General features: G+C 45.5%; 1 protein-coding gene across 1 annotated transcript; it reads left to right on the plus strand.

The window, feature by feature from the left end:
- The first annotated feature begins 26,877 nt into the window (after positions 1-26,877).
- On the plus strand, positions 26,878-98,775 carry FGL1 (fibrinogen like 1). The gene is made up of 8 exons (XM_063950467.1): positions 26,878-27,048; positions 47,001-47,076; positions 57,586-57,766; positions 59,835-59,994; positions 88,332-88,429; positions 91,819-91,907; positions 93,005-93,192; positions 98,486-98,775. The coding sequence occupies exons 2-8, from the start codon at positions 47,011-47,013 to the stop codon at positions 98,643-98,645; spliced, it is 942 nt and encodes a 313-aa protein (XP_063806537.1). The 5' UTR covers positions 26,878-27,048; positions 47,001-47,010; the 3' UTR covers positions 98,646-98,775.
- Positions 98,776-144,179: the final 45,404 nt, after the last annotated feature.

Here is a 144,179-nt window from a genome sequence, read left to right on the forward strand (position 1 = left end):
CTTTTCCACCATCGTGGCGCCTATCACTGCATTAACCAAGAAAGGTGCTAATCCGTCCAAGTGGTCCGAGGAAGCTACACAGGCCTTTCACCTTCTGAAGCAACGGTTCATCTCTGCACCAGTTCTGAAACAGCCCGACACCGACTCTCCTTTTATCTTAGAGGTAGATGCCTCCTCCGTTGGAGTAGGAGCAGTGTTATCCCAGAGGGCCAAAGATGGACATCTACATCCTTGCAGTTTCTTCTCCCGGAAGTTCTCCCCAGCTGAGCGCAACTATGCCATTGGCGATCAGGAGTTGCTAGCCATCAAGCTCGCTCTGGAGGAGTGGAGATACCTGTTGGAGGGAGCTTCCCACTCAATCACCATACTTACCGACCACAAAAATCTATTATATCTCAAAGGCGCACAATGTCTGAATCCTCGTCAGGCCAGATGGGCACTTTTCTTCTCTAGGTTTGACTTTAAACTCCAGTTCTGTCCGGGTTCTCAGAATCGTAAGGCCGATGCCCTTTCCCGCTCATGGGAGCAAGAAAATGAGTCCGAGTCTGCAGACAAGCATCCTATTATTAATCCGTTGGCATTCTCCACGGTAGGGATGGACTCTACGCCTCCACCAGGGAAAAGTTTTGTTAAGCCAGTTCTAAGGAAGAAGCTCATGCATTGGGCCCATGCTTCCCGTTTTGATGGACATACAGGCATTCAGAAAACCCTTGAATTTATTTCTAGGTCCTACTGGTGGCCAACTCTGAAGAAGGACGTTATGGAATTTATTGCCTCCTGCCCAAAGTGTGCCCAACACAAAGTCTCCCGCCAGTCGCCTGCGGGGCAACTGGTTCCATTATCTGTTCCCCGTCGACCTTGGACCCATTTGTCGATGGACTTTGTTTCCGATCTACCTATCTGCAACAAGTTTAATACCATCTGGGTGGTAGTTGACCGGTTCACCAAGATGGCACATTTCATCCCTCTCACCGGTCTTCCGTCAGCTTCCAAGTTGGCTCAAGTGTTTATACAAGAGATCTTCCGACTTCACGGTCTTCCTGAAGAGATCATCTCGGATCGTGGAGTACAATTTGTAGCCAAATTTTGGCGAAGTTTGTGTCAAGCCCTCCAAGTCAAGTTAAAGTTTTCCACGGCTTACCATCCTCAGACCAATGGTCAAACCGAGAGGGTGAATCAGGACTTGGAGGCCTTCCTCCGTATATATGTGTCTTCCTCTCAAGATGACTGGGTTCAACTCCTTCCTTGGGCCGAGTTCAGCCACAACAATCAATACCATTCCTCATCTTCTTCTACACCATTCTTCATTAATTATGGATTCCACCCTAAAGTCCCAGAATTCCAACCGCTTCCCGCAACTTCTGTTCCAGCAGTGGATGTCACCTTGCGTCAGTTTTCAAATAACTGGAGGAACGTCCGCGCAGCCCTGCTTAAAGCCTCATTCAGGTATAAGAAGTTTGCCGATAGGAAGCGTAGAGCGGTTCCTGCTCTCAAGGTGGGTGATCGTGTGTGGCTGTCCACGAAGAATTTGAGGTTGAGAGTTCCCAGCATGAAATTTGCACCTCGCTACATCGGACCCTTCAAGATTGAACAAGTCATCAATCCTGTTGCCTACAGGTTACAGTTACCATCCTTCTTGAAAATACCCAGGACATTTCATGTTTTTTTGTTGAAACCGCTGATCCTGAATCGGTTTCATTCCGCACTTCCTCCAGCTCCCAAAGTTCAGACTCAACGGGGAGTCGAGTACGAGGTGGCCAAGATTTTGGACTCACGTTTCCGTTACGGTCAGTTACAATACCTCATTGACTGGAAGGGCTATGGTCCTGAAGAACGCTCTTGGACCAATGCCTCAGACGTCCATGCTCCTGCCTTGGTCCGAAATTTCCACGCAAAGTTTCCTTTAAAGCCTAAGAAGTGTCCTGGGGCCACTCCTAAAGGGGGGGGTGCTGTCACGATCCGGGTATCTGGACGCCATTACTTACCCTTCAGATGCCTCCTAAGGCTGGCTCAGCGTTCCAGGACCGGATCCCGCTGTTCCTGAGTTTCCACATGCAGAATGTCAGAGTGGTGATTTCATCAGCCGCGGCCTCCGCTGTGCCCGCGTGGTTAAATGTGCGCTTGTCAGTCTGGCGTCTCCTGTCTCCTGTGGCCGGCGTCGACATTACTGTTTCAATTCTCACATGGATTACAAACCAAACTTCCTTCCAAGTGTCTGCATGGGCGCAGCCATCTTGGATTTTGTCATCTGATTATTTCCACCAATCTGCTGTCTGTATTGTTGATTTGCATAATTGCCTAGCCAACCCCTTCCTTGCTGCAGGTATAAGTATGCTGTGCCTGAGCAAGGAAGGCGTCAGTGCTTTGGTTGTCTAACCTAGTTCCAGTTTGTCTCTCTCCTGTGGTTGTCTTCCAGGTTCCAGCTCCTGTCTCCAGACTTCTGCTATAGAGACCCGCACCAGCATTCCATCTGCGGTGTAGCCTGACTCTCCGATCCATTCTGGACTCACCTGTTTCCAGCCCAGCTTCCAGCAGTGTACAGCTTCTCTTAAAGGGCCGGTGTCCTTTCTGCAGTTTACCACTCTCCACCGGTATTATTATTTCACCGCTCTCAAACAATCACCTGCTTCCAGCCCAGCTTCCAGCAGTGTATAGCTTCTCTTAAAGGGCCGGTGTCCTTTTCTGCAGTTTACCACTCTCCACCGGTATTATTATTTCACCGCTCTCAAACTCCAAACTTCATTATTATTTCATCGCTCTCAAGTTCGTTTATTATTTAACTGGTTCCAGCCAGTATCCACTCCGTACCAACAACAGTCTGGTTCCAGCCAGTATCCACAGCAGCCGTTTTACCTTCAGCAGCCCAGCCTTTCCTGGAACATCAGCTGGTACGATCCTGGGTTCTCTCCATTGCTACAGTCAGGCCTGGTAAGGACTTTCCAACTAGAAGATTATAAGAACTGTCTCACACTACCAGTGCCTGTGGCCCTTGCCACCCTGTAGTACCCAGGAATTGTATTTATCCTCTGTTGACTTTTATGTTTCCTTTTACTGCTGCTGTGTTACGGAGTTTGTCATAATAAACATCATTGACTTTTATCCTGGTTGTCGTGGTCACGCCTTCGGGCAGTTATTCTACATGTTACTTACATGTCTAGGGGTCTGATACAACCTCCCAGGTTCCGTTACATCTCAGCCCCTACAACTGAGGCTGCCTCCCGTCAGCTCAGGCCCTCAGTTGTGACATTAAGGTTTAAGCTGTAACATCGTTGCAGTACTTTGCTGCTAAGGGTTTAAAGTGTAAACATATCAATACATTGTATCACTAACAAGGTTTAAAGGTTATCAATTGTGTGTGTGTGCGCTGTGCGTACTCTGTACACTCAGCGCGGCGTGTGGACGCCAAGTACGTGCCACGTACGGGACTCTGTACGCAAATAGCGTACAAAGTGCGTAGCACGTGTATTTAGTCTAACGGCCATAGCGGCTCCACGGTAAAAGTGTATCTAGAGGTATAGCTTTATGGTTTAAGATAATATCGACATTATCAATTGGGGGCATCGTCCAGTTTTTCCTCATACCCGCAGCCTAGCAGGTTTATGCAGACTTTATCTATCAGCAAAGGGTGGAAAGGTATCCCCCGTAAGCCTTCTCTTGGTTGGTGGATACACTAGTGCTGATTAGATAAGCATCTGCCCTGCATGGTTTGTAGGGATGCTGGAGGGATCCGTAAGGTAAGAACGCAAAGCTATTTTTTAAATCTTTGAAATTTCTGTTTTGGCACCAAATGCGCACACAACACACACATACACCTGTATTTTGTACTTTGCATATCTGCCCGCATTATTGCCATAAGTAGCGATTATTAGATTCATTTTGACCTGTACTGAGAAAATTTGTTGCTATTTAATTAAAATATAGAGTTAATATTTAAGGAAGTCAGTGTAACACGCACACGCAGCCTGGCCTAGTTGTAAAGGTTTATACAGAAGAAACTGTGTGTTGTGTTAAGTGAGCGATTATAGTTAAATATCGCTTACACTTACAGAAGTGTGGGATTTGTAGTACTGCGGACGTACGGCCTTTGTACACGTGTCTCGGACAGAATACGGGACTGCGTACGCAATGTAAAGGTATAAACACGTGGCGTGTTTACGCAACGTACGTAAAAGTACGACCGCTAAGTACAAATCACACAATAGCATTGTTTTAGTTTAGGCGCGAGACGGTAGCCACGCGATAATAGCACAAATTGATCAGTTTCCAATAATTTAGTTTAAAAACCTTTTTTACTGTATTACCTCTGGAACTAAGGCTGTTTTATCTGAATGAAAGTTAATTTTCTGTACAGAAAAAACCCAAAGTGTATATGAGTGAACGAGCGTGAGTGTGCAAACAATAAAGGTTTTGTGGACCCAGGGAATTTGGGATCCCGTAGGAGACCACACCAGGTGAGTGGACACTTGGTGGCGTGAGAGTGGCTTGCTCACGTTAACATCGATTAAGGTACAAAGGAGCAAAGTAGTAGATATCGCAGACCAAAGGTCAGCGAAGGTACAGAGTACCGCAGACCAAAGGTCAGCGAGGTTTTTGTTTAGAGAGCGCAGCCCAGGTGGTTGGCGTAGAACCCATATAGGACCGTTCAGATACGCTCCGGCTGAGGTTTCGCAGCCTGAAAAACTATTCCATTGGTCGTACGGCGGATAAGTAACAGTTACCTATACGCTGTGCGATTGGACCGCGCGTTCGTGGGTGCAATACTTAGCTCAACGTGATACCCTTTTACGACCTTTGCGTAAAATCGCGGGATCATAAGCGCTACGTGTAGCACACGCAACGTGATTTGTGTAACATTTTTATTTAATTTTAAGGGAGTTTCTCTGGTCACTCAGGAAATCTCCAACGACCAATATTTACTGGGAAGGGTAAGTCACTCCCATATATTTCCAGTGAATAGAGGTTACACAGGGGCCCTAGGTTGGGTACGTACCGGCGCTGACGACAGTGTTTAGGTGTATTGGCCAACGTGGGCGTGAGTGGGTGAGAGCACTCGTTGAACTTTCACCGTTGCCTTATTTTGAGTATTTTGGTTTTTTGTAGGAATTAGCTGAGAAGGCAATACCTGCAAAAGATGGGGGCCAGTTGCCCAAGTAAGGGACGATCAACCAGGGTTCAGGTTGATATTCCGCGGCCCAAGGGGTCGGCGAGGTACATAATGTGTGAGAAATATGGATCACATGCAGAGGTTTTATGCAATGAATGGGAACGTATGACTGCGGAAGATAGGGAACCATTCCCTAAGGTAGGCAGTTTTAGTCCAGAGGTGTTGCAGAATTTAAGGATTAGGATATGTCTGTTAAAATCCCGAAAACAAAGGATCAGACACTCAAACTGTTTACATTTATGGCAACGAGAGGGTGATATGCAGAGGGAACTAGCTCACGCAGCCGGTTCCAACCCTAGCAGGAAACTGATAGCAACTGCACCACCACCACCGTATATTACAGGGGAGAAAGTGGCTACATACAATGGCATACTAATATATGATAAGAGTGAACTTGATAAATGTATTAATGCTAACCCGTGCAAGTTGTATCCCATCTTAAACTTCCCTCAGGACTGCGAGCAAGAAGATGAGCCCAGCACGATATCGGCACTCTCTCTAGCAACCACCATACAAGACACACAAGTGGGCACGGCCCAACCAGTAAGAACAGTAGCAAAGGCCCCTAGCGGAGGGACAGGTGAGGTCGTGTCCACAGGTAAGTACGGTACAGTACATTATGCAGAGACAATTGCACCTCACATTGTAGAAGCAACTCAGAATGATGTAATTGAACTAAATCCTGTCAGGGTGATCGCAGTCCCCAATGGTTAGACTGACTCTCAGGGAATCACTCCCGTCAGGAACATTGCTATGCATTGTCCTTGGTCCCGGACAGAATTGAGTACAATTATGTCTGAATTTCCCAAACTCAGAAAGGATCTAGCAGCATGTCAGAGGTTTATTAGAGAATTAGGCAACGCCACCGAACCCACAAACAAAGATTGGCGGACAGTGCTACGGGCATGTTTGCCCTCCAATATTGACCCTGTGAATTCATTGCTGATTGTAAATTAGACATAGAAGTACCTCTCACTGATGAATACACTCAGGAGAATGTACGACAGATCAATCTACAATTAGGAGTATATTTCCCTACTGTTGTCAAATGGAATAAAATCTTATCCATAAGACAAAAAGAAGGTGAAACTGCATCTGAATATTTCCATCGAGAACTGCAGGAAATGGCTAGATACACTGGGGTCGAGGACATTAAGGAAAATGTACATCATAGAGAGGTAGCTGTATCAGTATTAATGGACGGCTTAAAAGAAACGTTGAGAACAAGGGTACAGACCACTCAACCTAACTGGAGAGGTATTTCGGTGGCTGCATTAAGAGAGTCCGCTATCGAGCACGATCGGAACATCATTAAGCACAGGGAGTCACAGGGGGATAAGCTGATGACAGTAAGTATAAAAGCCCTGACAACGAAGCCACATCAGCCAAAACCCCAGACCCCTGATGGTAAGTCGTATGTAGTAAAATGTTATAATTGCCAGAGGGAAGGACATTACGCACGGAACTGTAATTATAAAGGCACACATAACGTATATCGACCCCCTAAACAAGAACATGACTCACAGCATAACACACGTAATTGGGATCAGGGATCGCATAGGAGAAATTATGAGCCACACGCAGGGGAAACAAGGAGGTACCCACCTAGGAGGGACTGGCAGACCTCTGGAAATGCTTAGCTACCCCCTTCACATATTGTAGCTGTCAGCGCACTGTGGGAGGGTCACAACATACAATAGGGGTTAGGCCACACCTGTAGTCTGCAGCCAGTGAAGTTGATTGCTAGCCTTGGAAGTGAACCTGAGGTCACAGTTGATGTAGCTGGTAGATCACTACCTTTCTTTGTAGATACAAGGAAACTTTATCTATCAGCAAAGGGCGGAAAGGTATCCCCGTAAGCCTTCTCTTGGTTGGTGGATACACTAGTGCTGATTAGATAAGCGTCTGCCCTGCATGGTTTGTAGGGATGCTGGAGGGATCCGTAAGGTAAGAACGCAAAGCTATTTTTTAAATCATGAAATTTCTGAGGCGCCATAGGGCCCCAAAATCATGCACTACTCCAAAGGCATACCTAGAATCTGTATATATATTGGCTGACTTACCCTTAGCCAATTCACATGCTCTGGATAGGGCGACCAGCTCAGCAACTTGTGCTGAGTGCGGTGTGCCCAGGGGCTCAGCTTCTATGATACCTCTGTCATCTACGACTGCGTATCCAGTACACAAGTCTCCCGAGTCCGTCTGTCTGTGGCAACTACCGTCAGTGTAAAAAGTAAAATCTATGCCTTCCAGTGGGTTGTCACTAATGTCGGGTCTTGCAGTGAAAGTTTGGTTCAGATATTCCATACAATCATGGGTGTCAGTGTCTATACTAAATCCTCCTTCACCATCATTCTCATCCTCCACCCTTTGTGCCTGTCCAGGCACACCTGGGAGATAAGTTGCAGGATTTAGTGTGCTGCATCTCTTTATGGTGATGTTTACAGGGGTCATTAGTGCTAATTCCCACCTTGTAAACCGCGCTGATGAGACATGTCTGGTTTGGGCAGAGTTCAGTAAGGCTGACACTGCATGAGGTGTATGAATGGTCAGGTTGTGTCCCAACATTACGTCTTCGCTTTTACTCACTAGCAAAGCTATCGCTGCAACACTTCGCAAGCATGTGGGGAGAGACCGTGCTACGGTATCCAACTGTGCACTGTAGTAAGCTTACACAGGAGGGTTTTGGATCCTGCACCGACCTAGATTCAAAGTACACACGTAATCATATAGGGGCCAGAGATGGACAATAATTATTGGAAATTCCTATCTGTCCGTATAGCGGTGCGCCCAGAGTCACGAAAAGGAAAGCAATTGTATATGTACAAGGAGAAAAGTATGACTCTTGTTTGGGCGCACTCTTGTTAAATTATCTAAGTGATAGTCGATAAGTGATGTGCCTAAAAATTGATAACGTAGTCTATTAATTCTCCTCTTTAAAACACATGAGAACTCAACAAGACAAATTAAACATAAGTAGCCATTGATATGTCATATGGGAAGTATTTCTCCCAAAAATTGTAAATGTTCAGATCTTAATTATGCCTGGATAAATGTATTTCGGAAGATATTCCTGCAACTTATCTCCTGTGTTGCAGCGATAGCCTTGCTAGTGAGTAAAAGTGAAGATGTAGTGTTGGGACACAACCTGACCAGCCATACACCTCATGCAGTATCGGCCTTACTGAACTCTGCCCAAACCAGACATGTCTCATCAGCACGGTTTACAAGGTGGGAATTAGCACTAATGACACCTGTAAACATTACCATAAAGAGATGCAGCGCACTAAATCCTGCAATTTATCTCCCAGCTGTGCCTGGGCAGGCACAAAGGGTGGAGGATGAGACTGATGGTGAAGGAGGATTTAGTACAGACACTGACATACATGATTGTATGGAATATCTGAACCAAACTTTCACTGCAAGACCCGACATTAGTGACAACCCACTGGAAGGCGTAGATTTTACTTTTTACACTGACGGTAGCTGCCACAGACAGACGGACTCGGGAGACTTGTGTACTGGATACGCAGTCGTAGATGACAGAGGTATCATAGAAGCTGAGCCCCTGGGCCCACCGCACTCAGCACAAGTTGCTGAGCTGGTCACCCTAACCAGAGCGTGTGAATTGGCTAAGGGTAAGTCAGCCAATATATATACAGATTCTAGGTATGCTTTTGGAGTAGTGCATGATTTCGGGGCCCTATGGCGCCTCAGAAATTTCATGACGGCAGCTGGCACACCTGTAGCGCATGCATCCCATATAAAAAGGCTTCTAACAGCGATACAGGAACCTGACAGAGTGGCTGTTATCAAGTGCAAAGCCCACACTTACAGTCAAGACCCAGTGTCACTTGGTAACAGCCGGGCAGACGAAGCTGCTAAATCAGCAGCCAGCACCCCCATACAGACAGATATCACACAACTGATGGTATTCAATACCGTCAACACACAAAAATTAAGTGAAATGCAAAATTTGTGTTCTCCACAGGAAAAGGCGGTCTGGAGGTCAAAGGGATATGGCCAGGAGTCCTCAGGACTCTGGACAGATGGACAGGGTAAGCCAGTAGCCCCCAGAGCATATCTTCCAAGCTTAGCTGAGGCGGCACACGGTCTGACTCATCTGGGCAAAAAAGGTATGTGTAAGCTGGTGAGAGCCTACTGGTGTGCGCCAGGATTCTCTTCTCATGCGGGTAAGAGAGCAATGACATGTCTTATCTGCTTGAGGAAGAATATTGGAAAGTCAATACCAACAGAACCATCCCATATCCCGCCGACAGACGGCCCTTTTCAGGTAATACAAATTGATTTCATACAGTTACCACCCTGCAGAAATGTAAAGTATGTGTTAGTCTGTATTGATGTGTTTTCAAATTGGGTAGAAGCGTTCCCCGCTGCCACAAATACTGCTACGTTCACTGCAAAGAAAATTGTGCAGGAATTTGTGTGCAGATATGGTATCCCTAGGATAATTGAAAGCGATAGGGGTACCCATTTTACAGGTGAAGTCTTTCAGGTTATGTGCAAACTGATGGGGATTAACAGCAAGCTGCATACTCCATACCGCCCACAGGTGAGTGCGAAAGTGGAAAGAGTAAACAGCACTATTAAGAACAAGCTGAGCAAAGTGATGGCTGAAACTGGATTGTTATGGCCAGAAACTTTGCCACTTGTATTGTACAGCATCAGAACCACTCCCAGGTCCCCCCTTAACCTATCACCCTTTGAGATTCTTTTTGGTCGACAACCCCATGTAATGATTGACCCCCAGGATGATTTGAAATGCAATAATGAGGTGACTGTAAAATATATGGTTAAGATGAGCCAGCAGTTGAGGAATCAAAACAGAAATCTAAAGCTGGTGATTCCTGACCTACCAAACAGTAATTGTCATGACATTGAACCTGGGGATTATGTAATGATTCGAAATTTTCTACGCTCAGGTTGCCTCATTGACAGGTGGGAAGGACCGTACCAAGTCTTACTAACCAGCACGACAGCATTAAAGGTTGCCGAAAGAGAGACTTGGGTCCACTCGTCCCACTGTAAGAAGGTCGCTGACCCAGAGAAAACCTGTGACAAAGAGCAGAGTGTAGAGGAAATCGTATCACTGGAGTGTCTGTTCCGGGAAGGTTGAGAGGCAGGACTGTTGTCACAGCAACTGAGCACGGAGAACTACAAGACCAGAGGCGGTTGTCGCACCAAATTTCTTTTCCCTTTTTATTATTTTCTCCATCTCCCATTACCCTCCTTCCCCCCCCCCCTTCTTGCTCCCTTTTCTCTCCCCTTAACAAGATGGACTTACCCCAAGAGACTGCATTCCGGGTTTTCCTGTTGACCCTGTTGTTGACCAGAGCAGTCTGTTTCGGTGAGAGTACCAGAGAGGTCGAGAAAGGATCTGGAATGGGTTCTGATGGCAAGGACAAATTTGTAGAATTCCAAGAGCAACACATCCACCGAGCAAAGGCGAGTATCAGAAAACGATCTGGTAGTCAAGAAACTAGGAGGCACTGTGAAGGGTTATTGGCTGAGGAAAATTGTATTTGTAGAAATTGTGAAAACATAGTTGAGGACGGGTGCATCCAGAGATGTCAGTCCAGCATTAATATCAACATGGACCGTCATCCATTGAGTGATTATCACTCATTAGTGGGTAAGGTTTTAAACCAAACAGAATGCTGGGTGTGCTCACAAGTACCTCAAGGTCAGAGCAAGTCAGGACTAATACCGTATCCTTTAACAATAGATGAGGTACTTGAATTACGGGGTGGGAGACCGGTGGACAAGAAATGTAATATTTCTAGGCCCCCTAGTTTGAAGCTCCACCAGTACCATGTAGATAGATCCTTAGTATGTTTCAACATTTCCAATTCCCGAAAGCCGGGAAATTGGGAAGTGACATGGAATAACCAAACCATGGCATTTTCACACAGAGCCGACAGAATACCCGTAGACTCTGAACTTATACGCCAAATAGCCGACGGTGGAAGGTATTTTTGGTATAGGTATACTCTAGGAAGTAGGACCATGCGGGTTGGAGAAGTATCACCAGGGTACTGTGCGCATATCATACAGCCTGATACGTGTACTGAACAGATGAGAGAGTTAGGGATAGGATTTTTAACTTGGAAGGTTTGCAATATGGTAATGTCATATTCTGTCCCATATGTTCTCCCCGATGATGCATATTTCATATGCGGGAGGAAGGCGTATAAGTGGCTTGCACCAAACTCAGAGGGATTGTGTTACATTGGAAGAGTATTGCCAGAAGTAATGACCATAACCCATGATAAGATGAAAGACGTTCGCCGCAATGCTCAAGCTCCTTACACTCATACTCACTATGAACATATCGTTAAGAGACACCTTATAGATAGGACAGAGCACGCAGCCTCTGATTTGATCCACGAATCCACCGGGATTCAATTCCTACTCGCGTTAGACATCACCCGTACTGCCAGAGGAATTATAAATTATAGGTATATCCACGCGCTAGCGAATCTGATAGATAATATCACAGAGATGTATGATGACACCTTCAGGTATACAGGGAGGGAGTTGCAAGCTTACAAAACGGAACTGATCCAGCACAGGATGGTTCTCAATTATATCACAGCGGTGACAGGTGGGTACTGTGTCACTTTGGCAACTCAGTATGGTGTGATGTGCTGCACGTACATTACAAACAGCACTGATGACCCAACCGAGGTCATAGATCAAAAGATGGACGATATCTTACAGTTGAAGTGGGAGTTCCGGAGGAGACACAACCTTACCCTTACTGCTGTGAGTAATGAACTGACCGGCTGGGTCTCATGGTTGAACCCACGAAATTGGTTCTCAGGTTTAGGAGAATGGGCTCAAAATGTTATCGTGAGTGTAGGAAAGTTTCTCCTTTGTATCCTGGGAGTTGTCATAATGATTGGTTTGATATTTAGGTGTGTTCGAATTTTAACGCGGTGCAAGCGCGGTACCAAAGTGATGAGTTTGAGGAGCAGGGGCATTGTTACAGGAACTGATTTAATTTATGACCCATCAATAGAGACAATGTTGTGATAAGACGTGATTCCACGGTCCGTTTCTTTCACCCGTTTCTCCTTTGTTTTCCCTCAGCAAAAACACACCCATCCGGAGAAGACTTTAATCAACACCCAAGAATGATTGCGCAAATGTTATGTGAATGTATTTTTGATATGTTTCTTATCTTCATCTCTACAACCTTCAGGTAGTGACACACACAGTCGACAGGTGATATCCACATATTAGCATTCACATGTGTTCCCCCTCCATGTATCATCAACTAAATGTGCACCCCATTTGTTGGAACAAGAAGCCGAAAAGAGCTCGGTAGTGTTTTTTGGCCCACTTACAGACCCTTAATACGGGATGAGAAGGATTTAATGTATACTTCGCAATACCTCGAAGCATATCTAGAACATATACGGCACGATGATACATGCCCCTCAGACACGGATTTCATACATACATGCTTATACTATCCCACTAGGTCATACATTTCCCGCCTACACCTCTCCTCCTTCTATCCACTCATCTATGGATAATGTATTGTATATTTTTATCCAATCATCTGTAGATATTGTATTGTATATTTTTCTGTTTAATGTTTAGATAGTGGCAGTTATTGTTGACTGCCAAAGGGTGGACTGTCAAAGTCGAAAAATATTGTAATGCATATACCCTGTACTAACCCCATGCACATGCCCGCTGCGCGTGCACTCAGTCCACCGTGCGTGCACATATCCGCAATTTGCGTAGGATCGCTCCTGCGATCTTGCGCGTGGTATGGGTATTTACGGCGGAGTTTGTGAGCGCGTAGAGGGTTATTAGAACATTACATATTTAACCCAAATAGTGCATTTTGTACACATAGTTCCCCTACACCACATCAGCGAGTATCAACAGTTTAAACAGTTCCAGGACTAAGGGATTCGCCTTTGCATGATAGGAAGGGTCAGATAAAGGTTGGAAGGTGATGTCTAGTATCCAGCTGTAGGGTATTTTAAGGGTAACATTCCGGTGTTGGTTAGAGAAAGATTGCATGTTCCAGCGTATAGTTATGTGCAAAAGTAGAATATAGATATTAACTGTATTTACTGTATATTATGTATGCGGCGGGAATCCAGAGGATACCACCCACAAGAGCAGTTGGGGAAAGACATCGCCCATCTTTTCAAATCAACCTATGACCTCTCCTGTAATATAAGGACACATCTCTGTGTCCAATGGACAATGAGATTACAGTGACCATTGTATTGTGTATGTAAGTTGTGTATAAAAAGCCCATTGTTGCCTGGCCGGTCAGAAGACTCTGAACGCTTTCTACCTGACAAGCGGAGGACCGGCCGGGTTGCGCTTGTGAACATTCTCACGTATGTACATTCTCTGTAGCCATTACTCTGTTTTAGATTTATCTTGTTAGCCTGTAGTGTATTATTTGTACTGTTTTACCTTTTTAAATAATCCACGGTGGCCTTAGAATCCTGTGGTTTCAACTACAAATCGGTGTTGTGTCTTCACTTTCCTGCAAGGGTTTAAAAGCATATTTAACTGTATAAGGTTTATAAGCATTGATAAGGTGTACGCACTGCGGGTACTTTATACCGTCAGCGCTACTTAAGGTTTAAGGTATAACATCGTTGCAGTACTTTGCTGCTAAGGGTTTAAAGTGTAAACATATCAATACATTGTATCACTAACAAGGTTTAAAGGTTATTAATTGTGTGTGTGTGCGCTGTGCGTACTCTGTACACTCAGCGCGGCGTGTGGACGCCAAGTACGTACCACGTACGGGACTCTGTACGCAAATAGCGTACAAAGTGCGTAGCGTGTGTATTCAGTCTAACGGCCATAGCGGCTCCACGGTAAAAGTGTATCTAGAGGTATAGCTTTATGGTTTAAGATAATATCGACATTATCAGAGCCCATAGTATTGGTGCCCCTTATACAGTGACCCAAGTAGTAGTGCCCCTTATGTCCCCAGGAGTGATGCCACTTATTAAGTGCCCCCTATGCAATGCTCTCATTAGTAGTGCCCCCAGTAGTAATGCACCGTGCAGTATTGCACCCAGTAGTAATGCCTGCACAGCCGCACACTGCCTGAGCCAGAAGCCGGAGCTCACTCATGAGCTCCAGCTGCCGCGGAGGGGAAGGAGCCGGCGCCCGCTGGTAACACAGTCTCAGCGGGCGCCCGGCATTTCCCTAGGTAAGGTGAGTCGGAGGAGGATGCGTTCTGTCTCCAAATGGAAGCGGCTCACTTTAATCTCTGGTTCACACCCATAAGTTTAGTTGTGTTTGCCCCTTTACACAGCTAAAAACTGACTAATTGGGCTAAACCCTGACTAATTGGTCACGACTCACGATAAGCGTAATAATTAAATGGTGCCCAAAACAATTGAAATTCAACAATGGGTGCTCATCAATTATTGCACCTTAAAAACAAATGAATTCCGACCCAGGTGTCCCTGGGAAAGTAAAAGACAGAAGAACTTGATACCGTCTACCCCTATCATCCATATAATAATGTCTGCTTATAACTTGGCCATCTGTTCTATATAGGGCATATTACTGAAGACCCTGCATGTATTATTATTAGCCTTTATTTGTATGGCGCCACATGGGATCCGCAGCGCCCAATTACAGTGACTAACAATTAAAGACAATATAGGACAAGTACAGGGTATAAAGATACAGTGTCTTGCTAAACTATCCACCCCTTTGCATTTTTCATGTATTGTTGCCTCACAACCTGGAATTAAAATGGATTGTTTGAAGGTTTGCATCATGTCATTCACAGAACATGGCTACAGCTTTGAAGATGGTTTTTTATTTTTTTTATTGTGAAGCAAACAACAAATAGGACAAAATAACAGAGAACTCCAGCGTGCATAACTATTCACCACCCTAAAGTCTTTGCAGCTGCAAGTCACTTTGGATAAGTCTCTATGAGCTTGCCACATCTTGCCACTGGGACTTTTGTCCATTCCTCAAGGCAAAACTGCTCCAGCTCCTTCATGTTGGATGGTTTCCGCTTGTGAACAGCAATCTTCAAGTTGACCACAGATTCTCAATTGGATTGAGATCTGTGCTTTGACTACGCCATTCCAAAACATTTAAATTTTTCCCCTTAACTCACTCGAGTGTTGCTTTAGCAGTATGCTTCTGGTCATTGTCTTGCTGGAAGCTGAACTTTCGTCCCAGTCTCAAATCACAGGCCGACTGAAACAGGTTTTGCTCAAGAATATTCCTGTATTACTATTTAGTACCATCCATCTTTCCCTCAACTCGAAACAGTTTCCCAGTCCCTGCTGCCTAAAGACATCCCCACAGCATGATGCTGCCACCACCATGTTTCACTGTGGGAATGGTGTTCTTGGGGTGATGGGATGTGTTGGGCTCGCGCCAGACATAGCGTTTTCCTTGGTGGCCGAAAAGTTCAATCTTAGTCTCATCTGACCAGAGCACCTTCCTCCATACATTTGGGGAGTTGTCCACATGCCCTTTGGCAAGCTCAAAACGTGCCTTCTTATTTTTAACACTAAGTAATGGCTTTTTTCTGGCCACTCTTCCATAAAGCCCAGCTCTATGGAGTGTACGGCTTATTGTGGTCACATGCACAGATACACCAGCCTCTGCTGTGGAACTCTGCAGCTCCTTCAGGGTTACCTTTGGCCTTTGTGCTGCCTCTCTGATTAATTCCCTCTTTGCCCGGTCTGTCAGTTTTGATGGCCAGCCCTCTCTTGGCAGTTTTGTTGTGGTACCATGTTCTTTCCATTTAAAGATGATGGATTTGATGGTACTCCGGGGGATCATCAAAGATTTGAATATTTTTTTATAACCCAACCCTAACTTCTTAACTTCTAACTTCTCAACAACTTTGTCCCTGACTTGTTTGGAGAGCTCCTTGGTCTTCATGGTGTGATGCCTTTTGCTTTGCTTAGTGGTGTTGCAGCCTCTGGGGCCTTTCAGAAAAGGTGTGTTTATACTGACAGATAATGTGACACTTAGATTCCACACAGTTAGACTTCATTTCACTAATTATGTGACTTCTGAAGGTAATTGGTTGCACCAGAACTTTTGAGGGGCTTCATAGCAAAGGGGGTGAATACATATGCACATGCCAATTTTAATATTTTTATTTATAAAAATTATTTTCTGCAGCAGGGTACATTGGTTTCCACAGGGAAACATCGGGGTGTAGAGATGGATCTTGATCCAGGCACCAACAGGCTAAAGATTTAGACTGTCCCAGGAGTGGGGTCTCCTCTATTACCCCGCCTCCACGCACTGTGAGCTCAGTTTCGAGTTGGTGCCTGCAGAAGCAGGTCACTCAACAGGGGAGCCCTGAAAAAGCTTTTAGAAGACTTCAAGGGCCGCAGCACTTACATGTCAGGGTGACATTCTGTGCTGTGGCTCCGTAGCCTCCCCAGCGTTGTTGCATACTCCTGCTGGCTCTGTTCCCGGGTACATGCGGCGGAGACGCTCCGGCTCTAGGCACACGGTCGCAGATGCTCTCCTGGTTCGCGTGGCTGCTACTGAAGGGAGGAGGTAAGAGGGTCGACCTGGCAGGACCTGCCATTAAAATCACATTCCGGTCGCAGTCTAAGGAGACGGACTGCGACGCTGGTGTGGACACTGTAACAAAGCAGGGACCCCACTATATCCACCAGGGCATAGCAGTACAGGTCGGAAATATAAATATCCACTTTATTAAGACTCCATAGTACCAGGTTGTGGGGACCAGCATAGGGGAGTAGGCGCTGGACCTGTAGCCCCTCCCCCAGCTCCGGGCACCATCTACTGCTGGTGTTCCCGCCCTGGAGCTGTCTCACACTCTCCCTCACTACCTGACTGAGATGCTGGGTACCATTTTCTATGATTAGCTGTGACTGGTGTCCGGGACTGCAGGTCAAGGTATTCTCTGTAAATCCGCCTGTACGTCAGTGCCGTGATTTTACAGACACTTAAGTATTCTACATGTGAATAATAAGACAGCATTAGTTAAGAACAAGTGTACCTGTGTCAGAATATTTTGTACGATTATTCTGATATATACATCCGGTCTCGGACCGCGCATTGTTATATATAGATATATATACATACAGTGGGGATCGAAAGTTTGGGCACCCCAGGCAAAAATTAATTTTAATGTGCAAAAAGAAGCCAAAGAAAGATGGAAAAATCTCCAAAAGGCATCAAATTACAGATTGGACATTCTTATAATATGTCAAAAAAGTTTGATTTTATTTCCATCATTTACACTTTCAAAGGAACAGAAACAAAAAATGGCGTCTGCAAAAGTTTGGGCACCCTGTACAGTGAATACCTTGTACTGCCCCCTTTGGCAAGTATCACAGCTTGTAAAAGCTTTTTGTAGCCAGCAAAGAGTCTTTCAATTCTTCTTTGAGGTATCTTCGCCCATTCTTCCTTACAAAAGTCTTCCAGTTCTTGGAGATTCCTGGGCTGTCTGTGATGCACTGCTGGTCTGTCCATAGATTTTTAATTATGTTGAGGTCAGGAGATTGTGAAGTCCATGGCAAAACCTTCAGTTTACGCCTCTTGATGTAATCCACCGTGGATTTTGAGGTGTGTTTAGGATCATTATCCATTTGTAGAAGCCAGCCTCTCTTTAACTTCACAAGAAAGAAAAGAAAATGACTGATTGCGCTATCTCTCCAGGTGCGTATATGAATAAAGACACGCTTTTTTTCCACTTCTCTGGTGTTTATTTTAGTACAAACGTTATATCCCATACAGTAATATAATTAAAACTCAATATGCATGCATATTCATTATGAGCTCATTCTAAAAATTTTTTAATGCTGATAAAATAGTGATATTTCTCTGTTTTAAACAACCAGTGCTCAATCCTATCAGAGACAATTGGTACTAGTTCCACTCCTAATTTAGTGCAACATAGCTTATGTACCCGCAGTGTTTAAACTGTATTTTTCCCAAAGTTGAAAAACTCAGTTCATTGTATAAGGACACAGTTTCCACAACTTTAAATGATGTTTTTCCCGGTTGTGTTAGAACTCAGTCTTTTGCATACGACCACAGTTCTTATTCATATATTATGCATAGTCCATAAACTGACAGTTTTAGCACTGAAGTAAACCGCTTACCACCGTGTCCGTGGATACAGACGTGATGGGGAGATCCTCGCCGTGCACAGCGGTGATGGTTTGCTTTCTCACTCCCCGTCTGTCCTCCGTGGTGGCAGCGGTGCTCGATGGTCTCTAACCCTCAGCTTGTTTGGGGCCGCTTGTATGTGGACGGTTTGCAGAGTGGACTCTCCACCTGGCTGGCCGCGTCTCCTCTGATTGCGGTACAGCTTGGGCAGCAGGTGTGAGAGGTCTCGTTGGTTGTCCTTAGCTCCCAATCCGGCAGGGTAGATCCCAAATAATAATGTCGCTGGTCACTTAGCAGGGTGAAAGGCAATTCTCTAACGCGTTTCGCACACAGGTGCTTCCTCAAAGAGTCTCTTTAACTTCAGCTTTTTCACAGATGGCATCAAGTTAGCGTCCAAAATTTGCTGGAATCTTATTGAATCCATTTTTCCTTCTACTCGTGAAATGTTACCTGTGCCACTGTCTGCAATACAACCCCAAAGCATGATTGATCCACCCCCATGCTTAACAGTTGGACAGAGGTTCTTTTCATTAAATTCTGTGCCTTTCCTTCTCCAAACGTACCTTTGCTCATTCCGGCCAAAAAGTTCTATTTTAACCTCATTGGTCCACAGAACTTTATTCCAAAATGCATCAGGCTTGTCTATATGTTCATTTGCAAACTTCAAACGCTGATTTTTGTGGTGAGGACGTAGAGACTTTTTCATCTGATGACTCTTCCATGAAGACCATATTTGTACAAGTATCTCTATATAGTGGAATAGTGTACCACAACTCTAGTGTCTGCCAGATCTTCCAGGAGGGATCGTGCAGTCAAACGTGGATTTTGACTTGCTTTTCTCACAATCCTGCGAGCTGTTCTGTCTGATATTTTTCTTGGTCTCCCAGATCTTGCTTTAACTTCCACTGTTCCTTATGACTGCCATTTCTTAATTACATTCCGAACAGAGGATATGGGCATCTGATAACGCTTTGCTATGATCTTATAGCCTTCTCCTGCTTTTTGTGAGCGTCAACTATTCTCAGTTTCAGTGTTCTACACAACTGCTTAGAGGAGCCCATGGTGCTGATTGTTGGAGCAAGGTCAGATGAGTCTGGGCTTTTAAAACCTTTGAGATTGACATCACCTGGTCTTTCCAGATGATGACTGAGAACAATCCATGACACTGCCAGGTCTCAGCTGTCCAAAGGGGGCAGTACAAGGTATTAACTCTGCAGGGTGCCCAAACTTTTGCAGACGCCATTTTTTGTTTTCTGTTATTTTGATAGTGTAAATGATGGAAATAAAATCAAACTTTATTTGACATGTTATAAGAATGTCTAATCTGTAATTTGATGCCTTTTGGAGATTTTTTCCATCTTTCCTTTGCTTCTTTTTGCACATTAAAATTAATTTTTGCCTGTGGTGCCCAAACTTTCAATCCCCACTGTATACTAGTCCAGTGCAGTTTTATTGTCTTACTAAAATAATTATCTGCATTGTCACTGTGACTGTGTGTGCCTGTATCTGCTGTGTGGATTTCATTTCAGTGTATCACAGCTATATCTATCACTGTATTCTGTACCCTAGGACTAGGTGCATCAGGGTCTCATATATAGTGCTGCATAGTATTTACCATTAAGTGTATTCTACTGTGTACTCAGTCACTTCATACTGGATTTATTTGCTGGTATTGTGTACTGTGTACGTAGTCACATAGTTTTGGATTTAGACGCTGGTATTGTGTACTGTGTACGCTGTCACATACTAGGGGATTAATTTGCAGGTATTGTACTCTAGCTGTATCGTACTCATATGCTCTGTGGTTGCATTCACTGAAATGTCTAACACAAAGGGCGGGAAATCCACAGACGCTCCTGTATCATGCAGCGCATGCGCCAGGGATTTGCCTGAGGGGGAAGCCTTGAATGATGATCAGGAGCCACCGCAGGTGGCGTTCTCATCTATGATCTACACGCCTTGCGCCCCGTATGGGACCTCCTGTGCCATTGCAGCCACATATTGTCCCTATGGTAAATCCGCCTTGGGTTGATCATTTGTCTACCCAGTTGCAGCAGTTGAATCAATATTTGGTTAGACAGAAACCTACCCCAAGTCACCCTGGTGCCAAGGGGTCATCTAAGTGGGCCACTTCCTCCTCACAATCCACTAATCTCTTTTGATGAGGATGGGGAGTATACTGACAATTCAGACACTGATACAGCTGCTTCTGACGAGGAATCTACAACTCAGGTTGATGTCCCTGTCCTAGTGGTTGCTATTAAGCAAATCCTACAAATAGATGATGATGTGGATACCACTACCATGTATAAGAAACCTGATAAGTTTAAATGTCAGAAGGTAACTAAAACACTGTTACCGCATTCTGACCATTTAGTAGACATACGTCAAGAACCCTGGTCTTCGCCAGGAAAGAAATTCTCCCTATCTAAAAAGATGGTAGCTCATTATCCTCTCCCTTCTGAGTTGTGTAGCAAATAGGAAAATTCACCGCCTGTGGATTCACATGTCACCCATCTCGTGGTGTCATCTACCCTACCTGTCACCACTGTCACCTCGCTGAAGGAACCGACATATAAGCGTGTGGAAGGTTACCTGAAGTCTATTTACTCCCTTACAGGTGCTGTACATAGACCCACTATAGCAGCCTCCTGGGCTGCAAAAGGAACTGAAGCATGGGTTCAGGCATTGGAGGAAGAGTTGCCTCAGGATACATCTGACACTGCCAGACAATACCTGTCTCATATTACCAACGCCACCTATTACATTCAGTAGGCATCCTCTGAGGCAAGTGTGTTGGTGTCCAAGGCATCGACTACGTCCATCGTGGCTCGCCGTATTCTTTGGTTGAGATCATGGAAGGTGGACCTGGACTCCAAAAAGACCTTGGAGGTACTCCCTTTTAAGGGAGACATCCTATTTGGGGAAGATCTCAATAAGATTGTGACTGACTTAGCGGCTGCTAAGACTGCATTTCTCCCGAATACTAATCCTTCTGCACAGAAGGCAAAAGGTACCACTTTTCGCTCCTTTCGGCCTCAAGGGAAAGCATACCTGAGACATTCTTGTGCCCCCAAAACTACTAAGCACAAACATAAACAATCCTGTCAGACTGCTTCTAAACAAGACAAGCCTGCTGCATGACAGGGCGGGCCTCCCCATGGGGGTCCCCGGGGTGGGAGGCCGACTTCTACAGTTCGCCCAGATCTGGTTAAAGATCACTTCAGATGCTTGGGTACTGGACGTTGTCTCTCACGGGTACGCTGTCTCATTAAAGAGACGTCCCCCTCGCCAGTTCTGCTAAATGGTTATTCCTTCGCATTCGTTGAAGGCGCAAGCTCTACAACTGGTTGTGCATTCCCTCCTGGATACAGGAGTGATAGTGCCGGTACTTCTGTCCCAGAGTGGCAGAGGATACTACTCAACCCTGTTTCTAGTCCCAAAACCCAATGGGTCTTAGCGGCCTATACTCAATCTCAAATCACTGAACTAGTTTGTGAGAGTGTCCAAGTTCCGTATGGAAACACTGCACTTAATCGTACTGGCCATGGAACCCAGAGACTATATGGTATCCCTGGATATACAAGATGCTTACCTGCATATACCTGTAACCATATTGCATCAGCAATATCTGAGGTTTGCTAGTTGCAACCTTCACTATCAATTCCAGGCTCTGCCGTTTGGACTGGCCACGGCCCCTCAGAACTTCCCCAAAGTTATGGCCGTGATGACGGCTCATGTCCGTCACCAGGGAGTCAGGATCCTGCCATATCTGGACGACTTGCTGATTCTGGCAAACTCCCATGATGTCCTCCTCAGTCATCTACAACCAATGGTAAACTTCCTACAAGCCCACGGGTGGCTCATCAACTGGAAGAAGTCCTCGCTAGTCCCTGCTCGGAGCATGGTGCACCTGGGGGCACTGCTGGACACATACAGTCAACGGCTGTTTCTGTCTCCAGAGAAGGTGCTAAAATGTCAGGACAGGATCAGATACTTCCTCTCTCGCCCAAGAGTGTTGATACACTCGGCGATGCAAGTACTAGGCCTCATGGTGTCAGCGTTCAACATGGTAGAGTTTGCTCAATTTCATTCCCGCCCTCTGCAGAGGTTAATCCTTTCCATGTTGGACGGCCTATCTCATTGTGTCTACAGGACCAGCAGTTGAGCAGAGGCCGTCCCTTCTGGATCCCCAACTGGGTCCTACTGACTATGGGCGCCAGTCTGAGGGGTTGGGGTGCGCTGTTGGAGCAACACTCTTTCCATGGTCAGTGGAATGATGGAAGTGTCAAAAATCCTTTGTAGGACGGAATGCCATCTGCCAGCAATATCGTCAGTGTTCATTCCGGGAGTCCTCAACTGGGAAGCGGATTTCCTCAGTCGTCAAGACGTGCACGCCAAAGCGTGGAGTCTTCATCAGGAAGTATTTCAACTCCTATTGGACAAGTGGGGCCTACCAGATGTAGACCTGATGGCGTCTCGACACAATCACAAAGTTCCGGTCTTCGGATCAAGAACAAGGGATCCTCAAGCAGCGTTCGTGGATGCACTGGCAATTCCATGGAACTTTCGGCTGCCATGCGTGTTCCCTCCAGTGTCACTCCTGCCCAGGGTACTGCGGAAGTTCAAACAAGAAGGAGGAATACTACTTCTAGTCACTCCTGCGTGGCCAAGATGGCATTGGTTTTCAGACCTGCAGGGTCTATTGATAGAGCATCCTCTTCTACTTCCTCAACGTCCAGACCTCCTCATTCAGGGCCCTTGTGTCTACCCGGACCTGGCTAGACTTGCTTTGACGGCATGGCTCTTGAAGCATCACTCCTGAGGGCCAAAGGATTCTCTATGGCAGTTATCCAAACTATGCTGAAGGCCCGCAAACCAGCATCTGCGCGGATTTATTACAAGGTCTGGAATTCTTACCACCTGGTGTGCTGCTAAGAATTACAATGCTTATTAATTCAGTACTTCCAGACTTCTGGCTTTTCTACAACAAGGCCTGGATTTAGGCCTTCGTATGGACTCCCTGCATGGTTCATATCTCTGCCTTGTCGGTTTGGTTTCAGAGAAAACTTGCATCTATTCCTGACGTTCATACTTTCACTTGGGGTGTTTTACGAATTCAGCCTCCCTATGTCCCTCCTGTGGCTCCATGGGATCTGTCTGTTGTTCTGAATGCCCTGCAAGAGTCTCCATTTGAACCTCTTGAGTCAGTGGACCTTAAATGGCTCACTATCAAGGTCCTGTTCCTACTGGCTATTGCCTTTGCTAGAAGGGTGTCAGACCTAGGCGCTCTGTCCTGTGGTCCACCCTTTCTGATATTTCACTGTGACTGGGCGGTTCTTAGAACTCGCCCTGGTTACTTTTCCTAAGGTGGTGTCATCTTTTCACCTTAACCGAGAGATTGTGGTTCTGGCCTTCATCTCTTCTGGTTTGTCATCTAAAGAGCGGTCTTTGGATGTGGTACGGGTTCTCCTTGTTTACGTAGAGAGGACTGCCTCTATTAGGAGGTCAGATACCCTTTTTGTACTTTTTGGTTTTCACAAACGTGGCTGGCCTGTGAACAAGCAAACATTGCCAAATGGATTAGAATGGTGATTGCACAAGCACATGCACAGGCTGGTCTTCCAGCTTCTGCAGCTATTAAAGCCCACTCTACTCGGTCTGTTGGACCTTCTTGGGCGGTCCGCCGAGGCGCGTCCGCTGAACAATTGTGCAAGGTGGCTACGTGGTCTTCAGTGAACACATTCATTAGGTTCTATGCCTTTGATACTTTCGCCTCCCAGGATGCTTCCTTTGGATGCTGGGTTCTCATACTCGCTACGGCGCATCCTCTCCCATGGGGAACTGCTTTAGGACATCCCGATGTTTCCCTGTGGAAACCAATGTACCCTGCTGCAGAAAAGGAGATTTATGGTAGACTTACCATAGTTAAATCTCTTTCTGCGAGGTACATTGGTTCCACATGGCACCTGCCCTGACGCAACTAGCTTCTATGTGTTTGTATGGCATTAGCCGCTAGTCCCTTCTCCTGTCGTGAGAACATGGTTCTATGTGACTAACATCTACCTTCTCTTTTACCTGCTCCTGCATTGGACTGGTTAACGAAACTGAGCTCACAGTGCCTGGAGGCGGGGTTATAGAGGGGGCCCCACAATGCATCCTGAGACAGTCTAAAGCTTTAGCCTGTTGGTGCCTGTATCAAGATCCATCTGTACACCCCAATGTTTTTCTGTGGAACCAATGTACCTCGCAGAAAGAGATTTAACAATGGTAAGTCTACTATAAATCTCCTTTTTTCTATACATTTTTTTCATTTCACTTCACCAACTTAGACTATTTTGTACATATCCATCACATAAAATTCAGATTAAAAATAAATAAATTACAGGTTATAATGTAACAAAATATGTAAAATGCCAAGGAGGGTGGGTTGGGGTGGGGGTGGGGGGGGGGGGTTGAATACTTTAGCAAGGCACTGTATAGCTGCGTCAGCATCTGCAGACAATACTGAAATAAGTACCAGGATGGCAGAAAACAGAGGGGTTTGGTGCCATCAAAGGGAGTATTGAAACCAGATAGGTGAAGTCAGAGATGGAAAAGCACATTAGGGAAGAGGGCCCTGGCTCATGAAAGCTTACATTCTAAAGGGGAGGGGCAGACACAAAAGGTGTGATACAGATGGGGTAGGAAGTGAGCTTGGGACAGAGAGCTTAGGATGAGAGGCGGCTGAGTTTGGTGAAGAATTGTGTCTTAAGAGCCCGTTTTACTTTTTGTAGAGAGATGGAGAGTCTGAAGGGGAGAGTTAAAGAATTCCAGAGAGTGGGAGCAGCATATGCAAAAGGTTGGAGGTAGGAGTGGGAGGAGGTAATCAGTAGGCAGGAGAGGTGGAATGTATTATCGGAGCAAAGAGGAGGTGTCAGAGTGTAAAGGGAGATAAGGTCAGAGATGTAAATGGGAGAGTGGGTGAGGGCTTTATAAGTGAGTGTCCCAGTGAAGGGATTGTAAGAGAGGGAAGGTGGAAGTAGTACGCTTGGTGAGGAAGATGAGCAGGGCAGCAGCATTGTGGAGTGGAGAGAGGCATTTGTCAAGGAATGCCAGTTAGGAGGAGATTACAGTAGTCCAGTCTGGATATGACCAGTGAGTGGATAAGAGTCTTAGTGGCATCCTGGGTGAGAAAGGGTCTGATCCTGGAAATACATGGAAAAACTTAAAACGCAGAAGCAAGGTTAATATACATATATTAAGGGGAGGTGGAACAATGGACAGTGGCAGTAGGGTAGGGTACTTTTCATTTCTCCTCTCTTAGAGAAGCTCAAAAGAGGAGATACAGATGACCACTCCAGGGGCAGGGCCAAACCCTTCATGTTATTAGGCCCTGCCCTTTTTGTTTGGTCTGCAGGGGTGCAACTAAAATGATCAAGATTGCTTCACATTGGCCCCACTCCCTCTGTCATGACAGGGCGCAGCTCTTGGTGTCCACTGCCCAGTGCTAGCAGCAAGTCCTAGATAGCTATGGTCTCCTCACTTCTAAATCTTCAAAGCCTATGTGACATCCATAATCGCTGACCTCCCTGAGATGTGCCGTCAGAGTACAGCTGCTGGACCTAAACAATAAACATGACCTGTACTGTCAAGAGATGGGATTTGATTGATGTACTGGCTATAGGCCTAATTCATGCTTGTACACAATGGCTGATGTTCACGCAATGAGCAACTAGCATCAGACTGTGCATGTACTGCGATAGGATCAGTTCAATTTGCCGGCTGTTGGGATTCTGCGGTTAGGATACCGACGCCGGAATCCCGCCAGCCGACAATGCTGCCAGCTGGTATTCTGGCAAAACAGGACTATTCCCACTTGTGGGTGTCCACGACACCCATAGAGTGGGAAAAGATCCTGTGGCGCTGTCCGGATATGGATGGCCGGCATCCCACCCGTTGGTAAATCATGCTGAATCTGCTATTATCGCAATGCGCACGCATCAAGGTGTCACTGCGATCTTGCTCACAATAAGGATTTAATGGAGAAGTGATTAACAGGAAGTGACCATTTGGAGATGTTAATGGGGAGTGACTGGAAAAATGCAGGCGTGTCATGGCCATTTTTATGCTACGTAACTGCCGATGGCTGCGAGCTTGTACGTGCAAAAACATGGCGCCTGTGCCGCTACTGTATCCAGTCTGCTTAGCCATAGGTCTGCCCGTAACATCGCTGTTCTTTGTTTTTTACGTATAGGCTGCAAATGTGTACACAAATGGGATGACTGGTAGGCGTCTCTTTTCATTTCTGGACGGCAGCCTCACTTGGTAACATTAGCAGTTCCGTAGTCTAGAAAATCGCAATTGCATCTGTGTATGAACATGAATTAGGCCCTATAGCATAATTACTAATTTCCCACTATAATGTTCACATGCTTTGCATCCAACAAATTTTGTTAGTCTGTTTCTTTTCATAGGTTTTGAAACTTCCTACTTATGTTTTGCATTTGTTGTATTCCCTGTAAAAATCCAAAACATTCTTGGCCCCTGACTCACAGCAGATCTGTGTTACAGTGTTGCTCAACTGAGTAGTATAGCGAGCAATACAACACTGCCGGGAAAGAAACAACAGTACACTCTGGCAGCAGGGAAAAGAAACAACAGTACACTCAGGCAGCAGGGTAAAGAAACGGGAGACAGTCAAATTACCACCTGTCGGGATTCCGGCGGTCACAACAGTACACTCTGGCAGCAGGGTAAGGATTTTTTATTTCTTTAATCCCAATACTGCTTCATAAATTTGTCATAATTTACTTGCAAATCGCTAACAGTTCTACAAGGGTGCGAGTCACGATTTAAAACTTTGGTGCATATTACAATGTAATATTAATAATTGTAATTCATATTTTAAATAAAAATTAAAAACATAATAAAGTATCAGTTATGTATTTACATGATTTACTCAAAACAATACTAACCTCTATAATAGATATGTGGTTACATCTATAATAGATATGTGGGAGCGCACTAAGTGATGTATTCTGTATATAATATACACACATGGGACAAATAAATGATAATGTACTGTATGTGTATTAGAAGACGTGTCCCAATACAAGCAATGCAGGAAGGCAGGCAGGGCAGACTCATTACTACTACTTTAACCACCTCATTGCTGTGTGCTAACATCAGGTGCATAGACACAAACGCCTAGAATAAAAAAAATGTACATTCAACTTTAAGTAACATTTCTGATTCCATTTCATGAAATATAAATAACAATCCGTCATGTTTTTATGTACAAATAGACAGCACATGGACACGTGCCTTTTTATTACTATAGTGGCAGATTCTCATGGTCAGATCCTATAGTTTAGTGAGCAGGGGACAAGCAGCAACATGTCAAGTAATTTATTACCATGAGAATCTATCTGGTAAGTAATAAAATTATTTCACCTAGTTCATGTGCTGTCTGTTTCCTTCTGTTTCATAGTACAATAAGACCACAACCTTCAGGCTTGAACTCTACCTCTCTAGTGCACTGGCCTGGAGCTTCCACTAGGCCGCCTTAGGCAGCTGCCTAGGGGCACCAGGACCTGAGGGGGCGGCCAGCTACAGCTACCTGAAAAAGGTAGTGTGGTCCTACCTTTCACAGCTGCCGCAATCCCCCGACACTTGTATCTTACAGTAGCTGTGACTGCCAAGCTCCCGTATTGCAGCCTCCAGCTCTGCCTCCACCCGGCACAGGCAGTAACTTTGACAGTTCCTGGTGTCCTGGCTGAGGGTGACATGCGGTGCTGCTCTTCATTCCAGGCTTTTTCATAGACTACTCAGTCCCAACTCTGCATCGCAGCATGCAGGTAAGGTGGCTGCACAGTGCATTTTCTGCATTTGATAAGGAAAGTGGGGGAGAGCAGCAGTGGGGGGGGGGGGGGGGGGGGTGAGATTAGCAGCAGGCATGCACGCAGATGGTGGGGGAATAGAACAGCAGACATCTAACAGAGATGGGGGGGAGGGTGTGAGCAGCAGGCACTCACACAGACTGGAAAGATGGGGGGAAGAGAGCAGCCATGCAATAGACTGGGGGTGGGGGAGACCAGGAGCATGCCATTCATCTGAACGGCGGGTAGGGGTAAGGGGCAGTAGGCAGAAGTTTTGCCTAGGGTGCCGAGAAACGTTGCACCGGCCCTGCTAGTGCAGTGGTTAGGGTCAACTCTGTTTGCGAACAAAAGTCGAAGAGTCTGGCGGTACCGTAAGTGTGGCATATACCGCACTTAGTTGTTGGCATGACCTAGTTGTGCCTAATTGAATAGATCCCTAGAATTCAATTAACAAGACACATCCACTTATATGACCTCATCGACTTGTAGAACACATAACAGCGAGTTACCATAACATTCATCTAGTTATCTACATGATAAATACTTATCTTAAAAGATTTCTCTCCTATCACACACATCTGTTAGCAGTCTCTGACCAACTCGCCACTGATTCCAAGCGCCATGTCACAATCTGGCCATTAATGAGATGGTTCAGTATATTTTAGTATAACCACAAATATCACCCTGGACATCCTTCTTTTCACCTTTCTTTCTCATGCAGGTGGTTTTGAATGCCGCATGTTTCCAAGCACTCTGGTGGCGGTGGTTCTTCTGTGGCATCTCTCTTTTAGACATCGCTGTTTGCCTCTGTCCAGTACCACTTCTCCTGACTGGCTTTCCATGGTTAAATCCTAATAAGGACAGCTTCCCCATTTGTCACTTGCTTTCATAGGATCTTTGCAAAGTGTGGAAAGTCCAATACTAAAATCAGGGGTATCAAACTTTTTGGACTATGGTAGCTGCTACAATGATTGTCTGATCCTTATCTGTAATTGGCAACAGGGTTCTGTTGTAGGTTTTATTAGGTCATGTCTGGTACCAGATGAAATAGAAAAGAGGTTGGAAAGTATCCCTTCACTATGACTTTAGCATTTGGATGTTGGTAGATGGAAAATATCTTTGAAAGGCACGCAGGGCCCGGGCTATTGCATTGTAGCACCTTGGATATGACCTGCCAGTCCACCCGATCACATGCTTTCTCTGCATCTGTGGACAGAAGGGATGGAGGAACTGGAGACATTGTGAATGAGGTTAACATACCTCCCAACATTACCCTCTCCAGGAGGGACACAATGCTCTGCTTCTGGACTTTTCGATTAATCTATGATTGACGACACCTGTTTTCGACAGGTTGATGGATAAGAAAGGTGTTTCACCACAGGTGATGGCAATCATACATTAAGAGGGAAGTCCAGAAGCAGATCATCCTGTCCCTCCTGGAGAGGGTCATGTTGGGAGGTATGGGTTAATGACCTTGATAGTATTGTCACTCGTCTCTCACCCCAGAACAGACCCCACCTGGGAAGCCTAGTATTCTTTTATCTGATTCCGAATAGGCTGCCAGTGCTTTGGGTCTGATTGTGAGTACCAAAATGCTCCTTTTTAGCTATATCATTTTCCTACAGTCAATAACATGCCGTTGATCACTTCAATTAACATAAGTAACACAAGGGATTGGTTAAAACAACAGAAGCATAATATATACACACTGTACATATTAATATAAAGATATCACAACTAATTTTTTTCCGTGGTTACTGTTTTCATATCTTCCTTCTGAAACATTGAGGAAGAATTGTTTTCTAAGACTGAGCAGAATTTTTCGTAGAGGGAAATCTCACATTACCAATAAATGACAAGTTTTCTGAAACTGCTTCAACTGTGAGAGCAGAAAACTGCATTAAACAACCTTTTCTTCTTAATGTCAAGTTAAGCTCTCCACTTATATTTTAGAACAGTTTTTACTGAACAGAAATCAAAATAAATAAAGCAAGCTATGGTCTAACTATGAAATGTGAAACTTAACTATTGCAAAAGTAACTTAAATTGGAATCATCTGTGTTTGGAGAAAACCACACCCAAGTGATTGGTTCCAGGGGCCGATGTACTTACGTATTGGATACCAGATCACCATAGCAACCATTTCTCAAGTGGCAAAGCAAGCACGTTTAATTTATGTGGCACTATTTTATAGTGAAACTGTATATACAGTAACAGGCGGTATTTTCACACGTGAAGCAGGAAGGTAAAGTTAATGTTTCAGTATTATCCTTATTTTACCATATCATTGTATTATAATGGCATATTCCTATTCTCCATGACAACTACAGTATCAAATATACCATATAGGTAAAGTACATACATGTATATGCACTTTATTAACTTTTGATTGAGTAAATGAAATGCCGTTAATTGTATCCCAGATCTTGGAAATGCCCCTATAGATGCACTGTGCAAAACTTTTGTAGATCTGATTAAATATCTACGTGGTATAAAGATTATATGTTTCCATAGCTAGCCTGAGCTGAAGATGAGACAGCCACTGAGACTAGACACCAGTAGATGATAGCTAGACCTGCTTCTGCCGACATGGCCCATGATGGTTCGGGATGTAGGCCGGTGTTTTAAACTTGCTGTTCCACAGGACTAGGACTAGCTACAGGAAAGGGATGTAATTACAAGTTACGAGTAGTAAAACTTAAAATACCATATCCTAAAGAAAACATTTTTTTTTTGTGCAATCAATTTTTAGTAAGTACCCAAAGAAGTACAAAGGTAATGTGCAAAGACAGTAAACACAGTTGAGTGAGAACAAATAGGGGTACAGTTTTTTTTTTAAATAAACAGTAAGAACATGACAGAATTACCACAACACAAAATGATACAAACCCAGAGGGGGGGAAAAAACAGTGGGGAAAGAAAAATAAAATGAGGCGGGAAATACATTTTTTTCACTATATTAACTCAGATGATCTTTTTATTTTTTTTAGGTTAATGGACACTAGCTAACAAAGACACACATATTTATTCCTTGAGCCACTTGGACTTATAATAATAACAACACTCCAGTAGACACTGTGATACACATTAATTACTACTAATTACTTCTCTTTCTGCATTGTCTAAGACTACTTTATCCCAACTCCTTGACCTGGGTGTGGAGATGAGACATTGTTAATATGGCAATCATTAAATTGTCATGGAATGTTTGATGGTGCTAATCCTTACTCTCCTCGCATTTCACGCATTCAGAAGATTTTTGGGCTATAAAGCTCTAACAGAACAAGCATTTTCCATGCACTTATTGAAAATAGTTTTGAAGTGCCCAACCTCTCGTCAGTAACTTTTATAGTAGGCTACTTACAGACAGTACTGCACTAGTTTCTGAGTCATAGCCAAGTTAGTAACATGTGTTGGCAGAGTGTTGTGGTGTTGGATAGGGATGTTAGGCCACACAACGGCACTTAACCAGGATGATTGGTTTATTCAGATAACAGAGATAACAGGTTGTAGTATATAGAAGATGTTCTGCAGCAGCAGGATCTCAGAGTATACATGTGAAGCAGTACAGCGGTGACACAGCGTCTTAGTACACAAAGAATGCGGCTGCAGGGTAGACAAGGTCACACACTCAGGAGAGCAGAAGCTGCACATCAGTGCAGTTGTCTCTCCCAGCAAGAACTCTCTCAGACTGTGCACTAAGCACCTCCTCCTCTAGCGCTGGGAATGGAGACAGACAACAGAGTGATCCACTGTCTAACACCCTCCCTCCCTCAAGGCTGTCTCCGGTTACATACATTTGCATAATACTTTATCAAAACCTTTCTCAATAAAGTTTTCCTGTAACCAAAAACACATTAATAAAGGATGGCAAGCAAATCACCATTTCTCAAAAGTATTCCAGTCCGCATTTTGTCATGAACATATTCAGCAAGTGTGATGACAGTCCCTTTGTCAACATATCAGCAGCATTGCTCTTGCTTGCTATGTAATCCACATTGACAGACTTGTTTTCCACTAACTCACGGAAAAAGTGATGTCTAATGGCAATGTGTTTGGACCGTCCTTAATGCTTGGCACTGGAAGACAAATCAATTGCTCCCTTGTTATCACATGCAATGTTGATAGTCTCACTGTGGTAAAGAAGGCTAAGCTCATATAAAGTCTCCTTTATCCATAAAGCTTCTTTTGCAGTTTCTGTAAGTGCCATCTACTCCACCTCAGTGGTGGATAGGGCAACAGTGGGTTGCTTTCTGCTCACCCAGCTGACAGATGTGCCTCCCAAAACGATCAAGTATCCCATGTAGGAACGAAGGTCATCCTCAATCTGAGCCCCATTCAGCATCACAGAAAACTTCCAAAGTCGTACCTTTTGACTTTGTAAACATCAACTTTAATGAACTTGTACCTTTCAGGTATCTCAAGATTCTTTTGACTGCAATCCAGTGTTGCCTCCCAGGATTAATTGCAAACTGACTTGCCTGGCTCACTGCATGTGTGATGTTGAGGGGAGTCCCAAAACTTGCATACATTAAGCTACCAACAGCATTTTGATAAGGAACTTCTCTCATTTCCTCTATCTCCTCTTGGCTGGTTGGTGACATGGCCTTTACCATCTTTATGCTTTTGTCAATAATGGTGCTCACTGGTTTTGCATCAGGCATTCCATATTTGCGAAGTATTGCTTCAATATATGTCTGTTGATCAATTGTAACAGTCCCAGCTTTCAGGTTTTGTACAATCCTCATGCCTAACAAATGACTTGGAGGGCCTAAATCCTTTACCTTGAATCTTTGTTTCAGCTATTTTACATCAGTAATGTGCTCTTCTTGACCTGCTAGCAATAGATCATCAACATACACAACTATGATGAACCGCTTTTCTTCTATAGTTTTGTAATATAAGCAGTGATCAGTCTCTGACCTAACAAAGTTCATTTCTAGCAGCACAGCATCCAGATTTACATACCAATAACGACCACTTTGCTTTAGGCCGTACAAAGATTTCTTTAAGAGGCAAACTTTTCCCTCTTGGAACATACTCTCGTCATAATGTTCAGGTGGTTCCATATAAATCTCCTCAATTAACTCTCCATTCAGGAATTCAGAATCAAAGTCTAACTGGTATAACAATAAATCATGAAGTGTAGCAATAGCAATAACTGACCTCAAGGTGCTGTACCTTGTGACAGGCAAAAAGATCTCTCCGTAGTCGATCCAGTATTTTTGTGTGTATCCTTTAGCAACAAGGCGGGCTTTATAATGCGCAATAGTCCCAGACTACATTCATATGTTACCCACTCAGGGCATTATGAATATTTGGTGATGCCTTTTGGGCTCTGTAATGCCCCGGCAGTCTTCCAGGATTTCATGAATGATGTGCTCAGGGAATATTTGGATAGATTCTTAGTTGTATACTTAGATGACATCCTAATCTTCTCCCATTCCCTGGAGGAACATCGGAAGCATGTACGCTTAGTCCTCCAGAAACTCAGAGACCACCGGCTTGGGGCGAAGCTGGAAAAGTGCGAATTTGAAGTTCAGCAAATCGCATTTCTAGGATATATTATCTCCCCAGAAGGTTTCCAAATGGAGGGTTCCAAGGTACAGGCAGTCCTGGATTGGGTGCAGCCCACTAGTTTGAAGGCGCTTCAGCGTTTCCTGGGCTTTGCGAATTTTTATAGACGATTTATCGCTGGATTTTCGTCTATAGTGGCGCCCTTGGTGGCACTCACTAAGAAAGGGGCGGATGTTGCTCACTGGTCTTGTGAGGCTAAAGCGGCTTTTGCCCGTCTCAAAAGGGCATTTGTTTCGGCCAAGGTGCTGCGACACCCAGATCCAGAGCGTCCTTTTGTGGTGGAGGTGGATGCCTCTGAGATGGGTATTGGGGCAGTGCTTTCTCAGATGGGAGTGTCTGATAATCGCCTTCATCCCTGTGCTTACTTTTCCCGTAAATTTTCGCCTGCCGAGATGAATTATGACGTGGGTAACCGGGAATTGTTGGCTATTAAGGATGCACTCGAGGAGTGGAGACACTGGCTTGAGGGGGCTAAGTTTGTGGTCTCAATTCTCACTGACCATAAGAATCTGGCATATTTAGAGTCAGCGAAGCGTCTCAATGCCAGGCAGGTACGATGGGCTTTGTTTTTTGCTCGCTTTAATTTTTTGATAACATATCGCCCTGGGTCAAAAAACATTAAGGCTGATGCGCTCTCGCGGAGTTTTGCTCCAATCCAGGAGACCACCGAGGAGCCGTTGCCCATTGTTTCCCCATCATGTATTAAAGTGGGCATTACCCAGGACCTCTTATCATTAGTCCTTAGAGCACAGGAGCAGGCTCCTCCAGACCTTCCGGTAGGTCTTTTGTTTGTGCCTCCTAGGTTAAGACAGCGAGTGTTCCTGGAATTCCATGCCAAGAAGTCGGCAGGTCACCCGGGTATTGCCAGAACTCGGGAGTTGCTATCTAGGGCGGTGTGGTGGCCCTCGGTGGCTAAGGATGTGGATCAGTGGGTTCGGGCATGTGACATCTGTGCCCGAAATAAGACTCCTAGAGGGGTTCCTGTTGGCCCATTACATCCACTCTCTATCCCATCTAAGCCATGGACCCACATTTCAATGGATTTTGTGGTGGACTTGCCCAAATCCTCGGGGATGACAGCCATCTGGGTTGTCGTTGACAGGTTTTCGAAGATGGCGCACTTCGTTCCACTGGTTGGGCTGCCATCAGCCAGACGCCTGTCTGAATTATTTATGCTGCATGTTGTGCGTCTCCACGGGTTGCCACTTGATGTGGTCTCTGACCGCGGATCCCAGTTTGTGGCCAAATTCTGGAGGGCATTTTGTTCCGATCTCCAGATTTCTGTCAGCTTGTCGTCAGGCTACCATCCGCAGTCTAATGGGCAGACTGAAAGGGTGAACCAGTCCTTGGAGCAGTTCCTCAGGTGTTATGTCTCCAAGTGTCAGACTGACTGGGTTGCTCATCTGTCCATGGCGGAGTTTGCCTATAACAATGCGGCTCACTCTGCTACAGGGATCTCTCCCTTCCTTTGTGTGTATGGGCATCATCCTAAGGCCAATTCTTTTGACCCCCTGGACTCCACGCCTGGTGGTTCCTCTGTGGTTTCGGTCCTTAGAGGTATTTGGCGGAAAGTGAAGAAAGCCCTTGTGTCTGTGTCATTAGTGACCAAAAGGGTTTTTGATAAGCGGAAAAGACCCTGCAGCTTCAAATTAGGAGACTTCGTCTGGTTGTCTACCAAGAATTTGAAGTTGAGACAGCCATCTCATAAGTTAGGCCCCCGGTTCATCGGCCCTTATAAGATCACCAGGGTTATCAATCCGGTGGCATTTCAGTTAGATCTGCCCCGTTCTTTGGGTATCAATAAAACATTTCATTGTTCCCTTTTAAAACGGGCGATTAGTAATCCTTCTTCCAGTGGAAGACCTTCCCCTCTTCTGATACGTGGCCAGAGGGAGTTTGTTGTTGAAAGGATTCTTGACTCCAAGGTGGTTCGGGGTCGGCTGTCATTTTTGGTGCACTGGAAGGGGTATGGCCCGGAGGAGCGGTCGTGGGTGCGCAGTTGTGATCTTCATGCCCCCAGACTGATACGCTCTTTCTTCTCGCAGTTCCCCGATAATCCTGGTGGTAGGGGTTCTTTGACCCCTCGTCAGAGGGGGGGTACTGTTAGGGTCTCCTGCCCTGTGCTGCCACGTCGTCATGGCAACCGGGAGACAAGTGCTAGTGGAGTAACCTGAGCGCAGCTGATACTCCGGTTCGGGTCTTTTGCTGTGCAGTGGTTATAGGCTCTGTGCACGGCAGGGGATCCGGTGCTGGTTTTTGTGCTCACAGTCTGTGAGGTCTGAGTGGGGCGTGGACAGCACCTGCTTTATAAGGCCTCTTTTCAGGGTAAGCAGATGCTGCTGAATCTTTGTTGGTTAGTCAGTTCATGAAAGTTAGCCAGTACTGTGTAGCTTTGTATTTGTTTGTTGCTTACTGCAAATAGGCCTGGGGATTTGGTATTACACTCTGCCAATCCAGACCTAGCAGTAAGACTGGAGTCAGTCGTTTAGCTTGCTGGGGTTCTGTTACTACTCTGTGAACTTAGCAAGTTTGCGGCTGTATTCTAAGACTTGCCTGTATAATCCTGTCTCACTCTGCTAGGTGTCAGGGGTCAGTTTAGTGGCAGTAAGCTAAAACCTGTGCACTGCAAGTGAGAATCAGGATTGTGGAGACTCTCCTTGTGTCTATCATTCCATCTCTGACCAAGGAGTTTACTGCCACACCCGTTGGTAACCCTTTAGGGTTTTGCTGTTGCCCTTAGCAACAGCATTTCGGGTTCTCTACGTATTAAAACACAACATCTTGCTTTTTACATCTGAGCAGTTCTAATACAAGGGAGATACCCAGTTCCTTAGCCTCTGGGCTTCTCTGTTCACTTTGTGTGTATTTTGTTACCCTATCACCTTCTGTGTACGTTATGTCATATTCCCCAGTTTGTCTGTGAGTCCATTTGTTTTGCATAACAGTTCAAACACCAGTACATTCCTGCAGACACTGGAGTGCATAACAGTTCTGACACCAGTACTTTCCTGCAGGCACTGGTGTGCATAACACACAGTAAGCTATATTTGCATATTCCTCACTGTATCTTTTGTATGGAACACCTTTATTGCTCCTCATGGAACTTCTGTTTCCTGATTGGGTATCCGCATTAACACTTTCAGGTTCAGACACGCTTTCTGCTGCCTGTACATCCAGGCATATTGGTGCTGTGATTCTTCTTCCAGTGTTCCAGTGATTGGTGCTGTCTCATGGAACACCACATCTCTAGACTTTAGTAGATGTTTGTTTGTAATGTCCCAAAGCCTGTATCCTTTGCTTTCTTCTCCGTGCTAGCATAATACATTATACCGACTTTGTATCTCATTTCCGTCTTTTCTCCTTAGGTACTGTATATGTGCATAAGCTTTACAGCTGAAGACACGGAGAGGATTGACAGCTGGCTTTTTCTTGGACCACTACTCCAGTGGCATTTTACATTTTACGGCTATTGTGGGCACACAGTTTTTAAGGTATACTGCAGTGGACACTGCTTCCGCCCAAAAGCTTTTCTCCTGGCCTGCGTCACTCAACATAGTGTATGCTCTCTCAACAATTGTACGATTTGCACGCTCACAGCGTTTTGCATAAGCAATTGTTAGTTGATGCTGTATGCCATATTTTTTCAGGAACTGTGCTAAAACTCTGTTGTCATACAGATGGAGCCACGCTAGTTGTGGTTCCACCTGTGACTAGGCACGCATAGCGCCGAGAATGTTCCCGTCCACCTGGGCGCGCGCGCGCGCGGTGGAGACACACCACATTCACTTGAACGGAGAGCATCTCCGTCAGCACGCCCGGACAGAGATGCTCTGAATGGGAGCATCTCTGTGCACTCCCAGCGTGACTAGGAGGACGGATCGCCTAGTCACACCGGGAGTGCTCACTCTCAGATGAGTGCGGCTCCATCTGTACTATCCTCCATTGTCGGATCTCAATACTTTTAATTTCATACCCGTCTGACTCTCCACCAGGTTCTTGTATTCCACAATTTTACTGACAACTTCATTTTTAGCTTTCATGAAATACAGGTGTCATCCTTGTGGCATCATCAATAAATGTTATAAAATACCTGTAGCGGGGGGCGTGGCCTGGTGGCTGACTGGGTAGGACGCTTCCTTAGAGTGCTCCTGAGGTTGGACATCTAAATCCCCTTTTCAACCACCCACTGCTTCTACTTGTGGCCCCCACGACTGTGCCTATAAGAGCTGGGTGCCGCTGGTGTTGGTGGACCTTGGCTGCAGAATCGGGGAGCCGGTTTACTGGCTCCTGCGGGTTGCGGCCTGTTCACTGGCACCAAGCTGGGACCTCAAGTACACCGTCCCCCCCCCCCTCCCCCTGTTACCGGAAGTGCTACTGCCACGGAAGCCATCGGCGAGTCTCCACAGCCTGATTGTAAAGGAGCGCTGTGCTGTGGAACGGAGCGGCCCTGTGAATACTCACAAAGCTCCAGATACCCGTACGCACGGCGGCCGCTTCTGTGCAGGAGGACAGAGCAGTGGGGCCGCGCGGTGTCACACGGGGAATCGCCGCTGCCTTGGGAGGAGATCACTGCTGGTGCCGGCGGAGGGGGGGGGGAACGCCTCGGCGCCGCACGCCAGCGGCTGCAATAGCCGCTCTGGCACTGCCTGGTCCCTGCTCTCCCTGACGAGCGGAAAGTGAAGCGCGGGAGCCGCACAGCTGCCGCCTGCTCCTGGAGCCTTGCGCTGCCTGACAACCGTTCTAGAGGGAGACCGGCTCCAGGACTACATTGCTCACACTGCAACTGGTGGCTCCTTGCACAACGCATAATCTGTTACTTAAGAGCCACCCTGAGGGGAGTTTAACCCTGGGGTTGTGCTGCGACTACTGGCTCCTGGTGTCACCCACTAATTGCTAGCTGTGCTGTGGGTGTGGTGGTGGCGCTTTAGCTTTTTCCTCTGGCGCCATATGATCCTTCCTCCCCTCAGCCTACAGGGAAACATGCCCTAGAGCTGCGGTGCGGTGGCCTGACCTCGGTGCTGCTCATTGATCATTGGCCACCCTGTAGTGAGAGCAGTGGAGTCTCTAGTCTAGCCTTTTATTTATTTTCTCCCTCTAACGCTATCAGACTTTGGCTCCTCCTGGCCAGCAGGGAGTCAAGCTCAGGGGCATCACTGAAGCTGCCTGCTCTGTTCTGATATCATACGAATGCCACCTTAGGGCACTGTCTGCCCTTTATCTGCTACCCGGAATGCTGGCCTAGCAGAGCAGTTTGTCCTACCTGGACCGTAATAGTACTCTTTATACCATTCCCCTTTCTACTTAACATACATTTCCCAAAAAGCGTCTGTGTCTCCTTTTACGTTTGTAATTCCCCGCCTACCCTACTGGTCCTCTATAATGGCGCAAAAAAATAAAAACATACACAGGCACCCACAATTTTTTGGGATCAAAGTCTAAGGGCCCTCCAACTCCTGCATTGCTTACGGACTCTCCTTCCTCCCCCGGTTCTTCAGAGACAGGTATAGACCCACAGATCCAAGCAGTTATGACCAGTTTACTTGAGGGGATTCAATCTGCCTTTAAACAAGAACTCTCCACAGCCATTGCCGACTTCAAGTCAGATCTCACGGCCCTTGGTAATCGTACGGATGCTCTTGAATCTAAGACGGATGACCTCTGCCGCTCTCAGCAACGTCTTGACTCTGAACTCTCTAGACTCCACGATGAGATGGAGGATCTCAAAGAACGTCAAGAAGATCAGGAGAATCGCTCCAGTCGAAATAATCTGCGTATACGTAACGTGGCGGAATCGATCCTTAGCTCCACTCTACCATCCTTCTTGAAAGACTTTTTCCAACACGTATTGCCTGATCTCTCAGATGGCGACTGTCTTTGCGATAGAGCTCACAGAGCGCTTCGGGCAAAGCCTGCTCCGACTCAACCACCCAGAGACGTCATAGTTCGTCTACATTATTATCGTTCCAAGGAACAGATCCTAATGTCAGTTCAAGACTCCCCAGTGATCGATTTCCGAGATATGCATCTGCAGGTTTTTCAAGATCTGGCCCCCTCTACTATTCAAAAGCGTCGAAACCTCCAGCCTGTTACTAGGATACTACATCAGCATCAAATACGCTATAGATGGGGATTTCCTTTTATGCTACAGGTTACGGTGAACAACTCCACTCACTCCGTTAAAGCTTTGACTCAGGGTCAGGAGCTGTTGGCTAACCTTGATCTTCTCCCTGTATCGTCACCTGATGGTGGAAATGCCTCTTCATCGAGGCCAAAATGCCCCCAGATTCCACCGCCTAAATGGACGAGGGTAACTCGTCATCGCATTGGCACTAATGACCCCCCTTGATCTTAGCGGACACTCTTAGCTTTAAGCAGATAGTCCCCACTGTTTTAGGGATACATCTCCTTGTACTATTTTCTTTGTTGACAGGCGGGGACTCTGGCCTCCATCCTATTTTCTTTAATGCACATGTTATTGGTTTTTGATATCGCTTACCGGACTTTAATGTTTGTTCTGATATTGCTTACCAGGCTTTAATGTTCGTTATATGTTATGCCTAGCTTTATATTGTTGCACTTGGCTTACCTTGCTCACCCTATTATCCCTTGATCCCCCCCCCTCCCCTCCCCCTTTTTATTTTGTTATGATACAGTATGTTTTTTGTTTTTCTGTATTCTGGGTTACATGATTGTATCTTCGGCTCTGGCCGACTCAACTATTGCGGTCCAGAGGGACCTGCTTCTCCTGCGTTGGTTTGCTGTTCCCGCTACCCCCCGTGCTCTCTTTATTTGTTACTAAGAAATATAATGTTTAATATCTGTGTAGCGGTCCTCGATTGGGACCCTATATTCCAGGGTTTTTTCCCGTATGGGTTCTCTGTTACTTTCTCTTCTCCTAAATCTCCGCTTCTTGTTTCTTGACGTTCTTCTTCTTCTCTCCTTTCCTTTCCTCCCCGGGATGGGTTTCCACTGATCCTCTTCCGTTCTTTGGTATCACATGGCACTGAAATTGTTTTCTATAAATGTTAATGGGCTTAATTCTCCCAAGAAATGTACAGTGATGTTATCCGCCTGTCGGAGAGAGAAGGCTGAGATAGTTTTACTTCAGGAGACCCATTTCACTGGTATACATTCCCGAATTCAAGGTAAGCAGTTTACTCAGACCTTCTTTGCCTCTGCTGACTGTAAAAAAAAGGGGGGTAACTATACTGATCCACCGTAATATCCCATGTGTACACACCACAACCATAGCTGATCCTGACGGCCGATACCTTATAGTGATTGGTACACTCCACACTGAAACTCTAACACTTGTGTCTGTATATGCCCCTAATCAAGACCAATCACGTTTTTTCCACAAACTCTTTTTGCGTCTTAATAGAGTAGCGCAGGGCCACATCATTTTGGGTGGAGACTTTAATACTGTGATTGATCCTTTCTTCGATAAATCCTTTCCCCCTAAAAATAAGAAGGAAGCATCCCCGACGGAAGCTGCCCTTACATTAATATCCTCCCTCACACAGCTTGATCTACGAGACACCTGGCGTCTTAAACATTCCACTGCTAGGGATTATACCCACTTTTCTGCACCTCATCAACATTACTCTCGAATAGATATGATACATGTGTCTCAGTCACTCACGACATTGATTGCTGATGCAGGCATCACTCCCTGTTCATGGACGGACCATGCGGGGGTTTATATCCTGGTAGAACTCTATAGAACCCCTAATAAGACACGTAAGTGGCGTCTCGATGATACCCTCCTTTCGCATCCCTCCACTCTCTCAGACACTAAATTAAACCTGGATTTTTTTTTGAGGAAAACGCCTCCCCAGAAGTCTCTCCTAGTCTAGTTTGGGAGGCACATAAAGCTACCATTCGTGGTCATTTCATGTCCAAGGCCTCAGCCATACGTAAGAAAGCAGCACAGGAAGTTTCCTCATTGGAATCTCAAATTTCTACGCTCTCAGCCCAACATAAAAATCCCCCGAGTGACTCCCTACTTTCCCAGATAAATAACCTTAGGGGTCAGTTAAATACCCTTTTATCACGAAGAGCGGCAGCTATACTACAGAAGCTCCGTCAAAAATTTTACGACAAAGCGGATAAAATAGATAGTCTCTTAGCCAATAAACTGAGAAGTAAGCGAGCTATGGGAATGATAGAAAAACTGCATTCTATTACAATAAACGCACTCACTTATGATCCTAAACTGATGGTGGAGGAATTTCGGAACTTTTATAGCTCCTTGTATAATCTCCCTGCCCCCCCCCCCCCTCCCCTCCGACGGTCCGGAGGGAGTACGTTCATACCTCTCAGATACCCCATTACCATACCTGACAGAGCAACAGATTTCTCTTCTTAATGAGGATATCTCGTTAGAAGAGACGGTTACCGCTATCAAATCTATGCGGTCGTCGGTTGCACCTGGCCCAGATGGCTTTACCGCTCACTATTACAAAACATTCCTTACGGAATTAGCCCCTTATCTTACCTCACTCTTTAACAATGTTCTGGAGGGAGCATCGTTTGCGCCAGAAACTGTGCAAGCCGACATTATTGTGATTCGAAGCCGGAGAAGGATCCAACGCAATGTTCAAACTATCGCCCGATCTCATTGCTGAATGTTGATCTTAAGATTTATGCTAAAATCTTAGCCAACCGCTTAGCTCCCCTACTCACACAATTGATACACCCGGACCAAGTGGGCTTCATCTCTGGCCGTCAGGCCTCCGATAATACCAGGAGAGCCATAGATCTGATTTACTCCATCCATAAACAAAAGCTACCCTCATTGTTGCTAGCACTGGATGCCGAGAAGGCTTTTGATAGGATTTCCTGGCCCTTTGCTTTCTCGGTATTCCGGAGGATGGGCTTTTCTGGCAAATTTCTGGATGGTGTCTCGGCGCTTTATAGATCCCCTACTGCCACGGTTTCTGTTAATCGCCTCACCTCTTCCACATTTGGTATAACTAACGGCACGAGACAGGGATGCCCGCTCTCCCCATTGCTATTTGCCTTGGTTATGGAGCCGTTGGCAGCAAGGATCCGAGCTAATGCAGCTATAGCTGGAGTGCGAGTAGGTCCTTCTGAACACAAAATTGCATTATACGCTGATGATGTCCTTATATCCCTGGGATCCCCGTCTCAGTCGTTACAGCCGCTCCTCTCTGAGATAGACCTCTATTCTAAACATTCCGGGTATAAACTTAACACTGGTAAAACTGAAGTATTGAATTTTTATATCCCTGGCCCGATTAAGCTCTCTTTGGAAAATTCCTTCCCATTTCAATGGCACAAGCAAAAAATTAAATACTTAGGCATTTTCCTAACACATAGCCATCATCAACTTTATCAAACTAATTTCCCTAGACTTTTAGACCGAATTAAATCAGATCTGTCTTCTTGGTCCAACCTTTTTATCTCCTGGATAGGTAGGGTAAACTCAGTGAAGATGAACGTGCTCCCTCGGATACTTTACCTATTCCAGACCCTCCCGATATTTATTCCTCCATCGGTTTTCAAATTCTTACAATTCCACACGTCACAATTCATATGGGCAAATAAGCGTCCCCGAGTCCGATTGAAACTTCTACAGCGCCCCACACACAGTGGCGGCCTAGGCATTCCAGACTTTAAAAGATATTACTTAGCCACACAGCTTTCACACTGTGTACAATGGTGCAATCCTGAATCTCGAAGGATCTGGGTATCTATAGAAGCTGCCGAACTGGGTCTCTCTACTCTCTCTTCTCTTCTCTGGCTTCTGAAACCCTGCCGTCCTAGAAATGTGGCATTCCACCCCATAGTTTCCCGCTCACTGACGGTTTGGGACTTTGCCAATAGGAAATACGGCTTGGCCCCAGCCCCATCCCCTATCATCCCAATATTACACAACCCTGCATTCCCTCCTGGTACAAATAAATCATTGTTTGCTCCCTGGCAGGATAGAGGTATCTTATATCTGAATGATATCACCAGGGACACTAGCTTTCCTCAATTTTCTCAGATTCAAGAAAGTACTGATATTCCCTCCAGGTATTTTTACCAATTTTTACAACTCCGACACTTTCATTCCACACTGAGCCACGTCCTCTCTAGCAGACCTCTGACCATGTTCGAGACTATATGTTTCAGACGTCATTCAACCAAGGGCCTAATCTCCCTTTTATATACTACGCTCATTGGGGAAACTTCCTCTCAGCGTGATCCTCATGAGAAAGCATGGGAACTGGACCTAGGCTCAGCCTTAGATGACGAGGAATGGTCTGAAGCCTGGGGTAACGCGGTATCTAGCTCCATCTGCGTTAGAATCAAGGAGAATGTTTATAAATTATTATATAGATGGTATTATGTACCGTCTCGTTTGAGCAAAATGTACCCGGATACATCGGATAGGTGTTGGAGAGGATGTGGAGCAGAGGGCTCTTTTCTACACATATGGTGGTCCTGCCCAAAAATAGTAAACATATGGAGGGAGGTGATTCATTTTATTTCCAGCTTATTGCAGACTCCTATTCCTTTTGACCCTAAATACATTCTTCTCCCCTTGAACCTGCCAACGCTGACAACATTTCAAAATAAACTGTTGCGTCATATAGTTTCTGCAATGACATGTCAATTGGCTGCAGATTGGAAAAACCCTATCCCGCCTTCCATGCAATCTATAATTGCCCGTATCTGGTACGTTTACCGCATGGACTACATGACTAGCATTATAAATTGCTCCTCTAAGTCATTCGATAAAATATGGAGCCCATGGCTGACTACCCAACATGCCCCTTCACCTTTTAATTAGTGATGCCTCGCACTATATTTGATGGGACCCCCCCGGGGACTCTATCCTACCTTATTTTGTCTCTCTCTCTCTCTTTCTCTCTCCTTTTCTCTGTCTTTCTTTCTTCTTGACCTCTTTCTACTTTTCTTACTGCGATCGCTTGTGCAGCCCTGCTATGCTAAAAAGTTTCACACAAAACAAAACTAGCCCTAGGCCTACTTACCCTGTGCGACGGATCCAGCGATACAGGTCCCGGCTTTGACGTCAGACATCCGCCCTCCGTTCACCTGGACACGCCTGAGTTTTTCTTACCACTCCCCAAAAATGGCTGGAAACGGTGAGTATCCGCCCCAGAACACTTCCCGCCTGTCCTTCTTCTTGCGATCATCGATGCGATCACAATTGTCGCTGGCGGCGTCGTTGCCTGGCGCCGATCGTCGCCAGGCAACGTCGCGCGTGTGCAATGCGTCCACCATGCATGTGCATTTCTGACCCGTTTGCACTGCAGCAAAGAACAGCTGCATGCGAACGGGTCGGAATGACCCCTTAGTACCTTTTGTAAATAAGGCAGAACCCTCAGCATGTGTCTCGACAGGAATACGTTCTTGGAACTGCAACAGCTTCCCTCTTAAAATTCCTTTTGTCAGCTTTGTATCGTTAGACTCCAAAGCTACTACCAGGAAATCTAATTCTGGTTTTAGAGTTTGTAATATCTTCATTGCCATTTCCTCGTCGTCCACCTGTGCCCCCACAGATGCCAACTGCTAAACTATTGACAGTGTTTTATCTATATAATCGTTCATGTCTTTACAGGCACTTAACGAATAGCATACGCCTCAAGTTTATTCTTCTCATCAGACCTTTGTCCTCATACGCCATTTGCAGAGCTGCCCACATGTCTTTGACTGACACTTTCCTGCTGACAATGGAGTAGACCTGTTGTTCCACGGCCAAGTCTATCGTCCCGATGGCTTTATCCACTTCAACTAAGTTTGGTTCTGCTCCTGGCTCAGTTGTGGCTTTGCACAACTTTTCCCGCTTAAGCTGCATCTTCATGGCAAATTTCAACGTTGTGTAATTCTCTGAGCCTTTTAGCTTTGTAAAGTTCACGCTGCTCCCTGTACTGTACATTCTTCTCTATATTTAATAAAAGTACTCCTTCTCTAATCAGCTGCACTTTTATTTCTTATGTACCTCTGTTTTAGAATGCCTTTCCGACTTGGGGTCCTGGGCCCATAACCTGTTGGCAGAGTGTTGCGGTGTCAGATAGGGATGTTAGTCCACACAACAGCACTTAACTAGGATGATTGGTTTATTCCGATAACAGAGATAACAGGTTGTAGTATATAGAAAATGTTCTGCAGCAGCAGGAACTTACAGTATACATGTGAAGCAGTATAGCGGTGACACAGTGTCTTAATACACACAGGATATGGCTGCGGGAATAACAAGGTCACACACTCAGTGCAGTTGTCTCTCCCAGGAAGAACTCTCTCTGACTGTGCACTAAGCCCCTCATCCTGCACTGAGTTGACACTAGGAGGGAAAACACTAGAGCAGGGAAGCTGCCTCTAGTGCTGGGAATGGAGACAGACAGCAGAGTGATCCACTGTCTAACAACATGCAGCTTTACAAAATTGAGACTTTGGATAGGAAAGAGAAAAAAGCACCACCAACCTATAATAATTATCAGGTACCTTTTCAAAGGATCTCTATGCTTAGTATTGTTGGTCAGCTTAACAGTTTTCTACAAGTTTTGTACAAACCCATGTTCATTGCTATAATAACCTTCCTGTGCGGAACCAAACCAAACCTCTCTGCTAAAATTGAGACTTTACCAGAATTTGTGTCTGTACTTAATCCGATGTTTGTCATATACAAATAAAAACATTTGGGTTTAGCAGTATCATCCAGGTTTTTGAAAAGAAGTTGCTTTCTCTTTTAGAAAAATACATAATAAGCATCCCAAAGTATCCCACTTCTAACCCCATGTGTAGGATGCCGCTCCTACGGCTTCTGTAAAGTGTGAGACACAATCTTAAATGGCGATCTCTACCTAATTTTTTTGTTGTTGTTTTTAAAAATACATTGCACTGAACAGTAATGTTTTCTATAAAGCACTGTATGTTATTTAGAACTCTTCACATTGAGTAAATAAAGGGCACCCCAGCTCACAGAGAAGCTATGTTAATAGTTAAAAGTGAGGGTCCCATCTCTTGCAGCCCTTACCCTTCATATATGTGTGTGATAAATACTCCCAGTCCCTGCTTTCCATTTTGGGATGTTATTGGAAGCTGAGTGTTGTGCGGCCCATGGATGGATATATATATATTTTTTTTTAAATGATACCTGGGGTGTACTTAAAAAAAATAATTTCTGAATAGGAACAATGTTGTATTTGTCGTTGATGGATATTTTCAGTGTAAGTTTAAAAAATGGATATTGAAGGACATTCTGTTATTATTTCTAGATTTCTCACAATGGATAATTTCTGTTCATCTCATCATTTTGTTTTCATCGTGGCACTTTTTGGCCTGCCAACAATGGTAAGTCATTATGTAATTTTTAATGTGGGAGTTCAGTTCAGTTCCTGTTAAATTATATACATTGATAATACACAAGCGATGTAGCTATTAAATGCATAAACTCCTATAACTAACATCTATATAATCTGTGAGTCCTGATGTAATCGTTTCAGTGTTCATTAAAAAAAACTTGCCCATCTTAAGAAATAATGTACCTGGGACCTTACTCATACTTAATATATAAAAATACAGCGCTTATACAACTGATGCTAATAATGGATGAATTTAATGACTAAAACATATTAAAATTCCAAACATATAAAAATTGATGATGTATTGTGTTCAAATTGCTCAAAGACCAATTATTGGACATACACTAAGCTCCTCAATGCAACCTTAATGAAGGCCAGAAAGTCCATATAATGGATTAGGACACAAAGTCTAAATTAGAAGACCAGGACTAATGCAAAGTATTACCCAACTTGTGTTCCAATGCAGGGATCCGAAATTAAGGTCCTTAATTGTGGAGTGGATTCTGGTTCACAGTCTGTGGTGATTACGTTATAATGTCCTGCACACTGTGTTCCACTTTAAATGAATCCTGTAAAGTTATTCCTCGTTGGACCAGATGGAATCGGGATCCTGGTTCACTTTTAGCAAAGAGGTGGGTCGTCCTGGATTTGGAGCCAACAGTAGTATTGCCTTATGTGGAGTCCAATGGTCTGGAGCAGAGTTCCCTTATGCATTTCGCCGCTCCTGACAGCTTTGTCAAAGGGTAATGTGATGTTCAAGTTTACCCCTTTTTATAGGGGAAATGATGTCATCAATAAATTTGCATAAACAATCAATTAAAACCTAAGCATCATAATTTCAAAATTCTAATCAGGCAGAAACAGCAGAGGCTCAAAAATAAAATCAATCGTAAACTAATGTTCATAAAACTATTCACAAATCCCTTAGAATAGTTTATATTTATATTCTAATCATCAGTCATGTGATCGTATTGCCGGTCACGTGACCCCGCCCAGAGTGACTTCCTATATGGCTGTCTATTCATAGGAACAGCCATCCGTCACTCAGCACGTTTAGCCACGCTCCCGAATCACGTGGGTATACGATACCGGAAGTGACTCGCTTCTATGACAATGAAGCCGTCACTTCCTGGTGCGCGCTGTTGTTAGCGTCCACACCGTTGCTAAGATACACAGAAATAACCAAGAGTGGGAGGATTCGTATAAGTTGCGTGTACGATCACCGGAAGTGACCTGCTTCTATGGCAACTAAGCCGTCTCTTCCCGGTGCGCACTGTTGTTAGCAACCACACTAATGTTGTAAAAGGAAAAGATAGAAAGATACTTATAACGTCTATTGACAGGCCTATGACATCAGCATAATTTATATCAAACTTAGTGGGATGATGAACACGTAACTTAAGCAAACGTTACATGATCAATCATATGATTATACATAAATGGTATACTAATCCCCACACTACCTAATTCAATTCAGTTGTCATAGTTTTAAAGCGTACCTTAAGTTACTCAAAATAAATAAACCACTTATCTATTAACTCTTCTTATACAATCAGAACAGTACTTATTCAGATCAACATTCAGGTGCCAAAGAAACCGTCAAAAACCGTAGTCCAGAACGCATGGCAAAAACCACTAACCATACAAAGGCACATAAATCACCTCTTTAAGAGGATTAAAGAAGTGAATAGAACTAAGAAAGGGGTCTAATCTCTAGACTATGAATAGGGGAACCATACAAATATTGGATACTAATTTTAATAGTTTTCTTCCCATATTTTCTAAATGGTGATTTTACTTGAAATATGCTAACCCAAATTGAAAGCTTATAAATTATTCAAGTATTGTATTAAGCTCTAAAGCCTCATTCAGACCTTGCGGATGTAATGTATTTAATTGAAAAGTCCAATAGATCTCTTGCTTGTGTGATAGCCCACTAGTATTAGGTATGCAAGATCTGCAGTCACTGTGTATAGTACATCACCCTTACCTTGCCCCGGCTGGTCATGGGTTCAGGCACAGTTACCAGAGGGTCCCCTGAAGAATCAGGTCTTTAACTACAAGTACATTGTGGGTGTGGACTACAGGTGTCGGTGCAGCGCATAAAGAATTGGGCGCCAGTCCATCTCAGATAAACAGCATAAAGTTTATTCAAACATCAAACAGGGAGATTGCAGGGATAACTTGTGAACACTCCTCCAGCACAAAGCATAAGTTACAGTGGATCACACATCAGGGCACCTCCTCCAGCGCATCGCTTAGTCGCAGCGGCATATACATGGCAAACAGCATTACGTACCAGGGCATTCTGTGACCAGTAGTGCTACACATCAGGTGACCGTCTCTCTCTCTCTCTTACTTAGCGAGGATCTTTTCCTTGGGGGCGCTTACTCACGCCGCGTGGCTTTCCGCCCACTTCACCCAGATACCTCTCGAGATACTTTTCCATGGGGGCGCTTACTCACGCCGCGTGGCTTCCGACCACTTCACCCAGATACCTCTTGAGACTCACACCATTAGCACACTTTTCTCCTGGCATCACCCTTTCGCTGGATTCTGCATACTGCTGCTCTCACACTGCGATGTCTCCCTCTGTCATCAAGTGCTTTGCTGTGGCTGGCATCACTCCCCACCTAAACATGTGGGGAGCCCTCACTGGGGCTACATCTTTCTGGCTAAATCCACCTCACTGTCTGCTCACTCTCCTCTCACTGTCTGCTCACTCTCCTCACTGACTGTCCTCCTCCTAGGCTGCTGCAGGACAACCTTTTTATAACCCTGCATTCCCAGGTACACATTCTATCTGGGATTTCCCGCTCTGTGTTTCCCGCTCTCAGTTTCCCGCTCTGAGTCTGCAAATGAGTGAGTCATGCCCTTTGCATTTTGCAGACTAATCTGTATAGCTATGAGCTGTGCTGTTAACTCCTTCTGTGCTGCAAGCTGTAGGCTGCTGGCACAGTGCTATGCAACTCCAGCAAACATTTTACTTTTATTAAAGTCATGCTGGCACCTGTAGTGCCACAGTTGATTTGGGCTGCAGTTTCAGGGTATCACATGCACCCCTGCTGAAATCTTGCGTGTCCTCACGCAACAGCAGTTTTCAACATAACATATAATGACAGTACATGTGACAAAAAAAACAACAATCAGATATTCAGGAAAACATGGCATGTCAAACATCACATTACATACAAATCACATATTCTGTTGCGGTTTTCAAACGAGTTACAGTCCAGAGTCACATGTGATAGTAAAATGTTCCAGACATCTTGTGGCAATTGCGCCAAACACAGAGAACCTGCCCTCTCCTGCCCTTGTCTCCCCCCACGTCTGGGTCAAAAGAGACAGGTGGCTCTCGTGGGCCCCTCCCATTAAACAAGTTTCTCCAACTTTAGGAAAATAGATATAGGGGACTACATTCCCCTCGCGATCCTTGGCTCTTTCGGACACTCAGAAATGGCCAAACACAGTGCCCCCAAGGGTGTTGCTCCGACCGGGTGCACTGCATAGTCCCGATGTCCTGTTACATAAGTTCCGCCTCCACAAATATTGCCCTTAGAGCCCCACGTTGGTAACCATGTTTGCTCGTATCCTGTTCGCGGACGCCAAATGTGATAGCCCACTAGTATTAGGTATGCAAGATCTGCAGTCACTGTGTATAGTACATCACCCTTACCTTGCCCCGGCTGGTCATGGGTTCAGGCACAGTTACCAGAGGGTCCCCTGAAAAATCAGGTCTTTAACTACAAGTACATTGTGGGTGTGGACTACAGGTGTCGGTGCAGCGCATAAAGAATTGGGCGCCAGGCCATCTCAGATAAACAGCATAAAGTTTATTCAAACGTCAAACAGGGAGATTGCAGGGATAACTTGTGAACACTCCTCCAGCACAAAGCATAAGTTACAGTGGATCACACATCAGGGCACCTCCTCCAGCGCATCGCTTAGTCGCAGCGGCATATACATGGCAAACAGCATTACGTACCAGGGCATTCTGTGACCAGTAGTGCTACACATCAGGTGACCGTCTCTCTCTCTCTCTTACTTAGCGAGGATCTTTTCCTTGGGGGCGCTTACTCACGCCGCGTGGCTTTCCGCCCACTTCACCCAGATACCTCTCGAGATACTTTTCCATGGGGGCGCTTACTCACGCCGCGTGGCTTCCGACCACTTCACCCAGATACCTCTTGAGACTCACACCATTAGCACACTTTTCTCCTGGCATCACCCTTTCGCTGGATTCTGCATACTGCTGCTCTGACACTGCGATGTCTCCCTCTGTCATCAAGTGCTTTGCTGTGGCTGGCATCACTCCCCACCTAAACATGTGGGGAGCCCTCACTGGGGCTACATCTTTCTGGCTAAATCCACCTCACTGTCTGCTCACTCTCCTCTCACTGTCTGCTCACTCTCCTCACTGACTGTCCTCCTCCTAGGCTGCTGCAGGACAACCTTTTTATAACCCTGCATTCCCAGGTACACATTCTATCTGGGATTTCCCGCTCTGTGTTTCCCGCTCTCAGTTTCCCGCTCTGAGTCTGCAAATGAGTGAGTCATGCCCTTTGCATTTTGCAGACTAATCTGTATAGCTATGAGCTGTGCTGTTAACTCCTTCTGTGCTGCAAGCCGTAGGCTGCTGGCACAGTGCTATGCAACTCCAGCAAACATTTTACTTTTATTAAAGTCATGCTGGCACCTGTAGTGCCACAGGTGATTTGGGCTGCAGTTTCAGGGTATCACACTTGCAAAGCCTAGCAAATCTGTCCCCTCCCCTTTTGGTCTTTGGAATATGTTCCAGTCCAATCATTTTCAAAGATGCTGGATTACCCTCATGAAATTTATTAAAATGTCTAGGTACACTATGGTTCGTAGCTTTGTTGATTACATTCCTCCTATGCTCCATAAATCTCGTTTTCAGTGGCCGAGTTGTCCTTCCCACATACTTCAAATTACAACCACATACAAGTAAATAAATGACCCAACTTGAGTCACAATTGATGAAACTTGTAATGGTGTATTCTTTTTGTACCCACCCTCGGGGCAAAATCAATGTTTTATTTACTGTATGTTGACATGTGGTACATTTCATTTTGCCACATTTAAAAAATCCTTTCTGTTTCGTTGGCAACCATGATTGTGATCCATTTTTTTCCTCTTGTTTTTTTATGGGTTTCATATACCTGGAGGGAAAGTATAGTTTTTAATGATTTATTTTTCTTAAACGTAAATTTCGGATCAATAGGGATACAATCTCTTAATATCGTATCATATCTCAAAACATTATAATTTCTCTTTATTATCCGTTTAATCTCCCCTGATTGATTATTATAAGTGGATATAAATGATAAATCCCTCTCATCACTTCTTGATTCTTGTTTCGATTTTGAGCCCAATAGCTCACATCGATCCATCAATAGAACCTCATCATATGACTTCTTTAATAATGGTTCAGGGTAACCTCGAGCCTTTAAGGTTTCCCACATGACCTTTGCTTGCGACTCAAATGAACTGACCGACGAACAATTACGTCTAATACGCATGAACTGTCCCTTAGGGATGTTCAATTTCCATGGCATGTAGTGGGAACTGTTAAAATGTAAATAGGTCCCACTTCCTACCTCCATAATGTGATTGGAGGTTTGAATACATTCTCCATTCACCTTGAGAGTCACATCCAGAAAGGTAATCTCAGAAAGATGATAAGTGTGAGTGAACTGTAAATTAAACGTGTTCGTGTTGAGATAAGAAACAAAATTCAGAACTGTGCTAAGATCCCCATCCCAAATAAAAAATAGGTCGTCAATGTAACAGCCATAAAGGACAAGGTTCCCCGCGAACTCGCCCCCCCACACGAGCTGGTCCTCGACCAGAGGTTGGCGTAGCTCGGTGCGAACCTTGTCCCCATGGCCGTGCCCATGACTTGTAAATAAAATGTGTCCGAAAAAAGAAAAAAAATTGTGCTGAAGAATGAATGAGATAGAATCCAACAGAAAATCCCTGTGTCTCTCCGTGAGGTCACCATCTGCAATAAGTCTTTTTTTAACTGCTTGCAGACCCAATGAATGAGGAATGTTTGTATATAGACTTTGTACATCTAGTGTCAGAAAGGCATATGTTGATTGCCACTTGACATTTTGAATAAGTTGCAAAAAGTGTGTTGTATCACGTATATGGGGACTGGCTGCTTGAAGGCTGATATCCCTGGTTCTGGGCATAGTAGAGACAAGCTGCCAATGTCCACCAAAAGGGGAGAGTCCCAGCTTTTGGTGTATACCCTCAGAAAAATTCTAAGCCAGACAGAACCCCGAGATATCTGTCTGGGAAGAGCAATTAACAGGCTTGGATGGGGACCACGGCTTTCAAGTCAGATATCTCCAGTTCCCCAGGGCCGATTTTCAAAAATCTGGTACCCCTGGAAAGAGGGGACCCTCAGCTCTCAGCCTAGGGCCCTTGGGTAAGAGCCCATTGAGCCCATATGAAAAGACGGCCCTGGTTAATACATATGCCCCATTATTAGAAAGTGGAAACATTTAGGAACAACAGCAACTCAATAACATAGCGGAAGATCACGGAAAAGCACAGAGTGGGGTCACTGCTAAGGTGCATGGTGTGTAACAGTTGCCATGCTCTGCTAATTCCATAGCTAGAGTTCCAAACTTCTACTGGCTTTAATGTAAGCACAAAAACTGTGCGACGGAAGCTTAATGGAATGGGTTTACATGGCCGAGCAGCTGCATGCAAGCCTCACATCACCAAGGGGGTCATTCCGATTTGATCGCTCGCTAGCTACTTTTAGCAGCCATGCAAACGCATAGTCGCCACCCACGGGGGAGTGTATTTTCACTTTCCAAGTGTGCGAACGCCTTTGCAGCCGAGCGCAGCAAAAACATTTTATGCAGTTTCAGAGTAGCTCTGGGCTTACTCAGGCCTTGCAATCACTTCAGTATTTTTGGTGCCAAAATTGATGTCAGACACCCGCCCTGCAAATGCCTGGACACGCCTGCGTTTTCCCAAACACTCCCAGAAAACGGTCAGTTGACACCCATAAACGCCCTCTTTCTGTCAATCACCTTGCGAAAATCGGCAGCAAGCGACCAACTCGGAATGACCTACCAAGTCCAATGCCAAGCGTCGGATGGAGTGGTGTGAAGCGTGGAAGTGGAAACGTGTGCTGTGAAGTGACGAATCGCGCTTCTCTGTTTGGCAGTCAGATGGGCATGTCTGTGTTTGGCGGATGCCAGGAATACATTACCTGCATGACTGCATTATGCCAACTGTAAATCTTGGTGGAGGACTGATAATGGTATGGCGCTGTTTTTCAGGGCAATCTTAATGTTTTAGCATACCAAGACATTTTGGACAATGCTATACTTCCAACTTTGTGACAACAGTTTAGGAAAGGCCCTTTTCTTTTCCAACATGACCGTGCCCCAGTGCAAAAAGCAAGGACTATAAAGACATGGTTTGATGAGTTCGGTGTGGAAGAACTTGACTGGCCAGCACACAGCCCTGACCTCAACCCCATCGAGCAACTTTGTGATGAATTGAAACTGAGATTGCGAGCTAGGCCTTCTCGTCCAACATCAGTGCCTGACCTCATGAATGCTCTACAGAATGAATGGGCACAAAGTCCCACAGGAACACTCCAAAATATTGTGGAAAGCCTTCCAAGAAGTGTGGAAGCTGTTATAGCTGCAAAAGGGGGACCAACTCTATATAAAAGTATATGTATTTAAATACAATATCATTACAGTCCCTGTTGGTGTAATGGTCAGGCATCTGAATACTTCTGTCCATATAGAGTACATTGATAGGTTAGACATAGGAAAATTGCATTTTATGGTTTGCATGTCACAATCAGCATTGTATATTGCTCAGAATCAGTTACATTATGTAATATTCTTAAGTCTGGGTTCAAGTTAATTTGCAGTAATGCCTAGGGGGTGATTCAGAGATGACTGTAGATGTGCTAAATATAGCACGTCTATGATCACAATCTCTGACATGCTGGGGGAAGCCCAGCACAGGGCTTGTCCGCTCTGCATGTCAAGCCCTACCCCCTTCCTCCCCGCAGAGGTTCATAAGCATTGCATGCAGACCCTCCAACATGACCCGCCCCACTAGGTACAAAATGCTCTGTTTCTGGACTTCCCTCTTAAGTTATGATTTCCATCACCTGTGTTGAACTAGTTAAATGATAAGAAAGCTGTTTCTTCACAGGTGATGGAAATAATAAATGAAGAGAGAAGTCCAGAAACAGAACATTTTGTACCTAGTGGGGCGGGTCATGTTGCAGGGTATGTGCATGGCGGCGATGCTTTCACACCCGGCATGTAGCTCCCTGCCTACGCAGACTAGCTGTGGAGACAGGCGGCTACCTGCCATGTTTTGGGTTACAGCGGCTGCGAATGTCAACATGCAGCCGCCGCGGCCCGCCCCAGCACTGGTCCAGACACGCCTGTATTGTGCAGACCACACCTCCCCCAATGGCGTTCAAACTCCCCCTGCTGCCCTGCTACTGACTCTGACTGTCAATGGTGTTGTGTGCATATGCAGTGCACATGCAGTGTACCTGCTGCGCATGCACACAACACAATTGTCTTCAGGCTGCGATCGCTGCCATTGCAGTGATCGGGTCTGAATCGGGCCCCTAGTTCTTACTTCTTCTCATACAAGTACCTTCACCCTCTTACTCTCAGGTATCTTTTAGCAAAGTTTGTCAAGGCAAATGGGTGAAGCCACTTGGCATGTTCATTAATAAGGAAAAAGGGGAGGGCCTGGACTGTACACCCTATTACTAAAGCTATTAAGAGGTGCTATCATGCTGAGGCTTCTAATACTATGCTGGATGCACAAGTACCTTCACCCTCTTACTCTCAGGTATCTTTTAGCAAAGTTTGTCAAGGCAAATGGGTGAAGCCACTTGGCATGTTCATTAATAAGGAAAAAGGGGAGGGCCTGGACTGTACACCCTATTACTAAAGCTATTAAGAGGTGCTATCATGCTGAGGCTTCTAATACTATGCTGGATGCACATTCCTAGCACTAAGAACACTAATAGTAAGAATAATTTAAATAAACCCTCACAATTAACATGGAGTATAATTGAAGTTCTTAGCACACATTTGATCAAATATGCGATCCCATGTACCGCGACCAGGTGACTTCATCACATGGGTCCCTAACATTCCTAATACTATCATATTATATAAATTTATTCAGGACTTACCTCTAAATAGGGCCTTATCAATGTGTGATCTGAAATGCAGGCACCTTGCTAATTAATACACCTGAGGGTAAATGGGAGGGGTGCCAATACCAGAGGAAGGAAGCCTTGCCTTCCATTGTACAATAGATACACAAATATAGAGTAAAAATGGTAGGGGGGTGGGCCGGACTGCACACCCTATTACTAAAGATATCAAGAGGTGCTATCATGCTGAGGATTCTAATACTATGCTGGGGGAAGAGAGATGCAGATGCACTCGGGGTCAATTATCTCACACCGCGAGTCCAGTTTAATGCCACACTTACGGCAGCTCTGAACTCCCTAAATTTTGTTGCAGCCCCACAGTGCTCCAAACAAAGATCAGCGAGTATAGTGTGAGAACGACCTGTGAAGAGTGCGAGTGGCGGTACTGTAGCCGGCATTTCCACGCCATTGACTACAACCAGAGCTAAGTGTGGAGCCATAGTGCCTGGAGCAAGTGTATGCCCCCCCTCGCCGCCGCCCCCCCCCCGCTAACGCACACACCTTGCCTTCCATTTTGTGGTGGGTAAAATTAGTGACCCTTAGTGGTACCAGCTTTTCTTACATATTTTTCAACTTGCTCCCCCCCTGCACACATACCACTCAACATATCAGCATGCACCCCTTGCACACCAACATGCAATTCACATATTCTCCCCGGCACACTATACTCTCCCTGCACAACAACATGAGTCTGACCACACACTGCACAGGAACATAACCACCCCCCTGCGCCACAGCATTACTCCCCCTGCACAACATGACTCCCCTCTGCACTCCAACATGCCCACACTGCACACTAACATGCCCCCACTGCACACCAGATCAGTCCCCACATTAAACTTTTGAAATATCTGATTTTCTGTGCTGTCAATGTCACTGCAGCAGTCACATGACATAATCATATCAGCAAGAAGTGTTCTGATTGGTAAGAACTACAATAATTCCCTTCCACAGTGGTTATTAACAACTACAAAGGACAAAACTATGTGCCCCAGATGACACCCCCACCTGGCCCTGGCACCCTGAGAATGAGATCCACTTACTCCGTCCACGTTACCCCCGGTCACAACGGCAATTCGCCCCCTCACAGCTAACTGAATTGCCCCCTATAAGTAAGAAACTGCAGTCAAATACTGATTAAACCTTACAATTAGTTCCATTTTTTACAGTAATATATTATTTTGAATGTAGTGTAATACTTAAATGAGAGTGTATGAGGCATAAGCACTTACCTTGTTATTGAAGGCTTTGGACGCCTGTCTTCAAGAACAGCTGAGGCTGAAGGCCCAAGTCAGACTTCTTGAGCACCAAACAAAACTGCAGCAAATAAAAATTGAGAATCTGTTACAAGAAAAGGAGCTTCAGCTCATGGACCGAGGAGATGAGATTGTAGTTATCGATCTTCCAGATAGAAGAACCTATGCAGGTCAGATTTTCTTCTACTTTATTTAATGTTAATAAAGCAATTGTTCCCCAGTCATTAAGAATACACATGATTGTCAGTTGATCTTTAAGCTGCAACTAAGGCTGGGTAAACACCTGGCAGATCTACAGTATCTGCCGACCCTCTGTCGCGCCGACTAAGCAGCCGATTCAGGTAAGCATACACATGTACCGATCGGCTGCTCAGTCTGTCTGTGCTGACATCACAACTCGGCAGGCATTTGAATTTGACCGCCCAGTTGAGAGGTCAGTAATTGGCAGTCCCTGCAGTGGTCGGCGGATTGTCCGTACACACAGCCAAATGCGCCAATATCTGCAGATATATCGACCTTTGGCTGTGCTGCAGGACCGATATGATATGTCCTAATGACATTGTTCACAGACATATCGTGTATACACACCCACAAATCCGCAAACAATATATCGTCCATTCCTTTTCCCAAGATTTGTATTAACCAATAAATGAACCAATATATGTCTTACATTGAAAACTGTGCTTTTTCTTCAAAGTAAAGCATATCATTAAATGCAGGTCTGTTCCAGCCATGCAGCAAGGTGAGTACCTTGTCTCGGGCAGCATACTGAAAGGGGGCAGGGAACAGTGAAAGGTTTCTAGATACCTGAGGCAAAGTTTCATAATACTGCCCTTATTCCCCAAAGCTCTTCCTAGCCTCTCAATCCAGTTAAACCAAGGGAAAGTGTGGGGTTGGGGAAGTGGTGGTGGTTTACAACAATCATGACTTTTCCCAACATTAAGTATATACTTGCCTACTTGTGAACTCCTCTCTGGGAGAAGCCTGGGGAGGAGTTGCAGCAGGCAGCTGAGGGGGTGGGCCCAGGCCTTTTCTGTCATTAGGTCTAAGAAGAGGAGACATAGCCAATATGATGCAATTATCATTGAATCACATCATATTGGCCCCGCCCCATACCCACAGATCCACAATTCCTTGTATTACATTCCATATCCTGCTCACTAGGAAGTGGGCATGATACGGGAGATCCATCCACACTTCCAGCTGTCTAGTGGTAGCACGTGTGCTCTCAAGTGATGTGATTTCTCGTATTATATATTTAATTGAAAAATAATCTTAATTTTTTTGGCCAGGTCATGGTTAGGCTTCCTATTAGATGTCGGGATCCTGCATGTGGGGATGCCGCTGTCGGTATTCTGACTGCTGGCATCCCAAGTGTCAAGATCCCGATACCATCCCATTGCTTATGTTATTGATCATGTGTCCACAGGCTACCACTACCATAGTAGTACTAGTCACAAAATTATACTCCCAAATGTCCCACTTTTGATGGGACAGTCCCGATTTGAAGACCCTGTCCCTCCATCCTGATGGGCAGTTCGGGAGCTGTCATTAATGTTGATATGTTGATGCCCCCAGGAGATTGGCAAGACCCCATCTGTCACATAAATCCTGGAAAAACATACATTTCTACCATGCAGTGATCCTGCCACTACCTGGACCCCTTTGTAAGTCTTGGTAGAGACATGACCAACACCATGGTAGAAATTCTTGTATTACCAGCATTTATAATAATGGAATGGCCTGGGCAATGACTGACAGGTTATGAGTAACTTATAGCCTAAAGGCACATCACATAATGGCAAGTTTTCTTCCAGAAGTCATCATGGTAAGTTAGATTTATCTTGGTGGTGAATTATATTTTCCCTTAACCCGTGCCTCCAATGATATCCCAACTCACCAGATTAATGTTACCGTGGTTGGTGGACCAAGACACTAACACCAACAATCATAGTAGGACAGGCTGTGTAGTTAGTTTTCACTTCGGTCAGAGTAGCCATAATACTACACCTGATGAATGCGCTGTTTTGTTTTGTATAGGCTAGTCCACCACTTGTAAATCAATACATACCTGAACTATCAAGTTAGGTCTAGTTTAGGAAAACAATATAATAATCTAACAATTTTTTTATAATTTTTGCACATAATAAATACAGCATTGAATTGTCAAGTGTCAGAGGAATGTCTGTATGGTTAGAATTGTTTTATGAAAAAAACACTTTTTCTTTTTTTGAGCAGACTGTGGTGAAATTTACAATCAAGGACACATACAGAGTGGTATATACAAAATAAGACCTCTGCAGAGCAATGCTTCATTCTCTGCATACTGTGACATGTCAGAGGGAGGAGGCTGGACCATCTTCCAGAGACGTTCTGATGGAAGCCAAAATTTCTACAGGTAAAAAGCAAGTAGACATTAAAGTCAAAGTGAGCCCATATATAATAACATCTATAACTGGATTCTATCATCTATATTTGATTGTAAAGAACAGCTGTTGTTGTTGAGATATGGAGAGCACCTCCACGGTGTGTGTTTTCCGAGTGAGGGTCAGTGTGTTTTTTTTTCCTGTGGGGGCCAATGTGTGTTTTTTTTCCCTGCAGAGGGGCCAATGTGTGTTTTTTTCTGTGGTCTAACATGGTGTTGGTTTATTGATTGATATCACATACAGCCGTACTGACTGGTAAGTTACAAGCATCCTGGAAATTATGTCAGATAGCTTCTATTTATATTATATTTTTCTCCGGCAGGGTCCACAGGTTATCTACAGGATAACAATGGGATATGATGAAGCGACAGTGGATTTGCACCAATCGGTCAAAGCTTTCCGGCCACCCAGCATGCAATGGACCCATCTATATATCCCCGCCTCCTGGCTCAGGCAAATCAGTTTTTTATTTGGTGCGGCAGGATCCAAACCATGGTCAGAGGGTCGCTGGTTTTTAGTAGGCCTAAGCTTTCTTATTTTATTTTTATAGTCTTACTATTTTTCTGAGCAATCTTTCTTAACAGCGTCTTATATGTACCTTAGAAAGAGTTGCTTAAACAACTCCCTACCGTGTTGCGACAACGTTTACCCACGAGTACAGTGCTGTTTCAGCGAGCGTCTGTGTCGGATATACTAGCAGGTCCATCAGACGTTACCAGGCTGTGGCCGGAGCAAGGGGAGAAGGTAAGGCATCGGTTCTGCTTAGAAGGGGAATACGGACACATCCGCACTGTTTTGGGAGGAGACTACCAAACAGTCGCCGACGCGACTGCCACCTTGTGTGCACCAGCGCTAGGCCTTAGGGATCATAGGATCCAGGAATTGTATGAGGCCGCGATCCCTAGGGTTGATGTCAGCAGTGGGGAGTCAGACATTCTCCTGGTCACCCCTCCCCCCCCGGTTCATGACCAGTTTCCTCCGAGTCTCCCGCCATAAACTGTTTCCGGCTTCCATCTCAGATGCTGTACATGAAGGGGACCCAGTCGCAGCATGTGACTGGTGCGTCTGTGTTCATTGAGCGTCTGTGTTCACTATAGGTTCATGTGCCCTCATTCCGAGTTGTTCGCTCGCTAGCTGCTTTTCGCAGCAGTGCACACGCTAAGCCGCCACCCTCTGGGAGTGAATCTTAGCTTAGCAGAATTGCGAACGAAGTATTCGCAATATTGCGAAAAGATTTTTCTTTGCAGTGTCTGAGTAGCTCGAGACTTACTCTTCCAGTGCGATCAGTTCAGTGCTTGTCGTTCCTGGTTTCACGTCACAAACACACCCAGCGATCGCCCAGACACTCCCCCATTTCTACAGCCACTCCCGAGTTTTTCCCAGAAACGCCAGCGTTTTTTCACACACTCCCATAAAACGGCCAGTTTCCGCCCAGAAACACCCACTTCCTGTCAATCACACTACGATCAGCAGAACGAAGAAAAAGCCTCGTAATGCCGTGAGTAAAATACCAAACTTCTTAGCAAATTTACTTGGCGCAGCCGCAGTGCGAACATTGCGCATGCGCAGTTAGCGGAAAATCGCACCGATGCAAAGGAAAATAACGAGCGAACAACTCGGAATGAGGGCCATGGAGCGGTAGTGTACACTAGTAACGTCTGGATCCACTTAGCGTTCGCTAACGTATTGAAGCGAGGTGAGTCTCCCTGTATTCCACTCTCCTGAGTACAGGTAATACAGCACTAAGTCTCTATCTACCTTTTTGAATATGTATTTATAGTAAGATAAGTGCCTATTGCCTATTGCATATGAGTCTGTATACATTTACTGTTGTTTCTTTTGCAATGCGTCTGAATACGGTAGATCTGTTTAAACATGTTTCAGTAATATGTTCTCCTACATACTTGAAATGTGGTTGTAGTTGATGATGTGCTCATATTGCTTATTGTACTAATGTATAACATGTGACTGACTCCTAGTGTGATTGCTGACTTTACTATAATCTGTCAGTTTTGTTCTATTTCAATCCTCAATGCTGGTGCATGGGTAGGGTTGGATTGTATGTCACTTTAAAAAGCTTAAAGTGATTACAGTCACAAATTGTGTAGTACACTGTGGAAGTGTTGATTATTTATCATGTCTAAGAGTGGCAAAGGTGAGGAAGATACACTCACAGCAACACCAACACTGATATCATGTTTGTCTTGCAAAGCTGTGTTATCCTCTCAGGATCTGGTTCTGGTTCAGGATGGTTTGTGTGCAAATTGTTTTAGCTCTCACCAGGGGTTCTTGAAAAATACAAGGCAGATTCAGGTGCAGGTTGATCCACCTTGGGCTATGTTTGCACAGACTTTATCCAGTATAGCTGAAAGGATAATTCCTCCACCTCCTGTACCGGGGATAGGTTACACAATTAACCCTTGCATGCAGCTTCCCACCTGTGGTGTATCACTTCCAGCAGCTGCCTCTCAAAAGAAACAGGCTGATAAGCCGGTGGTAAGTAAATCATCATCCTCACAGGCTACACATGGTTCAGATGAAAATTCATCGGAGGATGATAGCTCAATAAATTTTACTTCGGCATACGAAGGGGAGGAGGAAGGTCTCAGCTCAGTGGATATAGCTAAGTTAATTAAAGCAATAAAAGCCATTCTATCCTTAAAGGATTCAGCGGAGCCTGTGTTAAAAACCAAGGCCCCTGTGTTTAAACGTCCCAAAACAGTTAAGACTGAGTTTCCAGGGTCAGATCAGCTGACGGAAATCATGGAAGAGGCTTGTGCTACGCCTAAAAAGGAGTTTAGAATTCCTAAGAAATGGAATTCCAATTATCCTCTTCCTGCTGGGGATTGTTTAAAAAGAGAGGTGGCTCCTAAAGTAGATACGCATGTAATTCAATTAGTATGAAAATCTACATAACCTTTGCCTTCAACATCATTAAATGATGCCACTGATAGGAGAGTGGATGGTTTTCTAAAAACCATTTTTTCCCTGTTTGGGGCAGTCATAAGGCCAGCCATGGCTTCAGCTTAGATGGAAAAGGAAGAAGAAGCAGCATTGGATATGGTACTATTGCCTCCAGGGCATCAGCTTCAACAATAGCTGCTCGTAGAGCAGTTTGGCTACGTATGTGGGATGCTGATTCAGAATCTAAGAAGGTTTTGGAATCTTTGCCCTTTTCTGGAGATATTCCTTTTGGTAAAGAATTGACAAATATTTTGGAGTCAGAAGCAGACTCCAAGAAAGTAAAGTTTCCTTCCACATTTAATTTCAAACCTAAAGTTCTGGATTTTCAGCCCTTTCGGTCTCAAGGAAAAGCTAAAGGTAAAAGTGATAGCAGGCAGTCCCAATACAACAAGTCTGGTAAGACTAAAAAGCATTGGGCTACCAGAGGACCGGTTGGTAAGACAGATAAGCCATCAGCCTGAAGGTGCGGACCTCCACCTGGGGGATCCCAGGGTGGGGGGCCGACTTCTTCAGTTTGCACAGATCTGGCATCAGTCTACAACAGATGCCTGGGTGCAGTAAGCAGTATCTCTAGGTTATGCTTTTGCCTTCAAGAAGCACCCTCCTCGAAGGTTTATTTGTACCAGACCGTCTCGGGTAGAGACAAAGGCCAGGGCTTTGCAAGAGGCAGTTCAGAAATTGCTTCCCTCAGGAATAGTCATTCCAGTTCCTCATGCACAACGAGGACAGGGGTTTTATGCCAACCTGTTTTTAGTTCAGAAGCCAAATGGGTCATGTCAGCCTATTCTGAATCTCAAAGTGCTGAACAAATACATTTGGACATGTTGGTTTCACATGGAGACTTTACGTTCCATCATTTTGGCCATGGAGCCAGGGAATCATATGGTATCCCTGGATATACAGGATGCTTACCTACATGTTCCTATAGCACTGTCCCATCAGTCCTATCTCAGGTTCGCTATCCTCCAACAGCATTTCAGTTCCAGGCCCTACCTTTTGGGTTAGCCACAGCCCCCACTGTATTTACCAAGATTATGGTGGTAATGGCAGCTTATATCCACCAGCAGGGGATAAGGATTTTTCCATACCTGGACGATCTTTTGGCACAGTCGCAGAAATTGCTCCTATGTCATCTGCAACAGACAATAACGTGTCTGCAGAACCATGGGTGGCTCATAAATTGGGCAAAATTGTCTCTGGTTCTGTCACAGCGGATTACTCACTTGGGGCTGTACTGGATTCAAGTCTTCAGAGAGTAATGTTACCTCTGAACAAGATATCCAAGGTTCAGTCAAGGATTCAGACCTTGCTACACAGTTAAAAGGTATCCATTCACGCAGCAGTGCGTGTGATAGGTTTGATGGTGTCAACATTCGACATGGTGAAGTATGCACAATTCCACTTGAGGCCTCTGCAGCGTCTGATTCTTGCCAAATGGAATGGGTTGCATCAGATGATAAAAATACAGACTATGGTTCTTACGATAGAAGTAAGAAGGTCATTAGCCTGGTGGCTACAGACATCCCATGGGGACAAGGGGAGACCCTTTTTGATATCAGATTGGGAAATTTTGATGACAGATGCCAGTCTCCAGGGCTGGGGAGCAGTGTCAGGAAGGTTGTGTTTCCAAGGGCAATGGACCAAGGAAGGAGGTTGCCTACCAATAAATATATTGGAACTTCGGGCCATATATATGGCACTGATCCAGGCAAAGGACATTCTTCGGGGAAAACCAGTCCAGATCTGCTCGGACAATGCAACGGCAGTAGAGTACCTCAACCATCAGGGAGGAGCTCGCAGCCAAAAAGCGATGACGGAGGTAAGTCACATACTAAAGTGGGAAGAACTTCATCATCCAGCCTTGTCCGCAGTGTTCGTTCCGGGAGTCCTAAACTGGGAAGCAGACTTTCTCAGTCGACACACCATTCAGGCAAGCGAATGAGCTCTACACCAGGAGGTCTTCCAGACTCTAGTAGACAAGTGGGGGTTGCCAGAGAAAGATCTCATGGCGTCCCGTCTGAACAACAAAGTTCTCGCATACGGGTCAAGAACAAAGGATTCCAGAGCGATCTTTGAGGATGCCCTGTCGGTGAGATGGGACTTTCATCTGGCTTATGTGTTTCCTCCAATCACCCTATTACCCAGAGTAGTGAGAAAGATAAAGCAAGGGAAAGGTGCCGTGATACTAATAGCTCCGGCTTGGCCCAGAAGGCATTGGTACACAGATCTGCGGAGAATGATATTGAATGCTCCACTTCTGCTCCCTCAACGTCCAGATCTACTGATACAGGGTCCTTGTTATCCCAGACATCTGGATCGACTGTCTTTGACGGCGTGGCTCTTGAAACCTCTATCCTGCAGTCAAGAGGATTCTCAGAACAGGTAGTTCAAACTATGCTCAGAGCAACAAAACCTTCCTCAGTTCGCATTTATCACCGAATATGGCAAATCTATATTCGTTGGTGCAGTGAACGGAAAATGGACCCTAAGTCTTTCAGAGTTTCCAGGGTCTTAGCATTCCTTCAGGCATTCAACATCCTTTTGTTCCTCCTACAGTGCCTTGGGACTTAAGTCTAGTCCTGAAAGCCCTTCAAATTGCCCCATTTGAACCACTTTATAAAGTGGATCTTAAATGGTTGACAGCTAAAGTTCTCTTTCTACTGGCTATGGCGTCAGCTAGAAGAGAATCAGATTTAGTGGCATTATCATGTCGTTCCGTATTTCGGATTTTTTTATCCAGATAAAGCAGTTCTCAGAACTAGATCTGGGTGTCGTCCGAAGGTGGTGTCTAAATTCCACCTTAATGAAGAAATTGTAGTCCCGGCTTTCCAGGTACCGGGCCTTTCTGCGGGAGATGCATCGCTGGACGTGGTCCATACATTAAGGATCTACATGGATCGTACTAGTGCCATCAGAAAGACAGATTCTCTTTTCATTCTCTATGGATTTCACAAAAGAAGATGGCCTGCTGATAAGCAGACACTGGCAAGATGGCTTCAGATGACGATTTCAGAAGCATATTTTCAAGCTGATCTCTCTGTTCTGGCTAATGTCTCTGCTCACTCTACTCGTATGGTAGGTCCATCATGGGCAGCACAACATGGTACTTCAGCAGAACAGATATGTAAGGCAGCCACATGGTCTTCCATTAACACATTCATTAGACATTATGCCATGGATACCTTTGCTTCTCATGACGCTGAATTCGGGCGAAGGATTCTCCTGTCCAATCAGGAGCGTTTCCACCACTAAATTGCTTTGGGAAATCCCATTGTTATCCTGTGGATAACCTGTGGACCCTGCCGGAGAAATATACGTTATGGTAAGAACTTACCGTTGATAACGGTATTTCTCCTAAGTCCACAGGATCCACAGAGATCCCACCCTGACGCACCTGATTTGAGGATCCTTTTACTCACTAACCTCTTCCTTCTTGTACGGACGGGTGTGCATGTGTGTTCTTATTGCCTGATTAGGGCTATCCATGATGCTCCTGCCTTGAGCTTTGGAATACAACTGATTTGCCTGAGCCAGGAGGTGGGGATATATGGACGGGCCTGTTGCATGCTGGGAGGCCGGAAAGCTTTGACCGATTGGTGCAAATCTGCTGTCGCTACATCATATCCCATTGTTATCCTGTGGATCCTGTGGACTTAGGAGAAATACCGTTATCAATGGTAAGTTCTTACCATAACGTATATTTCTGTTTGTGTGTTTGTGCCATTCCCAGAGCCGGCCCTAACCAGTATGATGCCCTAGGCAAGATTTAGGCTGGTGCCCCCTGGCACTGCCACTATTTCAGCCTCTGACGCTGCGCCCCTTTCCCAGCACCCTCACTCCTCATCCATAGTAGTCTTCAGTTTAATGCTCCTACCTCCTTTATTTTAAATAGGAACAGTGTTCACATTCGGCGCACAGCCCAAAAAGGGGCATGTTCTTGCTGGGAAGGGCCATGGCCACACAATAGTACCCCCAATTCAAATTAGGCAACACAGAAGTGCAACTTTATTAACATTTTTCATACAATAGTGTCTCTTATTCACGTTACATCACACAGTAGTACCACTTTACCTTATATACGTTACTTCTCGCAGTAGTTCCCCTTATTCACATTACACCACAGTGAATTGCTCCTTATTCACATTACACCACACCATATTACTCTTTATTCACATTAGACCACACAGTATTGCCCTTTCTATACGTTACGCCACACAGTAGAGCACCTTATACACATAATGCCACACATTAGTAATGCATTTATACACATAATACCACACAGTAATGCCCCTTACACATATGACACACATTATTAATGTCCTTATAAACATAAAGCACCTTACACGTTATGCCAACCTTTATTAATGCCCTTATACACATAATGTCCCTTACACATATGCCAAACATTATTATTATTATTTTTTAACACATTTTATTGGGTGGATCACAAAATTGTTACAAAAGAAACAAAACATACCAGGCAAAGTAGGTAAGCAAAGTACAGATGTAACTGCAATGAGTTGTAACATCAACAGATTGGATCCTTTTTTGGAATTTAAGGCAATTTAAAGGGTTACTCTCGGCCACGGAGTGGCCGTCCATCAAAGAGAGTTGGTAGTAGAGATTAGAAGAAAGTAATACTCTAAGAGAAAATAGAAGTAGTCAGAGCAAGTCTAGTCAGAAAGAAAGAAAAGGAGTAGAGAGGAGTGGAGGGGTGGCCTCCAAAGACAAGAGGTTGGTGGAGCAGCAATGCACGGTATCAAGTTACAAATGGGGAGGAAGCCTGTTGTAAGGTTAGCCAGGGAGACCATATTTTATCAAATTGTTTAGAGGTGTTACGAATAACAGCGGTCATGTATTCCATTTTATGTACATACCAAATTCGGGAGATTATCACCGGCATTGGGGAGGGAGTCGGGCTCTTCCAGTCCGTGGCTATTTGGCATGTCATTGCCGAAACTACATGTCGGAATAGCTTGTCTTGGTGTCGGTTAAGAGTAGGGAGAGTCAAAGGGAGCAGAAAGTATTGGGGGTCAGGAGAAATGGAGGTTTCAAATAGGCGCGAGAGCAAGGCAATAAGCTCACCCCAAATTTTAAAAATTTTCGGGCAGGTTCACCAGATGTGTATAAACGAGCCTACGTCTGCACAACCCCTCCAGCATCTATCCGAGGTGTCGGGGAACATAGTATGTAGGCGGGAAGGGACATAATACCAGCGGTAGAGCAATTTGTAGATATTTTATTTAATTTTAACACATATGGAACTGGAAGTTGCATTATCCCAGATATCTACCCAGTCTTCATTGTCTATGGTGAATCCAAGCTCCTTTTCCCACGCCAATTCGTGAGGGGCCCGGGATGAAGTAGAGTTGTCGCTAAGTAAAGCATAAATATCGGAAATGAGGCCCTTAGTGTTGGTGCGTTTCCAGCTAATGTAATGGTGGAGTGGAAGTGTCTAATTTGCAGATAGCGAAAGAAGTCCGAAGAAGGGATTACTGTTCTATCGCGGATATCTGCAAATTGAGGGAAGGAAGCATCAGAAGTAATGTCATTAATATACAACATACCCCCCTTCCCGGGGGGAAGGCTGGATTATGAAATAATGGAATTAGCGGGGACGGGAGTGGGGCCAAAGTAAACCATGTATTTGCCAAGTCCCATGTCGCTAATGAACGACATACCAAAGGGGTGTGATAGTACCGTACGGGGGCGCTGGTTCCGGCGAAGCCATTTTAGGGAGGATAGTGTGGCCAGACCCATCTCCTCTGCCTCAATCCTCACCCAAAACTTCCCCATCCCGCCCTCATTGCACCATTGTGCATATTGAGAGAGCTGCGCAGCATAGAAGTATTTTCTAAAATCTGGGATACCCAGCCCTCCATCTCTGGAAGGGCGCTGAAGTAGTTTAAGTCTGATGCGAGGGCGGTTACGGTTCCAGATAAAAAAGGACGTTTGGCGTTGCAAGGTCTTAAAAACATAGGGAGGAACATAAATCGGGAGAGTCTGAAACAAATACAGAAGTCGGGGGAGTACACTCATCTTGACAGAATTTATTCTGCCTATCCATGAGATGAAGTAATTGGACCACTCCAACAAATCATCTTTGATTTTCTGCAATAAGCGGGGATAATTTGCTTGGAAAAGTTGGTGGTGATGATGGGTCAAGTACGTACCGAGGTACTTGATTTTCATTTTATACCAGTTACAGGGTAGCATAGTTTGTAAATCTTGTTTGAGAGCTGCCGGGATATGAAAGTCAAGGACCTCTGTTTTGTCAACGTTAATTTTATAACTGGAAAACTGAGAATGTGAACGGATCTCAGTTAAAAGAGAGGGAAGGGATTGGGCTGGATCTGTGAGAGAAATCAGGAGATCATCAGCGTATAACGCAATCTTGTGCTCGGATGAGCCCATAGACACCCCGTGGATAGTAGTGTTATTACGATTTTTTGCTGCCAGAGGCTCCATGACTAGTGCAAAAATTAAAGGAGAGAGTGGGCATCCCTGCCTGGTGCCATTGGCAATCCCAAAACTGGTGGGTGAAACACTGTTAACCAAAACCTGGGCCGATGGGGAGCGGTTGAGTGCTTTAATCCCCTCTAAAAATTTACCAGAGAATCCCATTTTGCCAAGGACTGCGAAGGCAAAAGACCACGAAATGCGGTCGAATGCCTTCTCCGCGTCAAGAGCCAGAATGAGGGAAGGAGACTTCCGCTTTTAAATGGAGTAGATTAGATCTATGGCCCTTCTAGTGTTGTCTGACGCTTGGCGTCCAGGGATGAATCCGACCTGGTCCGGGTGGACCAAACCGGGCAGCAGGGGAGCCAAACGGTTGGCTAATATTTTCGCATATATCTTCAGATCGACATTCAGTAGCGAGATTGGTCTATAATTTGAGCAACTAGTCGGGTCTTTGTCAGGTTTTGGGATTACCACTATATCGGCACGGGTCGTCTCCGGCAGAAAGGAGGCTCCCTCAAGAATATCATTGAATAAAGAGGAGAGGTGCGGGGCTAGCTCCTTCGCAAACAGTTTATAATATTGGGCTGTGAAACCATCCGGTCCCGGAGCGGCTGACGAACGCATAGAGCATATATCAGCTATTGTCTCCTCATCCGAAATCCGACTATTAAGGATATCTAACTGAGTGTCAGATAGGGCTGGAAGGGGGGTATCAGACAAGTATGAGTGTACTCCCTCAACTCCGTCAGAAGACAGAGTGGGCGAATCAGACAGGTTATAGAGGGAACTATAAAACAATCGGAAATCTTCGGTCATCACCTCAGGGTCATATGTATAGGTTCCCTTCTGTGGGGAATACAACTTATCTATCGCGCCTAGCGCCTGTTTACGGCGTAGTTTATTGGCCAGTAGGGAGTCTATTCTATCCATTTTAACATAAAAGCGTTGCCGGAGTTTCCGGAGAATGTGTTGCACTGTTAGAAAGAAGGGTATTAAGTTGGCCCCGGAGAGAGTCGATCTGAGAGAGCAGAGAAGCGTCGGGAGTTGCTTTATGTCGAGTTAGTAAGGTGGCTATTTCTGATTTGAGTGAGCGGATCTCCAGCGCAGCTTTTTTCCTAATTGCCGACGATTTCGCCAGCAGAGCGCCGCGAATTGTGGCCTTGTGAGCTTCCCACAGGACACTAAGCGAGATGTCAGGAGACATATTTTCGGAGAAATAGTGTGTAATTGCTAACCGGATTTCCTCCAGAGCAGAAGGGTGTTGCAAAAGCGAGTCGTCAAGACCCCATTTATATTTCCTATGAGGTGTGCGGTATATATCTATGAGGAGATAAACCCCAGCATGGTCCGTCCATGTCAGTGGCGTGATACCCGCATCAGTAATCAGTGGTACAAGGGTAGAGGAGATATGAATCATATCGATCCTAGAGTAGTGTTGGTGCGGAGCCGAGAAATGGGTAAAATCTTTAGCGTGGTGGTGTTGAGATCGCCAGGTGTCACAGAGGCCGTGATGTTTCAAGGTAGCAGTGAGAGTACGGGAGGCCCGAAGTAGGGTTGTCATGGAAGCGTGAGGAGGAGGGCCGGATCTATCTAACAGTGGGTCGATGATGGTATTGAAATCACTGCCCATAATAATGCTTCCCTGTGCTTCTTTGGACAGGCGTTTAGACAGAGAGTAAAAAAACAGAGATTGGTCATGGTTGGGAGCATATGTGGAGACCAAAGTGAGAGTCACAGAGCGGGGGGTACCCATTACCATAAGAAACCGTCCGTCTGGGTCCATCACAGTCTTAGAGTGGATAAACGGGATATTACGGTGAATTAAAATGGCTACACCACGTTTTTACAGTCCGCCGAGGCAAAGTAGGACTGTGAAAACCATTTACCCCTAAGCCGGGTATGGGAACCAGTGAGATGTGTTTCCTGGAGAAAGGCTATATCGGCTTTTTCTCGCCTGCAAGCACTCAGAAACACAGTACGCTTCCTAGGAGAGTTCAAGCCATTTACATTGACCGAAAATATTTTAAGGGACATGGCTATTCACATAAGGGAGTACGACATATTGCAAAAAACGACCAAATAAAGTACAATATGAGCCAGGTGGGGGCCACCCCTCGGGAAGGAGAGAAAGAAAGAGCAAAAGGACCAGAAAAAGAAGAGGAAAAGAAAAACGTAGAGAAGAAAGAACCCAAACGGGGAAAAATCCCTGAAATTGTGGGTCCCATTCAAGGACCGCAGGAGAAGAGAACTGCATAAACAACAATGTATACAACAAAAAGGGAGTGTTGGGGGGTAACTGAGGTACCATGCGACAGAGACTAGACTACCTGGACCATAAGAATTGAGTGTGTCCGTGGCCACTTTACAGCTTTAGAGAACATAATATATAACGTATAGGACTGTGTCCAGACACACACAAAAAAAAAAAAGGAGGGGGGGGAGAAAAAAGGGGAGAGGGGGGGAGAGAAAATGACTGGGAGGGGGTGATGGGGGGGGGCAATGGACAAAGGAGGGAGAAAGACCGACATAGAAATGTATTATAACGTAGATAGCGTATATGGAGAAAAAAAATATATATACCACTTGAGTCCAAACTAATATAACTTAACAGTAACAACAATAACAAAAACAGTTACGACAAGGGATTTTGGATGGAGGTCAGATCCTCCGTCAGCCATCGCACATTGCAGGGCATGGAGGCACAGCTCCGATATAGTGAGGGCAAACAGCAGCGGGGGATCCCCATAGTTCAAGGAGGATCTCTGTCCACAGTGCGCTGGCGGGTCACCCTTGTCCAGTCAGGCTGAGGGTGTAGTGATTTAGAAGATGAGGTCGCCGTATCGACCGCAGAGGACACTGGGAGGAGATCAAGCTTTGCCAGTAGTTCCTGCCCTTGGGTCAAAGTTTTGACAGAATGGACGGAGTTGTTGACTGAAACATGAAGTTGAAAGGGGAATCCCCATCTGTATCTTATCTGGTGCTGTCGCAGGACTCGGGTGACCGATAGGAGGTCCCGTAGTTTTTGGATAGTGGAGGGAGCTAAATCCTGAAAGACTTGTAACTGCATACCTTTAAACAGGATCTCTGGGGAGTCTCGGATAGAGGACAGGATTTTCTCTTTTGAACGGAAATAATGAAAACGGACAATAACATCCCTGGGCGGTTGAGTGGGAAAAGGTTTTGCACGGAGTGCTCTATGAGCCCTATCACAGAGACACTCTTCGTCTGTGAGGTCTGGTACGAGGTGTATGAAGAATTCTCTCAGGAATGACGGCAGCGATGGGCCGAGGACTGATTCCGCAACATTGCGAATGCGTAAGTTGTTCCTACGCGAGCGATTTTCTTGGTCCTCTTGTCGTTCTTTAAGTGTCTCCATTTCTTCGTGCAATCTAGTGAGCTCTCTGTCAATGTGATGTTGGGAGCGGCAGAGATCATCAGTCTTTGTTTCCAATGCATCCGTTCGGTTACCAAGAGCTGTTAGGTCCAATTTGAATTCTGCAATAGCGTTAGAGAGTTCCTGTTTAAACGCAGATTGAACTCCCTCCAGTAGGCTTGACATTACCGCTTGAATCTGAGGGTCGATACCCGCTTCCGACGAGCATGGAGAAGGAGGGGAGTTTGTGGGCATGTTGGGATTCTGCGGGCCCTTCGACTTTGATCCAAAGAAGTTAGTAGGGGCTTGCGTAACTTTCTTGTTTTTGGACATAATGATAAGAAATCTTTTTTTTAAAGAAATAAAAGAAAGGACACAGTCTGTAAATTGAGTATCAGGTGAGCGGCCCAGGCAGGTCAAATTGCAGACTTACGGCTCCATCCCGGGCTCCTCTGCTCTGGCTGCTTGCCAGGGAGCAAGATGGCGGCTTTGGATTCCTGTCACAGGCCTCTGGGGAAGGAAGAAGAAATGTCCTCCAGATTCAGTGGTGGTGTCAGTGGATTTGTTTACTGTGACCACGACCGCCTCCGCCGGGTCTAGTGCCCGCAGTCCGGCTAGTTACAGCTGCAGTGACAGCCGCAGACAGATCGAGCGGCGCAGCCGCGGACCCGCTCTCCCGCCCCATCCGGCCACCCAGTGGGGTCGCAATCTGCGCCGGGGGAGCCCTCCGGCCCCGGCCGGCTCGCTGCAGGTGGGGAGACCGCACCGTGGGGAGACAGCCCGGAGACCCTGATCCACCGCCGCGTTCCCGCTCACGATCCCGCCGCGGCACTTCCGGTCCGGGCGCCGCACCACTCCAGCCCCCGGCTTCTGCTAAGTAGGTAGGCCACAACCCGCACGGGTCTCAGGGGCACCCGCCGGCTCCGCAACCCACCGTACCGCAATCAGCGGGGGCTCGACAGCCCTGAGGTGTGAATTACAGGGCTGTAACAGGTGCCGAGAGGGCAATAAATGTATTCGTGGTCAGGAGCACTGGATTAGCACGTCTTCCCCCCTCCACAGCCTGGCCACGCCCCCCTATGCCAAACATTATTAATGCCCTTATACACAAAGTGACACACATAGTGCCCCTTACACATATGCTGCATATTATTAATGCATTTTTACTCATGACACACATAATGCCCCTTACACATATGCTGAACACTATTGCACAACCAACCCACCCGCACACAGCACTCACACCACTAATACTGTGACCTCTGTCTCTGCTTGGATACAGATGTGTCCTCATACATCTTGCCTCAATACGCCATCCAGCAGGAGATGTGTTTTTTTGCCAAAAAGTTGGCCGCCTTTGTTGTTGAAAATGGATCTTATTTGCATTGCTATATGGCTAGGATGCACAAGCAGTTTCTGCTGATTAAAATTATATGTAGCATGCCTATATACTGTGTGCGACTGGCTGTATCTGCATATGAAATGCTACGTTACAGTGATTTCCAGAAATACACTTTAATGTAGCATTTCGTATGCAGATACAGCTGCAGTCACACACAGGATATAGGCATAACGCATATAATTTTAATTAGCAGAATCTGATTGTGCCCCTAAGCATTTCAAATGCCCTAGGCATTGGCCTAGCTCACCTATGCCTAGGGCCGGCTCCGGCCATTCCTCTCATAATAGGTACATTGGCAGATTATATCTTTCTTTACTCTTACAAACTAATAGACTATTTGCTGAATCTATCTCCTATCTATTTATTTATTTATTGAATTCAATGTCACTGACATTAGCAACTGGTTGGAGCATTAGCAACATGGAGAAGCATGGAGACATACTTTAAACAACAAGATATACAGTATACCATATATGGTTTTGGATGAATTGTGAAATTAAATAATATCAATTGTAACAAGTAGAGATGAGCGCCTGAAATTTTTCGGGTTTTGTGTTTTGGTTTTGGGTTCGGTTCCGCGGCCGTGTTTTGGGTTCGAACGCGTTTTGTCAAAACCTCACCGAATTTTTTTTGTCGGATTCGGGTGTGTTTTGGATTCGGGTGTTTTTTTCAAAAAACACTAAAAAACAGCTTAAATCATAGAATTTGGGGGTCATTTTGATCCCAAAGTATTATTAACCTCAAAAACCATAATTTACACTCATTTTCAGTCTATTCTGAATACCTCACACCTCACAATATTATTTTTAGTCCTAAAATTTGCACCGAGGTCGCTGTGTGAGTAAGATAAGCGACCCTAGTGGCCGACATAAACACCGGGCCCATCTAGGAGTGGCACTGCAGTGTCACGCAGGATGTCCCTTCCAAAAAACCCTCCCCAAACAGCACATGACGCAAAGAAAAAAAGAGGCGCAATGAGGTAGCTGTGTGAGTAAGATTAGCGACCCTAGTGGCCGACACAAACACCGGGCCCATCTAGGAGTGGCACTGCAGTGTCACGCAGGATGGCCCTTCCAAAAAACCCTCCCCAAACAGCACATGACGCAAAGAAAAAAAGAGGCGCAATGAGGTAGCTGTGTGAGTAAGATTAGCGACCCTAGTGGCCGACACAAACACCGGGCCCATCTAGGAGTGGCACTGCAGTGTCACGCAGGATGTCCCTTCCAAAAAACCCTCCCCAAACAGCACATGACGCAAAGAAAAAAAGAGGCGCAATGAGGTAGCTGTGTAAGTAAGATTAGCGACCCTAGTGGCCGACACAAACACCGGGCCCATCTAGGAGTGGCACTGCAGTGTCACGCAGGATGTCCCTTCCAAAAAACCCTCCCCAAACAGCACATGACGCAAAGAAAAAAAGAGGCGCAATGAGGTAGCTGACTGTGTGAGTAAGATTAGCGACCCTAGTGGCCGACACAAACACCGGGCCCATTTAGGAGTGGCACTGCAGTGTCACGCAGGATGTCCCTTCCAAAAAACCCTCCCCAAACAGCACATGACGCAAAGAAAAAAAGAGGCGCAATGAGGTAGCTGACTGTGTGAGTAAGATTAGCGACCCTAGTGGCCGACACAAACACCGGGCCCATTTAGGAGTGGCAATGCAGTGTCACGCAGGATGTCCCTTCCAAAAAACCCTCCCCAATCAGCACATGATGCAAAGAAAAAGAAAAGAAAAAAGAGGTGCAAGATGGAATTGTCCTTGGGCCCTCCCACCCACCCTTATGTTGTATAAACAAAACAGGACATGCACACTTTAACCAACCCATCATTTCAGTGACAGGGTCTGCCACACGACTGTGACTGATATGACGGGTTGGTTTGGACCCCCCCCAAAAAAAGAAGCAATTAATCTCTCCTTGCACAAACTGGCTCTACAGAGGCAAGATGTCCACCTCATCATCACCCTCCGATATATCACCGTGTACATCCCCCACCTCACAGATTATCAATTCGTCCCCACTGGAATCCACCATCTCAGCTCCCTGTGTACTTTGTGGAGGCAATTGCTGCTGGTCAATGTCTCCGCGGAGGAATTGATTATAATTCATTTTAATGAACATCATCTTCTCCACATTTTCTGGATGTAACCTCGTACGCCGATTGCTGACAAGGTGAGCGGCGGCACTAAACACTCTTTCGGAGTACACACTTGTGGGAGGGCAACTTAGGTAGAATAAAGCCAGTTTGTGCAAGGGCCTCCAAATTGCCTCTTTTTCCTGCCAGTATAAGTACGGACTGTGTGACGTGCCTACTTGGATGCGGTCACTCATATAATCCTCCACCATTCTATCAATGTTGAGAGAATCATATGCAGTGACAGTAGACGACATGTCCGTAATCGTTGTCAGGTCCTTCAGTCCGGACCAGATGTCAGCATCAGCAGTCGCTCCAGACTGCCCTGCATCACCGCCAGCGGGTGGGCTCGGAATTCTGAGCCTTTTCCTCGCACCCCCAGTTGCGGTAGAATGTGAAGGAGGAAATGTTGACAGGTCGCGTTCCGCTTGACTTGACAATTTTGTCACCAGCAGGTCTTTCAACCCCAGCAGACTTGTGTCTGCCGGAAAGAGAGATCCAAGGTAGGCTTTAAATCTAGGATCGAGCACGGTGGCCAAAATGTAGTGCTCTGATTTCAACAGATTGACCACCCGTGAATCCTTGTTAAGCGAATTAAGGGCTCCATCCACAAGTCCCACATGCCTAGCGGAATCGCTCCGTGTTAGCTCCTCCTTCAATGTCTCCAGCTTCTTCTGCAAAAGCCTGATGAGGGGAATGACCTGACTCAGGCTGGCAGTGTCTGAACTGACTTCACGTGTGGCAAGTTCAAAGGGCAGCAGAACCTTGCACAACGTTGAAATCATTCTCCACTGCGCCTGAGACAGGTGCATTCCACCTACTATATCGTGCTCAATTGTATAGGCTTGAATGGCCTTTTGCTGCTCCTCCAACCTCTGAAGCATATAGAGGGTTGAATTCCACCTCGTTACCACTTCTTGCTTCAGATGATGGCAGGGCAGGTTCAGTAGTTTTTGGTGGTGCTCCAGTCTTCTGTACGTGGTGCCTGTACGCCGAAAGTGTCCCGCAATTCTTCTGGCCACCGACAGCATCTCTTGCACGCCCCTGTCGTTTTTTAAAAAATTCTGCACCACCAAATTCAAGGTATGTGCAAAACATGGGACGTGCTGGAATTTGCCCATATTTAATGCACACACAATATTGCTGGCGTTGTCCGATGCCACAAATCCACAGGAGAGTCCAATTGGGGTAAGCCATTCCGCGATGATCTTCCTCAGTTGCCGTAAGAGGTTTTCAGCTGTGTGCGTATTCTGGAAAGCGGTGATACAAAGCGTAGCCTGCCTAGGAAAGAGTTGGCGTTTGCGAGATGCTGCTACTGGTGCCGCCGCTGCTGTTCTTGCGGCGGGAGTCCATACATCTACCCAGTGGGCTGTCACAGTCATATAGTCCTGACCCTGCCCTGCTCCACTTGTCCACATGTCCGTGGTTAAGTGGACATTGGGTACAACTGCATTTTTTAGGACACTGGTGAGTCTTTTTCTGACGTCCGTGTACATTCTCGGTATCGCCTGCCTAGAGAAGTGGAACCTAGATGGTATTTGGTAACGGGGGCACACTGCCTCAATAAATTGTCTAGTTCCCTGTGAACTAACGGCGGATACCGGACGCACGTCTAACACCAACATAGTTGTCAAGGCCTCAGTTATCCGCTTTGCAGCAGGATGACTGCTGTGATATTTCATCTTCCTCGCAAAGGACTGTTGAACAGTCAATTGCTTACTGGAAGTAGTACAAGTGGGCTTACGACTTCCCCTCTGGGATGACCATCGACTCCCAGCAGCAACAACAGCAGCGCCAGCAGCAGTAGGCGTTACACGCAAGGATGCATCGGAGGAATCCCAGGCAGGAGAGGAATCGTCAGAATTGCCAGTGACATGGCCTGCAGGACTATTGGCATTCCTGGGGAAGGAGGAAATTGACACTGAGGGAGTTGGTGGGGTGGTTTGCGTGAGCTTGGTTACAAGAGGAAGGGATTTACTGGTCAGTGGACTGCTTCCGCTGTCACCCAAAGTTTTTGAACTTGTCACTGACTTATTATGAATGCGCTGCAGGTGACGTATAAGGGAGGATGTTCCGAGGTGGTTAACGTCCTTACCCCTACTTATTACAGCTTGACAAAGGGAACACACGGCTTGACACCTGTTGTCCGCATTTCTGGTGAAATACCTCCACACCGAAGAGCTGATTTTTTTGGTATTTTCACCTGGCATGTCAACGGCCATATTCCTCCCACGGACAACAGGTGTCTCCCCGGGTGCCTGACTTAAACAAACCACCTCACCATCAGAATCCTCCTGGTCAATTTCCTCCCCAGCGCCAGCAACACCCATATCCTCCTCATCCTGGTGTACTTCAACACTGACATCTTCAATCTGACTATCAGGAACTGGACTGCGGGTGCTCCTTCCAGCACTTGCAGGGGGCGTGCAAATGGTGGAAGGCGCATGCTCTTCACGTCCAGTGTTGGGAAGGTCAGGCATCGCAACCGACACAATTGGACTCTCCTTGTGGATTTGGGATTTCGAAGAATGCACAGTTCTTTGCTGTGCTGCTTTTGCCAGCTTGAGTCTTTTCATTTTTCTAGCGAGAGGCTGAGTGCTTCCATCCTCATGTGAAGCTGAACCACTAGCCATGAACATAGGCCATGGCCTCAGCCGTTCCTTGCCACTCCGTGTCGTAAATGGCATATTGGCAAGTTTACGCTTCTCCTCCGACAATTTTATTTTAGGTTTTGGAGTCCTTTTTTTTCTGATATTTGGTGTTTTGGATTTGACATGCTCTGTACTATGACATTGGGCATCGGCCTTGGCAGACGACGTTGCTGGCATTTCATCGTCTCGGCCATGACTAGTGGCAGCAGCTTCAGCACGAGGTGGAAGTGGATCTTGATCTTTCCCTAATTTTGGAACCTCAACATTTTTGTTCTCCATATTTTAATAGGCACAACTAAAAGGCACCTCAGGTAAACAATGGAGATGGATACTAGTATACAATTATGGACTGCCTGCCGAGTGCAGACACAGAGGTAGCCACAGCCGTGAACTACCGTACTGTACTGTGTCTGCTGCTAATATAGACTGGTTGATAAAGAGATGTCTATGTAACTATGTATGTATAAAGAAGAAAGAAAAAAAAACCACGGTTAGGTGGTATACAATTATGGACGGACTGCCTGCCGAGTGCAGACACAGAGGTAGCCACAGCCGTGAACTACCGTACTGTACTGTGTCTGCTGCTAATATAGACTGGTTGATAAAGAGATGTCTATGTAACTATGTATGTATAAAGAAGAAAGAAAAAAAAACCACGGTTAGGTGGTATACAATTATGGACGGACTGCCTGCCGAGTGCAGACACAGAGGTAGCCACAGCCGTGAACTACCGTACTGTACTGTGTCTGCTGCTAATATAGACTGGTTGATAAAGAGATGTCGTAGTAGTATGTATGTATAAAGAAGAAAAAAAAACCACGGTTAGGTGGTATATACAATTATGGACGGGCTGCCGAGTGCCGACACAGAGGTAGCCACAGCCGTGAACTACCGCACTGTACTGTGTCTGCTGCTAATATATAGACTGGTTGATAAAGAGATAGTATACTCGTAACTAGTATGTATGTATAAAGAAAGAAAAAAAAACCACGGTTAGGTGGTATATACAATTATGGACGGGCTGCCGAGTGCCGACACAGAGGTAGCCACAGCCGTGAACTACCGCACTGTACTGTGTCTGCTGCTAATATAGACTGGTTGATAAAGAGATAGTATACTCGTAACTAGTATGTATGTATAAAGAAAGAAAAAAAAACCACGGTTAGGTGGTATATACAATTATGGACGGGCTGCCGAGTGCCGACACAGAGGTAGCCACAGCCGTGAACTACCGCACTGTACTGTGTCTGCTGCTAATATAGACTGGTTGATAAAGAGATAGTATACTCGTAACTAGTATGACTATAAAGAAAGAAAAAAAAACCACGGTTAGGTGGTATATACAATTATGGACGGGCTGCCGAGTGCCGACACAGAGGTAGCCACAGCCGTGAACTACCGCACTGTACTGTGTCTGCTGCTAATATATAGACTGGTTGATAAAGAGATAGTATACTCGTAACTAGTATGTATGTATAAAGAAAGAAAGAAAAAAAAACCACGGTTAGGTGGTATATACAATTATGGACGGGCTGCCGAGTGCCGACACAGAGGTAGCCACAGCCGTGAACTACCGCACTGTACTGTGTCTGCTGCTAATATAGACTGGTTGATAAAGAGATAGTATACTCGTAACTAGTATGTATGTATAAAGAAAGAAAAAAAAACCACGGTTAGGTGGTATATACAATTATGGACGGGCTGCCGAGTGCCGACACAGAGGTAGCCACAGCCGTGAACTACCGCACTGTACTGTGTCTGCTGCTAATATAGACTGGTTGATAAAGAGATAGTATACTCGTAACTAGTATGTATGTATAAAGAAAGAAGAAAAAAACACGGTTAGGTGGTATATACAATTATGGACGGGCTGCCGAGTGCCGACACAGAGGTAGCCACAGCTGTGAACTACCGCACTGTACTGTGTCTGCTGCTAATATAGACTGGTTGATAAAGAGATAGTATACTCGTAACTAGTATGACTATAAAGAAAGAAAAAAAAACCACGGTTAGGTGGTATATACAATTATGGACGGGCTGCCGAGTGCCGACACAGAGGTAGCCACAGCCGTGAACTACCGCACTGTACTGTGTCTGCTGCTAATATATAGACTGGTTGATAAAGAGATAGTATACTCGTAACTAGTATGTATGTATAAAGAAAGAAAAAAAAACCACGGTTAGGTGGTATATACAATTATGGACAGGCTGCCGAGTGCCGACACAGAGGTAGCCACAGCCGTGAACTACCGCACTGTACTGTGTCTGCTGCTAATATAGACTGGTTGATAAAGAGATAGTATACTCGTAACTAGTATGTATGTATAAAGAAAGAAAAAAAAACCACGGTTAGGTGGTATATACAATTATGGACGGGCTGCCGAGTGCCGACACAGAGGTAGCCACAGCCGTGAACTACCGCACTGTACTGTGTCTGCTGCTAATATATAGACTGGTTGATAAAGAGATAGTATACTCGTAACTAGTATGTATGTATAAAGAAAGAAAAAAAAAACCACGGTTAGGTGGCATATACAATATATAGACTGGTTGATAAAGAGATAGTATACTCGTAACTAGTATGTATGTATAAAGAAAGAAAAAAAAACCACGGTTAGGTGGTATATACAATTATGGACGGGCTGCCGAGTGCCGACACAGAGGTAGCCACAGCCGTGAACTACCGCACTGTACTGTGTCTGCTGCTAATATATAGACTGGTTGATAAAGAGATAGTATACTCGTAACTAGTATGTATGTATAAAGAAAGAAAAAAAAACCACGGTTAGGTGGTATATACAATTATGGACGGGCTGCCGAGTGCCGACACAGAGGTAGCCACAGCCGTGAACTACCGCACTGTACTGTGTCTGCTGCTAATATATAGACTGGTTGATAAAGAGATAGTATACTCGTAACTAGTATGTATGTATAAAGAAAGAAAAAAAAACCACGGTTAGGTGGTATATACAATTATGGACGGGCTGCCGAGTGCCGACACAGAGGTAGCCACAGCCGTGAACTACCGCACTGTACTGTGTCTGCTGCTAATATAGACTGGTTGATAAAGAGATAGTATACTCGTAACTAGTATGTATGTATAAAGAAAGAAAAAAAAAACACGGTTAGGTGGTATATACAATTATGGACGGGCTGCCGAGTGCCGACACAGAGGTAGCCACAGCCGTGAACTACCGCACTGTACTGTGTCTGCTGCTAATATAGACTGGTTGATAAAGAGATAGTATACTCGTAACTAGTATGACTATAAAGAAAGAAAAAAAAACCACGGTTAGGTGGTATATACAATTATGGACGGGCTGCCGAGTGCCGACACAGAGGTAGCCACAGCCGTGAACTACCGCACTGTACTGTGTCTGCTGCTAATATAGACTGGTTGATAAAGAGATAGTATACTACTAATATTATATATACTGGTGGTCAGGTCACTGGTCACTAGTCACACTGGCAGTGGCACTCCTGCAGCAAAAGTGTGCACTGTTTAATTTTAATATAATATTATGTACTCCTGGCTCCTGCTATAACCTATAACTGGCACTGCAGTGCTCCCCAGTCTCCCCCACAATTATAAGCTGTGTGAGCTGAGCACAGTCAGATATATATATACATTGATGCAGCACACTGGGCTGAGCAGTGCACACAGATATGGTATGTGACTGAGTCACTGTGTGTATCGTTTTTTTCAGGCAGAGAACGGATATATTAAATAAAACAAACAACTGCACTGTCTGGTGGTCACTGTGGTCGTCAGTCACTAAACTCTGCACTCTCTTCTACAGTATCACAGCCTCAGGTCAATCTCTCTCTCTCTCTCTCAACCCTAATCTAAATGGAGAGGACGCCAGCCACGTCCTCTCCCTATCAATCTCAATGCACGTGTGAAAATGGCGGCGACGCGCGGCTCCTTATATAGAATCCGAGTCTCGCGAGAATCCGACAGCGTCATGATGACGTTCGGGCGCGCTCGGGTTAACCGAGCAAGGCGGGAGGATCCGAGTCTGCTCGGACCCGTGAAAAAAACATGAAGTTCGTGCGGGTTCGGATTCAGAGAAACCGAACCCGCTCATCTCTAGTAACAAGTCAACATAATAATGTATGAACTATGTAGCTGTGACAGGTAGCTCTGCATAAACAGTCCCCTTGTGTCTCTCCAGCTCTCTTGTGTCTCTCCAGCCCGCATGTGTCTCTACAGTCTCCTTCTGTATCTCCAGATCCTTGTGTCTCTCCAGCCCCCTTCTTACTCTATGTACTCTATTTTTGTTATTTATTTACTGTAATGCTAAGTTTGTCTCCCTGTGCTGTCCTTTGTACGGCGCTGCCAAACACTTGTGGCGCCTTATAAATAAAATGTAATAATAATAATAAAAGATGCAGATATGTGACAGGCGGCTCTGCAGAAACACAGCAGGCTCTGGCTCTGCCCCCATCAGGATACCTGGGGAACTGAGGCCTCCAGGATCCAGCAGTAGGTAGCTCCAACCTTCCGCGATCTACTGCACCCCTCTTTAACATGAACTTTACCAATCCTGCATCATAACTGATCCTGGCTGTCACTGTTGCTGGACAGCTGACTGTTCTGCTGGAGCTGCTACATTAAAGTAGGATCAAATGATCAGCAGCTACTCTGATGCAGATGAGGCAGCCTGCGGTGTAGCTTCTCCCCTCAGGTGGCACCCCTTGGCACGTGCCTCACGTGCATAGTGGTAAATCCGCCACTGCCTGTTACACAGCATGTTCTGTCTTTGTTGTGTCCCACCCTTTAGCGAGTACAGAAGATGCATTTGCCATAAGGACAGGTGTGTCTGTAATGATATGCAGCCTACAGTACCTGCTCCAAGGGGCATTGGACACAGCCAAAGGTAAAATACTATTTTATTTTCCTAAAGTATGAGGCATACATAAACCAATCCTTATTTCAGTGTTCATTTGTAAAGATTATTATTATTATTATTATTATTATTACTACTACTACTCAGAGGCGTAACTAGGGTAGGGTGAGAGGGGCAGGTGCCCTGGGCGCCTTGGCAGGCCCAGGAGAGGGGTGTGCCGCCAGCGGCCAGGGCATCATGCCCCACTCGCCCCCGTCACGCCGAAATGTGAGGGGAGGAGAGCGCAGCGTCTCTCCCTCCCCTCACCGCCGCTGACAGCAGCGATGCATGTGTCTGGTCTCCGGCGGCGTTAGCCAATCAGAGCTTGCGGACCGGCTCCTGATTGGCTGCCTGTCAGCGAGCTCTGATTGGCTAGCGAACCGGCGCCACACAGCCGCCGGAGACCTGGAGCGGTGAGGGGAAGGAGATGCTCTGCGCTCTCCTCCCCTCACATATCAACACAAACGGTGAGTGACCGGGGGGGAGCACAGTGGGGCATGTAACTGGCACAGTGGGGCATGTAACTGGCACAGTGGGGCATGTATCTGGCACAGTGGGGCATGTATCTGGCACTGTGGGGCAATGTAACTGGCACTGTGGGGCAATGTAACTGGCACTGTGGGGCATGTATCTGGCACAGTGGGGCATGTAACTGGCACAGTAAGGGCATGTAACTGGCACTGTGGGGCATGTATCTGGCACTGTGGGGCAATGTATCTGGCAATGTGGGGCAATGTATCTGGCACTGTGGGGCAATGTATCTGGCACTGTGGGGCAATGTATCTGGCACTGTGGGGCAATGTAACTGGCACTGTGGGGCAATGTAACTGGCACAGTGGGGCATGTATCTGGCACAGTGGGGCATGTAACTGGCACAGTAAGGGCATGTAACTGGCACTGTGGAGCAATGTATCTGGCACTGTGGGGCATGTATCTGGCACTGTGGGGCATGTATCTGACACTGTGGGGCATGTATCTGGCACTGTGGGGCAATGTAACTGGCACTGTGGGGCAATGTATCTGGCACTGTGGCCAATGTATCTGGCACTGTGGGGCATGTAACTGGCACTGTGGGGCATGTATCTGGCACTGTGGGGCATGTATCTGGCACTGTGGGGCATGTATCTGGCACTGTGGGGCATGTATCTGACACTGTGGGGCAATGTATCTGGCACTGTGGCCAATGTATCTGGCACTGTGGGGCATGTAACTGGCACTGTGGGGCATGTATCTGGCACTGTGGGGCATGTATCTGGCACTGTGGGGCATGTATCTGGCACTGTGGGGCATGTATCCGGCACTGTGGGGCATTGTATCTGTCACTGTGGGGCAATGTAACTGGCACTGTGGGCCATGTTCAGTGGCCACACCCCTTCTGGGGTGTGGCCACGACCATTTCTTCGGCACGAGCACATGCTTCTTTTGATGGTTTTTTTTTTTGGGTGGGGGTGCATTTTCCATCTTGCCCTGGGCTCCGAAAACCCTAGCTACGCCTCTGCTACTACTACTAATTACATAAATGTTTAGAGGGCCCTGTTTACTGGAATATAGCAACACCTACATGTAAGTAGGGAGACTGTACAAGCATAATGCACAGAGCAGATAATGGTGTGAGATTTGTAAAGAATGCAGTCACTGTTTAAAACTGCACTACCACCTGCATTATAGCGCCATCACCCCCCCCCCCCCCCACACACACACACACACACACACACCTTCCCCCCAAAAAAAAAATTCAGGGGCGTCTCTTGGGTCAGTGACACCTGATGCCCTTGAGATGTCCCCATGTTCGTGAAAAGGAGATGTGTCTTCACAGGAAGGGGACATGGCCCCAATGCCCGACCCCATGTTCATCATCTGGGGGCGTACCCAGCATTCCCAAAGATGTTGGGCTGACATCGGAGAATCATCTGTCTGCACTGCTGTCTCCTACACTGTGACAGGAGCCGTGTGCTGCACATAATGTCACAGTGCAGCACCCTGAGGAAGAGTCGTCATTGTGGCGTCACACCTGGAGGGTGACACCTGGTAGTAATGCCACTGCCACCCGTGCTGCTCTATGCAACATGCTTTCTTGGGGCTCCCCCCCCCCCCCCCCCAGTCCCACAGTAAAATCCGGGCCTTATTACGCCTTTGAGTAAAATGTGAACAAGGCCTCGCTGCCAGCATTAGCAAGATGCCGGGTCCCGTCACTGACAACAATGCATAATTTGTTTTGTCGTCCTGGAGTGTACATAGCTTAAGGGGTGTATTTACTAAAGTGTGGGTTTTTAGAATTGGAGCTGTTGCCTATAGCAACCAATCAGATTCTACTTATTTATCTAGCACCTTACAGAAGATAATAGCTAGAATCTGATTGGTTGCCTAGGGCAACATCTCCACTTCTAAAGACCTGCACCTTACAGATATAACTAAATATATATATATATATATATATATATATGTGGCAATATGTAGTTACAGTATGTAGCCACTGGAGGGAATTAAGTAAATTAATTTATAGAAAGACTGTTCTGCTTTTCACTAATGTCGCGGTGAACTTCTTATTAATAGAGAAATACTTGCTTATATGAAACGACTATTTTGCTTTTTTACTAATGTTTTACCTTTCAAAAAATATTACTACTAATGTTATGTTAATCTGATTATGACGCCACTGCTTTTTAGCACAGATTTGTTACCATTTTCTTTGGAATGACTACCACCTTGTATCTACTGTTATACAGGTTGAGTATCCCTTATCCAAATTGCTTGGGACCAGAGGTATTTTGGATATCGGATTATTCTGTATTTTGGAATAATTGCATACCATAATGAGATATCATGGCAATGGGACCTAAGTCTAAGCACAGAATGTATTTATGTTTCATATTGTATACACCTTATATACACAGCCTGAAGGTGATTTTAGCCAATATTTTAAAAAACTTTGTGCATTAAACAAAGTTTGTGTACATACACACAGTTCATTTATGTTTCATATACACATTAGACACAGCCTGAGGGTCATTTAATACAATATTTTTAATAACTGTGTGTATGAAACAAAGTTTGTGTACATTGAGCCATCAGAAAACAAAGGTTTCTCTATCTCAGTCTCACTCCAAAAATTCTGTGTTACGGAATATTCTGTATTTCGGAATATTTGGATATGGGATACTCACCCTGTACTACATTGTCCTTTGGTAAAGATTGGTATACTTTCCTAGAAACCCTATTTTATTTAGTTTAAGTGTTATGCTTATGTTGTTGGCAGCTGCTGTGGAAAGTGTTGCATACATTTCTGAATGTGTCTTGTGTTATGACGAATAGAAGGTATAATGAATCAATGTACTGTACATACTTACCGGTATAGGGGAATACTGGGATATAGAGTGCCAGAGGGATTTAGGCCTTACAAGCACCCAGTAAGATAGGAAAACTGTTAGGCTGTTGTAGCAAAGACTTATTGCAAAAATTACATTGTCTTGAATTTTTTGCCATGATCTTGTTTCGCTGGTAGTTACTTATTCTGATTGCTGTATACAGTATAAGTTATTTTATTGCTTATTTGGCTTTGGAACAAAATCCTTCTCCCATAATAAAAGGGGAATTTGCACCCGTCTAAAGTTCTGCTTTGGGCGCCCAAAGTCCCCACTTAGTGAACATTTTTTCTCACTGCTCGGGGGGATGCGAGAAGAAATATTACCTCTGCAGATAAAAGGCATCTAAACAGAGCAACAATTTAATAGCTCCATTTTGCACCCCTTAGTGGTAGCTGCTGGGAAAAATAATTTAATCACCCTCATTGTGTCTGAGGGGAAAAATCATTTGGCTTTCCTCTCTGTCATGGTGTGTAAGAAGTGAAGATGATGGGGAAACCAGCATGGTGTATCTAGTCGTGATAACACCTTGAACCTTGTTTCTGTAGGCACCCAGACAAAAGTATTCATGTACTATAAGTCAAGAGCTTATATTATTAAAGGGGATGTAGATGGCATCCCGACGTCCGGGATTCCGGTGGTCAGAACACCAGTGCTGGATTCCCGATGCCAGAATCCTGACAGTTGACATCCCAAACATAAGTATGGAAGGGAGAGTTAGGGTTAGACTGCAGGGGGAGGGTTAAGGTTAGACTGCGGGGTGGGCGGTGGGGGGGGGGGGGGGGCAGTAGGTTTAGGCTGCGGGAAGGGAGGTTAGGATTAGGGAAGGGATGGTTGGGGGTAGGGTTTGGAGAGGGTTAGGATACTCAACTTCTAGGTACCGGGAATTTTAGCGTCAAGATACAGATGTCGGTTATGTGAATGCAGGCATCGTAAGCACCAGGAACCCGTACTCAGCTTGAATAAAGTAGTCATGCCACACTTTTCCACACAGTACCATAATATATATGTGTGTGTGCATGCTGACTGACATAATGCTTGACATTAAAGTTTCTATGTGTATGTTTGTCATGAAGGAACTGGACTGACTATAAACAAGGATTTGGTGATTTCATTACAGCAAAGGGAGAATACTGGCTTGGGAATGACAACTTGCATTACCTGACATCACAAGGTACATTAAATAAATACATGTGTACTGCATATTATAGATAGGTATCAGAAAATTCAGTATTTTATTATATTTGACTCAACATGGTATTTTGATCCCTACAAATTTGGAACTGAGTATTGTTCATTTAGTTCTTTATCTTTATCACACAACCGGTTACAGTTACTAGAAATTACCACATGTTTTTTAAACTGATTCTCAAATCATTATGAAAATTTTAAAAAATTGCTAGAATTTATACGATTTTTGACCAGTTAATAAAGGTGGATTGCAAGTTTGGATGAATCAGTTTGCCCTTGATCATGCTGGTTCTCACATGGGGGGTAATTCAGATCTGATCGCTGCTGTGCGTTTTTGTAAGTCCTGGGCGGAGCAGAGACTGCACAAACTCATGTTTGTGCAGCTCTCCAACAAATGCGATAGCAAACCTGCACACAGCAAATACCCTCCCCCTGTGGGCGGCGACTACCTGATCGTAGGGATGCAAAAAACGCACTTTAACGATCAGGTCTGAATTGCCCCCTTGTTTAAGTCTCTTCACATTAAATTGAAACAATAAGTTCTCATCAGAGTCAGTTGGCGGTAGTACAAGATCACATTATCTGTTGTTATACGTAGTGGACTGATTTTATAATCTGCTATCCCACAGCTCTAGGCCCAGGATGTTATAATTATTAAGTAATAGTTTGTGTGTAGTCGTTGGAACTGATAAAGCTTACCGTATGGGCATAGCACAAGACTTTGTTCTTCATTCGGTGGCCTGTATGGTCCACCCAGGACCACCTTACACCTAGGTTCACAACAGGGACGGACTGGGGGCCGAAATCGTCCCTGGCATGTGCGTGCATGCGCGCACCTTTGGTACATGCGTACCATGAAAGGGGGCATGCGGACACTACCGACGGGGTGTGTCTTGTGTCAGGGGGCGTGGACTTGCACCACGCTTCCGTTTTCATGGAGACGGGCGGGAGCATGCAACATGGCACATGGGGGCATGCCGCGAGTCAGGAGGCATGGATTTGCGGCACGTCTCCATTTCCATGGAGATGGGCGGGGGGGGGGGGGGGGAAGCAGACCAGAGGGCTGGAAGTTGTGCTGTGCGCGGCTGGAAAATCTGTAAAGGTGAAATAAAGACTAGTCTCCTACAACTAATACCCACGCCTTTTGTTCATTAAAATATTTCAGGTTTTCTCATTACATACTGAACATACTGGAGATACTTATCAGGTGCTAGAAAAGGGGAGGGGTCACAGCAAACAGCATTCAGAGGGGGGGGGGGTGCTTCCCCCCACTATCCCCCCAGCACACTGACTAATACCCACAACAATACCTGAACCTATCTGGTAATTGAATTTCAAAGATATTTGCTACATGAATTTGCAAATACATGGAAAGGCTGCTGATCCCCATCAATGCTTCTCTGATATCAGCGGTCCTATACTACCTAATAGCAGTGCCCACATAGGACCATGTAATTTCTCTACAGTAAGGCCTCATGATCAGGGCTCATACAAAATGACATCCAGATTAAGGACTTGCTTACCTGAGAGCCACCCCTAAGATCTCCCATTAGCACTACAAGGACCAGCATGCCTTCAAAATGCTGCTCCCATTCATTGCCTTCTCACACATGCAAACAAACAGTGGTAGCATCTCAATCACTGTAGACAAATCACATGGCCCTATGTGGACAATGTAATTAGGTAGTGTAGGACTGCTGATATCAGAGAAGCCTTGACGTGGCTGAGCAGCTTTTCCATGTATTTGCAAATTCATGTAACAAATATCTCTGAAATTCTATTACCAGATAGGTTCAGGTATTGTTGCAGGTATTAGTCAATGTGCTTGGGGTCATACCGGGGGCGAGGGGGGGTGGTTGAGCACCCCCCCCCCCTCTCTGTATACTGAACATATGTCTCAGTTTATCCTAATTTATCGTAAATAAATAATGAGATTTTGGGGACATCCTGCATGTAATAGTTTGTTTATTGCTTTGGGAAAAGGGCACCTAATAATGCTCTTCTCCGTTAAAGCGCAATGGAAGATATAGGACAAAATGTTATCTCTGCCAACTCTGAGCTGCTGCTTTTAACTTGTTTTAATAACCTCGCTTAGCAAAATGAAATCATATTTTTGTACTGCTCCATAAAGTTAGGTGCCTACGCGTGCTCCATATTTAGCAGAGTACACGCTAGCCCCACCCATCTCATACTATTGGTCTGCAAACATTTTGGCTCCCCTCCAGGTCCTCTACTTCTGCTCTACTGTTACAGACAGAACAGAGCAAGAAGCCGACACATGTGATCAGCCATGTGTGTCTAACTACACAACAGGCTGATTGCTGAAAGAAAATAATAAAATAAAACTTACCTGCATAGTGCATGCTGTTGCACCCAGTGATCGGTCTCCAGCCCCTTCTCTAGTTAGCTGATGCTGTGAAATTACCAGTTAGCATCTCAGTTTACAGCACTGTACAGCTGTCCGGGGTCACTGAGAGAAGAGCTGGACACCGATCCCTGGGTGCAGCTGCGTAAGGTAAGTGTTAGCTTAGCAGGGGAGAGGGAAGGGGGTCACAGTAGGGGCTTGGGAAGGGTAGCTGGTGATGCATTTGCGCTCACACTCTCAGGGTATATTTTGTAACATATTCCCTGAGAAGTGTGGGGAAGAGATTTGCAGGGACAGAACATTCTTACAAGCTCTATCCCTGCATGTGATATGTGATACATTGAATTTTTGCAATGTATTCAAGTATCGTAATGCAGATTCGGGCGAATTTATCCCATCCCATCCGCATCTTTGATGCGTATTGTGATAAATATGCCCTTTAAGGGCGGTACTCACGGAGCGATCGCTGCTTAAAATCTAAGCAATCTGACTAGATTGCTTAGATTTTAAGCAGCGATCTCTCCGTGTGTATGCCCCCTCAGCGATAGCGATGCGCAGCCCCGCGCATCGCTATGGCTGGTGCTAGATTGGCCAATCTAGCGGGTCGCTCACTTCACCCGCTGGGTGAAATGAGCGCCACCCCCCCATCTCCACCCGCATGCTCAGCACACATCGCGTTTCAGCACACATCTCTCCCAACTCGGGCCGTCAGTACTGGCCTTTAGACTTTTGTGTCATAAAGATTAGCATTTTCCTCACAGGTTACAGAGATAATCTACTGATTACAGGCACCTAGAGTATCTTGTATTTTGGGAAACAGACTATTCATAAATCAGGACCTAAATCCACTAATCTGGATGACAGTCCTTTGTTTCTTGTGTACACGTATGTATCTGTCCAGTACAGACTAGAACACTAGCAGGGCAGATCCTGCTCCTGTGAAAAAAAGAAATTAATATATATTTTTTTCATTTTACTAATGTTTACTCTTATTTTTACTCGACCAGATGACTACATTCTTAGAATTGACCTTGTGGATTTTGAAGGACAAAGGAGATTTGCTGACTATAAAAGCTTCAGAGTTGGTGATGAAGAGGTAATAGAGGGCAATATATAGGAATCATACAGAAGCCGCACAGAATGTCACACCTGCTAACCACCTCTGCTCCCCATTGCTGTACATCTCCATAGTCCCAACCATGTTTCCTCTACAAAGTACTTCAATTAATACATATTTAAAAGCCAATGGGACATTTCTTTCCTGCCATAGTCCCAGAGGAACTTCATATAATATAATGAATTATTTATCCGTTGGAGGAGTCAATACCCATTCAGAAACTGAGAGCTAATGTTGTTGATCATCATCATCATCATCATCATGGCCATTGCTCATCGCTGCACCTGCCCTCCAGCTCCCTCCAGAGATACGTCTCCTAAGAGGCATGTCTTGTGTCACAGTTACGCGAGTCCACCCTTACTGCATTCAGCCTAGACTTGCACTCATCAGTCCTAGCAAACAGCCTGTGATTCGCTGATTGACAATGCACAGCTTATGCTACCTGCTTTGCTATAATTTACCATTCTCATTTATAAGGTAAATAATTGCCTCTGATGCTCTGAACTGAAACCTAACAGAGAATGCATACTGAATTCTATAGACAAAGTAAATGTATAGCAGCAAACCTGTAAACTGGAACATATGCCTAATAATGCATCTTGTGATAGTATATACATACTGTATGCTACTGGTGCAGACCAACACACATCTTGTGATAGCTAAACTTTGTATCAGTGATGTGCGGTCAGGTGAGGTAAAGGAGGCAGAGCCATGGCCAAACACTTATGTCTCCTGTGAGATTTGCTTGCTTTCTCCGGAGTCCAAGAGGTCTCCCTAAAGTTCGGGATGCTCCCAGACCTTCCGAGAAGTATATATAGTATTAGTAACCTTGGCAATAAGCATATATTTTTTAGCAATATTCTGTAAGACAGTCAAAGGAAATGTTTGCCTAAATGCACAGGAATCAGGAGAGCTGCACCTTCTGCACCCCAGTGTTAATCCATAGAAGACATAATCAATGGTAGCTGGCAGCGCTTCTTACTGTTTCTTTTAATAAAGATTAATGATGCTGTCACAAATGTCATAGTTATATTTATGCACATTACGTCACCCTCTACTTTGTTCATGTGTCCTAGAGCGCTTACCAGATAAGCTGTGGAGAGTACTCTGGTACAGCCGGAGACTCACTTACTGGAGGTTTCAACCCAGAAGTTCAGTGGTGGGCAAACCACAACGGCATGAAATTCAGTACCCAGGACAGAGACAATGATAACTATGAGGAGAATTGTGCTGTGGAGGATAAAGGAGGATGGTGGTATAACAGGTAACATCTGTGTACTGAAAGGGAAGTTGACTGGTTCAGTAAGGCTAGAGTTCTTCCTCCATACAAATTAATTTCTGGTGGGTAGAGGAAGTGTTATACATAAGGACAGTCACACAATTGATCATTTGTGATGCAGTAATTTGCTATTACATTATGCCTGTTTCTCCTGTTCAGCTTTCAGTTATGTTTTGCCTTGGAATCCTTATGAGACCCTGTAAAGTCACAAATGAAGTTATCAGAACAGGTTGTTAAAATGGGTCCGGTATGTAATACCGGCGGTCTGGAACTCGGTGGTGAGCACAGCGAGTTCCCTCGCGGGCATGCTGCGTTCACCATTCTTTGGGCTCAGTAGTGAGCTTAGCTCGCTATACTATTATATTCCCCCTCGGGTGGTGGCGTGGACCACCACCCGAGTGGGAATTCGGGGATTTGGATGGGATTCCGACCGGCAGCATTTCGCCGGCTGTCAAGATTCCGACGTCGGTCTCCTAACCACCGGGATCCTGACTGCCGGTAAATTAACTGCATCCTGGTAAAATTGAGGTCATCACTTTGGAGATACCAATATCACCAGTCACCTAGGAGTAGTACAGGTGTGTAACAGGCGTTTAATGGTTGTATTGTAAAAGCATTCTCTGTGACGTCAATGCTTTCTAGCAAAATGATAGACCACTCTTAAATATTTATACACATTGGTTTCTTCTTGTACTGCATGTGTTAAGAATGACATCAGTGATATTATGGTGTAATATTGAATTGGTAGACTGCTGTCTCACAGATTATCCTGGCCTGGAAATATTCAGAGTGCCTTGGTATTTACTGTAGTCATTGCCACAGTATTGGGGCCTGCCCAATCTCTTGGCAGCCTTGAATGGAGATGCCCCAAAATTCGGAGACTTTGTAGAGATATCCGTGATTTGATATAAAATATAACTGGCTTAGCATTGCCAAACTCTACTTGATATACTGCACCCTACTGCACCGCTCTCCCCAGATACCCCCGGATCTATAACCACACTGCTATGACACAGCCTTAGGGGTACATTTACTAAGCAGTGATAAGAGCGGAGAAGTGAGCCAGTGGAGAAATTTCCCCATCAACCAATCAGCAGCTCTGTATAATTTTATAGTATGCAAATTACAGATGTTACTTCAGTGCTGATTGGTTGATGGGGCAACTTCTCCAACTGGCTCACTTCACCGCTCTTATCACTGCTTAGTAAATATACCCCTTAATGCAGTAAACTGCTGACTTGCTGTAAACAGAAGCAACGAAAACTCCTCCTGTAACTGCAGTAAGGAGAGGAGATGTATGAAGCAGTGAAAGAGTGGAGAAGTGAGCCACATATAATTATATAAATATATTATTATATCATTATATAGAATGCACTTGATAAACGTTACTTCAAAGCTGATTGGTTGCCAAGGGCAACTTCTCCACTGGCTCACTTCTCCACTCTGTTTACTGCTTCATACATCTCCCCCATAGGGTCTTTTTAGCTTACTAAGCCTTACTTAAGGTGGGTACACACTAACAGAAATATCTGCAGATCAATTGATCTGCAGATATATCTATGGACGGATCGAGCAGTGTGTTCAGCATACACACTGCTCGATCCGTCGGGGACTGACGTCATGAACTGGGCGGGCGTGTACACACGCCCGCCCAGTTCACCTGTCAATCACCGCCGGCCGCCGCAGCATGTGTACGGGCGGTCGGCCGACCGCCCCGTACACACACAGCGACGCGCCAATCTATCGGTAGATATATTGGCCGTCGGCTGTGCTGCGCGGCCGACGCGATACGTCTGTGAACGACAGAGTTCACAGACGTATCGGCCGTACACACTGGCAGACGGTCCCGCGATATATCGGCCGTTCAAGAGAACAGCCGATATATCGACCAGTGTGTACGGGCCTTTACAGTGATAAAGTGGAGGAAGATAAATTACAAACCAACCAGCACCTGTCTTTATTGAAACATCTTCTGTAACATGACAGCTAGGAGCACAATGCCTTATCTCTATCCACTTTATCTCTCTCCAAGGCTTAGTACATAGACCCACGGGGAAGATATACTATTCTATACCTTCCAACTTTTCTGCGTTCATTTCTGCATGTGCGTTTATTTCTGCACATGCTGAGGGCCGCCCAGCATGTGTGGGGCCGCCTCCTGATGCGTCCGCAATTATCAGAACTATGGATGACCCCTGACAGTGCAGCCTGATGTCACGCAGCCATCTCGAAAACGGTCCCGACCCACCCAGGCAACAATTGATTGCCTCCCCCACCCACCCCCCAAATGGCCTGAACTGTCTGTCATAATGTGGCCGCATCCTTCAAAGATGCGACAACAATGTGAAGGGTCACGCATGCACCCTACAGCAAGGGCACGCGCACTGAAGGCCCGAATGCAGCCGCTGCGTAGGAACGCGCAGCTGCATTCGGGTCTGAATAGACCCCAATGTCTGTTTCATGCTGTGCAGAGTAGCAGGTGAACATAGGCTCCCCCCAAACTCCCCCCCTAAAGCTGAAAACCACCACCACTACCCCCCTTCCTCATCCGTCACTGTGGCCATGGGTGGGACAGCAGGACAGTGTCCGAATAGCGGGGCTGCTCACTAGAATCTGGACAGGTACCAGCCAATCAGATCCTAACTGCCATGTCACAGGCTGTGTTTGAAAAATGACAGAAGCTGATTGGCTGGTACTTTATTTCTCTCCACTTTATCACTCTAGAAGGGTTAGTACATCTGCCCCTCTTATCGCAGGTTTACAGTGTGACACCTGCTGGTGTAAAGATATGTGTAGTGTATAACCAGATGCAGATAAATTACAAATCTTCTGAGGCGTACCCGTAAACAGGAACATCAAGGGGAAAGTCGGGAAAACTCCTGCCCTATTAACAACAGGAATCACACACGCTAGAAGTAATTTACTGATACATGTTACACACTGGTGTGTTTATTGATTGAAACAGCAAAGTGGAGAATATGTATGGTTTAGATTATGCACATTTGGTATAATAAAAAAGTGTTAACACCATGAGATGTTGTAACATATAACAGGTGAGATAACTGTGGCTTTAGTAGCTCAATACTTTTGCATGTAATTAATTATACAGAAAATATTAGCAATATATATGTTTATTATGGTAGAATGATCAGTTATGATATCTATATAAATTAGGACAAGATGCAATAATAATACATCTATTCTAAAATAACGACTGATGGAAATACAACAATTTAGAAACATAGAATGTGACGGCTGATAAGAACCACTTGGCCCATCTAGTCTGCACGTGTATACATGCACACTTACACACTAGGGCAGGGGTGTATCTTCCTGTTGGCCAGGATGGCACTCGCCAAGGGCGCCAGCCAAGGGGGGGTGCCGTCCAGAGGTGCCACCCGCGGGCAGTAGGTAGATTCACTTTTTGAGGCAGCAGCTATACCCCCACCCACGTGTAGTTCCTCACCAGCAGGGATGCCCAGTAATGTTCACAGTATGCAGCAGCGGCTGCTGGGGGGTGTAGTTTATGTTGAGTTTCTTGCCTGTATTGTGGTGCGGTGCTGGAGCCCGGCGCCAATTACAGTGGCTGCTGCTGCTGCATTCTTTGATCATTAATGGGCATCCCTGCTGTTGAGGAACTACACGGGGGTGGGGGGATAGCTGTCGCCTTTTAAAGTGAATCTACGTAAAAGTGCTGCCTTTAATAGTAAAATCAACATGGGGCATATGTGTGTCTGGCACTGTGGGGGCATATGTGTATCTGACACTGTGGGGGCATACGTGTATCTGGCATTGTGGGGGCATTTGAGTGTCCGGCACTGTGGGTGCATACCAGTGCGCGGCACTGTGGGGGCATACGAGTGTCCGGCACTGTAGGGGCATACGAGTGTCCGGCACTGTAGGGGCATACGAGTGTCTGGCTCGGTGGGGGCATATGTGTATCTGGCACTGTGGGGGCATATGTGTAACTGGCACTATACTGGGGGATATTATGTGCATCTGACACTATACTGGGGACATTATGTGTAAGGAGAACTACTGTGGGTATTGTGAGTAAGACTGCTAATTGTGTGTGTGCGCATGTGTAGGGGGTGTGATTATATATTTATAGTTTGATATTATTATATATATAAAATTGTGAGGCCACGCGTGGCCACTGTGGTGCAATTTGAATTGGGGTACTATTGAGTGGCCATTCCCCTTTTTTGGCACACGTGCCTTCCCTATTTCAAATAAGGGGGGGATCGCCAGTCCTTTACTTTGCCAGGGGCGCTCGGGCCCCTAAATACACCCCTGCACTAGGGTTCATTTTGTTGGGAGCCAATTAACCTACCAGTATATTTTCGGATTGTGGGAGGATACTGGGGTACCCAGAGAAAACCCACGCACACACGGGGAGAATTTGGGCATGAGGTTGTCCTAAAGTATAAATGATCCCAGTATGATAAGCTCTGACACATGGGCCCTGATTCCGAGTTGATTGCTCTCTAGCTACTTTTAGCAGCCGTGCAAACGCATAGTCGCCGCCCACAGGGGAGTGTATTTTCGCTTTACAAGTGTGCGATCGCATGTGCATCCGAGCGGGGTGAAAAAGATTTTTGCTGTTTCTGAGTAGCTCTGGACTTACTCAGCCCTTGCGATCACTTCAGTCCATTTGGTCCCGGAATTGACGTCAGACACCCGCCCTGCAAACGCTTGGACACACCTGCGTTTTTCCAACCACTCCCAGAAAATGGTCAGTTGCCACCCACAAACGCCCTTTTTCTGTCAATATCCTTGCGATCGGCTGTGCGAATGGATTCTTCGTTAAATCCATCGCCCAGCAACGATTTGCTTTGTACCCGTACAACGCACTTGCGCATTGCGGTGCATACGCATGTGCAGTAGTAACCTGTTCGCTGCGCTGCGAAAAACGTCAGCGAGCGATCAACTCGAAATGACCCCCATAGCCCTCTGCTGCAGCTGCTCTTACCAGGAGTGATGGCATTTATTAAATCTTCTTGAACATAATTATAACTGCCTCTAAACTTATTGGTTTTCATAACACGATGAACATATTGTAATGCTGCAGTATCCAAACAGACATACAACAATATATTGCAGGCACACACTATTTGGATAGTAAGTCTCGTCTTTTTCTTCCTCTTGGTGTACAAGTTGTTCCTTGGATGAGGTGTCTCTCTCAAGTGACTATAGCAATATCTGTGTTATTCTTCCAAGGAGCATATAATCCACATTCATGGTATATCATTTCATGTTTCTATAATATTTCTTTCAGGTGTCACTCTGCCAACCTAAATGGCTTGTACTACAATGGACCTTATACATCCAAAACAGATGACGGGATTGTTTGGTACACCTGGCACGGATGGTGGTATTCCCTCAAATATGTCGCCATGAAGATTAGGTCTGCAAGCTTTGTGTCAAATCTTGTTTAAGTGGATTTAATAACCTTTGCTTTTCCCGAGATTTACACAGCAGCACGGTCATAATGTGGAATCAGTGCATAGATTTATACTGTCTGTTATTTTTAACCAGAGGTCATTAAAGGTTGTTTAGTACCCTCAAGATATGTGTATTTTCCTGCCTCGCCATACATAGATACATAGGGGCATGTCTACTTATTACTTTGGGAAGCTTTTATCAAGTATACGCTCTATGCTACCACTTTTGCAGTTGTGCTGGATGTGCTTTTTTCAGATCATTTTGGTATGAGACATATGTTTCCTGCCCAAATGCACAATCATAACAGCATTTTGTTTATTTAAATGAAATCAAAATATCATCCTACAACATTATTCTTGTTTTAGCATATTGGTGCAATGTGCAAAGGGTCATTTCTCCCATGAGGCCATTCAGTAATCTTGTCCTTCTCCTCCAGTCATAAAGCTTACTTAAGGAAAAGTCCCAGTGACACCACTCAGAATTTCTCTTGCTACATTAATTTGGGATGGCCATCGAAAATTGTTGACCATCAGTTGTCCCCATCAATGATGCCATTGGTACTTTACATCAATGGCAGGAAACCATCAATGAAAAACACTGATACAGTAGTTTGAACCATTATTGAGCATAACTACTATGGGTCAGATGAATGTGGCAAGCCAATCAGGAAGGAGGTGTAGCTAAGCAGCACGATGGCATCAGGATAAGCTTTATGCGTCATGAAAATAAACTCTGTATCTCTGCCATCAATGACAAAGAAACATCAGACTTGTGCCATCGAGGGCAAAATCATAAATGGTTGTTAACCATCGATGGCTAATGATCATCCCTACCACAGTGTAGTGTTTTTCAATCATCATGGAGCCCTAACAGTGCATGTTTTCCAGATAATCTAGCTGGAGCACAGGTGTGTTAATTGACTAACACAATAGATCTACAGATGGTACTTATCATTGCTGAGCATATCTTGCAAACACGTACTGTGAAGGTTCCATAAAGACTGTGTTTGAGAAGAAACTGATTTAGTGTATTGATAGCATGGTGATTGATTGTTTCAGTGCCACACACACACATTCTGGGCCTGATTCAGAGATGATCACAACTGCGAGCACATGCAAATGGTGGTATCAGTCCTTCCCCTGGTGTACAAGCATGCATCTGAATTTGTAAGGACTGAGTCTCCCACTTTTAGCATCTCTGTACAATGGCCCTCATTCCGAGTTGTTCGCTCGCTAGCTGCTTTTAGCAGCTTTGCACACGCTAAGCCGCCGCCCTCTGGGAGTGAATCTTAGCATAGCAGAATTGCGAACGAAAGATTCGCAAAATTGCAAATAGAAATTTCTTAGCAGTTTCTGAGTAGCTCCAGACTTACTCTGCCACTGCGATCAGTTCAGTCAGTTTCGTTCCTGGTTTGACGTCACAAACACACCCAGCATTCGCCCAGGCACTCCCCCGTTTCTGCAGACACTCCCGCGTTTTTCCCAGAAACACCAGCGTTTTTTCACACACACCCATAAAACGGCCAGTTTCCGCCCAGAAACACTCACTTCCTGTCAATCACACTCCGATCACCAGAACGAAGAAAAATCCTCATAATGCCGTGAGTAAAATACCTAACTTTTGAGTAAAATAACTAAGCGCATGCGCTCTGTGAACATTGCGCATGCGCAGTAAGCGACTAATCGCAATATAGCGAAATTCGGCAACGAGCGAACAACTAGGAATGAGGGCCAATGTAATACCGCCGGAGTTCCTTTACACGATACCATCACTCCAACCATCAATACTTGCACCAGCCGTATGGGAGGTGCAGTTTCTCCGTCTGACTCTGGCTACTATGGCTGCGGCTGTGTGTCCGTGAACGCAACCACTTTTACTGACACGCCTGCGACACTCCCATGAGATGCCCAATTTTTGTGTGCATGCCAAGCCACCTCCCAGTCACTACCCTGGAATGCCCATCGCTTTCCTGTCCCATTTCTGATACGGTCTGTGCTGATCACAACAGCATCTTTGTGCATACACTGTGCAGAGCAGTTACATTTCCTAACTACCTTTCATGCTGCGTAGCTCTCCGGGCTGCAAGTTACCATTCCAGGTACTCTGAAAGCCACAAAGCCACTGGGCCAGCAATAGTTATTGCCCTGTAGGAGTGGGAAATAGGGTGGCAGTGACGAAGGAGGGAATGATGAGGAAATGAGGCTGGAGATGTGGGGAAAAGAGGGGTGTACTATACTCATATTATTAGCTTGTCTCTATATAATTAGAATTAGCAGCTGTTTATTTCCAATTACTTAATTAACCTTTCTATTTGGACTACTGCAGTTTTCATTTTGATTTTTTAAGAGGAAAACAGCAGATAGAGTTGGCACTGTACTTTAATTTTATATTATTTTAAATATGTGACTAACACATTTGTTAATAACTGTCAGTACAATATTATCTCCTGTGTGTGTGACACCTGCCACACGTCTGGGACCCCGTTACTGGGTCTAGCGCTGTCACTGTGCAGTCATCATCCATGTCCCCACTGGCCACCTGCAGCACCCCCAAAGTGTTTAGTCATATAACTGTAAATGTGTCTGCCGCTCCACTCCTGGTGGTTCTCGCTGTTCTGCCTCATGATCCTTTCTGTTTAACCATCTCCCAACAACTCCAGTTACATGTTTCACCCAGCCTAGGGGACTCTATTTTAACTAAGAAGTGTTGGCAGCTCATTGCCAGTACATTTCTCTCAGAGGATCAGTACCCTGGCTCCTGGGTCAGTATCTGCTTCAGTAATTGCTACACCTCTCCCTCAGTATGTTCCAGCAAACCTGAAAAATGAGGGGCCTAATTGAGAGATTTGCGCAATCCCGATGATTTACTTACACCTCCGATGGCTGTCAATCTGCGCGTGTGGAGGATCTGTATTGTGCAAATGCAGATCTGTGTCATGTTGATCACAGTACCCTCTAAGCAGCAGCCTGATTGACATGGTGCAGCCATTTGGAAGCGAAGAAGGGGCAGTGATGGCTGGCATTTCTCTGGACACAGCTCCACTGGCTTCAGCAGCGTGAATTTCCCAAGCATCCTAAGTAAACCGAGGAATACTCAAATGACCAATGTTCACACAAAGGATCAGAGAAGCCGGCAGGAGGCATCTATTTACAAAGATGCCTCCTGCGGCATTAGTATATTTTAGTACAGCCGATGCCAGATGCAAGATGCAAGATTCTGATAACTTTGTGCATATTTGTGCTTCCTAAGGTTTCATCTCCCACTTTGTCAACCAATAACAGGTACCCACAGGATGGTATGGGATTACCTGCATCTAACACACAGGTCATGGCATCTGAGTTGGGTCCAAGCATGATAGAGGAGAGAGGTCAGCAAGATGATTCTGGTAACAAGTGGTATAGACTAGTGATGAGCGGCTCATCACTAGTATAGACAAAGCCAAAGAGATATGCAGCAGGAACAAAAATTCAGGTAACAGAATGATGCCAAGGGTTAATTCAGGAGAAAGTTCATGAACTAGTCCTATCAGTCACTGATACCACAATAATGATGGTCTGGAATGCTGGCAACAAGGGGTATGAAGCCTAATACTCTGGCAAATTCATGTAGCCATAGAAGAGTTTAAATAGACTGCTTATCAAATAAAAATAACAAGACACCTCCATGATATCAGCAAATGACTGAAGATATAAGCAGCAAGTAGAGACACTCTCCTTTCCCTGTTAGGAGGACACTACTCAGGAGCCTCAAGTAGACAATGTAGATAGTCATGAATAATAAGCAGACCTATACACCAGGAGAAAGCAGCGTCTGACCTGGTACATATGTACCAAAATCCTGCCGTGTCAGACATTACCATCCTTCCTCTTAGAGGTGGGCTTCAATCACCACTTAAAATGTTTATGAAGACATTTTTTGTGAAGCAGATGGCAAATAAGGAACATGAGCCTCATTGGCTTATACCTAGCATATTTCTTCCGGGCCATAGCCTTTCCAGGTAACTAGAAATTTCAAAGAATCCTTAGAGATCTGTGAGTTTAAGATTGGTTGTTCTCTTAATATTCCTATTGTTGTTGGACACTGACTACAGAATGAGAGGCTTTAATAGCTAAGAGCCTGCTGATGACTACAGATTTGAGCAAGAAAACATGAAAGACATTTGGAACTTGTGGGAATGGAATAAGGTAGAAGCCACTGGAATTAATAACGTGAAATTTTGAAGGGCCCAACATACCACAGAGGCAAACTGCACACTCTGTTCTCTGAGTCTTGAGTTGTGGGTAGACAGCCAGAAAAGGTCTCCAGGCAAACTTTCGACACTTTTCTGTTTGCAAGAGACATTTAAACTTGCTTGGGGACCTCATAGGTCTTCCCTTTACTAAATCCTAGATACAATCAAAATTACAAACAACATTATTAGTAGCCGGAACACAAAAGCAACACAGAGGTAAATTTACTAAGGTGGGACTTTTTTTAGAACTGGTGATGTAACCAATCAGATTCGATCTATTATCTTCTAGAAGCAGCTAGAAAAATATTAAGTTTATTATTTATTATCTGATTGGTTGCTATGAGCAACATCACCAGTTCTAAATAAAACCTCCCACCTTAGTAAATTTACCCCACAGAGTCTCAGAATTAGATGAAGACCATACCGAAAAAAGAATGGAGATAAGGAAGTGGCTTCATAGAATAGACTGTTATGAGCAAATTTAGCCAGAACAGTTGTTCTACCCAATTATCTTGTGAAGCTGAAAGATAACTTCTAAGAGGTTTCTCCAGACCTTAGTTCAACCTTTCTCTGTTGTCGCTGAATTAAGGGTGATAAATGAAGAAAAACTCATTTTAAAACTTTTACATAAAGCTCCCCAAAACTTTGAAACTAATTGAACTCCTCAGTTAGATTTTATATCAAGTGGAAATCCATGTAAGTGGAAAACCTTCTTGACAAAGCATAGAGCTGAGGGAAGTCTCTTCAAATGTATGAACAGTGCAGCTTTGAGGAGGAATCATTTTACTGCAATCCATATGTTAATAAAACCTTGACATGGAGATACGTCAGTGATGAAGTTCATTGACAGATGAGACAATGGGGCTAATTCTGAGTTGATCGCAGCAGCAAGTTTGTTAGCAATTGGGCAAAACCATGTGCACTGCAGGGGGGACAGATGTAACATGTACAGAGAGAGTTGGATTTGGGTGGGGTGTATTCAAACTGAAATCTAAATTGCAGTGGAAAAATAAAGCAGCCAGTATTTACCCTGCACAGAAACAAAATAACCCACCCAAAATCTAACTCTTTCTGCAAATGTTATATCTGCGCCACCTGCAGTGCACATGGTTTTGTCCAATTGCTAACAAACTTGCTGCTGCGATCAACTCAGAATTACCCCCAATGTGCACTCAGGGATGGGCAAGGGTCCAAAGGAGCCTGTCTGGGAACTTTATGCTGAGCACATAGAGAACATGCAGAAACACAGTCTTTGATATCAACTGGAATAGAAAGGCACAGTACAGGCAAAGGAGGTAATCTACAGTCTTATTAACTACAGAATGGCCTGAGACTTTAGTAACATGTCCCCACTGCAGAATTTTCAGATGAGACTTGGGTTACACAAATATTTGACACACCAAAACTTTCTTTCTAACTGAAATGAAGCAAGGTGGATCCAGTATGTTTTTGCATAAACAGAGATTTGTTATCCTGAGGAACAAAGGACCATGACAAGGCATTCGCATTGTTTTTAGTCCTGATCATTATTATTGTTATTAATAATAAAATATTTTTATAAAGCAAATTATGTTGCGCTTTACTATTGGAACATAAAACAATAAGCTGATTCAGTAACCAAAGAGACCAACTGGCTTGACGGGGATGCATACAATGAGCAGTCTGAAGACAAGGCAGATTGTTATGGTGTCTTGCCCCAAGACAGGTTGTCTTGCCCCTTCCAGAAGGTGTTGTCATGTGCTTAATACAAGTTTGACCACTAGTTGCTCCTTATCACCTATGCCATCATTTAACTTGGCCTGAAATTTCCACAACTAATACACACATGACTGGAACTTGCCCTGTGGAAGACGAACGACCCCCATTCTTACTGTTGAGGAATGTACTCATAGGCAGAATTATATCAGAGTGTTTTAGGAATGGAGGAAAGATATAAGCAGACTTGAGTTGGTGAAATACTTGTTTTGCATCTGAAGACCATTGCTTATGTGCTCAAGAATAATAATTCATTACAGGAAAAATGGATAATGTAAAATGTGAAACATCCACATTTGTCACGGTTAGGGATTACCAAGGCACTGCCACCTCCAAATCTATGTGCCTGCTTGGCCTAGGCCATGTTGCAGCTGGCTACAGTGATAGGTATCCCAATCCTATAAATGGATGTTCACACTTCAGCCAGATGGATGGAAACGATGTTGTCCGCAAAAGCTTTGAAAACAACTTTATTTACCGTGCTATATACAGCTCCAACATTCTTCTGCACCTGTATCCTGCACTCACAAAGCACAGGAGGGTACTTACTGTGGGTCACCATATTAGGCTATCTTTCCCACACTGAGGGATTAGGATTAAACCAAGGACAATACATGTCCCTTCTTTGCTGGACAAGATAGAAAATCCTTTTATGGATCAGTGTATGTGGCCAAAGACTTTTTTGCCATCTGTCCAAGTAAGTAAACTCCAGTAAAGATAAGTAAATGTTGCAAATGACAGACGATTAAGAATGGTCTCAAGTTCTGACAGGTACAGATAGACCTGCAGTACTTGGAACAGCAACTGTTCTATAATGTGCAGCCTGTACCTGGCATTACAGGACTGATTTCATCATTCCAAACAGGCATAGACATGTCTGGAAATCAAGTGCTCTCAAACACCAGCACTGATTGTGCAGAGGGATCAGAAAGTTTTACAACACAGACATGCAAATTTACTCAAGCATTTCAGCAGTGTTTACATGTCGCATTTACAATCCACTGTAAAACACAGTCCACCATAGCAATTCTCTTTGTGGCGTAACAATACTATTATATTACACAGCTGACGATAAAGCTGAAAAGCATGAGAACACCCACTCAAATCTAGTCAGCTCACGCACCTTTCACTTAATTAACTATTGCAGTTACCGTAGATAAATTATTTATTTTATTAATTGCTATTAAATAAAGCATAACTTTTATTCAACACAGGTAATTGCCATAATAAATCAAATGGGCATTGTGGGGAACAGCAAGCAAATGGATAAATAGCGCTAAATGGTCATAGATGAGATGAGCAGGTCAATAATAAACATATTTAATTCAACATGTAAAACAATAAAACATCCATATGAATATAGATAAAAATGAATTGTGGGGAACAGCACAGTGGAATGGATAAGGGTTGGAAGCGCCAGTCACATGACCGGATCCCGGTTGGAAGGAGAGCCAGCTATATGGCATACTTGCCTACGCTCCCTCATTTTGCAGGAGACTCCCTGAAATAGATGCAGTCTCCCTGACTCCCTGAATAGTCCAGCAATCTCCCTGATTGCACCTTACCCCATTGTGCAGCTGTTACATTCTTGAGGGGAAAACATAAATCACAGATACATACATTCAAATGGGATCATTAGCGCCATTTCCCTGCATTGGTTATTAGACACAATGATGCCTATGGCTGCGTGGATTTTAAATAAAGTATCTCATGGCCACTTACAGTATACAGTTGTGCTCATTAGTTTACATACCCTAGCAGAATTTGTGATTTTCTGGCCATTTGTCAGATAATATGAATGATAACTCACAAACTTTTCTTTCACTCATGGTTAGTGGTTGGGTGGAGCCATTTATTGTCAAACAACTGTGTTTACTCTTTTTAAATCATAATGACAACAGAAACTACCCAAATGACCCTGATCAAAAGTTTACATACCCTGGAGATTTTGGCCTGATAACATGCACACAAGTTGACACAAACGGGTTTGAATGGCTACTAAAGGTAATCATCCTCACCTGTGATCTGTTTGCTTGTAATGTGTGTGTGTGTGTGTGTGTGTGTGTGTGTGTGTGTGTGTGTGTGTGTGTGTGTGTGTGTGTATAAAAGGTCAGTGAGTTTCTGGACTCCTGAAAGACCCTTGCCTCTTGTATCTTGCCTCTTTCGTGTCTGGATTCTGAGTCATGGGGAAAGCAAATGAATTGTCAAAGGATCTGTGGGAAAAGGTAATTGAACTGTATAAAACAGGAAAGGGATATAAAAAGATATCCAAGCAATTGAGAATGCCAATCAGCAGTGTTCAAACTCTAATTAAGAAGTGGAAAATGAGGGATTCTGTGGAAACTAAATCACGGTCATGTAGACCAACAAAATTTCAGCCACAACTGCCAGGAAAATTGTTTGGGATGCAAAGAAAAATCCACAAATAACTTCAGCTGAAATACAGGACTCTCTGAAAAAAAGTGGTGTGGTTGTTTCAAGATGCACAATAAGGAGGCATTTGAAGAAAAATGGGCTGCATAATCGAGTCGCCAGAAGAAAGCCATTACTACGTAAATGCCACAAAGCATTCCGCTTACAATACTCCAAATAGCACAAGACTCAAAACTTCTGGAACAAAGTCATTTGGAGTGATGAGACCAAAATTGAACTTTTTGGCCACAACCATAAACGTTACATTTGGAGAGGAGTCAACAAGGCCTATGATGAAAGGTACACCATTCCTACTGTGAAACACGGAGGTGGATCCCTGATGTTTTGGGGATGTGTGAGCTACAAAGGCACTGGAAACTTGGTCAAAATTGATGGCAAGATAAATGCAGCATGTTATCAGAAAATACTGGAGGAAACTTTGCACTCATCAGCCCGGAAGCTGCGCATGGGACGTACTTGGACATTCCAACATGACAATGATCCGAAAGTTTGAAACACAAGGCCAAGTCATCCTGTCATTGGCTACAGCAGAATAAAGTGAAGGTTCTGGAGTGGCCATCTCAGTCTCCTGACCTCAATATCATTGAGCCACTATGGGGAGATCTCAAACGTGCAGTTCATGCAAGACAGCCCAAGAATTTACAGGAACTGGAGGCTTTTTGGCAAGAAGAATGAGCAGCTTTACCATCTGAGAAAATAAAGAGCCTCATCCACAACTACCACAAAAGACTTCAAGCTGTCATTGATGTTAAAGGGGGCAATACACGGTATTAAAAACTGGGGTATGTAAACTTTTGATCAGGGTCATTTGGGTAGTTTCTGTTGTCATTATGATTTAAAAAGAGTAAACACAGTTGTTTGACAATAACTGGCTTCACCCAACCACTAACCAAGAGCGAAAGAAAAGTTTGTGAGTTATCATTCATATTCTCTGACAAATGGCCAGAAAATCACAAATTCTGCTAGGGTATGTAAACTTATGAGCACAACTGTATGGAACCTCTTGTAAAGCACAATACACAAACAAATCCTGCAAAATATAAGAGTCTTTTCTTCAACAAGTAGAACTTACAAACTTTGGGGCTCATTTACATTTGGATGTAAGTCATTTTTATGACACGCCTCTCAGATGTAGCAGTACACGATCGCACTGATAGGTGTTACTTTCACAATCTCCCTGAAAGGCTTTTTCAAAAGTAGGCAAGTATGTCCTACATGTGTTCACCAGACACCAGCAAGTACTGCTTTATGGACACACACTAGTTTGTTTGCTTGACAAGCTTACATGCAATTCTAGATCATCCCCTTTGTAACCAGACTATTTTGCTATAAGAAGTTGATGTACATTCCAGTTTTATTACAACATGTCTATTTCTTGATAGTCAACAAAGGAGAGAGGGAGCAGAGTTGACTAACAAAGAATTCACCCCTCTGTGCATGTGAAGGCAGAATAAATGCCTGAGGTAAAAGATATCTGCAGCTGCATAGTAGGACTTTTATGGTTATACAGCTTTTCATTTGTGTAAGAATCACGGTGCTTTACTGGAAGTGACAAATGACACAACTATACAAAAAAGAGACTGTGGGGAGCATGCATGTTGTGTTCTGCTTTATTTTCAATAACCTTAGACTGAACAAATAAAAACAGACTTTGGGGAAAAGCAATAAAGAGCTATTTGTCAAAAGCGAGCGAGATTAAAATAAGATTTAAAGAAAAAAAGAAAAAAAAGAGTAAAACCCAGCATTTTGGGTTTAAAATTACTTTGGCTACAAAGTTACACTGCTAATTCTAGCATGGTCTATTTTGGGGGATGACGCTTATGGGACAGAGCAGCCAGGTATAAAAGTGAGTATTCTCCCCCACTTGTATCAATCAATAATTACAGCATACACCAGTGTTAAGGTGGGGTAAAGGCATGGATCTTAGATGTGTGCAGGGATAAGACAGGAGAAGGAAAGGCTAAAAAAAAAATGTATACAGAATATACAGAAGAGCCACTTTTATAAACCAAACCAATAATAAATATTTTTTGGTCAAAAAGCTGAACCCTTAAAATGAATTATAAAAGTTTGTTTAGGTAGAACTCTACACCAGTAACGCATGGCCTAATATCCAGATTACAGTATGCTGTTATATAAGTGACAGGAGAATCTGTTAATCAGGCTCTTACAAACTTAGAGAAATAGTAATAGTTATTCAGGTCCCCCCGTATGCTCCAATACACTTATACTGTCTAGTCAATTTCAGCCTTCCTTTACTGGCCCCAGAGCAGGGGCGTTTTAAGAGAGGAGGAGGCCCAGGTGCAGCCTCCTCCATTCGGGCCCCCTCCTCTCTGCTGGCAGCGCTGAGAGTCTGAGCACTAGAGCGCTCAGACTCTACTGCGCATGCGCAGATCTCCGTGAAAATGGCGTGGCGACCATTTTCCCTGAGATTTCATACTGTGCATGCGCAGAACTCCCTGAAAATGGCTACTGGGCCATTTTCACTGAGTTTTAACACCACCGTAGATGACGCCGTGGGACTCCGGAGGGGTGAGAATTCAGAAAATGGGTGCAGTGTGTGCGGTGGGGGCCCCCTCTGGACTCAGGGGCCTGTGTGAACCGCACACACTGCACCCATTATAGAAACGCCAGTGCCCCAGAGATAACATATTACTTTCCTTTCACAGTAAAAAAGTATTTTAGCCGGAGTGCTTATCGGCATCAGACTCTACATCCAGCACAGAGTCTAGAACGATTCCAAAGCGTTTCATCTATGTGCTCAGACTTCTTCAGGGATTGTAGATATTTGTAGCATGTCTATATGCAGCATACTTTCTATTAAGTTGCAATGGTTAGTATACCAGAGTTCAGCATGTCTCCCACAGTCAGGGCAGTGCAATGGTTGCACAAATCTATAGGGGGCAAAGGGAAGGAATAGTTTGGGTTTATTTTCTTACAAGTGGGGCCTTGGGGGACATACAATTTCCTTTTGGCAGTAGGTGCTAACATTTCTCTTTATAGTTTTTCCTACATTTTATTAAAACATTTGTCACAAAGATATGGGTTCTATCTGTATTTACTTCAATAAAACTATTTGTTTGAATCCGGACGAAGTAGTTTAGCAGCTCCTGGTGAGTTAGCTCTAGTGGCTTTAGTCCATTTTCTGGCAACCAGTTAGATGTGCAGACTAGGAATCATCATGCAGGGATGTGTTCTGATTCATGTTTGTGGCAGCTGAGGTCAGAGCCTAGCTTGCTGTCTGGACATGTGATGATTGTCTGTTCAACCTTTTTAGGGATTCCCCTTTAACCCTGCTTTGTAGTTTGCAATCAGTATGATTCAGTTAGTGGTGATTACTTGAATATCTGCTCTGTGCTGCTCAGTGGAGCTAATTTACCTGTGCTATCTGGAAGATCTGCCAGTATGTCTCCGACATTCAACCATCTGTTTTATTCTGAAAACCTGTTACCTGTCAGCATTTCTTCACAGTGCAAATTACATGTGCTATTTGAAAGATCTGTCAGCATGTCTGCACAGTTTAACTAATCTGTTCTATTCAAAAAACATGTTGCATGTCAGCATTTCATCACTGTGCACGTTAGAGACGTAGCCACGCCACTGCTGGTGCGGCCGAGGCAGCGCACAAAGATGCTCCCATTCATGCAAATGGGGCATGTGCGTGCCCCGGACGTGACCGAACCCTGCGATCGGGTCCTACATGGCTACATCTGTACCTGTGCTATTTGTAAGATCTGCCCAGAATATCTCTGCATTGACTTTATCTGTGCTATTTAGAAAACCTGCTAGTGCTAGCACACTCTTTAGTGTCAATTTACCAATGCTATTCTGAAGATCTGTTTAGCTGTTTTCTATATATATAGTTTTAGTATTATCAAATTATTCCTATTTAGATGGCATATTCAGCTAGTATATTTAGTTCTTAGCACCTGTCATGGCTGAGTTTGTTTGTGAACCCCGACTAGTGCTGGACACTGGGATTGGTCTTGAGCGCTGTGGACAGAATTGGGCCAGCTTGATAAATGATCTGTTCATCCAGACGTGGCAGTCAGGCAGTATACTCTATGAGGAGAGGTGACCAGCTATGGGTTCTAGAACACTGGTGGTGGGCCAACCAGAGCAATGGGTAGCTGGGTTGTCACCTAATGAAGAATCATTGGTGAGTTGGACTGAATACAGTAATGACTGAAGAGGAAGCTGAGGACATCAGCAATGGTTGTAGATGAAGCTGAGGGCATCAGCAATGACTGTAGAAGAAGCTGAGGGCATCAGCAATAATTGTAGCAGAAGCTGAGGGCATCAGCAATAATTGTAGCAGAAGCTGAGGGCATCAGCAATAATTGTAGACGAAGCTGAGAGCATCATCAGTAACTGTAAATGAAGCTGAGGACATCAGCAATGGTTGGAGATGAAGCCGAGGGCATCAGCAGTAACTGTAGACAAAGCTGGGGACATCAGCAATGGTTGGAGATGAAGCCGAGGGCATCAGCAATGACTGTAAAGGAAGCTGAGGGCATCAGCAGAAACTGTAGACGAAGCTGAGGGCATCAGCAATGACTGTAGCAGAAGCTGAGGGCATCAGCAATACATAATTCCAGATGCTGGGCAACTAAGGCAGCACAGTGGGAATTCCAAATGCTGTGTAATGCAGTGTCAGCACTGCTGGTTTCCCAGATGCTGTGATGTAGTGATTCTGCATATTGTATAAATGAATGCTGCAAGGTGGAAGACAGCAGTAGCAGGTTTTCCGGATACTGAGGTGCGCTACCTTGTGCAGTGGTTTTACTGGAAGCTGGCAGGAACCAGCAGAGTCTATAATGCCGCTAGGGATATAGGACAGTCCCTCTGGATCACTGGAGGACTTCCAGTGAGTCTGGAGATGCTATGATGTAGTGCCAGCAATGGCCCTTTAAATCATCCAGGGAGTCAGGGAGTGCGATAGATGGTAACTGCACTAAGTCTATTACCAGCAGGAGATTCTGCAACTCACTCTAGGCTGAGAGACACCAAAGCACTGACTGCTTGCTAGTGCTGAGACCTGGGACTTATACCCAGTGCTTACAGCTGAGTGAATGTGCGGCTCACATGATGCAGAAGTGAATCCGAATTGGCTGCTGGGAGATCTGCTGACTGGAGACTATCATGGCGCTGTCCATGGAGGAGAGCGGCGGGAACTTCGGCGTGCTGCGGCCAGAGCCAGCCGCTATGGCCGCCAGACAGGAAGACGCAGGTACACAGTCACAGATGCCGCGGCGAGAGGTGGGACACATCAGGGGAGCACCCGGATGAAGGATCACTCCCAGGCCTGCGCTGAAGGTGAGCTAAAGCACGGCTAGGGAGTGCAGATAACCTCCATTTTGTGACAGCATCTATCAGTTAAGTGGTACATTTATTATTATTGTTATTATTATTATCTTTTATTTATATGATGCCACCAGGGATCCGCAGCGCCCAATACACAATACATAATCAAATAAGCAAACAAGAAAACAGCACTTACAGTTCAAGACAATATAGGACAGGTATAAAAAAAAACGGGGTTAGATGCCATTAGAGGGAGTAAGGAGTATAAGATTGTGTAAGTAAGAAAAGGAAAGGCACATGAGGAAAGAAGTCCCTGCTCTTGCGAGCTTACAATCTAAAAGGTAAGGTGCTAACAGACCAGGGTGACACAGAAGGGGTAGACAGTGACCATAGACAAGAGGGTTAGGAGGAGAGTTTGCTGGGTTTGGTGAAGAAGTGGGTCTTGAGAGCCTGTTTGAAGTTTTGTAGAGGGGTGGAGAGTCGGAAGGGGAGAGGTAGCTATTTAGCTAGATATTTTACAGTAGTTCCTTATGTATGCCATTCAGTCTTTCTGACGTGTCATATCCCCTTTAAATACATGTGTCAGTGATTTTGAGCCTTCACTACTTAGAGTCGTTGCGACAGCGTAGTACCAGTGAATGATGGTAGTTACAGGAAAGGGGGCTGTTAGGCAAGATGGTTCTGCAGGCTCAGAATTATGGAAGGCACTCATAACAATACCCTGCCATTTCTCATTCTATATATATATATATATATATATATATAGAGAGAGAGAGAGAGAGAGAGAGAGAGAGAGATTTATGGTAGACTTACCATAGTTAAATCTCTTTCTGCGAGGTACACTGGGTTCCACAGGGAAACATCGGGGTGTAGAGTTGGATCTTGATCCAGAGGCACCAACAGGCTAAAGCTTTGACTGTTCCCAGAATGCACTGCCTGGCTTCCTCTATAACCCCGCCTCCAGGCATTGGAGCTCAGTTTCATTAACCAGTCCAATGCAGTAGCAGTTAAAAGAGAAGGCAGATGTTAGCCACATAGAACCATATTCTCACAACAGGAGAAGGGACCAGCGGCTAATGCCATAGCAACCCAAAGAAGCTAAGTGCATCAGGGTGGGCGCCTTGTGGAACCCAGTGTACCTCTTAGAAAGAGATTTACCTATGGTAAGTCTTACCATAAATCTCCTTTTCTGCAGCGGGGTACACTGTGTTCCACAAGGAAACACCGGGGATGTCCTAAAGCAGTTCCTCATGGGAGGGGATGCACCATAGCAAGTGCAAGAACCCGGCATCCAAAGTAGGCATCCTGGGAGGCGGAAGTATCAAAGGCATAGAACCTAATGAACGTGTTCACTGAGTACCACGTAGCCGCCTTGCACAATTGTTCAGTGGACGTGCCACGGCGGGCCGCCCAAGAAGGTCCAACAGACCAAGTAGAATGGGCTTTGATATCAGCAGTAGCTGGAAGACCAGCCTGTGCATAAGCTTGTGCAATCACCATTCTAATCCATCTGGCCAAGGTTTGCTTATTCGCGGGCCAGCCACGTTTGTGAAAAACAAAAAGTACAAAAAGGGTATCAGACCTGAGAGAGGCAGTCCTCTCCATGTAAATATGGAGAGCCCGTACCACATCCAAAGACCGCTCTTTGGAGGACAAACCAGAAGAGATTAAAGCCAGAACCACGATCTCTTGGTTAAGGTGAAAATATGACACCACCTTAGGCAAATAACCAGGTTGAGTTCAAAGAACTGCCCGGTCACGGTGAAAAATCAGAGAGACAGACGACAGGACAGAGCTCCTAAGTCTGACACCCTCCTAGCAGAGGCAATAGCCAGCAGAAACACAACCTTAAGCGTAAGATATTTAAGGTACACAGAATCAAGAGGTTCAAATGGAGACTCTTGTAGGGCATTCAAGACAAGAGACAGAACCCATGGAGCCACAGGAGGGACATAGGGAGGCTGAATCCATAAAACGGCTTGAGTGAAAGTATGAACGTCAGGAATAGACGCAATCTTCCTCTGAAACCACACTGACAAGGCAGAAATATGAACCTTGAGGGAGGTCAGACGAAGGCCTAAGTCTAGGCCTTGTTGCAGAAAAGCCAAAAGTCTGGAAGTTCTGAAATTGTATGCATCATAATTCTTAGCAGCACACCAGATGAAGTAAGAATTCCAGACCCTGTAACAAATCCGTGCAGAAACCGGTTTGCGGGCCTTCAACATACTTTGGATAACCGCCTCGGAGAATCTTTTGGCCCTCAGGAGTGAAGCTTCAAGAGCCACGCTGTCAAAGCCAGTCTGGCCAGGTCTGGATAGACACAAGGGCCCTGAATGAGGAGGTCTGGGCATTGAGGAAGTAGAAGAGGACGCTCGATCGATAGACCCTGCAGGTCTAAGAACCAATGCCGCCTGGGCCACGCAGGAGCGACTAGAAGTAGGATTCCTGCTTCTTGCTTGTACTTCCATAGTACCCTGGGCAGGAGTGACACTGGAGGGAATACGTATGGCAGCTGAAAGGTCCATTGAATTGCCAGTGCATCCACGAACCCTGCTTGAGGATCCCTTTTCCTTGATCCGAAGACCGGAAACTTGTGATTGTGTCAAGACACCATCAGGCTTACATCTGGTAGGCCCCACTTGTCCACTAGAAGTTGAATGACTTCCGGATGAAGATTCCACTCTCCGGTGTGTATGTCCTGACAACTGAGAAAATCCGCTTCCAAGTTGAGGACTCCAGGAATGAACACTGCCGATATTGCTGGCAGATGGCGTCCAGCCCAACAAAGGATTTTTGACACTTCCATCATTGCCATGCGGCTTCGAGTGCCGCCTTGATGATTTATGTATGCCACCATGGTGGCGTTGTATGATTGTACTTGAAGAGGCCTGTTCTGTATCAGAGGCAGGGCAAGAATCAAAGCATTGAACACTGCCCACAATTCCAGAATGTTTATTGGGAGGAGAGATTCCTTCTTGGTCCACCGACTTTGAAGAGAGTGTTGCTCTAGCACCGCACCCCAACCACGTAGACTGGCTTCCGTAGTCAGTAGGACCCAGTTTGGGATCCAGAAGGGGCGGCCTCTGCTCAACTGTTGGTCCAGTAGACACCAGCTCAGTGACAGCCGAACCTCTGGAGGTAAGGAGGTCATTTGAGATCTGATCCAGTGAGGCAGGCCATCCCACTTGGAAAGGATTAACCTCTGAAGAGGGCGGGAATTAAATTGAGCGTACTCTACCATATCGAAAGCTGACACCATGAGGCCTAGTACTTGCATCGTCGAGTGTATCGACACTCTTGGGCGAGAGAGGAAGTATCTGATCCTGTCCTGAAGTTTCAGGACTTTCTCTGGAGACAGAAACAATCTTTGGTTGTGTGTGTCCAACATTGCCCCCAGGTGCACCATGCTCTGAGCAGGGACCAGCGAGGATTTTTTCCAGTTGATGAGCTACCTATAGGCTGGTAGGAATTTGACCGTCAGTTCCAGATGACTGAGGAGAACATCTTGGGAGTTCGCCAGGATCAGCAAGTCGTCCAGATACAGCAGGATCTTGATTCCCTGGTGGCGAAGAATGGCCGTCATCATGGCCATGACCTTAGTGAAGATCCGAGGGGCCGTGGCCAGTCCAAATGGCAGAGCCCGGAATTGATAATGGAGGTTGCCAATAGCAAACCGCAGATATTGTTGATGCGATATGGCAATAGGTATATGCAGGTAAGCATCCTGCATGTCCAGGGATACCATAAAATCTCCGGGTTCCATGGCCAGTACAATCAAGCACAGTGTTTCCATACGGAACTTGGACACTCACACGAATTTGTTCAGTGATTTGAGGTTGAGTATAGGCTGGAAGGACCCATTGGGTTTCGGGACTAGAAACAGGTTTGAATAGTATCCCCTGCCTCTCTAGGACAGAGGTACAGGCACTACCACTCCTTGCTTGCGCTTTCAATGGATCCGTAGGAAGAACCGTCGTGCAGAACTGGCGAGGGGGACATCTCTTGAAAGAAACTGCATACCTGTGAGAGACAACTTCCCGCACCCAGGCATCCAAAGTGGTCTTTAGCCAGGCCTGGGTGAATTGCAGAAGTCGGACTCCCACCCTGGGATCCCCTAGGGGGAGGCCCACCCCGTCATGCTGCAGGCTTGTCTTGTTTGGAAGACGGCTGATGGGCGGTCCAGGATTGTTTAGGTTTGGGCTTAGTGGTTTTGGAAGCATGAGTGGTTTTGGAAGTCTCATGCTTTCCCTGGAGGTCGAAAGGAACGAAAAGTGGTACTCTTAGCCTTCGGAGCAGAAGGATTAGGACTTGGGAGAAATGCAGTCTTAGCAGTCGCCAAGTCAGTCACAATCTTGCTAAGATCCTCCCCAAATAGGATGTCTCCCTTAAAAGGGAGCACCTCCAAGGTCTTTTTGGAGTCCAGGTCCACTTTCCAGGACCTCAACCACAGAATTCGGCGAGCCAGTATAGACGTAGTAGATGCCTTGGCCGCCAATTACACGAGTTGTAGGTTCCTCGTCAGAAGCAACTGTATCAGTGTCTGATGGATCAGTATATTCCCCATCCTCATCAGAAGAATTATCTGAAATATTAATGGATTGTGAGGAGGAAGCGGCCCGCTTAAATGACCCCTTTGTCTCCTGACGGACGTGGGGTAGACTTTTGTCTCACCAAAGATTGATTTAATTGTTGTATCTGGGTAGACAGAGTGTCCGCCAAGGGCGGATTAACTACAGGTACAATATATGGCTGCAATGGCACAGGAGGTCCCACAGGGGGCATAAGATGTGTCACAAGCGTATTCAGCATACTTGACAAAGCTGCCAAAGGTGGCCCCTGATTGGCTACAGGAGCTGCGGGCTGACTGGGAGATGTGTGGCACCCAGTACACAAACCATCAGGTACAACTTCTCCCTCAGGTAAATCCGTGGTGCAAGCACTGCATGATGCAGAAGCATCCGCGGATTTCCCGCCATGTGTGGCAGACATTATAGTGAATGTAGCCGTAGAACATAACAGTACAATAAAGCCAGACAAATACAATACCTGCAAATAACCCCCTGATTTATGTGACAATAAATACAGGACACAAACAGAGAATTAAAGCGGTATGAGGTGACTGAAATACACAGTAAAACACACTAAACAGTATATACTGTGTAACACTATATATGAGACCCTGACGCACCTAGCCCCCCAGAGTACAGAATACAGTGATAGCTATAGCTGGGATACACAGAGAGTGAAATCCATATAGTAGATGCAGGCACACACAGTCACAATGGTATGACAATGCAGAAATTATTTTAACACACTATAAAACTGCACTGGACTAGTAAATAGATATGTATATATATATACCAATGCAGTATGCACTGCCAGAGACTGGATGGATATATCAGAATACTTGTACAGGCAGAGTATCCCTTATCCAAATTGCTTGGGACCAGAAGTATTTTGGATATCGGATTTTTCCGTATTTTAGAATAATTGCTTACTATAATGAGATATCATGGCGATGGGACCCAAGTCTAAGCACAGAATGCATTTATGTTTCATATACACCTTGGGGGTCATTCCGAGTTGTTCGCTCGTTATTTTTTTCTCGCAACGGAGCGATTAGTCGCTAATCCGCAGTGCGACTGCGCCAAGTAAATTTGCTATGCAGTTAGGTATTTTACTCACGGCATTACAAGGTTTTTTCTTCGTTCTGGTGATCGTAGTGTGATTGACAGGAAGTGGGTGTTTCTGGGCGGAAACTGGCCGTTTTATGGGTGTGTGTGAAAAAACGCTACCGTTTCTGGGAAAAACGCGGGAGTGGCTGGAGAAACGGAGGAGTGTCTGGGCGAACGCTGGGTGTGTTTGTGACATCAAACCAGAAACGACAAGCACTGAACTGATCGCAGATGCCGAGTAAGTCTGGAGCTACTCAGAAACTGCTAAGAAGTGTCTATTCGCAATTCTGCTAATCTTTCATTCGCAATTTTGATAAGCTAAGATTCACTCCCAGTAGGCGGCGGCTTAGCGTGTGCAAAGCTGCTAAAAGCAGCTTGCGAGTGAACAACTCGGAATGACCCCCCTTATACACACAGCCTGAAGGTAATTTTAGCCAATATTTTTAATAACTTTGTGCATTAAACAAAGTGTGCGTACATTCACACAATTCATTTATGTTTCATATACACACAGCCTGAAGGTCATTTAATACAATATTTTTTATAACTTTGTGTATTAAACAAAGTTTGTGTACATTGAGTCATCAGAGAACAAAGGTTTCACTATCTCACTCTCACTCAAAAAATTCTGTATTTTGGAATATTTGGATATGGGATATTCAACCTGTACTATATATTCTGGTAGAGAGACACTTGTTCTTAACTAACACTGTCTAAAAATGACATGTAGAATACTTAAGTGACTGTATAATCACAGCGCTGAGCAAGCAGGCGGATTTACAGAAGGAGACTTAGCCCTGCAGTCCTGGAGACCAGACGCAGCTACTTGTAGAAGATGGCGCCTAAATCTCAGACAGGGAGTGAGGAAGAGAGAAATGCAGCTCCAGGACGGGAACGCCAACAGTAGATGGCGCCCGGAACTGGGGGAGGGGCTACAGGTCAGCACCTTATCCCCTATGCTGGTCCTCACCACCGGGTACTGTGGAGCCTATGTAAAATGGATTTATTTATTTATTTATTTATTTTTAAATCCAACCTGTGCTTCCTGCCCTGGTGGATATAGTGGGGTCCCTGTGCAGTACAGCGTCCACGCCAGCGGCGCGGTCCGTCTCCTGGGCTGTGACCGGAACGCGATTTACCGGCGGTTCCCGCCTGGGGGACCCTCTTACCTCCTCCCTGATGTGCAGCCACGCGATCCTGGAGAACGTCAGCGGTGGTGTGCCTGTGGACCGGTGCGCCTCCGCTGCAAGTATCCGGGAACCGGCCGCAGGAGTATGCAGCGCTGCTGGGGAGGTGATGGAGCCGCAGAACGGCATGTCATAATGACATAGAAAGTGTTGTGGCCATTCAAGTCTTCTAAAAAGCTCCTTTCAGGGCTGCCTAGCGCAGCCCTTCCTGTTAAGGGATCTGCTATGCAGGCACCAGCTTACAAACTGAGCGGAGATTGAATATGCTTTTGAAGTAAAGGTATACTTTATTGTGTCATGGGCTATGGCACAATAAAGTATACTTTTTTTCAAAAGCATATTCAGTTTCCTGAGTGCCGCCTATATTGGAATTCTATGTAAGGTATTCGTATACCATGGAGGGCACTGGAGCGCTTACACAAAGCTGATCAGGGAGAGTGCCGGGTACAGGACTGTTTTATATATATATATATATATATATATATATATATATATATATATATATAATACAATAAAGTCGCGCATTCAAACAATAAGGTCTTGAAATATATATGTCAGTCCAGATGTATTTATTGCAGCATTCCTCCTTTAAGAGTAACCCAGACTCCTCAGCACATGTAGATAAGAAAAGAATGGAGGGCGCAATGGTGAGTGTAAAATCAGACGTAATTTACTAGCACAGTATTCACTCACATACATTAAAGGTAAAAGGTAACCAGCGCAATGTAGATAAAAGGTGTAGCCTCCGGATGGCCCACATCGATGACCGCCGTTGCTCCCAGGATACCACCAGCCGCTGTGATCTTTCAGCCGCACGGACTCCAAACGGACCTCCCACGCCGGTACTCCGGACACTGGATCCAAGCCACAAGTCCAGCAGGACTTGTGACTTGGATCCAGTGTCCGGAGTACCGGCGTGGGAGGTCCGTTTGGAGTCCGTGCGGCTGAAAGATCACAGCGGCTGGTGGTATCCTGGGAGCAACGGCGGTCATCGGTGTGGGCCATCCGGAGGCTACACCTTTTATCTACATTGCGCTGGTTACCTTTTACCTTTAATGTATGTGAGTGAATACTGTGCTAGTAAATTACGTCTGATTTTACACTCACCATTGCGCCCTCCATTCTTTTCTTTTATATATATATATATATATATATATACATACACACACACACTGCTCAAAAAAATAAAGGGAACACTTAAACAACACAATGTAACTCCTAGTCAATCACACTTTTGTGAAATCAAAGTGTCCACTTCGGAAGCAACACTGATTGACAATCAATTTCACATGCTGTTGTGCAAATGGAATAGACAACAGGTGGAAATTATAGGCAATTAGCAAGACACCCCCAATAAAGGAGTTGTTCTGCAGGTGGTGACCACAGACCACTTCTCAGCTCCTATGCTTTCTGGCTGATGTTTTGGTCACTTTTGAAAGCTGGAGGTGCTTTCACTCTAGTGGTAGCATGAGACGGCGTCTACAACCCACACAAGTGGCTCAGGTAGTGCAGCTCATCCAGGATGGCACATCAATGCGAGCTGTGGCAAGAAGGTTTGCTGTGTCTGTCAGCGTAGTGTCCAGAGCATGGAGGCGCTACCAGGAGACAGGCCAGTACATCAGGAGACATGGAGGAGGACATAGGAGGGCAACAACCCAGCAGCAGGACCGCTACCTCCGCCTTTGTGCAAGATGGAACAGGAGGAGCACTGCCAGAGCCCTGCAAAATGACCTCCAGTAAGCCACAAATGTGCATGTGTCTACTCAAACGATCAGAAACAGACTCCATGAGGGTGGTATGAGGGCCCGACGTACACAGGTGGGGGTTGTGCTTACAGCTCAACACTGTGCAGGATGTTTGGCATTTGCCAGAGAACACCAAGATTGGCAAATTCGCCACTGGCACCCTGTGCTCTTCACAGATGAAAGGAGGTTCTCACTGAGCACATGTGACAGACGTGACAGAGTCTGGAGACGCCAAGGAGAACGTTCTGCTGCCTGCAACATCCTCCAGCATGACCGGTTTGGCAGTGGTAATGGTGTGGGGTGGCATTTCTTTGGGGGGCCGCACAGCCCTCCATGTGCTTGCCAGAGGTAGCCTGACTGCCATTAGGTACCGAGATGAGATCCTCAGACCCCTTGTGAGACCATATGCTGGTGCGGTTGGCCCTGGGTTCCTCCTAATGCAAGACAATGTGGCTGGAGTGTGTCAGCAGTTCCTGCAAGACGAAGGCATTGATGCTATGGACTGGCCCGCCCATTCCCCAGACCTGAATCCAATTGAGCACATCTGGGACATTATGTCTCGCTCCATCCACCAACGCCACGTTGCACCACAGACTGTACAGGAGTTGGCGGATGCTTTAGTCCAGGTCTGGGAGGAGATCCCTCAGGAGACCATCTGCCACCTCATCAGGAGCATGCCCAGGCGTTGTAGGGAGGTCATACAGGCATGTGGAGGCCACATACACTACTGAGCCTCATTTTGACTTGTTTTAAGGACATTACATCAAAGTTGGATCAGCCTGTAGTGTGTTTTTCCACTTTAATTTTGAGTGTGACTCCAAATCCAGACCTCCATGGGTTAATAAATTTGATTTCCATTGATAATTTTTGTGTGATTTTGTTGTCAGCACATTCAACTATGTAAAGAACAAAGTATTTAATAAGAATATGTCGTTCATTCAGATCTAGGATGTGTTATTTTAGTGTTCCCTTTATTTTTTTGAGCAGTATATATATATATATATATATATATATATATATATGGCAAAAAAGACTGCGGCACTCGAAGCAAAATACTAGTGTATTAAAAATAACACGTAATTTCCAACGTTTCGGGGTCAACACACCCCTTTGTCAAAGGGGTATGTTGACCCCGAAACGTTGGACATTATGTGTTATTTTTAATACACTAGTATTTTGCTTCAAGTCTTCGAGTGCCACAGTCTTTTTTGCTTCCTTTGCATCCCATGTTTTCTGGAGGCACCGGAGCACCTGATTTGCCATTGGGAGCGCCATTGGGAGGAGTGCCGGTCCGTACATTGTTTATATATATATATATATACATATATATATATATATATATATATATATACACACATGCATACATACACATATATATATATATATATATATACACACATACATATGTATATATATATATATATATATATATATATATATATATATATTCGTACTGTGTCAGGATGATAAATGAATATAATCTTAACATTAATATTAACATGATAAATTAACATAATTAATCTTCTGAGAGAAGAAATGACCAAACATGCTGAACACATTGGGTAAAAAGCACGGGTTATTGTAGTTTGATAAAATGCTGTGAATAATTAATACCATGAGATCATGTTACACTGTATTATGATGGATGCTCACTGCTAAAAGGAAGCTTCTCATCAGCATGTGCTTGCTGCCTTCATCATATTTCATGGTATGTGAGCTGTGGGTCACGCATCAACATTTGTTTCAGTTTGGTTCATGTAAACCAGTCTCCAAATGTTACAGAGCTCTAATTGATATATTAAAGGTAGTTGTATGGAAAATGTTCTCAAAGGGACAGACAAGGATACAGTGTGACAAGCCATATAACAGTGCTCTTCCTACTGGCTCACAGGCTCGTTAATATTTTATGTTCCTCTTGTTACACCGTTTCTCTATATCAGAGCAGCAGCGTGGAATCATTAGACGGAGATTATAACGTCGCCCCTCATTTTGACCTGATGGCATACAGGCGCATTGATCATTCATGGAAATTAACAATATGTATTGCCATTGGTGGCTTGGGTGTGTAGCTATGTTTAGTACGTTTTACTATTTTCTTAGTTCTTTATTTAAATGGTCACATATATATATACATTTGTACAGTGATACAGTAAATACATAATAAGCAATCGTTGTACAACCAAGCTTTTATAGTATTGTATGTCATTCCACAGTAAGAGGAACAAAAGATGTAACTGAATATTGCGCACTAGTATTAACAGTAGGAAAGAGGAGGGGAAGATGGTTCTGAGTTCTCAGTTTGAGAGATTTCAAGAGTCTGGAGGGTATTTTGCAGCATAATATAGAAAATCGCTGAGGAGTATTATAACCTTAATAAGGAAACAAGGTATCATTTTAACCCTTTCACACTGAACTCCAAACCAGAGATATTGCCAAGTCCTGTCTCAGTGTGAAAGGCTTGTCCCCGATTGTACGTCCGCTACCTGGGTCAACTGCAGTATGAAAGGTGCGACCCGGGTTGTTCAACAGAAGCTATGTGCCAATAAGGATTTTATAGGAGGATGTTTAAGGGGGGCTGGGAGAAGGGGAGTTGATTTTTTAAATTCTGGCTAAAAGTCTTTGGGCAGCTCCTAGAGTCCAGGAATCTGTACAGGTGCTTCATGCATAAGGTTTGAAGTAACAGTATTTTATCCCAGAAATGGGACAGAGCCCAGATAGCATAGATTGTACAGATTTTGACTATCGGTGCTTGAGATTTTGTCTATGTACGATTTTGACTAAGTGACAATTTTGAATATACTTTGTACTAGATTGTACACTAAATAGTCAAGATTGACTTCCCTGCACAGTCTATCTAGCCTTACTATACCGACCCCACAGGAGAGCGCATCGGGATCGAATCTGTATCACAAGCTGCCTAATACCTTGCGATCTGCACTAACTTTCCTTAAGATTTTGACTATATAGTCAAAATCATACAGATTTATCTCACCATGTGTACACACCTTAATAATTCAGAGATGGATGCAGCCGCTGCATTCGCATGTGCAAACCTTCACCATGCGATTGAATCCTGGAAGGATGCGATTGCATGGTGATTGACAGGCGGTGGGCGTCTGAGGGTGGCAACGTGGCATTGGGGGGCAAGATCAGGAAAAGCAGGCGTAATATCCGTTTTCAGGGCCGGCTGATGACATTGCCTGTGTTTCCTGCGATAGCAGCCTGGCTGCGTAGGCAGGGGTCTGCCTCTATTCGATGCAATCGCAACTGATTTGCGATCACATTGCGGGGGTGGCACCACACATGATGGGCAGCCTTGCACTGTGCTGGGCAGCGCGCAGCATGTGAGTATACTGTATAATCGCGACCAACTCAGAATATCCCCCTTAGTGTCAGAAGTAGGGAAAACCCATGTTTAGCCTCAAAGGAATGTATAGGCCACTTATTTGATTAAGCTGGAGATTTTGTTGTGCTCTCGCCTTCTCACATTCATCCTCATCCGATGGAATGCCCATGTCTCTTTCCCACTTTCCCTTGTCACTCACGCAACTACATAGCCAGGGCTGCTACAGAGCTCCAGTCTGTCCCTGGTATGACCAGACTATTAGATGAATATGCAATGCATATCACTGTAAGCTTAGGTTGTGATTAGATCTATTTTTTTATAAATATTATGAACCATAGAATATGGTAGAATGTGTAGTCCCTAGATGATCCATGTAAGGCTTTCCAAATATTGTAGAATATATAAAAGGATCTAAATTTTTGGAGATTTTGTGAGATGTATTGGTTACCAGCAGGGATCCAGAGATCAGCTCCATACTGCATTGAATCCGGGTGTGGATCATTAGATCGACAGTGTCTAGGTCGACAATGTTTAGGTCGACCACTATAGGTCGACAGTCACTAGGTCGACAGGGTTGGAAGGTCGACATGAGATGTTTTTTTTTTGTCGTTTTCTTCGTATAGTGACCAGGAACCCCAATTAGTGCACCGCTTCGCTCGCCATGCTTCGGCGAAGGGGCCTCGCTCTGCTGCCGCTTCGTTTGGCACAGATTACCATTCCAATCGTAGTCCACGTTTATCATTAAGTATGAAAAAGTTTTTTTAAAAATCCCCAAAAAACTCATGTCGACCTTTTGACCTGTCGACCTAGCACATGTCGACCTTGAAACCCTGTCGACCTTCCAACCCTGTCGACCTATAGTGGTCGACCTAAACATTGTCGACCTAGACAGTGTCGATCTTCAGACCGGATCCCATTGAATCCCCCTGCAATTCTAAGTTATCCTTTTCAAACTTTAAAGACTATGGGGGAAATTTACTAAGCTCCCGATTTTGACCGAGATGCCGTTTTTTCATCAAAGTGTCATCTCGGTCAATCTCGGTCATTTACTAAACACTAATCACGGCAGTGATGAGGGCATTCGTAATTTTTTGCAAGTTCAGGTAAAAAATTACGAATGAATACACCATCGGTCAAAACGCGGCTGTTTAAGTATGAATCTCGGTCATTTACTAAGAAGTGCAAAGCAAAAAAAGAACAAACACTGCCGTGAAAAATTACAACTCGTAAAAAAGTGCTAAAAAAAACCAGACCTTTTTTTTTTATTCGTGATTGGATAGGCATGCACGGATCCATGAGATCCGTGCATGTATATCAGTGGGAAGGGGTGGGAAAGTGCTTATTTTGTCAAAAAAAATTGCGTGGGGTCCCCCCTCCTAAGCATAACCAGCCTCGGGCTCTTTGAGCCGATCCTGGTTGCAGAAATATGTGGAAAAAAATGACAGGGGTTCCCCCATATTTAAGCAACCAGCATCGGGCTCTGCGCCTGGTCCTGGTCCCAAAAATACGGGGGACAAAAAGAGTAGGGGTCCCCCGTATTTTTAAAACCAGCACCGGGCTCCACTAGCTGGACAGATAATGCCACAGCCGGGGGTCACTTTTATATAGTGCCCTGCGGCCGTGGCATCAAAAATCCAACTAGTCACCCCTGGCCGGGGTACCCTGGGGGAGTGGGGACCCCTTCAATCAAGGGGTCCCCCCCCCCCCAGCCACCCAAGGGCCAGGGGTGAAGCCCGAGGCTGTCCCCCCCCATCCAATGGGCTGCGGATGGGAGGGCTGATAGCCTTTGTTGTAAAATAAAAGATATTGTTTTTAGTAGCAGTACTACAAGGCCCAGCAAGCCTCCCCCGCATGCTGGTACTTGGAGAACCACAAGTACCAGCATGCGGCGGAAAAACGGGCCCGCTGGTACCTGTAGTACTACTACTAAAAAAATACCCAAAAAAAGACAAGACACACACACCGTGAAAGTATAATTTTATTACATACATACACACATACATACATACTTACCTATGGCCCCACGCAGGTCGGTCCTCTTGTCCAGTAGAATCCAAGGGTACCTGTTGAATAAATTATACTCACGAGATCCAGGGGTCCAGGCTCCTCGGCAAATCCAGGGTTAATCCACGTACTTGTTAAAATTAAAAAAACGGTATCCCGACCACGAACTGAAAGGGGACCCATGTTTGCACATGGGTCACCTTCCCACGAATGCCAGAAACCCACTTTGACTTCTGTCTAAGTGGGTTTCTTCAGCCAATCAGGGAGTGCCACGTTGTAGCACTCTCCTGATCAGCTGTGTGGTCCTGTCCTCACTGACAGGCAGCACACGGCAGTGTTACAATGTAGCGCCTATGCGCTACATTGTAACCAATGCTGGGAACTTTCTGCTCAGCGGTGACGTCACTTTAGGTCAACCGCAGGGCAGAAAGTTCCCATCATTGGTTACAATGTAGCGCATAGGCGCTACATTGTAACACTGCCGCGTGCTGCCTGTCAGTGAGGACAGCAGCACACAGCTGATCAGGAGAGTGCTACAACGTGGCACTCCCTGATTGGCTGAAGAAACCCACTTAGACAGAAGTCAAAGTGGGTTTCTGGCATTCGTGGGAAGGTGACCCATGTGCAAACATGGGTCCCCTTTCAGTTCGTGGTCGGGACACCGTTTTTTTTTATTTATTCAAGTACGTGGATTAACCCTGGATTTGCCGAGGAGCCTGGACCCATGGATCTGGTGAGTAGAATTTCTTCAACAGGTAGCCCTTGGATTCTACTGGAGAAGAGGACCGACCTGCGTGAGAACATAAGGTAAGTATGTATGTATGTGTGTATGTATGTAATAAAATTATACTTTCACGGTGTGTGTGTCTTGTGTTTTTTTGGGTATTTTTTTAGTGGTAGTACTACAGGTACCAGCGGGCCCGTTTTTCCGCCGCATGCTGGTACTTGTGGTTCTCCAAGTACCAGCATGCGGGGGAGGCTTGCTGGGACTTGTAGTACTGCTACTAAAAACAATATCTTTTCATTATCACAAATGGCTATCAGCCTCCCCATCCGCAGCCCATTGGATGGGGGGGGGACAGCCTCGGGCTTCACCCCTGGCCCTTGGGTGGCTGGGGGGGGGGGACCCCTTGATTGAAGGGGTCCCCACTCCCCCAGGGTACCCCGGCCAGGGGTGACTAGTTGGATTTTTGATGCCACGGCCGCAGGGCACTGTATAAAAGTGACCCCCGGCTGTGGCATTATCTGTCCAGCTAGTGGAGCCCGGTGCTGGTTTTAAAAATACGGGGGACCCCTACTCTTTTTGTCCCCCGTATTTTTGGAACCAGGACCAGGCGCAGAGCCCGATGCTGGTTGCTTAAATATGGGGGAACCCCTGTCAATTTTTTCCCCATATTTCTGCAACCAGGATCGGCTCAAAGAGCCCGAGGCTGGTTCTGCTTAGGAGGGGGGACCCCACGCATTTTTTTTAATTATTTTACAGTGTTTAATTAAAAAAAATAAAAATAAGAACCCCAGCACGGATCACACAGATCCGGCCGAGATTGATTGTAAAAAAAAAACGGCAGTGTTTTGCTAATCACTGCCGTAAAAATAGGTAAAAAAAAACGAATGACATCGACATCGGAAGAAAAGAAAAACCCGAATACGACAGCTTAGTAAATCCATCGTAATCAATTCAAAAAGTTGCAGTTTTACACTGTCGATGTCATTCGTGATTGAACTTTGACCTTTTTTCGGAAATTACGAATCTTAGTAAATTTACCCCTATGGGGGTAATTCAGAGTTGATAGCAGCAGCAAATTTGTTAGCAGTTGGGCAAAATCATGTGCACTGCAGGTGTGGCAGATATAACATGTGCAGAGAGAGTTAGATTTGGGTGGGTTACTTTATTTCTGTGGAGGGTAAATAATGGCTGCTTTATTTTTACACTGCAATTTAGATTTCAGTTTAAACACACCCCACCCAAATCTCTCTCTCTCTGCACATGTTATATCTGCCCCCCCCCCCCCCCCCCCCCCTGCAGTGCACATGGTTTTGCCCAACTGATAACAAATTTGCAGCTGCAATCAACTCTGAATTAGGGGGGTGATTCTGACTTGATTGTAGCTGTGCTAAATTTAGCAAAGCTACGATCAGGAACACAGACATGCGGGGGGACACCCAGCACAGGGCTAGCCCACCCCGCATGTCAGTCCCTGCCCCATCGCAGAAGTGCAAAAGCATCACACAGTGGCGATGCTTTTGCACTTCAGGAGTAGCTCCCGTCCAGCGCAGCTTTTGCGTGCTGGCATGGAGCTACTCGTCGCTGCCCGGGTTGCAGCGGCTGTGTGTGACGTAACGCAGCCACTGCGGCCCGCCCCCCGCATGGTCTGGCCCCGCCTGTATTGGCCAGACAGTACCCACAAAATGGCGGCCAAACGCCACTGTGCCGCCCCCTCCCGCCCAGCGACTGCCACTGCCTGTCAATCAGGCAGAGACGATCACTAGGTAATGACAGCCGTCGGCTGTCAGCCATGCGCCGGCGCACTGCAGCGCCAAAGCATGCGCAGTTCTGACCTGATCGCTGCGCTGTGAAGAACGGCAGCAAGCGATCAGGTCAGAATGACCCCCTATGCCCAGTGTTCCCTAGTTTATCAAAACATCAACAGTATGTTGGTTTTGAGAGTGAGAATAGTGACAAAAGTGCATTAGATATTTTGTTCAATAAGACAATAAGGAACAAAAATCTTTTTAAAGATTGAATGTAACATGATGAGTGAATAAAACTGTCACACTTTTGTTCTGGTGCCATGCATGGAAGGTGTTGGCGTATAACTTTGAAATTCATGGAATCCAGGGTGTAAGTTTTGTATGAAGAACATTTCTTTAAAAAATAAATTTGTGCATTTGGTGTGAAAAGCAATTCAACTCTCTTCTTTAGGTTGTTAAGTGCTTCATATTATTGGTGGAATGTATTAAAGGGAAATTGCGTCCAAAACTCCGAAAACATCTGATTTCGGACTCTGGCCGCATCTCCCATATGTACTAAGAATTGGAATGCAATGGTCTATGTGCTTCTTTCTGCAATGTCCAGTCCGGTCCATCCCAACCAATCAAACCCCCCCACCCACCCACCCTCGGCCGTAGAGTCACTCTGTGCATGCGTAGAGAGAGTCCTGGCGACGAAACCCGGAAGTCCCAACATCACAAAGGACAGCTTTTTAACAGGTGAGCTGTCCTTTGCATTACTAATCGCTCATGTTAGTACATAGGTGGTCATTCCGAGTTGATCGCTCGTTATTTTTTTTCGCAACGGAGCGATTAGTCGCTAATGCGCATGCGCAATGTCCGCAGTGCGACTGCGCCAAGTAAATTTGCTATGCAGTTAGGTATTTTACTCACGGCATTACGAGGTTTTTTCTTCGTTCTGGTGATCGTAATTTGATTGACAGGAAGTGGGTGTTTCTGGGCGGAAACAGGCCGTTTTATGGGTGTGTGTGAAAAAACGCTGCAGTTTCTGGGAAAAACGCGGGAGTGTCCGAAGAAACGGGGAAGTGTCTGGGCGAACGCTGGGAGTGTTTGTGACGTCAAACCAGGAACGAAACTGACTGAACTGATCGCAGTGGCAGAGTAAGTCTGGAGCTACTCAGAAACTGCTGAGAAGTGTCTATTCGCAATTGTGCTAATCTTTCGTTCGCAATTTTACTATGCTAAGATTCACTCCCAGTAGGCGGCGGCTTAGCGTGTGCAAAGCTGCTAAAAGCAGCTTGCGAGCGAACAACTCGGAATGACCACCATAGGCAGTTTAGTTAGTATCTATGCGGCAAGAAAGCATTTTGATTCATAAAGTGACTGCAATCCTCAAATTCTGGACAGTGTTTCCTGCAGGAAAGGCAGCTTGACAGCATATTGGCAAATCGATCTGTGAATTTCTCAAATTAACTTGGTGACTTGTTGGAGTATATCAAAGCATACTTGCCTACTTTTGAAAAAGCATTTCAGGGAGATGTTAAAGTAACACCTATCAGTGCAGACGTGTACCGCTACATCTGAGAGGCGTGTCATAAAAATGACTTACATCCAAATGTAAATGAGCCCCAAAGTTTGTAAGATCTACTTGTTGAAGAAAAGACACTGATACTTTTCAGGAATTGTTCGTGTATTGTGTTTTAGAAGAGCTTCCATATACTGTAAGTGGCCAACAGAACCCTTATTTAAAATGCATGTAGCCATAGGGATCATTGTGCCTTATAACAATGCAGGGAAATGGCACTGATGAACTCATTTAAATGTATGTATCTCTGATTTATTTTTTTACCACAAGAATGTAAAGTAATATCAGGGAGATTGCTGCTCTATTCACGGAGTGAGGAAGATTGCTACCATTTCAGGGAGTCTCCTGCAGAATGAGGGAGGGTAGGAAACTCTGTATCAAATATTTACACACCTCTAGCTGGCAATTAAAGTCCAAGTACTGTATGTATTCTAGACTATGTTAAACATGTCTAATTAGATTAATAATAAATGATTTTGTATTTTTATGTGTTAAAAAAAATAGTGATCCTTTTGTAAGATGGCTGACTGCTGTATGAAAAAGAACGTACCAAATGCAGTGGTGAGATTCAAATAAATTAACAACAGGTTCTAGGGCGGTAATTCCAAGTTGATCGCAGCAGGAAATTTTGTAGCAGTTGGGCAAAACCATGTGCACTGCAGGGGGGGCAGATATAACATGTGCAGAGAGAGTTAGATTTGGGTGGGTTATTTTGTTTCTGTGCAGGGTAAATACTGGCTGCTTTATTTTTACACTGCAATTTAGATTTCAGATTGAATTCACCACACCCAAATCTATCTCTCTCTACACATGTTATATCTGCCCCCCCTGCAGTGCACATGGTTTTGCCCAACTGCTAAAAAATTTCCTGCTGCGATCAACTTGGAATAACCCCCTATGTCCTAATGACTATTAAGTACACCAAAAGATATACTGAAAGGTAGTTTAATAATTCATGGCAGAAAAGTGGGACTAGAAGAGGGCAGAAAAGTGGGACTAGCAGAGGGGGGAAAAGTGGGACTTGCAGAGGGAAAAAAATAAGAATTTACTTACCGATAATTCTATTTCTCATAGTCCGTAGTGGATGCTGGGGACTCCGAAAGGACCATGGGGGATAGCGGCTCCGCAGGAGACTGGGCACAAAAGTAAAAGCTTTAGGACTACCTGGTGTGCACTGGCTCCTCCCCCTATGACCCTCCTCCAAGCCTCAGTTAGGATACTGTGCCCGGACGAGCGTACACAATAAGGAAGGATTTTGAATCCCGGGTAAGACTCATACCAGCCACACCAATCACACCGTACAACTTGTGATTTGAACCCAGTTAACAGCATGATAACAGGGGAGCCTCTGAAAAGATGGCTCACAACAATAATAACCCGATTTAGTTAACAATAACTATGTACAAGTATTGCAGACAATCCGCACTTGGGATGGGCGCCCAGCATCCACTACGGACTATGAGAAATAGAATTATCGGTAAGTAAATTCTTATTTTCTCTAACGTCCTAGTGGATGCTGGGGACTCCGAAAGGCCCATGGGGATTATACCAAAGCTCCCAAACGGGCGGGAGAGTGCGGATGACTCTGCAGCACCGAATGAGAGAACTCTAGGTCCTCCTCAGCCAGGGTATCAAATTTGTAGAATTTTGCAAACGTATTTGCCCCTGACCAAGTAGCTGCTCGGCAAAGTTGTAAAGCCGAGACCCCTCGGGCAGCCGCCCAAGATGAGCCCACTTTCCGTGTGGAATGGGCTTTTACAGATTTTGGCTGTGGCAGGCCTGCCACAGAATGTGCAAGCTGAATTGTACTACAAATCCAACGAGCAATCGTCTGCTTAGAAGCAGGGGCACCCAGCTTGTTGGGTGCATACAGGATAAACAGCGAGTCAGATTTTCTGACTCCAGCCGTCCTGGAAACATACATTTTCAGGGCCCTGACTACGTCCAGCAACTTGGAATCCTCCAAGTCCCTAGTAGCCGCAGGCACCACAATAGGCTGGTTTAAGTGAAATGCTGAAACCACCTTAGGGAGAAATTGAGGACGAGTCCTCAATTCTGCCCTGTCCGTATGAAAAATTAGGTAAGGGCTTTTATAGGATAAAGCCGCCAATTCTGATACACGCCTGGCTGAAGCCAGGGCTAACAGCATTACCACTTTCCATGTGAGATATTTTAAATCCACAGTGGTGAGTGGTTCAAACCAATGTGATTTTAGGAATCCCAAAACTACATTGAGATCCCAAGGTGCCACTGGAGGCACAAAAGGAGGCTGTATATGCAGTACCCCCTTGACAAACGTCTGAACTTCAGGAACTGAAGCTAGTTCTTTTTGGAAGAATATCGACAGGGCCAAAATTTTAACCTTAATGGACCCTAATTTGAGGCCCATAGACAGTCCTGTTTGCAGGAAATGCAGGAATCGACCCAGTTGAAATTCCTCTGTAGGGGCCTTCCTGGCCTCACACCACGCAACATATTTACGCCAAATACGGTGATAATGTTGCACAGTTACATCCTTCCTGGCTTTGATCAGGGTAGGGATAACTTCATCCGGAATGCCTTTCTCCTTCAGGATCCGGCGTTCAACCGCCATGCCGTCAAACGCAGCCGCGGTAAGTCTTGGAACAGACATGGTCCCTGCTGGAGCAGGTCCTTTCTTAGAGGTAGAGGCCACGGGTCTTCCGTGAGCATCTCTTGAATTTCCGGGTACCAAGTCCTTCTTGGCCAATCCGGAGCCACGAGTTTAGTCTTTACACCTCTCCTTCTTATGATTCTCAGTACCTTGGGTATGAGAGGCAGAGGAGGGAACACATATACTGACTGGTACACCCACGGTGTTACCAGAGCGTCCACAGCTATTGCCTGAGGGTCCCTTGACCTGGCGCAATATCTGTCCAGTTTTTTGTTGAGGCGGGACGCCATCATGTCCACCTTTGGTTTTTCCCAACGGTTCACAATCATGTGGAAGACTTCTGGGTGAAGTCCCCACTCCCCCGGGTGAAGATCATGTCTGCTGAGGAAGTCTGCTTCCCAGTTGTCCACTCCCGGAATGAACACTGCTGACAGTGCTATCACATGATTTTCCGCCCAGCGAAGAATCCTTGCAACTTCCGTCATTGCCCTCCTGCTTTTTGTGCCGCCCTGTCTGTTTACGTGGGCGACTGCCGTGATGTTGTCCGACTGGATCAACATCGGCTGACCCTGAAGCAGAGGCCTTGCCTGACTTAGGGCATTGTAAATGGCCCTTAGTTCCAGGATATTTATGTGAAGTGACGTTTCCATGCTTGACCACAAGCCCTGGAAATTTTTTCCCTGTGTGACTGCTCCCCAGCCTCTCAGGCTGGCATCCGTGGTCACCAGGACCCAATCCTGAATGCCGAATCTGCGGCCCTCTAGGAGATGAGCACTCTGTAACCACCACAGGAGAGACACCCTTGTCCTTGGAGACAGGGTTATCCGCTGATGCATTTGAAGATGCGATCCGGACCATTTGTCCAGCAGATCCCACTGAAAAGTTCTTGCGTGGAATCTGCCGAATGGAATCGCTTCGTAAGAAGCCACCATCTTTCCCAGGACCCTTGTGCATTGATGCACTGACACTTGGCCTGGTCTTAGGAGGTTCCTGACTAGGTCGGATAACTCCCTGGCTTTCTCCTCCGGGAGAAACACCTTTTTCTGTACTGTGTCCAGAATCATCCCTAGGAACAGCAGACGTGTCGTCGGAATCAGCTGCGATTTTGGAATATTTAGAATCCATCCGTGCTGTCGTAGTACTATTTGAGATAGTGCTACTCCGACCTCTAACTGTTCTCTGGACCTTGCCCTTATCAGGAGATCGTCCAAGTAAGGGATAATTAAGACGCCTTTTCTTCGAAGAAGAATCATCATTTCGGCCATTACCTTGGTAAAGACCCGGGGTGCCGTGGACAATCCAAACGGCAGCGTCTGAAACTGATAGTGACAGTTCTGTACCACAAACCTGAGGTACCCTTGGTGAGAAGGGCAAATTGGGACATGGAGGTAAGCATCCTTGATGTCCAGAGACACCATATAGTCCCCTTCTTCCAGGTTCGCTATCACTGCTCTGAGTGACTCCATCTTGAACTTGAACCTTTTTATGTAAGTGTTCAAGGATTTCAGATTTAAAATGGGTCTCACCGAGCCGTCCGGCTTCGGTACCACAAACAGCGTGGAATAATACCCCTTTCCCTGTTGTAGGAGGGGTACCTTGATTATCACCTGCTGGGAATACAGCTTGTGAATGGCTTCCAATACCGCCTCCCTGTCGGGGGGAGACGTTGGTAAAGCAGACTTCAGGAACCGGCGAGGGGGAGACGTCTCGAATTCCAATTTGTACCCCTGAGATACTACCTGCAGGATCCAGGGGTCCACTTGCGAGTGAGCCCACTGCGCGCTGAAATTCTTGAGACGGGCCCCCACCGTGCCTGAGTCCGCTTGTAAGGCCCCAGCGTCATGCTGAGGACTTGGCAGAAGCGGGGGAGGGCTTCTGTTCGTGGGAAGAGGCTGTCTGCTGCAGTCTTTTTCCCCTTCCTCTGCCCCGGGGCAGATATGAGTGGCCTTTTGCCCGCTTGCCCTTATGGGGACGAAAGGACTGAGCCTGAAAAGACGGTATCTTTTTCTGCTGAGAGGTGACCTGGGGTAAAAAGGTGGATTTCCCAGCCGTTGCCGTGGCCACCAGGTCCGATAGACCGACCCCAAATAACTCCTCCCCTTTATACGGCAATACTTCCATATGCCGTTTGGAATCCGCATCACCTGACCACTGTCGCGCCCATAACCCTCTTCTGGCAGAAATGGACATCGCACTTACTCTTGATGCCAGAGTGCAAATATCCCTCTGTGCATCTCGCATATATAGAAATGCATCCTTTAAATGCTCTATAGCCAATAATATATTGTCCCTGTCCAGGGTATCAATATTTTCAGTCAGGGAATCCGACCAAGCCACCCCAGCACTGCACATCCAGGCTGAGGCGATTGCTGGTCGCAGTATAATACCAGTATGTGTGTATATACTTTTTAGGATATTTTCCAGCTTCCTATCAGCTGGTTCCTTGAGGGCGGCCGTATCAGGAGACGGTAACGCCACTTGTTTTGATAAGCGTGTGAACGCCTTATCTACCCTAGGGGGTGTTTCCCAACGTGCCCTAACCTCTGGCGGGAAAGGGTATAATGCCAATAATTTTTTAGAAATTAGCAGTTTTTTATCGGGGGAAACCCACGCTTCATCACACACCTCATTTAATTCATCTGATTCAGGAAAAACTACGGGTAGTTTTTTCACACCCCACATAATACCCTTTTTTGTGGTACTTGTAGTATCAGAAATGTTCAAAACCTCCTTCATTGCCGTGATCATGTAACGTGTGGCCCTACTGGAAAATACGTTTGTTTCCTCACCGTCGACACTGTAGTCAGTGTCCGTGTCAGTGTCTGTATCGACCTGAGGTAACGGACGTTTTAGAGCCCCTGACGGTGTTTGAGACGCCTGTACAGGTATTAACTGATTTGCCGGCTGTCTCATGTCGTCAACAGTCTTTTGTAGACACTATCACGTAATTCTTTCCATAAGACCATCCAGTCAGGTGTCGACTCCCTAGGGGGTGACATCACTAACACAGGCAATTGCTCCGCCTCCACACCATTTTCCTCCTCATACATGTCGACAGAACGTACCGACACACAGCACACACACAGGGAATGCTCTGACAGAGGACAGGACCCCACTAGCCCTTTGGGGAGACAGAGGGAGAGTTTGCCAGCACACACCAGAGCGCTATATATATATATAGGGATAACCTTATATAAGTGTTTTTCCCTGATATAGCTGCAATATATATTTATCTGCCAAATTAGTGCCCCCCCCCCCCCCCCCCTCTCTTGTTTTACCCTGTTTCTGTAGTTCAGGACTGCAGGGGAGAGTCAGGGAGCCTTCCTCCAACGGAGCTGTGAGGAAAAAATGACGCCAGTGTGCTGAGGAGATAGGCTCCGCCCCCTTTTCGGTGGCCTTTCTCCCGCTTTTTTATGGAAAAATTGGCAGGGGTTAAATGCATCCATATAGCCCAGGAGCTATATGTGATGTATTTTTTGCCAAAAAAGGTGTTTTTATTGCGTCTCAGGGTGCCCCCCCCCAGCGCCCTGCACCCTCAGTGACCGGAGTGTGAAGTGTGCTGAGAGCAATGGCGCACAGCTGCGGTGCTGTGCGCTACCTTATTGAAGACAGGACGTCTTCTGCCGCCGATTTTCCGGACCTCTTCAGTCTTCTGGCTCTGTAAAGGGGACGGTGGCGCGGCTCTGGGACCCATCCATGGCTGGGCCTGTGATCGTCCCTCTGGAGCTAATGTCCAGTAGCCTAAGAAGCCCAATCCACTCTGCACGCAGGTGAGTTCGCTTCTTCTCCCCTTAGTCCCTCGGTGCAGTGAGCCTGTTGCCAGCAGGTCTCACTGAAAATAAAAAAACTAAAACTAAACTTTTTTCTAAGCAGCTCAGGAGAGCCACCTAGACTGCACCCTTCTCGTTCGGGCACAAAAATCTAACTGAGGCTTGGAGGAGGGTCATAGGGGGAGGAGCCAGTGCACACCAGGTAGTCCTAAAGCTTTTACTTTTGTGCCCAGTCTCCTGCGGAGCCGCTATCCCCCATGGTCCTTTCGGAGTCCCCAGCATCCACTAGGACGTTAGAGAAAGAGGGACTACATACATACCCCTAGCCAGTTACCATAAATGGTTAAATTCACGTTTAATAAAATTAATCTGCTATTATGTATCCAATAACAGAAAATGCATCACATTGTTATACAAAGAAAAATAGTCTTGTGCATTGTTTCCTAATTTAAACCTTGGTTAGGAATAAACCAAATCAAAGTGAAAAATAATAATAATAATAATATATATATATATATATATATATATATATATATAGCCTGTGGATAAAATCATATGATACACAAAAAAATTCTAACAACAGCCTAAACGGCTCAAACAGTGTCCAGGGAACTGTATATCCTGCCAAATGGGTTACCTCATGGTGTTGGTGGTCAAAAGGAAGCTTCTAATGTGTAGGCTCATCACTCAACTAGTACATTCAAATAACTAGGCAACAATGGTTGTGCTAACAATCACAATGCACCTGTTGCAATGGTAGTTCATGTCCTCCCTCTGGGTAATGCAGGGATGGTGCTGCGTTAGCCTGGGTGATAAAGTTTTAAGTCCTGCTAATAGGTGTACGTTACTAGCACTCCACTCCTATGTCCACTTACTTCAGATGGGGCCGGGTGGGACAGGAGGTGTTCCTGTCTCCGTTCTTCCGTCTGCTTACCCATTGCTGGGGGATCGAGTGCCGCACTCCTGGTGCGGGCTGATTGAACGCCGGGATCCCCGGAGCAGCTGGGTGACGGACGTATCGCATCTGATTCAGGCTGGCCGAGTGCTCACATACCGCCGCGTGCTCTCCTTTCCCTCCGGGATGCTGTGTGCAGCGTTGCCGGGTGACTTCCGGTTCTCACGGCTACTGGAACTGGCAGCGCTCATTAGCAAATGGTTCGCAAAACCATACCTAACATTAGGTATCGTTCTGCGGAACCGGTGCGAAATGGCTGAATCCCATCTAAATGTATGTTATTATTACTGCTATTAGTTTACAAAGCTAGGTTACACAGAACGTTTCATTGATTCCCAAAGAGATTTGCTCTATATTTTGTCCTTTGCATAATTAATGAATTCATAACACAAAAGAAGCTGTGAAGCCATTCGTTTCTTTCTTACATCTGCAAGATAAAAGACATTGCAATTTATATTACTGTATAGTGCTTATGCAGAGATACATTGAAAGGGATTTCTGCCTTGAAAAATCTTACACATACTTTCTCTAAAACAACAAAATCAATAAATTAAAAGAGATCCTAGATAATGTTTATGGTTTTGCAGTTACTATTTTGTTTCTGCTGCATTTTGCTTGCTATATTCAAGTAGTGTCCTATGAATGCCTGAGCCTAAAAGCGGGTACGCACCTACACAATCATTGGGCCTAATTCAGATCTGATCGCTGCTGTGCGTTTTCGCACAGCTGGCGAACAGATCCTAACTGTGCTTGTGTCTGAGCCGCAAATGCGCACGTACGTCGGACAGCTACAACGGGCTTCGGTGGTCAGCGACAGGATGGTGTGAAGGATCCGGTCACACGGGCGTACGCAAAGTGATTGAGAGGAAGAGGTCGTTTGTGGGTGGTAACTGACCGTTTACAGGGAGTGTCCGGTAAAATTAAGGTGTGTCTTAGCGTTTTCAGGGAGAGTGTCTGACGTCAGCTCCGGCCCCGATCAGCAGGATTCAATCGCACTGGAACAGTAAGTCCTGGGATGCGCAGAGACTGCACAAACTGATTTTTAGCAGCTCTGCTACATATGGGAGCGCACACTTGCACAGCAAAAATACACTCCCCCTGTAGGTGGCGACTATCTGATCGCAGGACAGCAAAAAACACAGCCCAGCGATCAGATCTGAATTAGGCCCATTGGCCATTCTCCCGATATGGAAAGATAAGACATTTAATTGTATAGGTGTATATGCAGTGCCGATGCAGGAGCATTAGCTTATAACGTTCCTGCAACGGCAGGGATCGGGGGGGTCGAATCTTATGTGCAGTTTAATATTTGTAGGGTTAATATCTATGTGTATTATGTTTTTGTGGGATAAATTGTTAAACATATTACACTATTGGAGACTTTTTTCCCGCTGGGAGACTTTTGGTTTTAAGGTGGAGAGCTGGGATCCAGCTGAGATCCCACGGTCCATGAATTCCAAATCATAAGAAGTATATAAATATAGGGTTTTCTGGCCTGTGCTGTGTATGATACATTGTATATTTTTATTTTCCCTGCCTGTGGTCCATACTGCTCGTTGAATACCTGGGAGCCAAGAGGGACAAACAGTGGAGGCGAAAGAAAGAAACTGCTACAAGTTTGAATTATTTATTGTTTTGTTCCACATATTCACATCACTATGAAGGATTTGGTAGTGTGGTGGCAGTGGCGGAACTAGCGAGCGGTGGGCCCATGTGCAACAAAATGGTTTGGGCCCCTCCATCCCATCCAAGTCCTCCCCCCTCACCCCTGGAGAGGATCTGGTGAGGGGGACCTGCTCAGGGCCAGAGAAATGGATACCTAGCAACAGTGCCGTCACTGTGTGCAAGAAACGACATCGGAGCCCCCCACCTCCATGTAAAACAGGGGCAGTGCGCGGCGTAGGCGCGCAAAAAAATATAGGGGCATGGCTTTGTGGGGAAGGGGTGTGGCCACAAAATAGTACCACAGCGTCCCCTTTTTACATATTACGGCAGACAGCGTCCCATTTTTTACACATTACGGCAGACAGCGTCCCCTTTTTACACATAACGGCAGGCAGCGTCCCCTTTTTACACATTACGGGAGACAGCGTCCCATGTTTTGCACATACATTGAATTTGGTAGTGCAGAATTATTTAAAAAACGACAGGGGCATGCAAGAGATGCTGTTGGTGGCCCAAAGAATTGCGGGCCACTTTCGGCATTCAGCCACCGCGTGCCGAAGACTGGAGCACCAGCAAACACTCCTGAGCCTGCCCTGCCATCATCTGAAGCAAGAGGTGGTAACGAGGTGGAATTCAACCCTCTATATGTTTCAGAGGATGGAGGAGCAGCAAAAGGCCATTCAAGCCTATACAGCTACCTACGATATAGGCAAAGGAGGGGGAATGCACCTGACTCAAGCGCAGTGGAGAATGATTTCAACGTTGTGCAAGGTTCTGCAACACTTTGAACTTGCCACACGTGAAGTCAGTTCAGACACTAACAGCCTGAGTCAGGTCATTCCCCTCATCAGGCTTTTGCAGAAGAAGCTGGAGAGATTGAAGGAGGAGCTAAAATAGAGCGATTCCGCTAGGCATGTGGGACTTGTGGATGGAGCCCTTAATTCGCTTAACCAGGATTCACGGGTGATCAATCTGTTGAAATCAGAGCACTACATTTTGGCCACCGTGCTTGATCCTAGGTTTAAAGCCTACGTTGTATCTCTCTTTCCAGCAGACACAAGTCTGCAGAGGTTCAAAGACCTGCTGGTGAGAAAATTGTCAAGTCAAGCGGAACATGACCCGTCAACAGCTTCTCCTTCACATTCTCCCGCAACTGGGGCTGCGAGGAAAAGGCTAAGAATTCCGAGCCCACCCGCTGGCAGTGATGCAGGGCAGTCTGGAGCGAGTGCTGACATCTGGTCCGGACTGAAGGACCTGCCAACGATTACTGACAAGTCGTCTACTGTCTCTGCATATGAATCTGTCACCATTGAAAGAATAGTGGAGGATTGTATGAGTGACCGCATCCAAGTAGGCACGTCAGACAGTCCATACGTATACTGGCAGGAAAAAGAGGCAATTTGGAGGCCCTTGCACAAACTGGCTTTATTTTACCTAAGTTGCCTCCCCTCTCCGAAAGAGTGTTTAGTGCAGCCGCTCACCTTGTCAGCAATCGGCGTACGAGGTTACTTCCAGAAAATGTGGAGAAGATGATGTTCATCAAAATGAATTATAATCAATTCCTCCGTGGAGACATCCACCAGCAATTGCCTCCAGAAAGTACACAGGGACCTGAGATGGTGGATTCCAGTGGGGACGAATTAATCATCTGTGAGGGGGGGGTGTACACAGTGAAAGGGGTGAGGAATCGGAGGATGAGGAGGAGGTGGACATCTTGCCTCTGTAGAGCCAGTTTGTGCAAGGAGAGATTGATTGCTTCTTTTTTGGTGGAGGCCAAACCAACCAGTCATTTCAGTCACAGTCGTGTGGCAGACCCTGTCGCTGAAATGATGGGTTTGTTAAAGTGTACATGTCCTGTTTATACAACATAAGGGTGGGTGGGAGGGCCCAAGGACAATTCCATCTTGCACCTCTTTTTTCTTTCATTTTTCTTTGCATCATGTGCTGTTTGTGGACTATTTTTTGAAGTGCCATCCTGTCTGACACTGCAGTGCCACTCCTAGATGGGCCAGGTGTTTGTGTCGGCCACTTGGGTCGCTTAGCTTAGCCATCCAGCGACCTTGGTGCACCTCTTTTTTTCTTTGCATCATGTGCTGTTTGGGACTATTTTTTGAAGTGCCATCCTGTCTGACACTGCAGTGCCACTCCTAGATGGGCCAGGTGTTTGTGTCAGCCACTTGGGTCGCTTAGCTTAGTCACACAGCTACCTCATTGCACCTCTTTTTTTCTTTGTATTATGTGCTGTTTGGGGACTATTTTTTAAATCTGCCATCCTGTCTGACACTGCAGTGCCACTCCTAGATGGGCCAGGTGTTTGTGTCGGCCACTTGGGTCGCTTAGCTTAGTCACACAGCTACCTCATTGCACCTATTTTTTTCTTTGCATCATGTGCTGTTTGGGGACTATTTTTTAAATCTGCCATCCTGTCTGACACTGCAGTGCCACTCATAGATGGGCCAGGTGTTTGTGTCGGCCACTTGGGTCGCTTAGCTTAGCCATCCAGCGACCTTGGTGCACCTCTTTTTTTCTTTGCATCATGTGCTGTTTGGGGACTATTTTTTGAAGTGCCATCCTGTCTGACACTGCAGTGCCACCCCTAGATGGGCCAGGTGTTTGTGTCGCCACTTGGGTCGCTTAGCTTAGTCACACAGCTACCTCATTGCACCTCTTTTTTTCTTTGCATCATGTGCTGTTTGGGGATTATTTTTTAAATCTGCCATCCTGTCTGACACTGCAGTGCCACTCCTAGATGGGCCAGGTGTTTGTGTTGGCCACTTTGGTCGCTTAGCTTAGTCACACAGCTACCTCATTGCACCTCTTTTTTTTTATATCATGTGCTGTTTGGGGACTATTTTTTAAATCTGCCATCCTGTCTGACACTGCAGTGCCACTCCTAGATGGGCCAGGTGTTTGTGTCGGCCACTTGGGTCGCTTAGCTTAGTCATCCAGCGACCTCGGTGCAAATTTTAGGACTAAAAATAATATTGTGAGGTGTGAGGTGTTCAGAATAGACTGGAAATGAGTGGAAATTATGGTTATTGAGGTTAATAATACTATGGGATCAAAATGACCCCCAAATTCTATGATTTAAGCTGTTTTTGAGGGTTTTTTTTTAAAAAAAACACCCGAATCCAAAACACACCCGAATCCGACAAAAAATTTTCAGGGAGGTTTTTGCCAAAACACGTCCGAATCCAAAACACGGCCTCGGAACCGAATCCAAAACCAAAACACAAAACCCGAAAAATGTCCGGTGCACATCACTAAAGTACACCCTTCGATAATGGCACAAAACTCACAAAAGAGATGTCCCTAAAAGATAAAATGGAAGGTGAAGACATGAAGAATGTTCCATACCACTTTGCCATTGGACGTCTAATGTATGCTGGTATTGGGATGCGCCTAGATACTGTGAGTAAGAAGAGCCAATTCGCCTTAAACCCAGGGAGGCCACAGTGGACAGCAGAAAAAAGAATCCATCAGTATTTGAAAGGGACACCCTCCTTGAAGTTGGTATTTAGCAGGTCAGGAAAGTTAGGTTGGAGTCATACCATACCTCCCAACTGTCCCGATTTTCGCGGGACAGTCCCGTTTTTTGGGGACTGTCCCGCTGTCCCACCCGCGGGCCGCAGTGTCCCGCGGTGGGGGGGGGGCAGTTGGGAGTCTCTGTCTCTCGCTGCCCTGCTTAGCAGAGCAGTGGTGAATAGACGCTGTGCGCATGTGCACAGCGTCTATTCACTGGAGTCCGAGGGAGAGGGGGCGTGCCAGCGGCTCACAGAGCGCTGGGCATGCCCCCTTAGTGACAAAAATAGGGGCGTGGCTCGCGATCGCGGGTCTCCCCGCAAAGCCACGCCCCTTTTATTTGGCCACGCCCTTTTCAGTGCGCGTGTGTCCCGCTTGCACCAAGGCCCTCATTCCGAGTTGTTCGCTCGCTAGCTGCTTTTAGCAGCATTGCACACGCTAAGCCGCCGCCCTCTGGGAGTGTATCTTAGCTTAGCAGAATTGCGAACGAAAGATTTGCAAAATTGCGAATAGAAATTTCTTAGCAGTTTCTGAATAGCTCGAGACTTACTCTGCCACTGCGATCAGTTCAGTCAGTTTCGTTCCTGGTTTGACGTCACAAACAAATCCAGCGTTCGCCCAGGCACCCCCCCGTTTCTCCAGCCACTCCCGCGTTTTTCCCAGAAACGGCAGCGTTTTTTCACACACACCCATAAAACGGCCAGTTTCCGCCCAGAAACACCCACTTCCTGTCAATCACACTCCGATCACCAGAACGAAGAAAAATCCTCGTAATGCCGTGAGTAAAATACCTAACTTTTGAGTAAAATAACTAAGCGCATGCGCTCTGCGAACCATGCGCATGCGCAGTAAGCGACTAATCGCAATATAGAGAAAATCGGCAACGAGCGAACAACTCGGAATGAGGGCCCAAGTTCAAAGTTGGGAGGTATGTCATACTGCAAAGCTGACTGGAGAGCAGATGAACATGACTGGGCAAGTCAGAAGCAGTCCACAGTAGCACTGTCCACTACAGAGGCAGAATACATGGCCCTGACAGAATCAGCTAAAGAAGCCTTCTATTATAAGAAACCCTGCTAGAACTGCAAGTCACAAACATGGGAGAGAAGGTCAATACAGAATGTGACAACAGGGGAGCAGACGATCTCTCACATAGCACCAAGCATCATAGGAGATCAAAGCATATCGAAATTAAACACCACTTTATTCAGGAACTTGTTGAGAATGTTCGTCAATGTAACAGACGTTTCTAATGAAGAAAACCCAG

This window comes from Pseudophryne corroboree, chromosome 1, assembly GCF_028390025.1.
Source record: "Pseudophryne corroboree isolate aPseCor3 chromosome 1, aPseCor3.hap2, whole genome shotgun sequence".
Classification (NCBI taxonomy): Eukaryota; Metazoa; Chordata; class Amphibia; order Anura; family Myobatrachidae; genus Pseudophryne; species Pseudophryne corroboree.

Coding starts and splice junctions, on each gene's coding strand:
- FGL1 (XM_063950467.1), top strand. CDS start 47,011: ATGGATAATTTCTGTTCATCTCATCATTTTGTTTTCATCGTGGCACTT. Junction 59,995..88,331: donor GGAAGCCAAAATTTCTACAG/GTAAAAAGCAAG, acceptor TTTGTCATGAAG/GAACTGGACTGACTATAAAC. Junction 91,908..93,004: donor TCAGAGTTGGTGATGAAGAG/GTAATAGAGGGC, acceptor CATGTGTCCTAG/AGCGCTTACCAGATAAGCTG.